This window comes from Bidens hawaiensis, unplaced genomic scaffold (assembly GCF_021521415.1).
Source record: "Bidens hawaiensis isolate Kalapana, Puna unplaced genomic scaffold, B.hawaiensis_p1.1 tig00021996_1, whole genome shotgun sequence".
In the NCBI taxonomy this organism is placed as follows: Eukaryota; Viridiplantae; Streptophyta; class Magnoliopsida; order Asterales; family Asteraceae; genus Bidens; species Bidens hawaiensis.
Window position 1 is genome coordinate 84,193 of NW_027493405.1, and position 142,821 is coordinate 227,013.

At 38.0% G+C, this 142,821-nt stretch overlaps 5 protein-coding genes, 1 long non-coding RNA gene, 1 other non-coding gene and 6 pseudogenes across 9 annotated transcripts; 8 read left to right on the plus strand and 5 right to left on the minus strand.

Annotated features, from left to right (window-relative positions):
• The first annotated feature begins 18,688 nt into the window (after positions 1-18,688).
• On the plus strand, positions 18,689-21,711 carry LOC143564369 (TMV resistance protein N-like; annotated as a pseudogene). Its single transcript, XR_013140856.1, has 4 exons — positions 18,689-19,239; positions 19,412-20,522; positions 20,605-20,898; positions 21,002-21,711. The product of XR_013140856.1 is annotated as a TMV resistance protein N-like (transcript).
• A 4,068-nt stretch (positions 21,712-25,779) lies between these two features.
• Positions 25,780-25,873, minus strand: LOC143564387 (small nucleolar RNA Z159/U59; annotated as a pseudogene).
• A 41-nt stretch (positions 25,874-25,914) lies between these two features.
• LOC143564386 (small nucleolar RNA Z103) lies at positions 25,915-26,017 on the minus strand. The gene has a single exon (XR_013140859.1). It is a non-coding gene; the product is annotated as a small nucleolar RNA Z103 (small nucleolar RNA).
• A 6,744-nt stretch (positions 26,018-32,761) lies between these two features.
• LOC143564360 (uncharacterized) lies at positions 32,762-37,957 on the plus strand. 2 transcript variants are annotated; one of them, XM_077051662.1, is made up of 12 exons: positions 32,762-33,012; positions 33,448-33,529; positions 34,416-34,482; positions 34,571-34,756; positions 34,842-34,902; positions 35,471-35,725; positions 35,891-35,972; positions 36,285-36,351; positions 36,440-36,625; positions 36,714-36,774; positions 36,870-37,629; positions 37,797-37,957. In XM_077051662.1, exons 1-12 carry the CDS (start codon positions 32,847-32,849, stop codon positions 37,894-37,896), a joined length of 2,073 nt encoding a protein of 690 aa, XP_076907777.1. In that variant the 5' UTR covers positions 32,762-32,846; the 3' UTR covers positions 37,897-37,957. The 2 variants fall into 2 exon arrangements, with proteins under 2 accessions (XP_076907777.1, XP_076907778.1); XM_077051663.1 differs by having other exon boundaries at positions 37,805-37,893.
• A 15-nt stretch (positions 37,958-37,972) lies between these two features.
• Positions 37,973-38,707, plus strand: LOC143564361 (uncharacterized). The gene is made up of 3 exons (XR_013140853.1): positions 37,973-38,071; positions 38,297-38,377; positions 38,633-38,707. It is a non-coding gene; the product is annotated as an uncharacterized LOC143564361 (long non-coding RNA).
• Positions 38,708-45,569: 6,862 nt separating this feature from the next.
• On the plus strand, positions 45,570-46,387 carry LOC143564376 (F-box/kelch-repeat protein At3g23880-like; annotated as a pseudogene).
• Positions 46,388-50,685: 4,298 nt separating this feature from the next.
• Positions 50,686-65,728, plus strand: LOC143564378 (F-box/kelch-repeat protein At3g23880-like; annotated as a pseudogene).
• Positions 65,729-74,732: 9,004 nt separating this feature from the next.
• On the plus strand, positions 74,733-75,491 carry LOC143564379 (uncharacterized protein At1g01500 pseudogene; annotated as a pseudogene).
• Positions 75,492-78,979: 3,488 nt separating this feature from the next.
• LOC143564370 (protein REVEILLE 3-like) lies at positions 78,980-81,617 on the plus strand. The gene is made up of 8 exons (XM_077051669.1): positions 78,980-79,272; positions 79,843-79,900; positions 80,052-80,175; positions 80,268-80,411; positions 80,510-80,623; positions 80,756-80,865; positions 80,952-81,011; positions 81,096-81,617. The coding sequence occupies exons 1-8, from the start codon at positions 79,079-79,081 to the stop codon at positions 81,195-81,197; spliced, it is 906 nt and encodes a 301-aa protein (XP_076907784.1). The 5' UTR covers positions 78,980-79,078; the 3' UTR covers positions 81,198-81,617.
• A 1,471-nt stretch (positions 81,618-83,088) lies between these two features.
• LOC143564380 (uncharacterized) lies at positions 83,089-87,231 on the minus strand (the record flags this gene model as incomplete). Its single annotated transcript, XM_077051677.1, has 10 exons — positions 87,048-87,231; positions 86,863-86,961; positions 86,518-86,720; positions 85,883-86,085; positions 85,543-85,651; positions 85,181-85,443; positions 84,340-84,621; positions 84,172-84,276; positions 84,060-84,071; positions 83,089-83,970 (listed from the first exon to the last, which is right to left on the minus strand). Coding segments are annotated over exons 1-10 (2,226 nt in total), but the record flags the coding sequence as incomplete, so codon positions are not given.
• Positions 87,232-89,864: 2,633 nt separating this feature from the next.
• LOC143564372 (protein BPS1, chloroplastic-like) lies at positions 89,865-92,512 on the minus strand. The gene is made up of 2 exons (XM_077051670.1): positions 92,296-92,512; positions 89,865-91,070 (listed from the first exon to the last, which is right to left on the minus strand). Exon 2 carries the CDS (start codon positions 91,058-91,060, stop codon positions 90,029-90,031), a length of 1,032 nt encoding a protein of 343 aa, XP_076907785.1. The 5' UTR covers positions 91,061-91,070; positions 92,296-92,512; the 3' UTR covers positions 89,865-90,028.
• A 4,039-nt stretch (positions 92,513-96,551) lies between these two features.
• Positions 96,552-100,056, minus strand: LOC143564362 (CAAX prenyl protease 1 homolog; annotated as a pseudogene).
• A 5,258-nt stretch (positions 100,057-105,314) lies between these two features.
• On the plus strand, positions 105,315-106,695 carry LOC143564382 (uncharacterized). The gene is made up of 3 exons (XM_077051678.1): positions 105,315-105,482; positions 105,725-105,807; positions 106,086-106,695. The coding sequence occupies exons 1-3, from the start codon at positions 105,315-105,317 to the stop codon at positions 106,693-106,695; spliced, it is 861 nt and encodes a 286-aa protein (XP_076907793.1).
• Positions 106,696-142,821: the final 36,126 nt, after the last annotated feature.

The following is a 142,821-nucleotide window of genomic DNA, read 5'->3' on the forward strand; positions in this document are numbered from 1 at the left end:
AACATGTATAAGGTCCGCAGTCCTTTCCTATGTTGGATCCTATCCGAAGTACGTATAAGGCCCACAGTCCTTAACTACATTCTCATCCATCATCTATAACACGTATAAGGCCCGCAGTCCTTAACTACGCCATCACATGCCAAATCTATATCCTAACTTACTACTCAGTCGTAGAACTCATTTACCATTCCTGTACCTGCATACAGTTACTTTGCATATACAACAATTACATCATAGCATAAGAACACTCTAGGCGTTCTTCACATCATTCATTTAACAACTATACTCTATGTCGTTATGTGTAATATCCGAAGATCGTTCACATCCCGACAAGCATTCATTAATAACATTCATACATCATCCATACATTACATATAACATTAATATATTTATTTATATCCTGACAGTACGCGAAATATCCGAAGATCGTTCGCGTACCGACAAACAATCATTCATATCTATCCATTATATCATATATAGCATACACTTACCACTTAAGGTAAGTGTATTAACTAATCACATCGAGTATGCACACAACTCCGAAACCATAACAAGGAATGGGGTTAGAAACTCACCTGAACTCGGTTACGTTCACCTTTAACAATTACTCCTTTCTTTAGCTGTGCGCGACTAACTGTATATAACAATTACACATATCAATTAACTATTACTATCCATATCGCATTTCTAGTCTAATTATAACCCTCAACAAACGGGTTCTGGGGGCAGCGCTCCTGGCAGCTGGGTTATAGGGGCGGCAGCCCCTAGCAGGGTCACCACGTGGCAGGCCTACACAGTGACTCGGCAAGCCTACGTCCCGCTACGCGACGGACTTGCCAAGGAGCCCATCGCGTACCGCGATGAGATTCCAAATTTTGCCTATAAATAGCAGCCTCGGGTCTTCACAATTTCACACCAAAAATACACATACAATCTTCTCTCTACTCTCTCTCTTTAAACTCCGAAATTCCGACCCTCGATCAACCTCGTTAAGCGTGCCCGATTTCCGTGACAACGTTATCCTTGAAGTGCGTGCCACCCTCCACCTACATACAACCAAGAAGGTGTTTGTTCTCGAAAGGCATATCGGCAATAGTCGAAGATTGGTGATCGTTGGCGTGCCAAGGAAGGTATACCAAAGTTAATCAACAAAGAGAAGCGGCGTTGGAGTGTTGCTCGAGTTCCTAGGGTTTCTAAACGCCAACAAGGTTAGGCGTAACGACAAATGAATATAATATAATATTATATTAAAGGCTTAAGCCTTAAGTCGAGGTTATACTCGATACCTCGATAAAAGAAATAAACATAACAAAGAAATGAATAAAAGAATGAATTGCAAATATGTATATATGTGTGTAAGTATATATGTATATTCTTTGTTATGAAGTTATTATTTATGTAATAATGAGTATTCTTAAATTATAAAAGAAAAAGAATACGTTTCTTAGAGAATAAGAAACATCGGGTTTTTATATAAACTAAAGGTTTATAATTACTTTTAAACTAAAGGTTTTCAAGTAAAAGAGATATATGAACTAAAGGTTCATCGAGGTAAAGAATATAAGACTAAAGGTCTTAAGCCGGATAGTATATCCGACTAACAAGTGGTTATACTCGTACTATAGGTGCGAGATAGCAAGGGAAAGACCCTCGGACGGTGTTTGAAGCCGATCCCAAAGCGATAAGGTGAATACGCACCCAAACTTTTATAAACTTGTTTTCAAACGAGTCAAACATGTTATATGAAAATTGTTTACAAGGAACTACTTGTTCCTAAAACCATTATAAATGAAAGTATAAACCTAGCCCTCAGGCTGCGGTATACGTATGTATGGATCCTTACATAGGTGGTACTACGCGATGGGCACATCGCACCACCCTGATCGTAGGACGTTTTCCCGCGGGAAGTACGATCATTGTGTATATTTACGGGTACTTAACTAAGTCAAACATTGCGGTGTTTGCTGAGGTGACCTAGAGTAGAGACTTGGATTTATAAATGTGTTATTTAACTTTGTTATTCCTAAGTCACGATGGGCCGAGGCAGGCGTAGTCTCGAGGGGTAATAAAGTAAAAGAAAATATTTTTGCGTCAGCGTCTTCACCAGCATTCGTTGCTGACGTATTTTATTTACATTTTGCAGGTGAACAAGATTAGCGCTTGGAATATCGAAGTGCTAATTATATATCCGATGGCTCGGATTTTCTTTTGTATAAACTTAAATATATAATGGTGGTTTTGTAATGATAAAACAAGTAATACCTTTATAACTTAAACGGGTATTTTATAATCCCGTCTTTTGTAATATTTACAACTTAAATCCACAAGTTTTTGTAAGACTTCTGCTAATATAACGTAACTCTGAATTATATACACTTGTGGTACCAACTATTGGGTCACACGCCTAGGCCTTAAGTGGGGGTGTGACAGGTTGGTATCAGAGCCATTGATCTTAGCGAATTGGGTATCATAAAACAATACCAAGCTTCGATCCAAGTATAGGAAATAATTGATTATTTGTCTTAGGATAAGACAGGCTGGTAACCTTTTCTTTCCTTGCACATTCTAAACCACCCATAATGTAGATGTCATTCAAAAGTTGGATGGAGAATTATGTACGAAAAGAATAAGAGGATGTAATCGCCGAACCTTACCCCGAGGATAACATGAGTGATGGTTATTATGAAGCAAATTTTGACCAAGATGTGGAACATGACTTAACCAAACCTGTGTACTACCCCGGAAGTAGACACTACCCAATAGACGTTCCCGTAAGTCCACCAAAACAAAGAGTCGAACCACCAAGGCACTCAAGTTACCATCCACCCACCATACCCATATATCAACCCTCTGAAATACCAACATACCATCCCTCGGAGACTCCCACTTATCAACCATCGGAGATTCCCACTTATCAACCATCGGACATACCACAGTACTTTCTAACTGGATACCTACCAAATCCACACCCGTCTTATGCCTTCCTTTCAAACCAACCAATAAAGGAAGAACCAAGATCCCTATCCTCCGACTGGATGCAATGCCACTCCGATCAACGAAGGTGGCATACTGGAAGCTCCACAGCCCTTGAAGTCAACTCCCAACCAAACAATGGAGAAGGGACATCTCGCAAACCAAGAATGAGGGTCATGATGTCCTATGAAACTTTACGAATGCCCTCAATGGTGAATGAAACTACACAACCCATGGAGGAAGATGAACCGGAAGAAGAAGAACCCGAAGAGGAGGAGGATCCTGAAGATGAGGAGGACCCTGAAGAAGAATTTGAGGAAGAACAGAAAGAAGAGCATCCTAGAAATCCCAATGAGATATCAAGCTCAATGGAAGGATCACTCACTTCCTAAAACCCAAGCTACGGTTCTGTTAACCCATATGTTCAATATCTCGAAGCTCTTAAGAACCAAGCTTCATCAAGCTTCCCACCATTCCAAGGAGAAATTCCCTCGATTCAAGAGCAAGCTGATGAGATCCGTGAACAAAACCGAGCTGCTAAAGCTTTCCTCTACCTTTCTTCCGACATGACTGGCGTTTCGTATCCAAAACCACGGAATCACTACGAGATGGTGACATTGGGTTACCGTGACCCACCTCCACAATATGGATACCCCGACAAGGTCCCTTAGTCGTATGAAGAACACTTGGACCGCGCTTTGCACGAAACAAATGATTGGATAAAAAAGGTAGCTGAGGAAGGAAAGAAAAAGAATAAGATGGGATAGAAGCTTCTTCATAAGTGTAACAAGCTAACAAAGGTGGTGAAAAAGTTCTTGAAAGATTGAAGATGGTGGAGAAAAGTACAATGTGAAGTTGTGTGTGTAATATAATCGTGTATGTTATGTGAAATATATGTAACAAGAACGTTGAAACGTTCTTAGAATAAAGATAGGATAATATATATATATATATATATATATATATATATCAATTGATTGATATATATATATATATATATATATGTGTGTAATGTGTGAAATAAATATATATATATATATCCTTTGTGATATATATATATAAGAATGTATAATAAAATTATATGTTTAATAGAAGGAAACGTTGTTTGAATTTCAAATATAAATCGAAAAGAAAACGATAAAATGTCTTAACAAAGTAACAACATTGAGATAATTCAAAAAGAAAAAGAAATAAAAGAAAAGGGGAAAGGCCCCGAGAAAGAACAAGAAGAACCCATCCCCGATAAATATAAAAGTCAAATACAAAAGATGATTAAGGATGCGGTGAGAGAAGAGTCCATGGCTAGGTCTCAATCACGAAATTCAAAACATTCTCGTTCTGTTAATCCTTCCCAAAAATCTGTTTCTAAACCTCGATCTAGACTTTCGCATAGGGAAGAAAGTGTTCATGAGTCTAACGCTGATGGTGGAGTTAGACAAGAGTACAAGAAACTCAAGATTAGTGGGTGTTCGTTTAAGGATTTTAAGTACTATGGACCGAAGGAATTTCATGGTGATAAAGGAGCCATCAAAATCGTGAGATGGCTTGAGGAGATGGAGACGATTGTGATAACGAGCAAGTGTACCAACTAAGAAAAGATTCAATACTCCGCCCTCATGTTCAAAGGAGAGGCGCTCGAGTGGTGGAACACAATGCTCATGAGCAAAGGGAGAGAAGTGATGTACAACTTGAGCTGGGAAGAGTTCAAGGCTATGTTGATGGGAAATTTTTGTCCCATGCATGAAACCGACCAAATCCAAACTAAATTTCTAAATCTAAAGGTCGTGGGGACGAACCTTCGTGAATACAACACCAAGTTTCACGAATATTATCGGCTGGTTCCCCAGCTGGTGAATCCTGAGTCCAGCAAAGTTACCCGATATATTTGGGGACTACCGCGGGAAATCTGAGATATGGTAAGGTCACACTTACCACAAACCGTTGACTCCGCGATGGAGTTAGCTGGTTATTTTATGGGCGGCATGGTCCGCAACAAGGAAGAAGATAAGAAGCTCGTGTCAACTAACGACCAGAGAAGGACTGGAGGAAACAATCGATTCAAAAGCAAAGGCGTAAACCAAAACCGATTCAATTCCAACAACACGCCGTGCAAGACCTGTAGGAGGTATCACAAGGGGCGATGTAATTTCGCTTCGCCTCCTAAAGTCTGTGAATCATGCAATCGTACGGGTCATGATGCTGCTGACTGCTGGAAAAAGAAGATGACTTGCTACAATTGCAAGGAAATGGGTCATCTTAGTTTCGAATGCCCAAAGAACAAACCCGCAACTGGTGGTGCGGGTGGAAGTGGCAAGGATAGGAAAGGAAACGCACGAGTCTTTGTACTCGACACAAAGAAAGCCGCTGACATGACGGAAACCATTACCGGTACGTTTCTAGTCAACGACACCTATGCTAGAGTTTTATTTGATTCGGGTGCCAATTTGAGTTTTATAGATTATAGTTTTTGTAGTCTATTAAACTAACCATTAACAAAATTAGAAAAAACTCTAAGCGTCGAGACTGCTAGTGGCGAAATCGTTAAGATCTCTGAAGCCCTTGAAAACGGAAAAATTCTTTTATCTGGGTATATTTTGCCTATTTGTTTGTTGCGTATGAGTCTGGCTGGTTTTGATATTGTACTTGGTATGGATTGGTTATCCGATAACCATGCTCGTATCATCTGCAATAGCAAAACCGTTGAACTTCAAGCCCCCGATAAACGAATGATTCGAATTGAAGGGGACAAAGACGCAGGCCAAGTTAGCATAATTTCCATGATTAGGGCTAACAAATGTTTAAATCAAGAATGCTTGGCATTCATGGCCTACGTCACCGAAGAGTCAAAGCCAAAGGAGATAAAGGACGTACCTATAGTCTCCGAATTTTCTGATGTTTTTCCTGATGAACTTCCCGGAATCCCTCCCGATCGCGAAGTTGAGTTTAGGATCGATCTCATTCCCGGTACCGCTCCAAACGCCAAAGATCCGTATCGCTTAGCGCCAACTGAGATGAAGGAGTTAAAGAAACAACTCGATGAGCTACTGGAGAAAGGTTTTATTCGACCAAGTTCGTCACCTTGGGGAGCGCCAATCCTATTTGTCAAGAAGAAGGATGGATCCATGCGTATGTGTATCGATTATCGTGCATTAAACAAAGTCACAATCAAGAACCGATATCCACTCCCTCGGATCGATGATCTTTTTGACCAACTTCAAGGTGCTAGCTTCTTTTCTAAAATCGATCTTCGTTCCGGCTATCACCAACTTAAAGTATAATCCGAAGATATCCCGAAAACTGCGTTTCGAACAAGGTATGGACATTATGAGTTCACGGTCATGCCGTTTGGACTTACTAATGCTCTAGCCGCATTCATGGACATGGTGAATCGTATTTGCAAGCCTTACTTGGATAAATTTGTGATCGTGTTCATCGACGACATATTAATTTATTCTAAGTCTAAGGCCGATCATGAAGTATATCTCCGAACGTTGCTTGAAATTCTTAGAACTGAGAAGTTGTACGCCAAGTTCTCGAAATGCGAGTTCTGGTTGCACAAGGTACAATTTCTTGGACACATCATCAACGTCAACAGAATTCAAGTCGATCCCGCTAAGATTGAAGCTATCTCTAAGTGGGAGATTCCAAAATCGCCAACCGAGATCCGAAGTTTCTTAGGTTTGGCTGGTTATTATCAAAGATTCAATGAAAACTTTTCCCGAAACGTTGTTCCTCTAACCTCTTTAACTCGTAAGAACATCAAGTATGAATGGGGAACAAAGCAACAAGAGGCGTTCGATATACTTAAACAAAAACTTACTCAAGCACCGATATTGGCCTTGCCAGAAGGTACTGAAGATTTTGTAGTATTTAGTGACGCATCTCACTCTGGTTTGGGATTTGTACTAATGCAACGCAAGAAAGTAATCGCTTACGCCTCTCGTCAACTCAAAGTACACGAGAAGAATTATACGACTCAAGATCTAGAGTTAGGCGCCATAATCTTTGCACTTAAGATATGGAGGCACTATCTTTATGGAGTAAGATTTACCGTGTACATTGATCATAAGAGCTTAAAACACATTTTTTACCAAAAAGAGCTCAACATGCGCCAACGACGCTGGATGGAGACTCTCAACGACTATGATTGTGAGATTGTATATCATGAAGGCAAAGCCAACGTCGTGGCTGATGCCTTAAGTCGTAAAGAGCACGAGAAGCCAAAAAGAGTTCGAGCATTGAGGCTAGAACTCCAAGTTGATCTCTTCGAACAAATCAAATCTACTCAAATCCAAGTGATCAATGAAAACCAAATCTCCGACGAAAAACGTAACGGCACCATTGACTCGCTAGTCAAGGGTGACGATGGTATCCTTAGACTTAGTAATAGGATTTGGGTACCAATCGTTGGAGGTTTGCGTGAGAAAATTTTGAACGAGGCTCACAAATCCAAGTATATGATGCATCCCAGAAGCGACAAAATGCACCATAACCTCAAAGCAAACCATTGGTGGAATGGGATGAAAAGGGATGTCGCTTCGCATGTTGCGAAATGTTTGACATGTTTGAAAGTCAAGGCTGAACACCAAAAGCCTTCAGGGTTGCTTCAGCAACCTGAACTTCCCGTATGGAAGTGGGAGTTAATCACTATGGATTTCATCACTAAACACCCAAAGACGACTCGACAACACAATGCTATTTGGGTGATTGTGGACCGATTAACAAAGTCCGCACATTTCATACCTATCAATGAGTCATATTCAATGGATAGACTAGCGCGTATTTATGTGAACAACATTGTTGCTTTACATGGAGTACCACTGTCTATAATATTTGATCGAGACAGTCATTTTACGTCTCATTTCTGGAAAAGCTTCCAACAAGCACTCGACACAAAGCTTAACCTTAGCACCGCCTATCATCCACAAACCGATGGGCAAAGCGAAAGGACGATACAAACGTTGGAAGACATGCTCCGAGCTTGTGTGATCGACTTAGGTGGAAGTTGGGATGACCACTTACCCCTAATGAAATTCTCGTATAATAATAGCTATCACACAAGTATTCAAGCCGCACCATTTGAGGCGTTATATGGTCGAAATGTAGAACGCCCGTGTGTTGGTCTGAAACTGGAGACAATTAATTATCTGGACCCGAGATAGTCCAAGAAACCACCGACAAAGTCCTTCAAATCCGAGAACGACTTTAGACGGCACGTGATCGCCAAAAGAGTTACCCCGATGTCCGTCGTAAGCCGTTAGAATTTAATGTTGGTGAAAAAGTGTTATTGAAAGTCTCGCCTTGGAGAGGCGTTGTTCGCTTCGTTAAGAAAGGAAATTAAGTCCTCGATTCGTCGGACCTTTTGAGGTGCTCGAACGAATCGGCGCTGTTGCATACCGTTTGCGACTGCCCGAGGAAATGCAAGGGATACACGATGTATTCCACATTTCGAATCCTTAGCTATGCCATTAAAAGATGTTGAAATAAATGAAAACTTAAAATTCGTAGAACGTCCAATTCAAATTGAAGATTCGAAAACAAAGAAATTAAAAAGAAGAACGTTGAAAATCCGAATACACATGGGAACTCGAATCGGAAATGAGAGAAAAAAACCCCCATTTTTTCTTGTAAAGCAATCTCAAGGACGAAATTTGTTTCAAGGTGGGGAGGATGTAACATCGTGAAAATTTCGAGTTCAAAATGTCAACTTTCCAAAGTCAAGGGACCAAATATGCCAAATTTCAAACCTTAGGGTTTAAAGTGAAAATTATGTTTTCTTGTCGATCGCGATACGCGACAGGACAAAGGACAAGCCCATCACGTATCGCGATGGGGCTTGGTCAAAGTTTCTAGATGAAGTCAACAGCGATACGCGGTCGCTGTTGAGCTTAAGTCATCGCGTACCGCGATGACGTGGCCTGACACGTTGTGACACGTGTGCCACGTGGCACACGGTGGCACCGTCTGCCGCCACGTGTCACCACGTGGCAACACGTCTGCCACGTGTCGCCACGCGGCACAACGCCTGCCACGTGGCAGGCCTACACAGTGACTCGGCAAACCTACGTCCCGCTACGCGACGGGCTTGCCAAGGATCCCATCGCGTACCGCGATGGGATTCCAAATTTTGCCTATAAATAGCAGCCTCGGGTCTTCATAATTTCACACCAAAAATACACATACAATCTTCTCTCTACTCTCTCTCTAAACTCCGAAATTCTGACCCTCTATCCACCTCGTTAAGCGTGCCCGATTTCCTCGATTTTTGTGGCTACGTTTTCCTCGAAGTGTGTGCCACCCTCCACCCACATACAACCAAGAAGGTGTTTGGTCTCGAAAGGCATATCGGCAATAGTCGAAGATTGGTGATCGTTGGCGTGCAAAGGAAGGTATACCAAAGTTAATCAAGAAAGAGAAGCGGCGTTGGAGTGCTGCTCGAGTTCCTAGGGTTTCTAAACGCCAACAAGGTTAGGCGTAACGACAAATGAATATAATATAATATTATATTAAAGGCTTAAGCCTTAAGTCGAGGTTATACTCGATACCTCGATAAAAGAAATAAACATAACAAAGAAATGAATAAAAGAATGAATTGCAAATATGTATATATGTGTGTAAGTATATATGTATATTCTTTGTTATGAAGTTATTATTTAAGTAATAATGAGTATTCTTAAATAATAAAAGAAAAAGAATACGTTTCTTAGAGAAGAAGAAACGTCGGGTTTTTATATAAACTAAAGGTTTATAATTACTTTTAAACTAAAGGTTTTCAAGTAAAAGAGATATATGAACTAAAGGTTCATCGAGGTAAAGAATATAAGACTAAAGGTCTTAAGCGGGATTGTATATCCGACTAACAAGTGGTTATACTCGTACTATAGGTGCGAGATAGCAAGGGAAAGACCCTCGGACGGTGTTTGAAGCCGATCCCAAAGCGATAAGGTGAATACGCCCCCAAACTTTTATAAACTTGTTTTCAAACGAGTCAAACATGTTATATGAAAATTGTTTACAAGGAACTACGTGTTCCTAAAACCATTATTAATGAAAGTATAAACCTAGCCCTCAGGCAGTGGTATACGTATGTCTGGATCCTTACATAGGTGGTACTACGCGATGGGCACATCGCACCACCCTGATCATAGGACGCTTTCCCGCGGGAAGTACGATCATTGTGTATATTTACGGGTACTTAACTAAGTCGAACGCAGCGGTGTTTGCTGAGGTGACCTAGAGTAGAGATTTGAATTTATAAATGTGTTATTTAACTTTGTTATTCCTAAGCCACGATGGGCCGAGGCAGGCGTAGTCTCGAGGGGTAATAAAGTAAAAGTAAATAATTATTTCTTTTATTTAACTTCGTTGCTGACGTATTTTATTTACATTTTGCAGGTGAACAAGATTAGCGCTTGGAATATCGAAGTGCTATTTATATATCCGATGGTTCGGATTTTCTTTTGTATAAATTTAAATATATAATGGTGGTTTTGTAATGATAAAACAAGTAATACCTTTATAACTTAAACGGGTATTTTGTAATCACGTCTTTTGTATTATTTACAACTTAAATCCACAAGTTTTTGTAAGACTTCCGCTAATATAACGTAACTCTGAATTATATACACTTGTGGTACCAACTATTGTGTCACACGCCTAGGCCTTAAGTGGGGGTGTGACAAGAGGTATTTATACTCCCTTAATCCCATGGACCTAAGGCTCATCTTCCATTTTTGGTCCATACTTATTATCATTTAATTAGCTTACTTAACCTTTCATCTTTACTATTTTATCAATACCCAATTGATTCAGGTAAACTTTTCCTTCATAAATAAATAATATATAAATTATTATTCTTGAAAATTTCGGGATGTTACAGACTAGAGCATCTCGTTTTGCGTGCCAGCCTCGAAGTTCGTGCTAAGCCCTGAAGTTCTGACGATTTAAGCACTAGTACGCGACAAAGAGTAGAAGTGCTGCTCGTACAAGCTTAGGTATATAACTTCGAATACCCCTGTAAAGTAGGGGTTCTGCCTAAGTCATTATTTTATTATTATATTATATGGCTTATACCATAGTCAGGGGTATAGCCCAAACCTTGATCATAATTATGTTTACATAAGATTTGAACATACAAAGGATTATAGTAATGTTTCTTTACAATTAAGAAACACATGATTTTTCATTCATGAAGATATAGTCAAAATATAGTTTCTTCGCGATTAAGAAACATAACATTCTATATACAAGGAATATAGTTAATATATTGTTTCTTCATGATTAAGAAACATAAGATTTTACATACAAAGGTAGCAGTCAATGAATGTTTTATAGATGTTTCTTCATGAAGAAGAAACTCAATATAAAATTTTATAAATAAACAGAAAGACTACAGGTCTTGATATTTTATTTAAACAAATGATCAATCAAGGTTTAAAGCTATTAAAAAAACCAGACTAAAGGTCTATAGCCGGATCAAGGATCCGGGTATTTATATAAACCTATTTTTATAGGTTAATCATTATTAAATCAATCAATCATTCACAAAGGTTTTCAAACAAGATCACCACATCATTCAGAACAGACAATCACAGGTGAATACGTTCAAACTTTTTTATAATTTACAATGTGAATACATTAACCTTTACAATCAGTCAAAACATATTTGTACTCTATAAGATGAACGGGTTGTTTATCTAATAGAGTTAGTCAAATGTTTACATGGGATTACGTGATCACTAAAACGTTATAATATAAGATAGAAAATAAAATCAACTCAGAACGATTACACATGTGTCTGAATCCAAACATAACTGTTCAGCCTAAATAGTCAAAGGCTGCCTAGCCAAGGGCTAACAGTCATAACCAGTTCTCTATTAGGGGCTACGTGACTCGGAGAACTTTTGTGTGTGTAGGGCAGTGGTACAAATACCGAAAGTAGAAATATTTCCTCTGAGCTTGTCAAGAAAACTATATTTTTATTGTAACCGTACTTTAAATATTTTTAGAGTTATACGCATTCACCAGCAAATAGCTGACATATTTTTCCCACATTTCAGGGAAACATATTAGCACAGGTAGCAAGGAATTATAGCCATTCATGGAGTTAGATGCTCGCAAGGTAGAGATGGCTCAATTTTAAATTATTAAATATTATCGACAAAATTTAAACATGGTTTATAAATCAAACACTTAGGTATTTATTTTCCGAAAAAATTTCAAATATATTAATATTCTATTATAACCAAAGTCTTCCGCTAAAATTAACCGCAACTCTGATATATTTACAAAGCATGTACCAACTATTGGTCATACGCCTAGGCCCTAAGCCGGGGTGTGACACATGACATGTGTCTTTTTCATGGTGATGAGTCAGATGACATGTTTCGATTCCATATATCTATAGCTAAATGACTAATTGGTCCCTAAACTTCCTAAATTGACAAAATTGGCATGAAAACTTTAGGGATGTTACATCCTCCCCGCCTTTGAATTAATCTCGTCCTCAAAATTGATCGAATAAGTGTGGGTACTTCTTTCGCATTTCTGACTCAAGTTCCCATGTATACTCTGGACCACGCCTAGAATTCCATCGAACTTTACCGAGTTTCAATCTTTTCTGTTTGAGGAATTTGATTTGCCTATCCTCAATTTGGATTGGTTGTATTACAAATTTAAGCTTTTCGTTTATTTGAACATCTTTTAAAGGCATTTTAAGAGATTTGTCGGCCAAACACTAGCGTAGGTTTGACACGTGAAATACATTGCGTACTCCTTTTATCTCTTCTGGTAGTTCCACTCGATAGGCGACTGGTCCGATCTTTCCGAGAACCTTGAATGGTCCAACAAAACGAGGATTCGGCTTTCCTTTCTTGCCAAATCAAACTACGCAATTCCAAGGTGATACCTTTAATATGACCTTGTCACCTTCCTGAAATTCTAATGGTCTCCGACGAACATCAGCATAACTTTTCTGTCTATCTCTGGCTGCTTTTAAACGTTCTCGGATCTGTATCACCCTGTCAATCCTATTTTGAACTATTTTAGGACCTGACATTTGATTTTATACCAATTTCTTACCAACAAACAGGTGTTCTACATTTACGCCCGCATAATATCTCGAATGGTGCGGCTTGAATACTTGTTTGATAACTATTGTTGTAGGGAAATTCCATTATGGGTAAATGGATATCCCAACTACCTCCAAAATCTATCACGCAAGCTCGGAGTATGTCTTCCAATGTCTGAATTGTTCGTTCACTTTGTCCATCAGTTTGTGGATGATAAGTCGTGCTTAAGTTTAAGCGCGTACTCATCGCCTTCTGGATACTTTTCCAAAAATGGGACGTGAAACAACTATCTCTGTCAGAAAATAATGGATAGTGGCACTCCATGTAAAGATACTATGTTATCCACATATAATTGTGCTAATCTATTCATGTTATATGATTCCTGAATTGGTATGAAATGGGCAGACTTCATAAGTCTATCTACGATAACCCATATTGCATCATTTTGTCGTGAAGTTTTAGGTAACTTTATGATAAAATCCATGGTTATCATATACCATTTCCAAATTGGTATTTATGGTTGTCGTAGTAAACCTTTCGGCTTTTGATGTTCTGCTTTAACTTTAGAGCAGGTTAAACATTTAGCAACATAGATGACAATATATTTCTTCATGCCTATACACCAATAATCATTTTTAAGGTTATGATACATCTTGTCACTTCCAGGATGCATCATGTATTTGGATTTATGAGCTTCTTCGAGAATCTTTTCTCGTAAGTTTCCTATGATTGATACCCAGACTCTATTCCCTAATATGAGAATATTATCTTTGCCCTTGACTAATGAGTCAGCGGTACCATTTCTTTTTTCTTCAGCAATATGATTTTCTTCCATTGCTTTCTTTTGAGCATTCTTTATTTGCTGAATTAGATCTATTTGTACCTCTAACCCTCTTGGTTTTTTTCATGTTCTTTTTGACTTAATGCGTTGGCTACTACATTAGCTTTACCCTCATGATAGACTATTTCAGAGTCATAATCGTTTAGGGTTTCCATCCATCTTCTTTGACGCATATTAAATTCTTTCTGGTCAAAGATATGTTTTAAGCTTTTATGATCAGTGTACACGATAAATTTCACTCTATAGAGATAGTGTCTCCATAATTTCAGCGTGAATATTATGGCACCTAATTCTAGATCGTGAATTGTATAATTATTTTCATGTACTTTTAGTTGTCTTGAAGCATAGGCTATAACTTTGTTTCCTTGCATAAGGGCACAACCCAATCCTATGTGAGATGCATCACTATATACCACAAAGTTTTCTATACCCTTTGGCAAAGCCAGTACATGTGCATTTGTAAGATTTTTCCTTAGAATATCGAGTGCCTCATGTTGCTTGGGTCCCCACTCGTATTTGACATTCTTTCGAGTTAATGAGGTTAATGGGATAGCTATCCGGGAGAAATTCTCTATGAATCTTCTATAATAACCTGCCAAACCTAAGAAACTTCTAACTTCGGTTGGCGTTTTTGGAATCTCCCATTTGGTTTTATTTGTTTTTTATTTATTTAAATTATATTTTTAATTAAAAAGTTAAATTGACCAATGTTCCCTCATGTGCAATACACATGGCCTAACTTAACGAGAAAAACTAACTTGGTTAGGGATAAAGGACAAACTGTGTAGAATTTGGAAACGTAAAGTACAAATCATGTCAATTTTAAAGATAAAGGACAATCACTAAAATTTATACATACATAAAGGACAATCTTTATAATTCTATCCTTTTTTATGAGTTTGCATCTATAATTATTTGGGTACATTATTTTTATATACCGCTTTTATGAAAAATTTTAAAACTCATGGATTCTCATATACCCAATATAAACGGTGTGGGTCATCCAATTCTATAAGCCATGTTAGGCTGATACTAAGGGTGTTCAAGTCTGGAGTTTTGATATCCGAAAAATTCGGATAGTGATTTTTACTATCCGAATCCGTATCCAAAATTTCGTATATCCGTTCTGATAGTAAAACAGATATCTGAAATCTAAAATAAAAAATAATGTGTTACTTAGCATTATAAGAAATAGTAAAGTAGATGAGTTAAGTGTCATTTTAGTACCAATGGTTTGGCCAACTACGCAACTTTAGTACATATTCTTTATTTTGTGCAAATGGCTACCTTAGTTTTAAAAAACTTGCATGTTTAGTAATTTTTTCTAACCCCGTCTATTTTTTCCGTTAAGTTAGGGATAATTTGATAACTTCGTTATTTTCTTTGTTTTTTTCTTTTATTTTTAACGCTTATATCCTGTAAACCCTAAATCCCCAAAACATAACATCAAAATCCAAATCCTAAATGCCCAAATATCGTAAAAATTCAAACCCTATGATGATATGGAGAAAGAGTTTGGGGATTTAGGATTTGGATTTTGATGTTATGACTTGTGGATTTCGTGCTTACAAGATATAAGCATTTAGAAGAAAAGAAAAAAACAATAAAAAATAACGAAGTTACCAAATTATCCCTAACTTAACGAAAAAAATAGACAGGGTTAGAAAAAAAGTACTAAAAATGCAAGTTTTTTAAAACTGAGGTAGCCATTTGCACAAAATAAAGAATAGGTACTAAAGTTGAGTAGTTAGCCAAACCAAATGTACTAAAATGATACTTAACTCAAAGTAGATTGAACCAGTCATTTCATTTCAAACTTTAACACACACAGATTGCAAACTTGCACACATCTCCCAGCCACAAATAAAAATCCCACCAACCACCTTGGTTAACCACCGCTGGACTATTGGTCCTTCATCTCTTTCTCGGTCTTCACTGAAATGAAGACCGTATCAGAAACCTTGTTTATTGGATCTATTGCGGTGATGTCAGTTCAAATATATTACCAGAATAACTAAGTTTGTGGCGACTAGTGCAGCGAGGTGATGGTACCTGAAGTGTGGGGCTTGTAAACGGAGACGGAGTGGTGGTGGCCTTGGGAGGCAGACATGCGGTGTAAAAGTATCCAGATGTGGGATTTGGGGTTTAGGGGTGTTTGGATGAGTTTTTAAAATTGTTTCTTTGCTTATTTGTTTTATATAAAATAAAAGCAGCTTTTAAAAAGGTCCAATTTGAAGCTTTTGAATGAGTGTTACATATTTTGCTTTTCAACAAAGAAACAAACAAATAATCAAGTTTTTAAAAGCTCACCCAAACATTCACTTAGAATATGGATCTAGGGTAAATTACATAGTTGAAAAGAGAAGCAGCCTTACAAAGTCAATAAGTACATATATATTTAAAGTTAAAGTATTATAAATAATTTAAAAATAACAATAAATTTAAATTTTCGGATATTTCGAATATCCGAAATATCCGAATATTTTCAAAATTGATATTCGAATCTGGATTCAAAAATTCAAATATCCGAATTTTCAGATTCGAATTCGGATTTTCGGATAATTCAGATTCGGATATTTTTTTAACACCCCCCTAGATGATACCTTGTTGGCAGCCCTAAGTAAAAGGGAAAGAGGCTGCTCCATAGTTAAGATGTTTCGTCATCCTACATGCTTCTTGTCCCAACATCCTCAAAGCCATAAACCTTCAACCTTGTTTTTGTTAAAATTAAATTTTAAACCCAACGAAAGAAGAAGAGCATCTAATAAACCTTGTGAGATTGATCATATAGAAGGATGATCACTCATCACTAAACTGACCTAAACATTAGATTACCGACATACACAACATGTAATTAAAAAACGAATGGCTGTTAAAAGTGACACTGTTGTAAATGTTGTTAACCATAGCTGCTTGCATGAACACATAGTCAATCTCTCCTTAAGCAATAATAAAGAAAAAAAAAGGAGTCAATGGATAGCTTTGTCTCATAATCTGGCCGCCACCACCACCATTGGCACTATCACCGTTGCCATCACCATCGCCAACATTACCATTTTTTTATTTGATTACTTTCATATATACCCTTACAAACATTATAAATATCATATGCACCCAAGCAAATTTTGAAATATCATATATGTCCTTACAAAGTAACTAAAATATCATATATGCCCTTTTAAAAGAATTGAAATATCATATATATACCCTTATTCATTAACAAAAATTTAAGAAATGACTATTCTATCGTTATTTTTCAAAAAAATTTAACTTTCATATATGCTCATTTTTAACGAATAAACCATTCTACCCTTCCCATTATGTGTTTATATCCTATATTATTATTTTAACTTTAATCGACTTTTCTCACCTTAACGACAATCAAATCGTCTCTCGTCACTTCTTCAAAATTGCAAACCATTCAAAGATTTATCGCATAGAATGGTATACATTATAAATCTTTTATCGCATCTAATCAAACTAGAGTAATATGGTCATTCTTTAAAAATTTTTAATGAATTTGGTATGATGTTTTTAGTTTTGCATGAAATAATTTCAATATTTATAAGGGTATATATGAAATTGCCCTTTTTTATTTTTATAAATTTTCTTTCATTTCTTCATCTTTTCCAATCTACCAAATATTTGACAAAGTAATAATTCATTTCATTATCATATGTTAACCAAACTTGACAATAAAATGGTAATGATCCATTTTATTCTCTTTTCCATTATATTACTTCATCCTAAAAAACACCTATGCTCATTCTATACTCCGAATTAAGTGATTTCGTTGGGTTCCCAATAGTCATAAAGAACCGAAAATTTGAGATCATTAATTTTTAGCTGAAATGAATTAATTTCGTTGTGGGATAAACAAAATGGGAAGGGTCAATCAATTTATAAACAGAGATATACGTGCTTCTAAATACGACAACTATACACAACCAAGAGTATAGTTACTGTTTACTTATTCATATTCTTTTTCTTTAGTATAAAGTTTATTAAAAGTTTTATATTCACATGTTCTTTTATTATTACATTTTTAAACGGCCGATAATCTCAGGTGAAAACCTACCATTTTAGCTCTATGCCCAAGGTCGACTCCTCGACCATTGTAAGACCGTACCCACCTGATGCGCGGGAACCTAATGGAATCCTTAAACCCTTGCCCCCTATCGGGTTTGAACCCCGGATTAAAGTCGTGATTCATCCATTCACCCATATGTCCTTCGAACTGGCCAAAGTGGGAATCCAACCTACGTCTCCACTTTGGAAAGGCATGTTTCTTATCACCAGACCAACTTCAATATTAGATTTAATCGATCACTTGCTATACAAAATAGCTAGATATTCAAATAGAGTGTAGAGGTGTAGATTTTTTAGCAAAATACTAGAGACCACAAACACAAAGCAAGGATAAGATTGTATAGGGTGATTGGTTTGACTGAGTGACCAACACTTTTAACACTTTTCCTGAAAGGATCACGAGATCAAAACATATCTAAAGACTAAAACCCTTACCAGGCTTCAAAAATCAGATCGATATTAATTAACTTGATTGTCAGGTAGTTCTATTGACTTGTAATCTATAAATTTCCAAGAAGTATTGTTGATCTATTTCTCGTTTTAAGTCTGGAGATTTTGGATTATAATTGTGAATAAATCCTAGTGAAGTATAGATCGAGCTTTAAACATGATTTTGCAAATCTTCATAATTTATCTGCGTCATTAACATCTATATTTTATTATCAATGGTTGTGTGCTAAACATCTAAATATACACACTTGAGTGTTAAACACCTTATCTATTTCTCCTTTGCAGCTATTTTCATGGCCACATAGATTTGATTTCATACAAACTCTCAAGCATAACTTCAATGGCATCTTCTTTAACATCGGTCCCTCGTAAGAGCTATAAGTATGATGTCTTTTTAAGCTTTAGTGGTGAAGACACCCGTAGGACCTTCATTGATCATCTTTATGTTGCTCTTCAACAACAAGGCATTCACACTTTTAAAGATGACGAGAAACTCCAAAAAGGGAAAAGTATCAATCAGGGGATCCTAGAATCCATTGAAAACTCGAGAATATACATAATTGTATTTTCTAAGAACTATGCATCTTCGTCTTGGTGCTTGAACGAGCTTGTTAAGATTATGGAGTGTCAAAGGACGGATGAGCAAACTGCTTACCCCGTGTTTTATGATGTGGATCCATCTGAAGTCCGCAATATGCATGGAGAAGTTGGTAAAGGTCTTTCCCTACATAATAATGAAAAGACTGAGAAATGGAAAGAGGCTCTGAAAGAAGCAGCCAACCTATCCGGATGGGATTTGCGGAAGACCGCCTATGGGTAATTTCTTCATCCTATCCTGCATTTTTGTTTCCTTTTGTTTAATTTCAAAAGATACAATATGGTATATATGTGTGTGTTATGTTAGCTTTTGTGCTTATATATGTTATAAACATGAAAACTACCGTTCATGTCTGTTCTTGAGCCTAATTGAATCTTATTTGAATTACAGGCATGAAGCCAAAGTCATCAAGTTAATTGTTGAATGTATTTCACTAGAGTTACGTTTTATAAATCTAAATATTGATGAAAGTTTAATAGGCATGGAACAAAGGGTGCAAGATTTGGAGTCATTTTTAGAGATCGGTTCTAGTGATGTGCGCATGATAGGGATCAAAGGAATGGGAGGTGCTGGAAAGACAACTTTGGCAAGAGCTATTGTTGATAAATTGTCTGCTAACTTTGAAGCTAAAAGCTTTATAGAGAATGTTAGGGAAGTTTCAAAAGCATCTTTGTCTGGTTTGTTGTCGCTGCAAAGACAAGTCATTTCAGATTTGATAAAGGATCAATGCAACAACATAAGTAGTGTTCATGATGGAAGAAACATGATGAAAAGGATGATGTGAACTAGAAAGGTTCTTGTTGTTCTAGACGATGTGGATCATAAAGACCAGATTGAGGCATTAGTTGGTGAACCCGCTTGGTTTAAGATAGGAAGTAGAGTTATTATTACAACAAGGGATGAGCAAGTGCTCATAGGGCATAAAGTGAAATTGATTCGAGATGTCAGTCTATTATCAGATGAGGAAGCGATTCAACTCTTTAATATACATGCATTTGGGAGAGATGTTCCAATAGAAAGGTATGAAAAACTCTCACTTGAAGTTGTACACTATGCTGCTGGTCTCCCCTTGACAGTGAAAGTTTTGGGTTCATTGCTATGTGGTAAAGACGAGCTTGAATGGATGGATGCATTAGAAAGATTGAAAACAATTCCTTTGAAGGAAACCATAGACAAACTAGAATTAAGTTATATCAGCTTGGAGGATGATTACAAGGAAATATTCCTAGATGTTGCATGCTTCTTGAAAGGGTGGGAAAAAGACAAAGCAATTAGACTACTTGAAAGTTGTGGATTCCATGCTAGAAATGGGTTAAGAGTTCTTGAGCAAAAATCTCTAATAGTAACTACTAAGGCATTTCACGTGGAGTTCATAGATATGCATCATCATATAGAAGAAATGGGTAAGAATATTGTGCGTCGCCTACATCCGGATGAGCCATGCAGACATAGCCGCTTGTGGATTCAGGAGGAAATTGAAGATGTGTTGGCTAATAACTTGGTAAGAATTTGTTGATGATAAAACATTTTTTCACTAGTTATGAAACAAAGTTGTATTCTCGCTATTCTTGAATTAATGTCAGGGTACCGAATCAACAAGATGTATAGATGTGAAACTCACCCCTGAGATTGTTGTAGAAGGTTTTGGATACATGAAGAAACTTAGATGCCTTATCATAGATCATAGAAACTACAATAATGATTATGTAGACCAGGTGAAGATTAATGAGGATAACCAATACTTACCAAATGTATTACGATATCTAAATTGGTTTCGTTACCCTCATTGGTGTTTGCCAAAAACGTTCCAAGGAAATAATCTTGTTGCATTTGAAATGCATGATAGTAGAATCTAGCAGCTTTGGGAAGGAGGAAAGGTTAGATGATTGTTTCATTGATTTGTATGAACATTTATAATCTTATACATGCTCCATTTGTTAGTTCTTGTAAAATTATTTACTTCTTTTGTGAGTATGACAGGTTTTGAAGAAGCTCAAATTCCTTGAACTTCAGCGTTCAAAGTTGAAGAACTTGGACCTTGGTTTGATTCCAAATCTTGAGAGGTTAGATCTGTCAGGATGTTGTCATCTATCGGTACTACATGTACCCATTGGATGTCTTAAAAGGCTCATCTACTTAAACCTGCGTTGGTGCATAAGGTTAAAATCATTTTCGTTTATCAAGCACTTGGTATCGCTTGAGTTTCTTAATCTAGGTTATTTGTCACTAAGGGAGTTCCCAGATATAATCGCACAACACAATAATACTAGTTTGATAGAGCTTGATTTTTCATCAAATAATGTAGTGGAACTACCCTCTTCATTTGGGAAATTTCACAAGCTTGTTTCTCTTAAACTCAGTGGTTGCAAAAGACTAGAAAATCTTCCGGAAAGCATTCTCGACCAACTAAAATCTTTGAAGAAACTAAGTTTAAGAGGTTGCAAGATAAAAGAGATTCCAGACACCATTTGCAAGTTAAATTATCTCAAAGAGCATGACCTTTGTGCATGCTCTGAACTTGAGAAATTACCTGAGAACCTAGGAGATTTAAAATCATTAGAAATGTTAGACTTGTGTGGCACGAGCATAAGTCATCTACCAAAGAGTGTTTTTTTCTTAAAAGGTCTGGAAATTGTTGGATTTGAATCACATGATGATTAATCCTAAGATACTTTTATCTCCAAAACATCAAAGAACGACAAATGATACATAATTGAAGGTAATTTATTTTTTGTTTAATTAATATATGTATAGTCATAACTGTTTTGTATCTATAGAATACAAATAAAGTCTATTTATGTGACAACTCTTTAGTACATCGTGCTCTGAAGATTGTGACCTATGCCAACACTATTATTCCAGTGTTTCTATGTATAGATGTTGATATGTAAAGTGAGCTTGTCTTGTTCTAAACATTGATTCATCAAATTGTAGACAGTTAACCCAACATAGCAATTGAAAAAAATGATAAAAAAAAATGTCCACCTCAACGGCTCAACAACCCATAATGTCCACTTAAATATACACTTCCACATTCTGCCATTCTGTCCATCTAAAAACTCCTGGACCGACCACTTTTATTTTAGCCATCATAGACCACCGACAGTAGGTTAATAGCGGAGTCAGAAAATTTTCTTCTATAAAGGTAGGCTCGAAGGGTGTGCGAGCCGCACCATCGGCTGGGACACATAAGTTTCGAGGGCACAAACGTTTTTATACATATTAGATATATATGTTTTTTGGAGTTAAAAATAAGGTTATTAGCAATGGTTTATGAGATAATTACATGCTCAGAATGGTTTCTGCTTATAATAAATCGGTTAATAAAAGTTTTATCCATGTATATTAGTGAATAAAAAGTTTTCGTTAAGGTCCATCGGCTTTTTTTATTTGGCTCGACCGAGGTATTAAATTCTCAGAGACGGCCCTGGGTTCAAGATTTTTCGATGCTCGAATTTTTTCCGGCATCAAAGTTTTTTACAACATTGTAATAATCCATTACAAGATTTGCAAACTCAAAAATCTTGTAATGGATTATCAGTGTTTTCAAACCCGAACCGGACTGACCGGTCGAACCGAGAACCGGTGCACTTAGCGGTCCAATTGATACCATACAACCCGTTTTCTAAATAACCGACCGGTTCTTGGAATTTGTGGTTGAACCGGAAGCGGTGAACCGCCGATCGGACCGGCAAAAATTCAGATTTAATGTTTTTTTTTTTTTTTTGTTATTTTTGCTAAAAACTATACTAAATTGGAGCTGTCTACCATCGTTTAAGCCTTCTGCAGAGGCATTACTTTCAGCAAGCCTTCAATATTACCAGATTTGAGATATGAAGATGAAAGGAGACGTAGTTTACATAGAAGGAAAGTGAAATAACGGCAAAAGAAGAACAAATTCAAAAGTGAAAAGTGAAAGTGAAAACCCTAATAACCTAATGAGTTGTATAGAAAGTTGTATGGGAAAATTACCAAAATAAACATGTTTGACCAAAAATTTACTAAAATAGACATGTCTATTTTAGCCTACATCTCTCCAATCATTGGTTTTTTGATTAATAAACAACTGACACGTCACCGAAACCGGCTAAGGCGGCTAAGCCTTAGCCGCCACTTTATGGCCACGGAATTTTATGAAAAGTACCTTTAGCCAATAGAAATTCGACACGTGTCAAAGGCGGCTAAACTTAGCCTACATCTATGGTTATTTAGCCGGCATCTTTGACTCTTAGCCGACTTCGGGATACGTGTCTATTTAGTTAGCCGGCTCCAAATATTCCTTCTTAGCCGGCTCCAATTCGGCTTGCAGGCTAAGGCTTCACTTAGCCGCCTTTTTTTTTTACATTTAGCCGTCTAATTTTAGCCGCCAAAATTGAATATTTTACCAAACTTACCAACTCTATTAAATCTTTAGCCGGCTTCACTTAGCATTCTTCTTAGCCGGTGTAAATTTAGCCCCCAAAATTAAATATTTTTACCTACTCAATTAATTATTTAGTCGGCTTCGCTTAGCCGTTAATTTTTTTTCTCCTAGCCGGCATGTTTTAGCCATTAGAAATAAATACATTTACCTACCCAAATTTAATTTTTCACCAACCATTTTTATAAAACTATACAACCATATTCACTACATCTTATATAACCATCTTCACCATCTCAAAATTTTTAAAAAATATGTTTTTTAATGTCGTCCTTTACTCAGATCAGATTGTAGGCTTTACTTAGCCGGGTTTTTATGAATGAATTAACTTGGTTAATTTATTTTTATTAAAATTATTCTTATGTTCATAGATATTAACAAAAAAGTAATGCACGGAAATGTTCATTAATAATAAACATTAAGAAACATAATAATAACAAAGCATACTAAATAAAGATTACAATCTATTCGATGGTATGCCGACAATGCCAAATATAAATTTTTGGGGGGTATTTGCTTGTATGTTAATGGAACATTGTCGGCCTACCATCAAGTAAATTGTAATCTTTATTTAGTATGTTTTGTTATTACTATGTTTCTTAATTTCTATTATTAATGAACATTTCCGTGTATTACTTTTTTGTTAGTATCTATGTACATAAAAATAATTTTAATAAAAAAACCAAGTTAATTCATTCATAAAAAACCCGGCTAAGTAAAGCCTACAATCTGATCTAAGTAAACGACGACGTTAACAAACATATTTTTTAAAAATATGAGGATCTTGTGATAAGAAAGTAAAAAAGTTTGTGATGGTGAAGATGGTTTTATAAGATGTAGTGAATATGATTGTATAATTTTATAAAAATGGTTGGTGAAAAATTAAATTTGGGTAGGTAAATGTATTTATTTCTAATGGCTAAAACATGCCGGCTAGGAGAAAAAAAATTGACGGCTAAGCGAAGCTGGCTAAATAATTAATTGAGTAGGTAAAAATATTTAATTCTGGGGCTAAATTTACACCGGCTAAGAAGAAGGCTAAGTGAAGCCGACTAAATATTTAATAGAGTTGGTAAGTTTTGTAAAATATTCAATTTTGGGGGGCTAAAATTAGACGGCTAAATGAAAAAAAGAAGGCGGCTAAGTGAAGCCTTAGCCTGCAAGCCGAATTGGAGCCGGCTAAGAAGGAATATTTGGAGCCGGCTAACTAAATAGACACGTATCCCGAAGTCGGCTAAGAGCCAAAGATGCCGGCTAAATAATCATAGATGTAGGCTAAGTTTAGCCGTCTTTGACACGTGTCGAATTTCTATTGGCTAAATGTACTTTTCATAAAATTTCGTGCCCATAAAGGTGGCGGCTAAGGCTTAGCCGCCTTAGCCGTCTTCGGTGATGTGTCAGTTGTTTATTGGTCAAAAAACCAATGATTGGAGAGATGTAGGTTAAAATAAACTTGTCTATTTTGATAATTTTTTAGTCAAACATGTTTATTCTGGTAATTTTCCCAAGTTGTATTGGGTTTTATGGGCTTTTGAAAGAAAGTTAAATTGCATTCCCTATGGGCCGTTTTCACTTTATCTTAAAATAGATCTAAAATTAATTAGGTATATAACATCTAAAATTTTCAATATTAAATATATATATATATATATATATTATTTATGATGTCATCTAGGTCACTGCTCATACCCGATTATAATAACTCGTCCTAGACCCGTCAGGTATTTACCCATTGGGTATCGGGCATACCCACAAGTTTTGGGTATAAAAAAAACCCAACACAAAACCCATTGAGTGTAGGGAGAAGATTATACGTTAGAAGCAGATTAGTAGGGTTGGTGATCTCGATGACAAAAACCATCCATTAGAATGTCACAATAGTAATTATGTTCAACACCAATAATGGATTCTCGCGAGTACCAGTTCTGCTTTTTTTCCTGGTTTAGTACCAAGGTATAAGTTACTATCAGTCTTTTGTTAACCCTAACACTCTTTTTGCATTGAATAAATTACTACAATAAATACACTAGGCGCACAATCCCAACCTTATTCATCAGATCATACACTGCAAAAACAGAATAAAACTCTCCCTAAAATTAAAAGAATGAGTGAACACTCCAATCAAATATTGCACCAAACCTTGAACCGAGCCAAAAACAAATCAAAATCGACGTCAAGTCAACCAGTTTAAGCACCACGTACCAAGAAATTTCACATATAACAATGTTAAAACGTGTAGATTGGTTCTCAAAATTTATAGATTTCGAAGCGAAGAACAAATTTAAAAAAAAAAACATAGCTAAAATCAATGAATTATATTTAAACAAAATGCAGTGAATCCTCATCAGTTCAGGTCTCCAATAATCGTTTCCACATGGACGTATATCATCCTCGGAAGAACGAAAGTATTTATTTGAATCATCATCAGAGGAACTCAAACACAATTTATTACAAAGATAAATAAAATATGAGACAGGATCAGATTTCTAGCTTGGATTCTCTACAATAGAGAATATAATGAAACGCGCTCAGTATAATCAACTTCGATCATCTGGGGAAATAATCATCACATCCATCCATGGTTATATATAACATTTAGTATATATAAATTCATATATTTAAAAAAAACACATGTAAATTGCCATCCAATTAATCCCTGTTAGTCATTAGTCCCAAAGCAATATATCATATAACTTTATAGCAAAAAAAAACATGCTATAATTTCTCCGGATCTGAAATAAATGTAGCTCAATGGATATGAGCTGCAGTGAAGTATTCAGGTAACATCGAAGCAATTGTATACACGTCGAGCTGTTTAATACTGGCGATATATTAATAATAATATTGAATCTATGCTTCAGACGGCAGCGGCGGTGAAAGAGAGATGGCGACGGTTTGAGAGAGGTTGGTGGTATTTGTAGGCGCAGGTAAACGTAAACCCTTAATTTGTTAACGGTTAATTACTGAAATACCCTTTCCAGCAACTTAGCATAAGTTTGTTTTGTGCCACAAAACTTACTTTTTCTTTGGTTTTGTGCACGTATACTTTGCAATATATAATGTGTATAAAAAGAAAACCCATATTTGTATTTTTATATTTTTAAGCATGGTTGTAACAATTTCGTCTAAGCATTGATTAATTGACAGTGGGTACTCCACCGTTGTTGGAAACCCTAACGACCCATTAAGGCCCGCTATTGTTTAGCGTAACAGCTTGCTACGAGTCCCGATGACAACATGTAAATAGACGACACAAGAAGTTGTAATCATCATTTGGTTCCTGATGATTCTCTATTGATACTTGTGTGTCCCCGCTTCTGAACGTTGCTTTTTCACTAAGAATCCTAGAGTCCCGACATTTGCTTAAGTGAAGGTTCTACCCAATCATCTGAAGTTAACCCAACCATATGGCTATTTTTCAATGTTAATGCAACTGCTATTCCATTAGTAAATTTATCAAGGCTAAGACCTTAGCCCCCCCGGGGGGGGGGGGGGGGGGATAGCAAACATTTCATTATCCAAATGTAATTAACCTATCATTTTACGTATATGTTTATACTTCAAAGTAAAAAGTATAAAATAGAATAAGATATTCAGTTATCTAGTTATAAAAATGTATTGCAAATACCTGGAGCCGTCTTTTTAGTCTTTCGTTTGTTTTCTATATACCTAAAAGAATTTTGAATATTCGGGGTGATGATTCGGAATATGTGCATACTAAATCTTAAAGTATATATAAAGTTAATTACAAAAGGTATGTAATTAGTTATTGTAGAAAATAATGTGTTCAAGCAAACAACCGATACTACAATCATAAAAAATAAAAAAAATTAGTTGATGATGAATTTTGGAACCTGACTAATCTGATGAACCCGAACCCTACTACCATGAACATGACAAGCCCGAACCTTAATAGGGCCGGGTTGTGGGTGAGTTTGTTTTGCAAACGACTAGCCCGACCCTATTAACCCGAAATCCAAACAGTTAGCTCGATTAATAACCCCGATTAAAAGGCTAGAAGCCATAACAAGGCCATACATTAGTTACTAAGTTACTTCAAGGTAACTTAAATATAAACTATGAATTTATGTAATTTTTTTTAAATATAAGCTTTGACCTTATATAGGCATCATCAAACCTTGTTAAAAGATGTACAAAACTAATCAACCATTTATTTTTCTTTCTTCTCAATTTTGGTTTGTGCAGAATGTATTCTTCAAGAAGGAATAACACCTACTCTGGTCAATCTACCTATGGTCAAAATGTAAGATATTTATATGTAACTGGTTTTGAATAGATTTGTTTTATCATTTTTGCTGATTTTAACTTTACTCGTAGCTTTGTTTACTTCATTGGATTTCATGCTCAAAATCATATTAGACATCAAAAAGTGGCTAAAAAGGATGATACCTTACAACATAGTGGCATCATAAAGTGGCTTCTTTTTTCACAGTATTGAATGACCAAGATTCTTGATCGCGAGAAAAAAAGGTCAGTGATGGTTATCCGGAGAGATGATGTCATGTCATGTCATGTCATGTATTATACATTAAAATATAAAATAATATTGGAACTTTTGTGGAAGTTGTTGGGGTTGAATTTGCAAGGAAATCAGCTATCAGTTTCCTCTCACTATAGGAGGTAACAAAACTGCAGTGTCAGACAAGTTGGCCAAATGGGTTTGGAAAGGTATGAAATTACCCTTTTTCTTTAAATGGTGAGGTTGGATTGGTACCGGTGATAACGGGCCTGGTGTGAAACAGGGTCAAGCAACCATGTTCAACATAGTTAGCGCTTTCGGTGAAACATTGGGTGTTTTTGGACCTATTTCATATCTTAGAAGGTTGTGTTTAGCATTGTTGTCATTAGGATGTTGTAAATGAATGTTAACCAACGACCAATTTCGTGATGACGTTAGTGTCATCAGTTACAGTCGGCGGGTCAAAAGACTAGTTTAAAAAAGAAAAACAAACCCACAACTCAACTAAAAATATAGTTTTTATGCCTGTTGCATGAATAACAAATCATTATTGTTTTGAGAAACATGGGTTGTCAAATGTCAAAAATACTGAAGATCTGACCACTTGATAGTTCTCGTGCACATAGCCCTCAAGTACAGTGACAAACTTAAAAGTACAAAACACAATTATTATTATTTTTTATTTTTTTCTGTTTTGAGAATTAGTGTTGTGAATATGTCAGTTTTGCAAATCGAACCGAAATTGGGAACCAAACTACTGTAATGGATTTATGCCCATAAATCTAGTAGCAAACATTAAGTTTGGTGTGTTCATTTTAGTTTTATAACGAGGTAGGACTTAAATTGAGCCGCAACATTTAAATAAAATTATAAACCAAATTGACGTTATTAGTTTATTTTGGTTATTTTCGTTGAGTTTTGTCAGTTTATCCAATTTTGATTTGATTAATCGTTTTTTCTCACCTCTATAACTCTATAAACAATGAATGTGTTGTCTGATATTAGTGTAATAGTTATTAAAATCGCAAAGCTTGACCACTGAAGAAACACGAATCTACTCCCCTTGACGGGTCTTGAATCTGTGTTTCTATATGGTAGGATACAGTTAACTGCCAATACGATATGAACTCAATTCCCAAAGTCCAGTGACTTGAACCTTCAAAACAGACACCGTGAGCTCGTTACGGGAAGGATAAGAGGGGGGATCTTCCCGTAACCACCATCCGGCGTGAGAATAAGTACAATTCTGGTGAAGATAAAGTACTTAAGCAAAATAGTGAAAGTACAGTGGGAGTGAATATGAATACCTCATGATGGTTGAGAAGGTATTTATAGCCGAAGGGTGTGGGAAGATGATTGGGCCAGCTGTCCCTTTGGAAGATGCTCTCGTAACCACCTGGACACGTGTCCTAATACTATAGGTTTAGTTTATACTTTGCATGTGCATGTATAACAACCTGGACACGTGTCTTCACAGGATAGGATGATAGACAACCCTGGCCATGTGCACGGTTATAATGGCCTGGCCAGGTGTCCTTTACTGATTGGCTGAGACGTCACGTATTACTCAAGAAAACATCTTGGTAGATCTTCTAGAATGTTATTGGTTAATGACAGCTGTCATGGGGCATTACCTCATGATTATTTATGTGGACGGATCCTTCATCTTGTGGATGACTTATGAGGGTGCTAGGATGCTTCCGCATATATTGTGAGGGTGTTCCTCAAATAATTATGTTGGTGATCCATATGTCCCGCGGGTGCCTTATGAGGGGCTTCTGGTTAACCCGTGGGTAGTACTTAAGGGTATTTGGGTCTTTTCAGTACCCTACCTCTATAACCACCTAGACGTTTTTCTAGCGAAGGGGTGATTCACCGCCTTTCTTAATTACATGTGCTAATTTAAGAAAAGTCGGCACTTGCTGCTTATTTTTCCAGCTTGATTTTAGTTTATTTTCTTCAACTTATTGCTTAACTCATTTAACAAGTTACCTAAAATTAATTGGGTTAACATAATTAAATAACATGATTAACAAAGCTTATGATCGACAATTAGTTATAGTGATCGATTCTCAATTTCTCATATTTTTTAATTTTAATTATTTGAGTATACATCCTTTCATAATTGAAAGTTTAATAGTGTGTTTTGTTATTTACTAATGGGCATCAAGGAACATGTTAATATGTTTTTAAACTTTAATTTAGTTTAGATTGTTGTTGAATAAACTGTCATTATTTTTTATTAAAAATGCTTAGATCATTAATTTTTGAATAAAATGTCTGCTTTGATTATATATGTTGGTTGTTTTGGGGTTTTAGGTGATCTTGGTAGTTTATGTTAGAGGATTATGGTTTGAAATATATTGGAATATGAAAAAATGTGATATTTTCCGATACAAGTATTCTTTTTGTAAATTTTCATTCAAGTGCGTTTTATTTTCGAGACCCAATTTTTTTTCGCATAGCGCCTAGGTTCTCGGAGAAGCTTTTGTGGCTTGAGTGTGCCATTTGATAACTATGACTAGTATTAACTTTGATATTAAAAACTTAATTATTAACTAATCATCATACTTATTTTGTTTAGTAAAATGTAATAGAAATAAATAATTATCATAACATTAATAAACCAACAATAAAATATTAAATAATTAATTGTGTTTGTGTTCCTTGACATATCACGCCAGCACCTTTCTACCATTGTTGCGTAGCTAAGGTGCTGTTTGTTTTTCCTCAAAAGCATTTCTGCACCTCTTTTGTCTGCACTAAGAAGAGGACGTGCAAATGTTGGGCTTTTCAGTGTGTTTGTTTTTCCAAAGACGTTTCATTAAAAAACGGATGTGCGTCCTTTTCTCCTAGAAGCATTGTTCAAACCATTTCCCACATCTTCTCCTCTTTTTCTTATTTTGTCATCAGGTTCCTTCTCCTCTCAACCCCTAGCTCCACCCTCCACCCACCTCCTCCACCGCCGCCGCATCTCTCTCTCCACCACAGATCAGCGGCTTCTCTCTCTCTCCACCACCGGTTTGCTCCTCCTGTCACCCCCTCTCCCCACCTCCGACGCCGCCCTTCGCCACCGCCTTCCACCCCTCTCCGCACCTCCGGCGCCACCCTTTCCACTCGCACCTCCGGCCCCTGCATTCCAGCCCATATTATTATTATTATTATTATTATAACCGTCACCTCCATAACCGTCAACTCATTTTCCCAGCTACCACTGCCTTACGCCATCACAAATTAGGGTCGTGGTGAATAATAATATTAATTCATTCATTCAAACCCAATACTCTCACCCGCTCTCTGTAACCTCACCACTCTTACCTTTTTTCTTCTTCCACTTATTATTATTATTATTAAGAATTATATTTATATAATAAAAATGACATTTTGATGAGTTACCATGCATTTTGATGATTACCATTAGTTTGTTCGGTTCGGTTTATTTAAAAACACTCTGTTTCATGCAAAGTAATCAATCATGAGAAAACACGCGTTGATAACCAACACGTGTTTAAACCATTTGCTTATTTTGTTTTCATCATGGAGCCATTTAACCGGGTCTAATAAGTTAGAAATGCTATAACACCAATATCTTAAATTTTAATTATATATAAACGAAACATTTAAAAGCATTCTGGTTGCTTCCTACATCCTTTCAAGCCGCCATTTTGTTTTAAAACAATATATCTTAAATGTATATAAACGAACCCTTTAAAAGTTCTATGGTTACGTGCTATTCTCAAGCCACCATATTGTTTTATTTGTAAATAAGGGTTTCTCATGTATTTAATCTGAATTAAGGGCACGAGTCTCACCAAACCCAGTTAGGCCTTAAAAGGTTATAACATCTCACTAAATTAAAAATTAGTCTTACCAAATATTTGATATGAAAGTTTTATAAAACAGGGATATAGCAGTCGCAGCTGCAACAGGAACTGAATATGCAACATCAATCCAAGGTTGCATACCCAGACGGAAACTAAGCTCCCACTCACGACCCATGTAACAAGCTACACCAAGTAAGAAGTGTAGAACGATTAGTTCATATGGACCACCATTGTATAACCATTCATCAACGGATGCTGCTTCCCATATTGGATAGAAATGCAAACCTATAGCTGCAGAAGTAGGAATAATGGCACCCGAAATAATATTGTTTCCGTAAAGTAGAGATCCAGAAACAGGTTCATGAATACCATCAAACCTGAAGTTGTGGTTATAATAAGAAACAACTTTATAGCAAAAAAAATAAGCGGGTCACGGGTCTCACCAAATCCAGATTACTTTTAAACCGGGCTATAACAGTTATTAATTATGAAACATTTTTATCATCAAACATGAAGTATATTATTAACTTCCTTACAATAAATATAAATTAAAATCCAAAAACATGTATCAATATTAAAAGCGAATAACATAAAACAAACCCGTAATACGGGGGTGATAAAAACTAGTCTATTGAGAGCATGTTTGAGATTACATTTGAAAAATGCTTATTGGCATATTCAAAACGTCATTTTGAAAAGCCATGATTTTGGGTTTTTGAAAAACTGTTTTTTAACTCTTTCATAAAGTAAAAAAAAATATTTATGATTGTCAAACACATTTTAATTTATTGATTTTTTAAAAAAACTAATAAACATTTTTCAAATTTAACCCCCAATATATTTTGAAATAACTTACGACTTCTATTTCCTTAAAACTTGATTTAAGATCTAATAATGTTGAAACATTCAAACGTTAGTCAATAATAATAATAATAATAATAATAATAATAAAGCTCGTAAGTCAGTTACAAGATAAAAGATAAACCACCCATCTAGTTAGGGTAAACAACACAACACAAACCCACTTCACTTTGGTCAACGGCGGCGGCAGTAGTAGTAGTTTTCCTCTTCATCTTCCTCAAACTTCATTTGCAGTCAGTCATGGGGTATGACTCTTCTCCCGCCAAAAGAAGAAATATATTACATGATGCGGGTCCCAGTTCCAGAAAGAAGCTTCTTGTTCTTGATGTAAACGGGCTGCTTGTTGATATTGTACCAGATGCAGATAAAGACCATAAACCTGATGCAATAATATCCTCAAAAGCAGGTTAGTTTTGGTTGGTTTTAATCAATGTTTTAAAAACCGGTGCTTTACTCGTACCGGATTTAGTTAAAAAATGGTACAACAGGTTGAACTAGACAATAATCTGAGTCAATTAGGAAGTTTGTACTTTGTATACGGAATTAAATTGATTACAAAAAATGTAAAGGAACCTACCTTGGACTTGCATGATACAAAGTTGGTTGATTAACTCTTTAAATGTGTTTACTCGTTACAATTTATCTGCTAGGTTAATAGTCATTTTAAAAAGGTATGGGCGGCAAAAAAGTATCAAAAATCTCTTGGGTTTCTTTACCGGTTGCTTTACCAAAATTCGGTATAACTGGGTCAACTGACTGGTATATACCGGTATTTAAACATTGGTTTTAATACTTTGTGAGTTAAGTGATTGTTGATTTGGATGTTGGTTTTGTGGTGTAGTGTTCAAGAGACCATTTTGTGATGCGTTTTTGAAGTTTTGCTTTGAGAGATTTAGGGTTGGAGTTTGGACATCAAGAACAAGGTGATTTGTTAGTATTTTTAGTTTACTTGTGAATAGATCGATTTAGGTTGTTTTTTGTTTGGTCTAATGGGGATTTAAGAGATGGGAAAATGACAAAATATCCATTTTGACCGATGGTATTAAGGGGGTGTTTGGCTCAGCTTTTTAAAACTGCTTATTTTCCTATTTGCTTTTTGAAAAGTAAAAGCAATTTTGAAAAGCTTCAAACTGAATCTTACCAAACAACTTTTACTTTTCAAAAATTAATTAAGCAGTTTTAAAAGCTCACCCAAATACCCCCCAAAATAAAGTAAACTTTTGAAATTACAAAAATAGTATATGTTTTTAATTTCCACCAATCACAGCAGATTGTCATTGTCACACTGTGATTGGTTCGCAATTTTAAAAGCTCACCTAAAAGGTTTTAAAAGCTTTTTAAAACCTTTTAAAAGCTTTTACTTCTCAGAAAACATTTTACCAATCAAAGCAGATTGTCACGCTGTAATTGGTTCGCAAGATTAAAAGCTCACCCAAAAGGTTTTAAAAGCTTTTACTTCTCAGAAAACATTTCACCAATCACTGACAGATTAGACTATCAATTTAAATGTTCTACCTCACTTTTGAATCTCTTGCGCGACATTTTAGTTTAAATGAAAAATCATTTTTTTAATTCGTGGAGTCTCTATGAATTGGAGAAAAATGATTGAATCCGCTGAGCCAAATTGAAAGTTACCCAAAGTGTATTAAAATTATACAGTTAATAGTATTTGATATAATATTCATTCGAAAAGGTTCAAAATTTGGTCAAAAAAGGACCTACTTGATTCGACCCGTATCTAAAACTATAACCTTTCGACACGTTATCCAACCCGCTCATTGTGTTGTCATATATATTAACTTTCTACAGAAGGAATATAACTCGAGTTCTTGACTTCCTCATGAAGGACACTCAACATCAGTTACTTTTCTGTTGGGTAAGTCCATACACTAATTATTATTTTTCTGTTTATAATTATGTGAATCATGTGTTTATTAATATGATGAAATTTGGCTTTTGTGTAGGATCAATCTCACTGCACAGAGACCGGTTACAACACTATTGAGAACACTGATAAACCGTTGCTATTAAAGGAACTTAAAAAGTTATGGGAAAAACAAGACCCTAATCTTCCGTGGGATAGAGGAGTGTATGATGCATCGAATACACTGCTTTTGGATGATTCTCCATATAAGGCGCTACGAAATCCCGTAAGCTGTCTTTTTTATTTTTTATTTATTTTATTGTTGAGTGAATGTGTCAGTTTACTTCATATTATCTTGTTTACATTTTCAGCCACATACCGCAATATTCCCATACACTTACAGTTACCTAGACGCCCACGATAATGGTTTAGGTAAGTCATGCTGTCTTTTCTCAAATGCTCATTTCTAGCCATTCACCTAGGATCGAGTCGGTTCACCCTCTATAAATAAATTAGGGAACACAGTGTTAGTTTATTGATTTTGTAAAAAATGTGAGTATTATTGTTTGTTCATTATAAGGTTGTTCAAAAGCTTGCGGCTCACTCAAAAAAAGATTCAATATATCATACATATTATTAAGTTTTTTAAAATTTATGCACGTCAGTCTTATTTATATTAATATTATTACATAAATACATATATTAAAGTTTGGCGTTAAATGTAAACGAGCCAAACTAGCAAGCCAACGATCCAATTAACGAGCGGGCATTGGCTTGGGATCGACTCATTAACAAACCAAGCTTGATTTTACAGCTCGTTAATATAAACGAGCCGTCGGATCGGCTTGTTTACAGCTCTAGTCTATTAGAGTTCTAGCTATGTATTTGTCATTTTTGGGGTTTATTTATATTATTATTTTGCCATAAGTTTGCCACACGCACCCTAGTTGGAGATTTTACTTGGATGATCATGTGATCATATTTTTTACCAATATCACAGGACCCGATGGCGACCTTCGTAATTATCTGGAAAGGCTGGCAGCATCTGATAATGTTCAAAAGTTTATAGAGCAAAATCCGTTTGGTCAACCACCGATAACACGTGACAACGTGTCATGGGATTTTTACCATAAGATCATTTGTTCTCGTTCTAGAAAGAAACTTATTGTTATTGATTTGGGCGGGTTGCTTCTTGATGTTGTAACGGAACCACTTGAAGGATACAGACCAGACACAGTTTATGGGTCAAGAGCAGGTTAGATTCTTACTGTGATGATATAAAAAAAACTAACAACGGCTCAAAGTCAAACTGGTCATAAACAGATTGAAGTTATCGCTGAAAGATTATTTTACTTCTATTTATTCTTTTTTTAATTTTTTTATATTGCTGACTTGATTATTATTTTTTTTGCTTTTGCAGTGTTTAAGAGACCTTTTTGTGACGAGTTCTTGCAATTTTGTTTTCAGACATTTAATGTAGGTGTTTGGACATCAACAACACGGTAATTTAATTAATACATCCAACTTACTAGTATTTGACTTTTTCTGGTTTTCTATTTGGTTTTAAGCAAAGTCAAGTCGTTTGTATGAATTGTGAGTAGGGGTGTAAACGAGCCAATCTGATTCCGAGCTCGCCTAAGCTTGGCTCATTTCGAGCTTTTAGCGAGCCGATCTCGAGTTGCCAATGCGTGGCTCATCTCGTTTACACCCATAATTGTGAGTTACTTTACTAACCCTATGTTTCTGTTTTTTTATGAATTTGTATATTTATATAATTTTTTATGTGCTTATAAGTATTTATCAACTTCATACAGACACAACACGGAACGCGCTCTTGACTTTCTCATGAGAGACTCTCAACACAAGTTGCTTTTCTGTTGGGTAAAGTTGATTATGTTGTTTATTTTACTTTTATTTTAGGCGCTTAATAATTTTATGTTTCGTTAATATTTATGATGTTTTTGAGCAGGATTTAGCACACTGTACGGACACTGGTTTTCGTAGTGTTGAGAACATTTCGAAAAACATAATTCTAAAGGAACTTAGAAAGTTATGGGAAAAGAATGATCCAAATCTTCCATGGGAATTAGGAGCGTATGATGAATCGAATACACTTTTAGTGGAAAATGTTCCACACAGGGGTCTGCTTAATCCCGTTAGTGTTTTCTTTTTATTATTTTGTCGGTTCTGTACAGTTAAACTTATAAGTTAACTTTATTTTTTTTATTCTTTTTCATTTTCAGCCGCATACAGCAATCTTTCCTTACCCTTACCGTTACTGGAAAAGAGAAGATGATTCGCTAGGTAACTCGTTTTACTAATTATTACCCGACGTGCTCATTTTGCCACATGCACTTAATATGTACAAATTAGTTTATATACTTGACGTGTTATTACAGGTCCAGATGGCGACCTTCGCGTTTATCTGGAAAAGTTAGCAGCGTCTGAGAACGTACAAAAGTTTGTATCGGAAAATCTGTTTGGTCAACGGCCCATTAGGGAGAAAAATCTATCATGGCCATATTATCAAAAGATTATTAACGCATTCTCGTATAAACGTAAAACCTTATCTGAACCAAAAACCAATAGTTCTACTGCTTTGGCCACTCCGATTGTTTTGGAATCAGAAACCGACAATGCTACTGACTTGGTTGGTCAAACCTCAACGGAACCTGAAATCAGTATATCTACTGCCTTGGCTGCTCCAACCTTATCGGAACCAGAAACTGGCACTACCGCTGATTTTGTTGGTCAAACCTTAACAAAACCAGAAGTCAGTAGGTCTACTGCTTTGACCGCTCCAACCTTATTGGAACCAGAAACCGACCGTACTACTGATTTGGTTGGTCAAACCTTAACGGAACCAGAAGTCAATACTTCTACTTCTTTGGCTGCTCCAACTTTATTGGAACCAGAAATCGACACTACTGATTTGGTTGGTCAATCAATAACGGAACCAGAAGTCAACACTACTGCTCCGGCTGCTCCGATTTCATTGGAATCAGCAACCATAACTACTACTGTTTTGACATCTCCAACCTTATTGGAACAAGAAACCGACATTAATATTGCTTTGGTTGGTCAAAGTCAAACCTTATCAGAACCAGAAGTCAACACTACTGCTCCGGCTGCTCAGATATTTTCAGAACCCGAAACTTTGTCCGTACTTATCTTCGAAACTCTTTTCAAGTATTTTGTTTTAATAGTCAAATAAACCGTTATTTGAAAACCTCATTTTATTGATAGATTTATGTTTTACTTATGGTTTCTAAATGGTTTGTTTGACTACAAATGCACAAACTTTATCTGATTTTGTATTTGAATAGTACATCAGGTGATGCTCAAACTGATGTGGACAATGTAAGCGTGTGCACTTCACTTTCTGTCAAGAATAAGAGTTCTTTACTAAAAACATCGGTGAGTTAACGTTTCCTCTTCAGTCCCGATTTGGTACTTTTTATTGATTTACTGATTTACCCCTTAACATCTGCAGGAAAGAAGTGGTAGTAAGGAAAACACAAACGTTAATGTGCCAGTTTTTGAAACAAGCGGATCGAATGATATTCATCAAGATTCATCTCATCACGATATAATCATCACAGTAAGTAGTTGATATTGCACATCGAAATTGGTATTCAGTGAACTTTTTGCATAATTTCTAGATACAGGATAAGAAAAGAAATCATTTATCCATTCTTGTGGTTGAAGGTTAAATTCAGCTTCGTTTTCAATTTTGAAAAGGAGTTATTCTAGACTAAGTAATAATAATAAGTTGAATAGTTTTCGGACAAAACTAGCATAATGTTTGACTTGTCGTTGTTAGCAGCAAACCAGTGACGATAGCAAGAGCCAGCAGAAAACAAAGAGGGAAAGACCACCAAAGATGGTGGATTTGTCGGTTGTGATGGTAAGAGAGATTATTTAATTTTATTGAGAGGGATGATATGTTACAATCTATTAGTATTATAAATAGACAAAATACGAAACTCCAATCCTAACGCGGCCTCGCCCTAATAAAGGTAATCCTAATATGTTCTAACAAAGGTAAAATATAAAAAAATAATTTATATTTTTTAATCTTCTAAGTAAAGTGGGTTTGAAGGTTATATCATTAGTTTTTCGACAAAATTATCAATAATGTTTGATTTGTCTTTGTTAACAGAAAACATGCGGGGCAGATGATGGCAAGAACTCTAAGAAAAGAAAGAGGAGAAAACCACAAAAGTTGGTGCTAAAAGGTACTGAATTAGATTTCTTATTAGTAACAAACAATATTATATATATATATATATATATATATAGGGTAAGGATCCTGAGAGAACCCTTTGCAAATTGAGAACTTTGAGAACCATTTTGAACCACTAAAAACACCTTTAAAAAAATATTTAGAAAAATCATAAAACAAAAAATAACAAAAATTTTAAAAAAGTAAAAAAAACCAAAATTCTTATATTTCTGTCCGGTTTCATTAAAAAAAAGCGTTGTATTATACACATGTATAATTTTATTTAATCTTTAGTTACGTAATATACACATATGTACAGTATCATTTATCTTAAATTATACACGTGTATAAAAAATCATGTAAATGTACATATATGTATATATTATACATATGTGTATATAATTTGCTAAACCGAGTTTTTTTAATGAAACTGGGATGTTAAAATAAGAATTTTGGTTTTTTTTTACTTTTTTCATTTTTGTGTTTTTTTTGTTTTATGATTTTTTTTTATTTTTGAGTTTTTTGTGGTCCAAAATGGTTCTCAATTTCAAAAAAGTTCTCTCCTGATCCTGATCCTGATCCATATTTACCATAATCATTAATACCCCGAATTGACGCATTTTCACACAAGTTGAATTTGTCATTCTTATTAAAACTACATGTTTCTACATATAGAATCTACTGGTCTCGATGAACAGCCTCTATCCGTCTCGTGTGAAGGGACACATCCACTTCCAGTTTTAACGAGTAAGCTATTTTAATTATTTTCACCAACATAACATACTTTCGGATTCATATTTTTTTACACTTAATTAATATTGTTTCTTTTTATTGGTGTGCGCAGGTAATTCTTACCTTAGTTCTTCTCCTGACCACCACGACAAATCACTAAATCAAGTCATTGTAACCACCGACTACCAACAAGATTGGCCGTTTATCAAGCAGTCTTCAATCTGGGCCACCATTGAATCTCTCATGGCATGCTTAACACCGCCTCAAAAGCCGCATTTTTCACCATTGAAAAACGCAAGAGAATTTAATCGTGAGGGTTTAGCCGTTGGTCACATGGTCACATATTTGAAACTCATGCAGACGTTTTCATGCTTAAAACCCAATGACTCGGTTGATATAATCCACGACAATTTGGATACTTTAGTCGACTTGGAGCCTCATGGGTTTAATGTGGATCCAATGAGAAGCCGTTTAAACGAGTTGCTTTCTTTGAAACACAAAGCAAGCCAACGTGATGATGATGCTCGTAAAGATCTTGAAAAGTGCAAACAGGAAAAGATTGTAATGGAGGAAGAGATGAACCGGTTAAAAGTGAGGATGCATAAGTTGCAAGAAAAGCTGGCGCAAAATAAGAGTATGGAGAAAATGAAAGACGAAGAAATTACGAGGTTGCAATCAAACTTGCATCTTGTTTGCAACCAAATCAGTGATTTGGAGCTTGATTTTGAAACACTTACAGCCACCCCTTTGTAAAAAAGGTGGTGTTTTGGTTTTGACATTATTATTGATAGATGTATTACTAATAATTTGTTGTACTATGTTAATGTGACAAAGTTGTCCTATGTTGTTTTAAGTTCTCAAGTTGGGAACCGGTTACAGTTAGACACAGTAGGGTGTGGGGCTGTGAACTTTGTTTTGTTTATCGGCTTCTGATTTATTAGTTTGTTTATGCTTATAATACTTTTTAGTTACATACTTACATGTGTTTACGCAATAATATCCGATTCAGTTTTCATATATATTTCTGTCTATGTTTCGATATAAAGTTTATTCAAAACCCAGCCGTCTAACACGCGGACAAACTTCATTAACTTTATGTTTCATTAGCGTCACCATCGTGATGCGCAGATTCACGTGTATCAATGCTCCCGCCGTAGCGCACAGGCTGTAGCACGTGAACAAACTTTATTAACCTTATGCTTTATTAGTGTCCCCATTTTGACGTGTGGTTCGTGCATCAATGCTCAGTCTCGGTGCAATGCGTGATTTTTTTAATTTTTTTAAAAATTTTTTGAACGGTGACTTTCATAGTGGTTGAATAATCAGCCACAGCTCTCGGAGAGAGCCCCAACCGCCCCACTCGGGCCAAGACTATTTTTTAAATAGTAGGTTTAATACAAAAAAAAAAGTTGTTTCTAGGCCTCTGATAATGGACCAAATGAAATTTAGGTGTCTAGTCAGATGATTAGATTGGATTCATGTAAGCGACAATGTGTATGTCTGACTGGATCCAAGTTTATTCCCTTACTCGTCATTCTACCATGTGGTTGCACAAGATGAGACCAACCTTTTAAGATAGCTGGATTGGACTTATATTTCTAATCATGACAAGCTCACGGGTGTACTATTTTAAAGATGGAAATATGATTCGAAGGCATGCGGGTTGATGGAATATAACACCTTTTAAACGCTATTCTCACCTTAGTCACTAGCATATTCCCTCACTAATATTATCATGCAGGTTGAATTTTTTTTTTCACCCCTTTCAACTTTAGAACATCAATATTCTTTCCTATATATTTATCCAACCTAGTTCTTTCATGCATTCCATTTACAAATCTACAAGCTTTCTAATCATTGCATTCCTACAACCTTACAATATTCATTCTCGTTTTTTCTTCTTCTAAAAACCCTTAACAAACTCTTTCATTTTCACTTAAAAATGTATACTTTAAACAATGCTCCACTCATTGATGATCTGATGCGGGAGCATCCGACCCGATAATATGACCCGATTTAGATGGCGGCCCGCATAAAGGAAATCTTGGAGTGTGGAACAAGATAACTGATTTGAGTCCAAGATTTCATCTATCTTTTATTTTTATTATTATTATTATTATTATTTTAAATTTGAACTTTTTAGTTTATCTTGTTTCCTAGTTTATTTGTAATCTATTTAGTATAAATAGGGTTATTAGGTTTATTGTCTAATGTGTTTTTTTATTATGTTTATTGATAAAGAACTTAGTTCTTAGAACCTTTGGTTCGGTTTTATCGTCTTTGATTACATGGGTGTCTTGAGTTATTGATCGTTTCCAAAACCAGTGGCTCAAGACACTCATGATAATCAAAGACGATAAAACCGAACAAACTGTTCTAAGAACAAATTTCTTTGTGAATAAACTTAATCAAAAAAGACAATAAACCTAATAAGCCTATTTCTACTCAATAGATTAAAGATAAATTAATTGCGGCGCTCATATAATGTATATATGTGTGAACCTCGGGTGGGCAAAATTGAAATTGCACTAATTTTGACGTTATTAGACTAATCGCGTGAAAATAACGTTAAAAATGTCGGAAGGTTAATCAAGCATCATGTAGTGGCGTTGATAGCCGAAAGACAAGGGCACATGCACCAATTGGCCGGTGTGCCGATGGTTGAGTGTCATGTGTCTTATGTTCAAGGCTTGATGCAAAACTACTATCGAGCCGGGGGTCTCACCGGAAACAGCCTCTATTCCAATGGGGTAGAGGTAAGGCTGTCTACATCTTACCCTCCTCAGACCCTACTATAGCTTTGCTATTGGTGAGATTTACTGAGTACGATGATGATGATGATGATGATTAAAGATAAACTAGGAAACAAGATAAACTAAGAAGTTCAATTTAAAATAATAATAAAAGATAGATGAAATCTTGGACTCAAATCAGTTGTCTTGTTCCACACTCCAAGATATCCTTTATGCGGGCCGCAATCTAAGTCGGGTCATATAATCTGGTCGGATGCTCCCGCATCATACTCTCCGTCTTTGAAAAAAACTTGTCCCCGAGTTTCCCCTTTGGACCAAAACCACCTGGATCAAAAGAAACATCAACTCGATGCTTATTTATCAACACCATGACCCATCCAATCCGTTCAACTTTATGGGTCGTCTCACCCGACTCTAAACTCGTACCACCTGGGTTTATCGGGTTTCCGGTTCTTTCCACCTCCTTCGGAAAAGATTTGTCCTCGAGTCTTGAGAACGTCGAAAAAATCATTGACAACCGGAGATAAAAGATCGGCTCCTTTGTTCTTGTCAGGGCCGGCCTAAAGGCATGGCGGGGTAGTCGGCGACCACAGGCCCGACACCCCGCTAGGCCCGGAATTTTTTTCAAATTTTTTTTATGTATTTTTACCAAAAAAATATATATAATCAATGTTTCAACACAATTACATAACCACTAGTTTGGTCCAGTGGTAAAGGGGTATGACATTTAACCAAAAGGTTGTGGGTTATAGTCCTATTTGAGACAATTTTAAGTTTATTTTTATACAAATGTTTTTTACACAACTCAAATTATAATTAAGTAAACCTATTTAAAATTAAATTGTTTAAACCCTTCTTTTACTTAAGGACCAAAAAAAATTTCGCCTTTGTCCCAAATTTTTTTTCGTCTTTTCGGAGCCGGCACTGATTCTTGTTACTAGACAACTTAAAAATCTTTAAAAACAAACTTTAAAACTTCAATAGTAAGCCACCGGGTTCAAAAGGAATACTAACCCGGTTCCGATTTCTTGTTATCGTTTATCGACTACGCTGTTCATCTTCATGTTTGTTGAGCCCTTGACCCGTACTACCTGGATCAAAAGGAGCATAGGTTCACACTCCATCCACTGTTGACTTGACTTTCTCAAATAATTTAGCCCCTACTTCTCGTATTTTAATTGGAATGAACCGAGACTGAATTTGTTATTTTGCTCCAATATTATCCCACCACACGACCCAAACATTTTTGATCCATCAATATAGCTTAATAGTTCTAGCCATCGGACTATAACGGCTCACAATCTTTTTAATTTCAATATTAGGACCATTTAATAATACCCTCACACAAATATCATGCACCCTCCCCCCACCCCACCATATATGGTATTTGTAGATTTTCAATAGTTTTTAAATAAATTCTCTCTTGAATTTTCATATATTTGGGAGAATACATGCAAGTCAAATTTCGTAATTAGCAGTTGAGATACAAGATCTTCCAACTTTATCTCACCCTCATTTAGACTTTTATAATTGCCGGAGGCATTAATGGAGTTTCAACGCCGACACTACCAGCCTCACAGTCCCCAGATACCACCACATCGTCTACAATATTACTTACAACACCATTATCGACCGGTGTACCCCTTAGTATTTCAACAAAAAAAATCGGCAGATGTTTTCGCGTATGCCGTCATCTTCCAGTACACCCAAGAATACCAATCCTCGTCCCGGTAATCGTCATACACGGGCGGAGAATTATAGATAGTCACTACTGGGATGAGCCCTCATCCCCGGTTAACTCGTCCCCGACGGGTTCTTCCGGTTCCTTTACCTTCCAAGTCGATGATGTCTTAAGATAATTGGCTCAAGAGACTCATGATTAATCAAGATAAAATCGAACCAAAGGTTCTAAGAGCAAAGCTCTTTTATATTAAGGGTCAGACTATTCTATAAAGGGGAACAAAAATGAGAATGATGAGAAGGAGTTGTAGCCACACAAAAAAACCTCTTAAAATAAAAATAAATAAATAAATCATAACTCAAAATTTAATAAAAAAATAAAAAAAAAGTAAAAACACACAATGGTAAGTGAAAAAAGTCGTCCTTTTGTTTATCATTGTATTTTGTGTTTATTTTTCATTTCTGATTGTGCCTTTTTTGCTTCACATTGTGTCTTTTTTTCTTTATATTGTGTTATATTACTCAACGTTGTGCTATATTTTATTCGGTATTGTGTTATATTTGCGATCTACTGTGTCTTTTTTTTACTTATAATTGTGTCTTTTGTTCATTTTCGTTATTGTGACTTTGATCTTTGGCATTGTGTCTTTTCGTCAATTTTTTGTATTTTTATTTTTGAATGGGGATGATGGCGAAAACATTTTAGTTCTTAATTTTTTTTTTGTTTTTTATTTATATTTTGAGGTATGATATTCTTATTATTTTTTTCGAGTTTATTTAAGGGGTTTTTTGTGTGATCAAAAATCATTCTCACACTTTCAATTTTTGTCTACATTATTATTTTAACTTTACCCTTATATTAAACTCTATCAAAAACTAATTAAACAATAAACCTAATAGTCCTATTTATAATAAACAGATTATAGATAAACAAGGAAACAAGGTAAACTAACAAGTTCAAATTTAAAATAATACCAATCATAGATAACTGCATCATGATCTTTTATATTTATACCAATCATATCGGGTGAATAGCTTATTTCAAAATGTCTAATGTCGTAGCAACGAGCTTGTTATTAAAAGGGGTGATAAAAAATTTAGGTCATATTCAAATAACCAGTGCATGCATGATCAAGTTCTATCCCTTGTGTGGTTGGCCGATTTGGTGGAATAATAGATTGTAATTACCGCCTTCTTGATCATGGGTTAATCACAGCCCTAGTGGAAATACGGCGTTCTAAAACCCGCGCATTTCACCTATCACCTGGTGAAGCAACAGTGGCACAAGAAGATGTTAATATTTTATGGGTTTTACGAGTCATCTTTAGAATAGTACACCCATGAGCTTGCCATGATTAGAAGTATGAGTTCAATCCAACTATCTTAAATGGTTATCTTATGATGCCATGTGGTAGAATGATGTGTAAATAAACTTGGATTTAGCCATCTGAGGTGGCTGATCCAGTCACCACAGACTTACACGTTGTCGCTTAAATCTAACCGCTCTTTTAAATTTAAAATTGTAATAGTTTCTCCTATAAACTTTTTTGTTATTTTGAATTAACCATAAATAAGTAAATTAAAGTATAGTTTTATGATAAATATATAAGAGGCTGATTTGGGTTACATTAGGCCCAAACAAAGAATGTACATATTTATATAGAATTATACCTTGACAGAAAACCTAGAACAATTTAGTTACACAAACAATGTCGTGCGATGATCTGTGTGAAGAACTGGTTGTTGAAATCCTATCAAGACTACCAACTAAATCCCTTCTCAGATTCAGGTCAGTTTCCAAATCATTATATGCTGTTATAGGTAGCCCCAAGTTCATCCGACTCCATACCCTTCGATCTCCGAAAAAACTCATGATTACGCACATATGTTATAAATCAACACCCGTTAAACACATCTATACACTGCATTCGGAAGCCCAAATGTCGTCGAATAATCCATATGCCGGCATACCACCAGCAGTCCAGTTTCCTTCCACACATTACAAAATATTTGGTTCGTGCAATGGAATTCTATGTGTTAGTGAATATCTAAAAGGTGACATTCATCTGTGGAACCCTTCGATCAGACGCAAAGTAACCGTGCATGATCATCCTTTAAAGCGTAGTATTTTCTATATTGCGTGTGATGCAATGTTGGGGTTTGGTTTCGATCCAATCATCGACGATTACAAGATTTTGATGATACACAAACCACATGCATCTGTTTAGGTGTGATTTCTTCAGACAGTAATGATCATAGTTGGATTTGGGTGAGGAATACTGCGGCTGCTTCTTGGTCTGTTGCTTATAAATTCAACACAAATCCATTTAAAGGAACACGCAGGGTTTTGCAAATTGCGCCCAGTGAAGAATTCCTATGCTGCCGTTATGTTGACGAGATCCTGGTTTATAATCCTGAGACACAGTCAAGGCGTGTGTACTCGAATGATCGTTTTGTTACAACAATTGACATGATTATGTTTGAGGAAAGCCTTGAATTGTTCGACATGGGGACTTTATGTATGTGATCAAGGAAGAAAAGAGAGTAAGTGAAGCTATGCAAATTTATCTTTTATCAGATACTTATGATGGTTACTTTCAGTTATTTATTTAATTATTTTGGTGTTTTAATCATGTTAACTTTGTTGCCAATATTAAATCAATGACAATATGACCCCATTAATCATGATTTGGCAGTGTAGCGGGTGAGAACGGTTTCAATCAGGGCAGGACGGGCTGGTTTAAATACAGGTCATTTTTTTTAAGAAAAACGTATCGAGTGACTTGTTGATTCACTCATTGTATTCAGCCTCGTTTGTGTTTGATTATTTAACTTTAACCGAACAGATAAATTTTCTTGTTTTGGTTTGCTCGTTAAGGAAATAAACATGTTCGTGTTTGCTTATGTTCATTCGTTCATATTCTAATATAACATAAACAAACACAAGCGATCATAAATGACCGGATATGTAAATGATAGGCAGCCAATTAGTACCATAGTAAATAAGTATGTAAACAGAATGTAAATGAATGCATATAAACGAAACGTAAAAGGTCAGGCATAAATGAAGAAACATAAACAAACATGTGTGAATATAATTTATTGTATATAAACATGCACGAACATAAATGTGTTAAGAGCGTCCATAACAACAAACTTCTCCAAAATGCCACATCAGATTTCAAACTTTTTTCAAAAAGCCTCCATTGTCTTCACCACAACAAACCTACACAAATCCATTAAAATTAGATAATGTGTACATGTTTATGTATGAGAGAGAGAGGGTCTCCACCACCGCCAGCCTCTTGTTTACAGGCAAGGACTCCACTCCACAAACTTCAGTCCACAACATCCGGACCTCATGCCTCGTTGTGCATTGTAGACGCTCTAACAAGTATTCAAAATATAACTAAGAAAACCTCAAATATGATTATAATAGAATGCATACCTTAGTTAACATTGAAAACCATTAGAAAACATTTTTAGAAAGATGTAAAAACAAATCATTCTAAACCATAACCAACACTAAACGACCAACAAATAAAGCCGGATACTCAAGGTAATTCAATGGCAAAAGGTAACCTCATATGCACGCGATCACAAACAGCTTTGGGTGGCCCAAACCAACTATTCCGAAGGCATACCGCGGTAAAACTCGATTGAAATCGAATTAGAACTTGAAAACTTACGAACTTTAGCTCAAATCACCACTTAGACCATCCTCAATGAGGCGGCGTGGGGGGCGGTATCCCCTCGGAACACCGCTGTGGGTCGGTATAGGGGGATTTGGGTTGGGCAGTGTTGTGAAGACCAGACCGCTTTTGTGATTTGGGTGGGGCCTGCAACAGTCATATGACCGTTATCAAGTAAAAAAAATCCATTTTCTCTTTATATACCATCAAATTATAACCCGTATACAGTTAACTTTTATTATTTTTTTTTTAAAAACTTGTATAAATCTAACCACTATTTGTAATTTATCCTATAAACTTTTTTGTTATTTTGAATTAACCATAAACTAGAATTTCGATCCCCCGCGTTGCAGGGGGTTGTGAATCATAGGCTAATTGTTCGCTTTGTTGTAAAAACATAGACATTTAGCATTATAAGCTTCATCAATTTTACAACATAAGTAGCTGTTAAACATAGACATTTAGCATTGTAAGCTTCATCAATTTTACAACATAAGTAGCTGTTAAACATACACTTCTTTGTGCCTATTTTATGATGTACAGATGTGGTCGTCAATTCGTCATTTGGCAATTCATGGTTGAATCTTGTTAAAGCATCAAAAGAGTAGGCACTTTCAGTTAGCCGGATGTTGTTGACTCCATCATCATGTTGCTGCATTCATCCGAACCTGCGTAAGAAAGGCTCTAGTTAGAATATTTGGGTGCTTATGATTGTTTAGGTATGTATACATGACGTACCCGGATGTGGTCTCTTTGAGGTCAAGGTTTTGGGATCCGGTGTTGCTGGGCATGCATTGGATTTCAGAAAAGCAGAAGATATTTAGCAATTAGATTATGCATTAGTAGTACATTCGTAGAACTATATTTCATAAACACTATAAGTTAGCTGCATAAAAAAATAACTAAACATATACACTTCAAAGAAGTAGACATGACACTCTAGACAACATACATTACTTTTAACATTCATAAAAGGTTGGCAGCAAAGACCCACGAATCAAGCAACAATTAAAAAAATCTTAACCATGTTGCAATGCACGAAAGCGACCTACATTAGTCATAACACATAGACATACATTAATGTATAAATGTACTAATGCACAGTAGAACTGCATATCAACTGATGATTGAAACCAAAAAATCATAGACACAAATGCCACAGACTACTATGTTACTACAAATGAAAGAACAATACACTCTTAGGAGGGAAAAACAAACAAAAATGAAACAAAGAATAAGGAGCAATTAATGATACCTTCATAAAAATGAAGATCGAAAAGAAAAAGATTATCATTTTCCTTTGTGCATATAGTAGGCATCATGTTGATTACCAACGCAGGCTCACCCAGTATGAAAATTGGTATGCTAGTTAGTACATGACAATTGGCAATAGTTTACCTTGATAAGTTGAATATTGCCGAAAAAAGGACATGATTGGCTTTTGTTTATGGATTAAATGACTTCTTGGACATCTCTTGATCTGCAACATGTTTGTAGGTTACGTATGGCTTAGATGTTATTACTTACAGATGTGTAACAGAAATAAGTAATGTCAATTATTATAATTTATACCTCTTTTTAGTACTCAATAAGAATTGTACGTTTGAGCTTCATATGTGTGTATAATGTTCTAACAATATTGCACTCTTTACCTTCTTCTAGTCCCAAAGCCGAATCATTACAAAAGCAAAAAATCATAAGAACAATAAACTTATTGAAATTAAGCGAAACTGACATTAATTAGTGTAAGGCCCGGTTTTGTTTGTTAGTCTTTCGTATTTGTAAATCGTATTAGTTTACATTTATATTCGTTTACGTTTGTATGTATTGGGCCCGAGGCCTTGATGTACTTGAAGCCAATTGGGCATTTGTTGATGAAATTGGTGTATGACAATACACACACTATATATTGTGTATACAATCTCAAACTCTCTCTTCCTCCACACCCTTCTAACTTTCGGCTCCCACACACCACACCACAAGATCCGAGATCTTGGTCTAGCTAGTTGTTTCCGCCAACTAGTTGTGAGGTTAATCCAAGAACGACTAGTACTTAGTTTGTTGTGTTGTTTGATCCGGTCACGGGACCTACAATTGGTATCACAACTTTCGGTCTCTACTAGTTGTAGATCTTGGGTCCCACAACAAACCTACACAAATCCATTAAAATTAGATAATGTGTACATGTTTATGTATGAGAGAGAGGGGGTCACCACCACCACCCGCCTCTTGTTTACAGGCAAGGACTCCACTCCACAAACTTCAGTCAACAACAAGGGAAGTCCGCCACTCTCGTTAGCCCCTTTACCACATCATCCAGACCTCATGCCTCGTTGTGCATTGTAGACGCTCTAACAAGTGTTCAAAATATAACTAAGAAAACCTCAAATATGATTATACTAGAATGCATACCTTAGTTAACAATGAAAACCACTAGAAAACATTTTTAGAAAGATGTAAAAACAAATCATTCTAAACTATAACCAACACTAAACGACCAACAAATAAAGCCAGGTACTCAAGGTAATTCAATGACAAAAGATGACCTCATATGCCCGCGATCACAAACAGCTTTGGTTAGCCCAAGCCAACTATCCTGAAGGCATACCACGGTAAAACTCGATAGAAATCGAATTAGAACTTAAAAACTTACAGCCTTCAGTTCAAAACACCACTTAGACCATCCTCAATGACGCGGTGTGGGGGGGGGGGGTATCCCCTCGGAACACCGCTGAGGGTTGGGTTAGGGGGGTTTGGGTTGGGCAGTGTTGTGAAGACCGGGCCGCTTTTGTGATTTGGGTGGGGCCTGCAACGGTCATATGACCGTTATCAATTAAACAAATTCCATTTTCTCTTTACATACCATCAAATTATAGCCCATATATAGTTAACTTATAAATTAAAGAAAAACTTGTATAAATCTAACCACTATTTGAAATTTAAAATTGTAATAGTTTATACTATAAACATTTTTGTTATTTTGAATTAACCGTAAAGTAAATTAAAATATAGTTTTTAGGGTAAATATATATGAGTCTGATTGGGTTACATGAGGCCCAAACAAAGAATGTACATATTTATATAGAATTATACATGACAGAATACCTAGAACAAATCGTTAGTTACACAAACAATGCCGTACGATGATCTGTGTGAAGAACTTGTTGAAATCCTATCAAGACTACCAACTAAATCCCTTCTCAGATTCAGGTCAGTTTCCAAATCATTATATGCTGTTATAGGTAGCCCCGAGTTCATCCGACTCCATACCCTTAGATCTCCAAAAAAAGTCATGATTACGCACATATGTTATAAATCAACACCTGTTAAACACATCTATACACTGCATTCGGAAGCCCAAATGTCGTAGAATAATCCATATGCCGGCATACCACCAGCAGTCCGGTTTCCTTTCACAGATTACAAAATATTTGGTTCGTGCAATGGAATTCTATGTGTTCGTGAATATCTAAAAGGTGACATTCATCTATGGAACCCTTCAATTAGACGCAAAGTAGCCGTGCATGATCATCCTTTAAAGCTTAGTATTTTCTATATTGCGTGTGATGCAATGTTGGGGTTTGGTTTCGATCCAACCATCGACGATTACAAGATTTTGATGATGCACAAACGATATGCCTTTGTTTACACAATGAAGACACACACACTTGGCACGCGATTGCTTCCCCGCCTTATGCTACGCCTTCTTGGGTTGTTATCCATTCTCAGTGTCTTTTCAACGGAGCATTGCATTGGCTCGTTAATACGGATCGTTATTATATATTGACATTCCATTTGAGCTATGAGGTTTTTTCTACCATCGAGTTACCCGAACCAAGTTGGATAACCTTTCGAGTAACAACCATCAAAGGCTCGTTAGGCGTGATTTCTTCATACAGTAATGATCATAGTTGGATTTGGGTGTATAAAGGTAGGGTACCAAAAAGACCCAAATACCCTAAGTACCACCCGCGGGTCATAGAAGAACCTCTCATATACCACCCGCGGGACATATAGATCACCCGCATAGCACGGTAGAGGAATAACGTCCTCATACCACTCGTGGAAGCATCTAGGCACCCTCAGAAGTCATCCGCGAGATAGGACATCTATCCGCCAAAATGACCAGAAGGCAATGCCAACTGGACAGCTGTCATCAACTAACTGTCCTCTAGAAGAATGTTCACGAATGTTACTTATTTCACCTACCAATGAGCAAAGGACACCTGGTCAGGCTGTTATAACCGTGCACATAGCCAGGGTGAAATCCGTCCTATCATTGGGCGGCGCGTGTCCAGGTTGTTATACTCATGCACATGGGACGTATAGCTCAACCTATCACAAGAGGACACGCGTCCAGGCAGTTATCAAGATCTTCTAGAAAAGGACAGCTGACCCAATCACCTTCCTACATCCTTCGGCTATAAATACCTTGTCAACCTGCATGAGGTATTCATTCATTCATTCACTTGCACTCTGACTCACTCATACTCTAACTACATTTAGTCTGTGTACTTCAGTACTTTCTCCTTTACGAACGTTACTGATTCTCACGCCGGAGGGTGGTTACAGGAAGACCCCCCTCTTGTCCTTCCTGTAACGAGACTCACGGTGTCTGTTTTGCAGGTTCCGGTCACTGGACTTTGGGAAGCTGTGCTCATACTGTGTTAGTAGTTATCATATTTTACCCTGTGGACTCATTGGATCCAGGACCCCCGGATCCGTGTTTCTTCATTAGCGCCATTCGTTTTGGTGTTAGAACAACACAATTTTTTTGTTGGTTTTTCGGTTCGTTTAAAGTATGAGTAAACTTCCTGATGGGCCGACGGGAACTCCTGCACTTACTTCACGTGTGACTAACACTGAAATACCTGAAGGCTTTGCCTCGAGTGTTTTTGCACATGTGACAACTCCAGATTCACGAACCACCGAAGTAACACCGGGTGGTCGTACTCTTGAGCGCGTCACTGTACCAACAGGGCCAACTCCTACTGATTTAGGACACGTTACGGCTCCATAAGGTTCTAATCTAGGGGACCTTGGACGAATTATGAGAGAGACCCGTCGAACTCGCTCAGTATTAGATCTGGAAGGTGATTCCAGTGAATATGATATGGCGAGGTCTCATCGTCATAATTCCAGGTCTGGGATACCACTGTCCCCGGAAGAATGGTTTCAGCTCCAGCAAGAGAACCTGAAAGCGGAATACGAGCATAGGGTGCGGAATGCACATCTTCACGCCCATGCTCTGACTTATGAAGAATCTCCTCGGAGATCTCTTTCTCCTCCTCCAACAGTGAGGGGAAGTCAAATCCGTTATATTCAACAAAGTGAGCAAGAATTTGTTGAACCGCGAAGGTTACGCCCTCGTCCTCGCATGGACATGCGGATGTCCTCTTACTTTGACGAGTATGACAGTTATGATTCAACTTATCGCCAGGAAGATAGTTTCTATACGGGTGATAGCAGGATGAGTTCGAGGGCAAGAAGCAGTCGTCCGCGGGACGTAGTCCACCACACCGAGTATCATAGTGATGCTGAGAAAGACTTCACCAAGCCTTATCTCCCGCCAGCCTTTGCCGAGAAGTCGAAATTCATAGCGAGCATCGCGACAACACCTTTTCCTGTCAATGCTAAGATACCTACAATGGTAGGTAGATACAATGGCATGACTGATCCCAGTGATCATCTGCAGAACTTCGTGGCGGTTGGTGGTGTGAGCGGATGGACGCTCCCTTATTGGTGTCATATGTTCGCATTGACACTAACAGGGGCAGCGAGGAAATGGTTCGAAAAACTCCCTGATGGTCAAATCTCTAGTTGGGATGATCTGATAAAGAAGTTCTCACAACAGTTCAGCCAACAGAAGAAGCATACGCATGACTAGTCAGAGATTCTGGATGTTATATATCCGCCGGGATAATGAATCCATTGAAGATTTTATTACCAGGTTCAACGACGAAAGTCTGATCATTGGTGGGATAAGTAAGGATATGCTTCGCGGTGCCTTCCGCAAGAATGTCAAGTGTGACGAGTTGATACACACACTCACTGGTAGGGATGGAATGCCAAAGGAATGGGACGATATTATGACTGCGGCGAAGTTATTTGCCAACACTTAAAAAATATTGGGGAATAACAATTTGAAGCAAAAACTCAAAGTTGAGTTTCAAACTCCACGACCCAATAAACAGGCAAAGGGGCCAATTTGGTCAAGACTTCAACCGAACACTGAAGCATCAAAGCCATTTGATGCAAGATCTCTCATCGGCAACAAGAACAAAACAGGACCCTCAAATCGAGGTCCTCATAGGTGGACTCCTCTTTCAAAAACTCCCGCTGAAATTCTCACCACAGAGAACGTGAATTTTCGGAAGCCACAGCCGCTTACAAGGAGGTCGTTCCTTGACACCAAAAAACATTGTTCGTTTCATAATGACATTGGTCATAACACGAACGAATGTAATGCTTTGAAAAGTGAAATAGAGGTGGTTGTGAAGTCCGGGAAGCTTGGACACCTGGTGAAAGATGGAAAGCCTGGGACTGGTAAAGCTCCCGTGTGGGACAATCAGGGCCCATCTAAAAAACAAGTCAAGGACTTGAATGTCCATATGATCCAGGGCGGACGTAAGGCGGGAGGAAAGAGAAGAGAGTGTGACGAAGAGGAGTGGAAAAATGAACTAGTAATTTTTCCACGGGTGAAGGGTGGTCCCAGTAACAAAAACCCCCTGATTATTACCGCCCTCTTCGGTCATTACCGTTCTCAATATGTGTTCTTTGACACTGGAACGGAAATCATGTACGAACAGTGCTTTGAACAACTTGATGACGATGATAAAGAAAGGTTGAAACCCATCCATGCTCCGGTATCAGGATTTGGAGGGGAAATAATGCATCCGCGAGGGGTGATTTCTTTCCCGGTCACCCTGAGCGACGGAACTCATTCAAGGACCGAGGAGGTCGAATTCTTAGTTCTTCCAGCAATGTCGAAACATGACATCATCCTTGGACGAGAAGCCATTGGTGACTTCAATGCTCATCCGTCCACAGCTCACGGCGCGGTAGGGGTTCTAACCCGCACCGGCGTAGCGATAATTCATGTCAATCGACACTGCTTCACAACTGACAGTTCAAAACCCAGCAAGATTCCAAGACAACCTCAACGGACTGAACCGGAAAAGTGAGTTTTGAACAAGAAGTTTCTTGATCAAACTGTAACAATTGGACCTGCTATCTCTGAGATAGTAAGGACCTTTTTGAAACAGTTGTTATCAAAGAGCGTTGATGTCTTCGCATGGCAACCCGCGGACATGACTGGTGTCCCGCGGAACATTGTGGAGCACAGGTTGAGGGAAAACTCTATGTTTACACCGATTGTTCAAAAACAACGTAAGATGGGTCCGGAACAAACAAAAGGATGAATGAGCAAGTTCAGGACCTCTTACAGGCTGGAATCATCCGACCAATTCAATACCAGACCTGGGTCGCCAATCTGGTTATCGTTCCCAAAAGCAACGGGACATGGCGGATGTGTATAGATTTCAAGGATCTAAACAAGGCGTGTCCCAAGGACTGCTATCCATTGCCTGAGATAGATCTCAAAGTTGATGTTGTGGCACCGTTCAAATTCAAATGCTTCATGGACGCCTACAAAGGCTATCATCAGATTCGCATGGCTGCGAGTGATGAAGATAAAACAACATGTCGTACCGATCAAGGCACCTTTTGCTACAAGATGATGCATTTCGGACTAAAGAATGCGGGAGCCACCTATCAACGATTGATGGACATAGCGTTTAAAGGTCAAATTGGTCGGAATTTGGAGGTTTATATGGACGACCTTGTGATTAAAAGTGTTGAGGAAGACCAGATGTTGAGGGATATCGAAGAGACATTCAAAACCTTGAAGAGCATCAACATGAAGCTAAACCCAGCTAAATGCTCGTTCGGGATGGAGGAAGGAAAAATCCTCGGAGTAATTGTCATGGGTGCGGGTTTCAAAGCTAATCCGGATAAAGTACAAGCTGTAGCCCGCATGCCTTCTCCCTCCTCCACCAAGGAAGTACAGACGCTCAATGGTCGTTTGGTTGCTTTGAATCGCTTTTTGGCAAACCATGCAGTCAAATCCTATCCTTTTGTCTCAACACTAAGAAACTGTCTCAAGAAAACACAATTCAGATGGACCACGGAAGCGGAACAAGCTTTCTTGGAGGTTAAAAAATGCTTGATGGAATTGCCTACATTAACAGCACCTTATGCGGGAGAACCTTTAACGATGTACTTGTCAGCATCAGACATTGCTATCGGGGTTGTCCTCCTGACAGATAGGGAAAACGTTCAAACACCGATTTACTACGTCAGCAAAACATTGTCAGACCCGGAGACAAGATATTCGATGTTAGAAAAACTTGTCCTAGCATTGGTCTATGCTGCCCGACGCCTCCGCATGTACTTCCAGGGGCATCCCATCAACGTTTTGACCGTATATTAGCTCAAGAATGTCCTCAGCAAGCCAGAATTGTCTGCACGATTGGCAAAGTGGGCCGTCGAGCTAGGTGAACACGCGATAGAGTACAAAACTAGGCCAGCAATCAAGGGGCAGATGTTGGCGGCCCACAACACAAAGAAAAAAAATGTTTGATCGAACAACAACCCCAAGCACCTCCGGAACAAGGACAAATTTGGTCGTTGTTCACAGACGGGGTTTCAAGCAGTGAGGGATCTGGCGCAGGCCTCAGGCTAGTCAATCCCGAAGGTCATGAATTCACATACGCCATAAAGTTAGACTTCAAGAGTACTAACAACGAGGCAGAGTATGAGGCTTTCCTGGTAGGCTTATGAATAGCCAGAAAGCTTGGGGTTAAACATTTGGAAGCCCGTGTGGATTCCATGTTGATTGCGGGACAGATCAATGGCACGTATGAAGCAAAGAATGACATAATGGCTTCATATGTGTCACATGCGAAATATTTGATGCTTCAGTTCTCCTCATGCAAGGTCATCCACATAAAGAGAAGCGAGAACAAATCAGCAGATGCTCTTAGCAAATTGGCTTCAACAAACTTTGAACATTTTGCTAAAGACATCCGTATCGAAATATTGGACCGCCCGTCTGTTCCGCAACATCAAGTCTTAGTGATTCAAACGGGAGTGGAATCCTGGATGACACCCATTATAGTATACTTGTCATCAGGAGCACTCCCGGAAGGAAAAGCAGCGGCCCGGAAGATAAAACACAAAGCCTTGAATTATCAGATACATGCCGGTGTTTTATACCGACGTTCCTTCCTCGGACCATTACTTCGATGTGTGGATGCCGAAGACGCGAACTACTTAATAAAAGAAGTTCATGAAGGCATGTGTGGTCTTCAAGCTGGCCCGCGCATGGTCGTAGCAAAATTAATGAACGCCGGTTACTATTGGCCAGGAATGCACTTAGACACTGTGCATGAAATAAGAAAATGTGATTCATGCCAACGTCATGCTCCTAACACACTACGACCAAAGAATGAGCTCCTTCCAGTCACTTCGGCTTGGCCATTCCATAAATGGGCTATCGACATAATGGAACCTTTCCCTGAAGCCCCTGGACGTGTCAAATTCTTGATAGTAGCTATCGACTACTTCACGAAGTGGGTGGAAGCCAAACCAGTTGCTTTCATAACAGCAGCAAGTGTTAAGAAATTCCTGTGGGAATTCATCATATGCCGGTTTGGTCTTCCAGTGGAACTGGTTAGCGATAACGGAACTCAGTTCGCGGACAGTGGGCTACAGGAATGGTTAAAAGAATCACACATTTCTCAAACCTTCACCTCTGTAGCCCATCCGCAAGCAAATGGTCAGGTTGAGAGAACCAACCGGACAATCAAGGAAGGAGTCAAAACAAGGTTAGGGACTAAACGGACAGGCTGGGTAGACAAATTTCCCCATGTACAATGGGCCTTCCTCACCCAAAAGAATTCCAGTAATTATGAAACCTCCTTTAGTCTAACCTACGGCACAGAGGCCATGATTCCGGCTGAGATTGGGATTCCATCCGCTAGAGTTCTATTGATCGATGATAATGATCATGAACTCCGGATGAACCTTGACCTCCTCGAGAAGAGGAGAGAATTAGCATCAATCCGCGAACACAATTACAAACGCCAGTTGCAAAAGTATTATAAATCGCGGGGTTCAAAGATGTGAGTTCGATGGGGAGACTTTGTCTTCCGCAGTAATGAAGCCTCCGGGCAAGTTGGCCCCAAATTGGGAAGGGCCTTATAGAATTCAAAAAGTATTATCTAAAGGAGCCTACAAGTTAGAAAAGTTGGACGGGACTGAGATCCCTAGAACTTGGAATGGGGCCCAACTGAAGAAATGTTACATGTAGTATGTTTTTCTTTTTGGCCTGCGTGCCTAAATAGATATTCACAACCTATGTAATTTCATCTTTTGTAATTCGGCTTATGCATGCCTCATCTATGGAAATTTTTATTTCAGTCACTTATGACTTGTATTATTATGTAATCCTTTATTGGTATACAAAGAAGATCCTACATGCACTTATATTATGAAGCATAAAACAAAGTGTATCGGATGCAAAAAAACTAGCCTTCTTTATTCATGCACAAGAGGTTACAACAACGAGGTCTTAATTACAAAGGAAAAGAAAGATCTATCTACGACGCGACACCATTGTGTCCCGCGTCCCGGTCTTCCGCACCATCAGCATCTTCTTCATCTTCTTCACCAAGGCCAAGAAGGTCTTTTAGTTGCTCAATACTGTCCTCCTTGTCCGCAAGCTTAGATATCTACTCCGCCAAATAAAATTTTAAAGAATCAAAATCCTTTGTCTTTTGGATAAGGACGGCAACAGTATCTTGGCCAGCCAAAATATACTCTTCAGGGAGCTTGGAAGTTGAACCAAACTTTTAACCTTCCTGGAAACCTAGCTGGCAGCCAGCTTGCTTAGACGCTTTCAAGAGGACAACAACACAGTTTCCAAGTTCATCACTCGCCCGGACATCGGCGATGACCTGTTGGAATAATTATATATAAGTAATTTTAAACACTTAGATTATTTACAACAAAGACAGGATTCATACCTTGGGAATTCCTTCCTCTAGCAGCCATTTCTGGTCCGCCTTGGCCCGGACAAGTTCCATCTTGTGGCCGGCACACTCCAAGGCCTGATCTCGGCTTTTAGCAGCAAGATCAGTCAAGCGCTTCTCTTTAGCCGCTGATTCAGCCTGCAAATTCTTTATCAGCTCAGCTTGTTCATCCAGTTGCTTTTGGAGAACAGCTTTGGCTTCCACAGCATTGGCACGAGCAATCTTCTCCGTTTCCAGCGCTTGACTGCTCTCCTTGGCATCATTGATGGCCTTAAGAGCCTCCTCCTTTGCATCAGACGCTGCGGCCGCCAACTCGTCCCACTCCTCATTCATCGCCAACCAGTCCTGGGTTATTTCGTGACTGGTGGAGATCGTATTAGCCATATGGTAAGAGTTGGAGTTTAATAACTCTTGGCGAATACGACGGCGATGTCGCTCCTTTTCAGCGGGAGGAAGGCTTTCCCTCAGATACTCGAAACATACGTCCATGTCACGGAATGTTGAGTCTCGACGTAAAGACCAATGTGGTCAATGCGGGGTAGGGTCTTCCTCCTAAGGAGCCGGCGAGGTCTGCGGTCCATACGTAAAGGCGCTCACGCCTCCTTGAACCCTGAAATGATGAACGTTGTAGGAAGGCGACATACTAACATGTTCAGTATCGTCAACCTCTTTATTCTTCATGGGGGTATCATCCGCCACAAAGATCGGATCTTTGGCAGTATTAGGAGGCGGGGGTGGTGGTGGCGGAAGAGGAGTCGAACTCTTCAAACCTGAAACACCTTCAGAAAGATCATTCAGGTTCACTGAATAACATTAAAAGTCGGTTAGAAACATTCTAACCCATAAAAGTTAACAAATATGAGAAGTATTTAACTTACCCAGGGAAGCATCTTCCGCGTCAAGCTGATTCAAACGCGCTTCCAAGGCAGCAAGCTTTGCTTTCTTGGACTTCTTCTTTGGAGCGGCCTTGGCAGGGTTAACCTTGCGCTTGCCAGCTACCTTTGAAGCACCCGCGTCAGCAGTATGATGCTCACCCTCAGTGGCGACATCATCAGACGCGGGATGATTTCCCTCCGCAGTAGTGACAACATTGTCTTGTTCCGCTGCATGGCTAGAAGAGGCTCTCTGGTGGGTGAGACATGCAGCACAACGTTAATAGCATCAACTGGAAAACTTCCTCCGCAGAGTGACGACTCTTCGCTGGACGAAAAGAGTACAATCACTCCACTGGAAGTAATAGCAGTCACAGTCGGGGTTATAGAATGCCCTCACCTTTCTGGATGCATTCCTCAATGTAATCCTCACCTTTGGCGTACATCGCCTCAGAAACCACCGGTTTCGAGCGAAACGCAGTGGGAAACAAGAAGTTAGAACTGGTGCGCTCTAAAAAGGGCACATCCCTTAGATCAATTGGGCGGTGCACCATCATTCCCCCTTCCTGGTCCAACAGAGTATCGAAGGCGGAACCCTCACCTGCACAAATAATGAAAAAAGTCAGAGATCAGACATCTGATTAAAGGAAGAGTAGGAGTGCTATTAGACTTACTCTTGTCAGTCCTCTCACAGTAGGGCTCCAACTCAGGAAACAGCCACAGACGGCTCATCTTCGCACTCACCGTCACCCCCTCATGGATAGGGCGCGTGGGAGTTGGCGTGGCAGTCAGAGCCGTAAACCAGGAAAGACCCTCGTGAACAGCAGCCGAAACCACTGGCATGGCCTCTTCCGCCTTACGACGGATCATCGGGAACGGGACAACATCTTCCCTAATCCAGAAAAACTTTGGCTTCCAGCCATGTAGGCTACGGATCCATTCCGTACCTATAACGTTCTTCCCGGTGGAAGCAAAACTGTACCATCCATCGCGGAAGGTCATTTTGTAGAACACGGCAAACATGCCGACAGATGGTTCAAAATTTCGAACTTGACAACAGAATTCGAAGTGTCGAATCCTCAACATCCCAAAAGGATAGATTTGAGATATATGAATCCCATACGTTTTCAAGATCGACCGGACAAACCTAGTCACCAGAATCCGGAAATTCCCCGTCGTAAAATGGTCCACATACACAGCCATCTTCTTTGGAGGTGGACTAGTGGCAATGGAACCACTCGTCTGACGTTCCGGTACCCATTTCGTTGCTAGGACATATATATTAATGACGTCTTCATAGTCTTTCCTTTTGAGGTTCACAACGACCTCGTGGATAGCAGGAGTACCCTTCTTATCTACGACCATCGGATTAATTTGTGTGATCAGAAAGAAAGAAATCTCAGAAGGTTTAAGGCTGGAATGTTTGAAAAAAGGAGATTCTGAAAGTGATAAGAGTTAAATGGAATCACAAGTGATCTATTTATACTCATCGCAATTAATGCGACTGATGGAGTGTCAGAGGAGAGAGAAACCGTGGACCGCCAGATGACTGACACGTCAGGCGGGAGATTCAAGAGAGTGCGAACAGGCTGTCAAGGGCGTCATACACGTCTTGTCAGTTGCCTCTAAGAAGTTTCTCTCTCCGCCACGTCATCACGTTTATCCAACTTGCAAAAATTTCAAATTTCAAAAATATCTTCTAAGGATATTTTCACCAAACAGTTGAATATTCACAAAAGATAAAAAAAAAAGTTCATTTTCATTTAATATTCAAAAGATGGTTACAAAATAGATGGAAGAACAATTACAAAGCTTAAAAATCTAGCCTATCCTAGTCTACGGATTTAAGCTGCGGTATCTTCTGCAGCCTTTGGTGACTTGTCCTCAGAAGTTTCGTCCTCAGACTCATCACCTAGATAGCTCTTCAACTGTTGCACGCCATCAGCGGCGGAAGCAAACTCCGGAAGCATATTCTGCAAGGGGAAGACCAGGTCATCATGCTCTTTGATCTGCATGGCACGTTCTGCTTGACATCAAGGCCATGAAGCGGATGATTTTTAAACGTGCGATTACTCTGAGCATAGGTCATCACTTCATGAAAACCTCTCACGCGTCCTAGCGAGGAGGAGGCAGTCATCAGATTGGCAAAGCTATCAGTTAGCTCTGCACTCCCCTTGACGTGACGGATAACCTGTCAAAATGAAAACTTAAGTTATTAAGTGTCTAGATTTAATACACATATAATGGACATTAAATAAGGAAAGCTTACAGAATCAAGTCCCCTAGCAAGGAACCACTGACGGTCTCGCTCCACGCATTCAGCTCGCATCCGGAGTTCTTGAGACTCCGTAGTCGCTTCTTCGCGAGCTTGCAAGAGGGAGTAATAAGCAGCTTGAATCTCAGTAGCACTTTTGTCTCTAAGTTCAACTTGCTCCCTCTGCAACTTCTTCTCTGCTTCAAGCTCTTGGATTCGAGTGCCTTGAAGGGTCACTTGATTTTCCATAGCCGAATTTGCTTCTAGAGCCCGGGTCAAATCATCCTTTTCTTTCTGAGCCTTAGGCCGGGCAGCCTCAAGAAGAGAGTTCTGCTTTTCGCAGGCCTCCTTACATTGGCGAGCAGCGGTGGCATTCCGATCCTGCTCACCCCTGAGGGCGATCTCCGTGTCCGTTTTCTTCCACTTAGCAGTACTGGCCGCCACACGATGCTCTTCAGCTTCTTTTTTCGCAGCCTCAGTGGCCCGATAAGCTTCACCTAGCTTCCCGCCCATATTACGCCATTCACGCAAGATTTCCTGGCTACAGGCCAAAGAATTAGCCAAGGAAAATGAAAGATCAGTGTGAAGTTCATGGCGGGAGCGGTCACGCTGATACACCATCTCGGCTGGCGGCACACAATGTTTGACAAAGCTCATACAGGTCCCGGAATCAGAAAACCGAGACCCATTAGTAATATCCCATGGAGGGACAAACAAATCAAACTTGTCTCCCAAGTTCGCGTCCCCATAGTAACGGGAACCTGAAGGTTCAATGCGAACTGGGATTGAGGATGATTGTTGTGGAGGAGGACGAGGAGGAGACTCGTTAATCTTGAAACCCTCCGAATTCACGGCAGGGTTGTCCTCCTGGACACTAGTAGCACTTCCAGTCTGAAAAAGATAGTCATAACGATTATCATTACCAGACTGGATGTTTGGGTCCTCAAATGTAGTATCAACCGGGGGAATCGGTGGCCTTTCTTATGTTGCCACCTCAATCAGAGGAGACGGTGGCCGATCTTCCGTAATCCTCTTTGGAGGAGGAGACGGTTGTTTCTCAGATTGGGGAGTTGGTGTAGGTAACCTCTCGGATACATCGTCCCCAAAGATTAATGGATCTACAAAAAAGAAAATCTATACTGAGCTAACATCTCAAAATAGTAAAGCGTAGAAAGGGAAATACATACCTTCTACTATATCAATGCGTTTAGCAAAACTGTACTGTGGCTTCTTGGGACGATGAGTTTTTCGTTTTTTCTTTGAAGACCCCGCCTCAGTGTCTGCAGTCTTCGCACCCGCATGACTCGCCTAAAAGGCCGAAAAAGCTCTCTTTTTCTCCAATTCTGCCAATAAAGATGAGACAGAGGAAAATTCAGGGGCATCATCATCAAAGTTCCTCTCCTCTTGAGAGGTGGAAAACTCAGAGGCATCGTCGTCATCATCACTCGATAATAGAATGGCGATCGTCCCATCAGAAGTAAGAGCATTAAGTGGATGAGGGTTTAGAACATACGCACCTATTTGAAAGGTTGCGTCTGAGACAATAGGTTCAGCCCACACTTTCGTTGGAAAAAGAAATCTGGCCTTGGTTTTCTCAAGGATAGGTTGGTCCCCCGCATCACGGATGCTTTTACGGACACAACCCCTATCCTCAAAAAGGGCGTTAAGCATCGAACCTCAACCTGAAAAGATAAAAGTCAATTATTAAAAATTCCGAGGAAGGGAAAGGACAGTAAAAGAATAACTTACGTTCATTCAAATCAACAAAAATTGGCTCCATAAATTCTGAGGGCCATAAGCGACTCATGCCGGCCCACACTAAGGCTTTCTTAGGCAATGCCCGCATTAGCGTTGGTTCCGCCATTAGAGTACGATACCAGTCACGACCCTCATGAGAGGCTGTGACAATGTCTGGCAGCGCAGAATTAACCGGACGACGGACCATGGCAACAGGTACCACGTCCTCAGAGATCTAGAAAAACTTATTACGCTAGTTGGCGGACCCCTTATCAACTTCATACCCGATACTTCGATCGGAGAAACCTTGACAAGTATACCAACCATCACGGTTGGTAAGACGGTAGAAGACGGGAAATCGGTCAAGATGAGGCACCATATCACGTGTTGTACATACGAATTCGTAATGACGAATTCGCATTACAGTGCGTGGATGCAATTGGAATAAATGAATCCCATAGGCAGTTAGCACCTTCATGAAAAATTTCGTTATGGAAAACGGAAATTCCCATAAACGAAATAATCAGAGTACACAACCATTTTGCCAGGCGGCGGCAAACTGGCTATAGAACCAGGGGAAGGAAACTCCGGCTCCCATTCCGGTGGAATGTCGTAAGTCTCCAGCAACTTCTCGTATTCAGAATAATCCCATGAAACTTCTATCTCGTCAACCTCAGTCTGAACGTTAGACATTATAGAAAGATTTGATGAAAGAATATACGAGAAAGTTCAGTGCTTTATCAGAAAGAAAGCAAGAAGATAATCAGGAATTAAAGGCGATAAAACTTCGACTAGAAGATATCTCTCCCTATATATACCCATCGCAATTAATGAGATGGGATATGAACAGTGGAGAGAGAAAGTCATCGCCTAATCACCAACCGCCACTTCACGCGGGAAATTCGAAAAAGAGAAAAAGTTACACAGCCGGTTACAGTGACAGCCGGCATAAATGTTCCATCATCTGTTCATGCGCCTGCGAGTGGTCAACTTGTCCTTTTTTCATGATTATCTACACCGACGGAAGATATTTTCTACCTAACTTCAAAATTCAAAAACCTCCAAAATCATTAAGTCCAAAATTTCACCCGCATAAAGACTTCACGCGGAAGAAACACTAGACTGGGGGACTTATAGAAATAGGGTACCAAAAAGACCCAAATACCCTTAAGTACCACCCGCGGGTCATAGAGGAACCTCTCATATACCACCCGCGGGACATATGGATCACCCACATAGCACGGTAGAGGAATAACGTCCTCATACCACTCGCGGAAGCATCTAGGCACCCTCAGAAGTCATCCGCTAGATAGGACATCTATCCGTCAAAATGACCGGAAGGCAATGCCAACTGGACAGCTATCATCAACTAACTGTCCTCTAGAAGAATGTTCACGATTGTTACTTATTTCACCTACCAATGAGCGAATGACACCTGGCCAGACTGTTATAACCGTGCACATGGCCAGGGTGAAATCCGTCCTATCATTGGGCGACGCGTGTCCAGGTTGTTATACTCATGCACATGGGACGTATAGCTCAACCTATCACAAGAGGACACGCGTCCAGGAAGTTATCAAGATCTTCTAGAAAATGACAGCTGGCCCAATCACCTTCCTACATCCTTCAGCTATAAATACCTTGTCAACCTGCATGAGGTATTCATTCATTCACTTGCACTCTGACTCACTCATACTCTGACTACATTTAGTCTGCTTACTTCAGTACTTTCTCCTTTACGAACGTTACTGATTCTCACGCCGGAGGGTGGTTACAGGAAGACCCCCCCTCTTGTCCTTCCTGTAACGAGACTCACGGTGTCTGTTTTGCAGGTTCCGGTCACTGGACTTTGGGAAGCTGTGCTCATACTGTGTTAGTAGTTATCGTATTTTACCCTGTGGACTCGTTGGATCCAGGACCCATACCAGGGGAACATATCCGTGTTTCTTCAGGGTGAGGAATACCGCGGCTGTTTCTTGGTCTGTTGCTTATAAATTCAATACAAATCCATTTAAAGGAACACGCATGGTTTTGCAAATTGCGCCCAGTGAAGAATTCCTATGTTGCCGTTATGTTGACGGGATCCTGATTTATAAACCTGAGACACAGTCAAGGGTTGCGGAGTTGAGTGATTGTTCTAAAATGTTTGATATGAATATGTGTGTGGAAAGCCTTGGATTGTTAGATATGGGGACTTCATGTGACCAAGGAAGTAATTAAAGAGAGCAAGTGAAATTAGTAGATTTAGCTTTTATCACAATACTTATTATTATCAGTTAGTTATTATGTTTTTTTAATCATTCTTCACACCTGCTCATTACTTTGTTGCCAATATTTCATCAATCAAAAGCATGATTAATTTGGTAGTTTGGCGAGTTAGAACGAGTTCAGATTAGGACGAACTGATCTAATTGCATTTTAAAAAAGAAAACATATCAAATAACTTGTTGATTCACTCATTGTTTTCAGGCTTGCTTGTGTTTGATATTTAACTTTAACCGAACAAACTAGATGAACACTTAAACAAACGGATTCTTTACGAAGATGAACACTTAAACAAACAGATTCTTTTTGCTCACTAAGAAAATAAACGTGTTCGCAGCAGGACAACCAATTAGTACTACTGGTGAATAAGTTACACGATTATGTAAACGGACTTAAATGAATGAATATAAACGAAACCTAAAAGGGCATGAATAAATGAACAAACATACAAAAAAATGTAACGTGAGAATATAAGTGAATGTATATAAATGAACATATACTAAAAAAATGTTTTAAGAGCGTCTATAATAACAAACCTCTTCAAACCTATACATTGACACCATATTAGATTTCCATCTATTCTCAAAAACCCCTAATTTTATGCACAACAACAAGCCTCTACAAATCAATTAAAAATTAAAATTTATTAAAAAACATATATAATGAGTGAGTGATATCTATAATATATATAAACGAAAACCAAAAAATCCTAAGTGTCGCGATGTGGTCGCTCCCCCTTTTTTTGGAGTCACCAGATTTGCTTGATTTTTAAATGGAGGCTTCTCATGCATTTGACCCGAATTCATGGGTATGAGTTTTACCAAACCCATATATTCCTTAAACGGGTTATAACATCTCATTAAATTAAAATTTATTCTTACCAAATTATTGAGGTAAAAATCCTATAAAATAGAATATACTAAAAATTAATATCTTATTTATTTTAAAAAAGATATATATATATATATATTATTTAAATTAAAAACCAATTTGATAGTAAAAAAAATAAACGGGTCTTGGGTCTCATCAAAACATAAGTATATTATTAACTTTCATAAATATTATATATAATTAAAAAACCAATTTTATAGTAAAAGAAATAAACGGGTCTTGGGTCTCATTAAAACCATATAGCTTTTAAATCGGGTTATAAAATCTAATTTATTTGTCAAACAATTTATCATCAAGCCATAAGTATATTATTAACTTTCATACAATAAAAAAAATATAAATGCAAAAAGTAAATAAGTATTAGAACAAATAATATAATACAACTCCCGTAAATACGGGGGATAAAAGCTAGTATATATATATATATATATCTAACAGGCGTTATATATATATATATATATATATATATATCTAACTATCTATATAATTGTCTACTATAAAATCCTACGTGTCGCTCTCACATTGCACCCCCCATTATCTAAAGCCACCATATTGCTTGATTTCTGAATAAAGGCTTCTCATTGAATCGTTAAATTTCGTGGGTATCCGTGGGTTGTGAAATCTGAATCTCTCAAAACGGGTTATATCACATAAGCTATTCTTCTTCATACTCTCAAACCCTAACCCGTATCACTCAAACAGGTAGTGTTTCTCAAACCCTACGTGATTTTGAATTTGAGGTAATATCTCTCAAACCGTAGGACGTACGTGGCTATCAAATTTCACTGGAACACATAACCATGGATTCTAATCTCCTTCGATTGCAGTAGCTGGATTCAATTGGCAGAGATTACTTCACCACCATTCCAACTACTCTGAGTGTTCAGACCTCACCACTATCGGATCGAAGGTGTTCCACCGTTTCTAGGTAATTAAGATTACGACAGTATGTGTTGCTTTAGAAGTTTAATTTTTCTATTAAGTTTGGTTAGGATTGCTTATTGATCAATTTCGAGTGTCTGTTCATAATCAAATCGGGGTTATGATTGTCTGAAATAAGGAGTTTGGGGATTCACTATCAATTATGCTGCAGCCGATTGTTTATTAATCGAATTTGATTGTTTTGTCCCAAGTTTATTCTCTTATTGCATAATATATTGCTTTACATTTTTTATAATTCGCATGTTGCATTTTATTGATTTGGAAGATGATGCTATGAACAAAAGTTTTTTAATTCGGTGTTATACTTTTAGGTAGTTTGGACCTATTCTATTGTAAAAAAAAGTTTCCTAAATCTGTTCATGTAGTATTTATATTATTGTTCAAGATGTAGAGTTAATTGGACTCACGATGGTAAGCACAACAATCATCATTCAAGGTTTTGTTATATTTTTAAGAAAAACATTGTAGATGGGATTTTGCTGCTTGAGGTTAAAAGATTGCTTCAGGCAATTAGATATTTTGTTTGGGCAGCACAACCAGTTTACAAGCATGAAACCCTTCTAGAATTACAATGCAAAAGTAAGTATATAGATATGGTATGTTTACCTTTTTAATGTGTGTATGCTTTGGTTAAAGTTTTAATTATGTTTTGATAGTTTGGGTTGGTGAAAAGTCATCATATGCCGTGTAATGTGGAATCAACATCATCGGAGCCAAAATTGGTTGAGCTATATGGTAAGATATGTGGATTCGCTTATTTTTTTTAACACCGGTGAAGAAATTGGTATGCGTTTTGATAATTTTTACTACAACATATTCTTATATCCACTTTGTTATAAAACGGTAGCTACCTAAGTTAACATGTACATAATCATTAAAGTTGATTTGGGTTTTTTTCCTCGTGTTTTTTTACCGAATGCTGATGATAAATTATAATTTTTGTAAATTGTTGATTAAAATTACAGTTTAGTTCACTAATTAGAATCTCTGTATGATTGAAGAAACTAATTGAAATATTAAGATACTAAAAAATGGCCAAAGGTTCCCCTTTCTAAAATGCAAATTATATATGTATAATTTAATATATTTGAGGAGGCAGCCTGTATGCGAGCTTACAGGTTGTATTTTGTTGGTAACGAGGCGGGTCTATAAGGTGATGTGTCGTAGGGTCTGAAAGCAGCTTGACTTTTGTAACGGGTCAAATTTAATGTAACATTTTGTTGTTAACGACTTAGATTGCAGTTCTGACTAACATATCATATTGCATTTGAGATCCAACCCAAAATCTTTGGAGCTTGAATTCGAGGACAAATCGTGACACTTCTAGCTGACAGTACTTTTAAAAATGATGTTTAAACTTATTTCAGGTAATTGGTTATGATATGTAATGTTCATATGCAATATCAATTTTTTTTTTACTTATCAGTGAATGAATTGTTTGATGTTTTTAGGTATGTTTGGGCTGCTTCAAAATGTGAGGATCACGCATAAGAAAAAACGGATGTTTGGTTGTTACATTTATGCACCCGGAGACCATGAAAAGAAAAGAGAAAAGTACCGGACAAGTACGACTTTTATGACTGTTTTGCTTTGTTATTTTTTATTCTTGGTCATAAAATTTTAATGTATACAATAATTTGTATATGGTATGTAGGAAGCATCAACAAAATATTGAAAGAGGTGAATATTCTGTTTGTTGAGTCCAACTACACTTTAATAAGCTAAACTGTTCGATCAATGACCTTTTGGTGAGCAAAATAATAAATAATTAGCTAAGCTTATAAAACATTCAATTTGCACTTTATGTTACAAAAGTTTAGAAATTGTCCATACATTTAATTTTAGTGCCTTCATGTTAGTTAACAGGTGTACATCATAGCTTGAGGTTGAATATGATGCTTCCGGATGGACAGTTGTCGGAAATGGTTGTTAGAACTATAAATTTTAGAAGTTCCAAAAGACATGTTATGAGTTATATTGGACAAATCTGATGCTTCCGGATATCTTTGATATTTTGGAAAATATGCTTAAATATGGTATGTTTGTCAAGATTGACTTTCATAGTCAACGCCTTGGTAAAATTTCAAATTATGAAATAAATAAAAAAGATAATTTGGTCTACAAGGTAAACTGAAAACTAATGCTAGGAATTTATTGATAAGTTTGACTTACTATAGAACTTTGACTTTTGGTTGTTAAAGTTGACTTTTGATATGAAATGTAGCTTAATCAAAAGCGTCAAGCAAGGATCTTTAAACATATTAGTTAAACGTTATTATTCATTGGTAATAGAACTCCTTTTCAGTTCTTGATTATATATTTAAACTGTTTTCGTGGTTAGTTATTTTGTTACACACCTCCAAGTAAGTTAACTCGAAGCAAAAAAATCTGAAATTTGGATATGGGAAACAACTTGATTATCCAAACATTTATACTTTGAAAAACTTACAACGTTCACGCTTTTTTTTTCTTATAATAGTGATGATTATTATGTTTAATTTCGTTTTTTTAAGTTAAACACGATTAATATTTTGAATGGCTATATCTAATATCAAATGTTTTGGCTAAGAAATTTGTTTTATATCTTAAAATAGTATATGTTTGGAACAACTTCATTTTTGTAATGGACAAACACAAAATTTCGTTATGTGTTTATGAGCCGTTCGTTTATCCGATAAAAGCTTAAGGAACGAAGACGAACAAGGCCTCATTCGTTTAGTTCGGTTAGGTCGTTTTCGGTCATTTATATTTGTGAAAGTCCGATAATGTGTTCTTTCATTTACATTCATTAATTCGTTTATCCAAAAGTAAATTGCTCAAAAGGAGAGTCTTACAAAAATACTAACAATCCACAAACTAAACTTAAATTCCAACTATAAACATGCTCATATCAATCCACATACTCCAGTTATAAAGTTCAATTCCAACCAGCTATAAGCCTATTAATCTCAATTAAAAAAGCTCAAACGTTGAAAAATATAATTAATAATTAAAATAACAAACAAATATATATACTTATTAAATCAAAACAATACTCAGTTAAAAAAATAAAACAATTAATTAGAAAAATATAATTGCAAAATGATTAAACACAAAAACTTAATAAACCCGCGTGACACGCGGGCTAAAAGCTAGTATATATATATATATAGAGAGAGAGAGAGAGAGGAAGAGGGGTCCTAGTGTCGTTCGCCTCTTGTGTGCAAACAAGGACTCCACTCCACAAACTTTACTCAACAAGGAAAGTTTGTCATCCCTCGCCCGCCCCTTTGTGTTGTTGCCTAACGTCGTGGATGCTATAACATTTGTTCAAAATATAACTAAGAAAATCTCAACTATGATAATAACATAATGCATACTCTTGTTAACGTTGAAAACCCAAGAAAACATTTTCAAAAAGATGTAAAAACAAATCATTTTAAACTATAACCAAAAACTTTTCTTTATAAACGAATATAGTCTGGCAACACATGGTAACCTCATAGCTAAAGGACCTCATACACTAGCAATCAGCCGATCACATACATCGCTTGATAGCCTAAGCCCACTATCTTCTGTTCGGGGAAATCTCGTCGCCCGAAAGCCCTAACACCTGGATGAAATCAGATTCGTACGTGGTTTCCAACTCAAATCTTCACGTACCCGAAAATTAAATGTAAACATTTTTTTTGCTTTATGATTTTTTATTTTATTTATGTGAATACAAATGAACAAAATGCAGGGCATAGGATAAATGATACCGCTGATCATTTCATAAAACAAATAGATCCCATTAAACTTGCCTTGATTGAATAAAGGCTAGCAAAATTCGATACTGAATGAACTCGCATGCTGGAGAACCGATGAGAGACATAGTCGATGCCAATGATGAAAATGAAGTCCAGGAGACTGCAGGTACTATGGATCCTCTGACTCCCAATCGGGTTGCCTTCCCATGTCTCGCTAGGGCTGTCACTTTTACTCGAAACCCAACCCGAACCCGAACTAACCCGACTCGAAGAACTCGAACCGGAGAAAAGACTAACCCGAACCGAAGTAATTCGGGTTGGTTCTCGGGTTTGATTATAAGATTTTAGTCAACCCGAAAAACCCACTTAAACTTTTTGTTTTGAAATTAAATATATTTTTTTGTATAATAGCCGAAGTCTTAGCCACTAAAGTTATCAGAATCTGGCTCTATTCGACTGTTGTCATTCTAACCATAGTCACATAAATCGCTCAGTATGCCGCGAATATCGTATAGGTACAAAATGTACCATATCAGAATTCGTTATTGTTATGATCGTTGTTCAATTCGTGTACCCAATTCGCCAGTCCGTCGATCCAATCTAAAGAACTTGGTGTCCCAATTGAATAACATAGGTGTTCTAATCTAATGAATTCAGTGTTCCAATTGAACGAATTCAGTTCCAATTGTTCATTTTCTTGTCGGAAAGAGTAAGAAGGATAGAAAGAAGAAGAAGAAGAAGAAGAAGAAGAAGAAGAAGAGAGCGACTGTAATCTGTATGTTATTTTAGGGTTTTAAAAGTTTATATAATTTAACATTAACTACCTACTCTTTCATCCTTAACATTTAGTCCCTTAAGTTTATAATTTTTACATAAAAACAATTAAAATGTAAAATTAGTTTGTGTATTCTAACAATTAACCTCATCTATTCTCACTAGTTTACATTTGATCCGTAATCTTATATATTTATACATAAAAAGTATTAAATTAAATTTATAATGTATATATAAATTATATATAGCTAGTTTTTTATTTGGGTGCATCTAACCGAACTACATGGTACACCGTACCGGTTCGTACCGAAATGAACCTACCCCCCTTCGTACCGAATTCGTCTAGCCTAGCGAACTGCGTACCCGTACCGGAGTGTACCGTGATTTATGTGACTATGATTCTAACTATTATGAATCGATTGTTTATTATTAATTTATGTTTTCTGTTTATTACTAATAACAACCATAATCGAACAATCATACATGCTCGATTGAATACAATTATGGTTCGAGTTAGTTTTACTCTTCTTTTAAATTGTTTTATCAAGTTAGGTTAATTTATTATTTGATTATTTATGTTATAAGCAAAGAAGAATATGTTATTTTAATTTTAGCATTGTAGTTTTTTTAAAAAAATGGTTTTGTGTTTTTTTCTAGGATACTCGAAACCCGATTAACTCAACCCGAAAAAACCCAAGCCCAAATTACCGAACCCGAAAAACCCGTGAGAGATTTGGGTTGGGTTTCGGGTCCAGATTTAAAACTTTGAAACCTGAAGAACCTGACCCGAAAAACCCGAAATCCAAAAAACGAACCCAAAGAACACCCCTAGCTATATCTCACCAATGTTTCCTGTAGATCGTGATGTACCTTGAGATGGTCGTCTCCTCCCTCCCCTCCACCGCAGCGGTGGGAAACCAGTTAAGCATGCTATCACCAAAATCAGGATGGCAATGGGTCGGGTTTGGGTCGGGTTTAGGTATTCCCAAACCCATACCAGGTTATTAAAGTCCGTCCCAAACCCGTCGGGTTTGAATTGGGTAATTACCCGTCGGGTTTCGGGTTTTCCCATCGGGTTTCGGGTTTCCTATCGGGTTTTGATAAAATACCCATCGGGTATACCCGGCTCAAAACCTGCCGGGTTTTGACAAAATATAACTAATCGATTACAAATATGGTTACCATAAAGATAAAATATTTCAAATAATTAACATAAACAAGTTTTGACAAATAATATATTAGGAATATAGTATATATGTAATATGACAAGCTATATTGGGTACATCGGGTATATAATCGGGTAAATGGGTTTATGTTATCGGGTAATCGGGTCGGGTAATTGGGTATATTTAGAAATCCCAAACCCGTCCCAAACCCGCGAAAAATTTTAAAACTAATCCCAAACCCTAATGGGTCGGGTATTACCCGTCCCATTTATGTCGGGTTTCGAGTTTTCCCATCGGGTTCGGGTTTCATTGCCATACCTACACCAAAACTATATACTAATGTTGTTGAAACCGGATCGACCAATCTGACCGAGATTCGGTCCACTGATTAGTCTGGTTCTATGCAATTCATCTGGCTACCATAAAACTAGTCGGTCTTACCGGGAAACCGGACCGGTTGAACTGGTTTACTATGAAAAAAATCAATTATTTTTTAAAAGTTTTTGTCGATCTTAACCGTTATTTTTTAGACAAAAGTTGTTCAACCAATCCAGCTGATTCAACTAGTTGAACCGATGAATCCATTGCCCATCCAATTTCCGATCCGATCCTATTATAAAACGTTGCTCTAAAAGTCTTAAGAAGAATACAAAAATCAGAACTTATGGTGCAAAAGTCTCACTCACAAAATAAAATCTCCTGGCCACAAATTAATAACCTTAATTAATATTGACCTGTACATCCCTCATACACGTGTCACATACACTCCCGCCACGTAGACTGGCGCGTGACTCAACACTTCCTTCAAATTCACCCTAAAAAAATAAATAAATAAAAATCCTCAATTTCAAAGCTTTCAACTTTCCTTCAATTCAATCACAAACCCTTGAATTAATCCAATCACTAATTTCTCAAATACCGATATGATTGGGTGCGGGACTTTTTTGGGACATCTTAAGGCGAGCTGGGATATCAGCTAAAAAGGAAGTCCCCGTAAACTTCTTTACAGACCCCACGGAAGGGAGATCCACTCTACGACCGGCAGATTTGCTCGTCTTTGGTTGGGCCGGGGGAAAACACGCTTGTGTTGACCTCACAGGGGTATCTCCCTTAGCTGGTTTGAGGGATAATGGGTTTGTAGCTGGGCAAGCAATGAAAATGGCTGAAACGAAGAGGTGGAGAAACATGCTAAAGCCTGCGAAGAGAACCAACATGTTTTTGTCCCTCTGGCTTTTGATACATTTGGCTCCTTGGCACCGGAAGCTATCCGTTTTCTAACCTGGGTCCAACAATAGCAATGTGTCGACTCCAAAGGGGCAGGGGTATGTCTTTAGCAGGTTAGGGTTTGCAATTCAGAAAGGGGTGACGGCGCAGCTTGTTGCCCGCCTACCTGCTATATTGATGTAATATCTATGTTTCTACGTATTGGAACCCAATTTTTGACACGTCTAAATAAAAATATCACCATACAAGCCCTTCAATTACATCAACGGTTTGTTAGAAATCCGTTTGTTCTACGTCAGGGTCACACCGTGCGCCGTTAACGCCGTGCCGGGTCAACTAACGCTCCGTCACCTGCGCCGTGAAATCGGTGTGTCACTCGAGATTAACGGCGTTAGGGTTCCGTCAAGTAACACGGCGTTAGTGACGTTGAACAGAGACCGTGTGGATACAGAGTCGTCGGAAGTGACGTATGTTAGTACTGATAGTATTAGGGTTTCTGGTGCGATTGAATTTGAAGTTGTTGATGATGAATCGGATGAGCGTGAGCTCGTGTTATGTGGATTGTTAGAGAGAATCATCGAATCGAATTGGAGTAATGGGGGGTTAGAAAATGGACATAGTAATAGTAATAATAATAATAATAATAATAATAATAATAATATTAATAATTGTAAGACGGGTTGGAGTATGGATTTCCACGCGGCGAATTTGTCGAAATTTGGGGGGTTTTCGACGTCGATGGAGGTTTATATTGCGGGGTGTTGTTCGACGGTGCCGGTGATATTGACGAAGACGGTTCAGGTTAGTCCGAGGAGGCGAGGGGCGAGGATTGGGACGACGCTTGATGCGATCCCGGAGGGTGAAGATGAGGAAGGGGATAAGGAACAAGTGAGGGGAAATGGGAATGGGGTTGCTGGACACCAGCGGAAATTGCCGGTAAATAATAACCAATAACCATCCGGATATCGGCCAAATGGCCGTTCTGATCATTAATTTTCATTCAAAGTATGACCCATTGGTCAGAATGACTGTTTGAATGTTTGAATACTGTTTCAAACAGTCTTTCTGACTATTACTGTAATTTTTAAAGTTTGGCCCTATGGTTAGAATGACCATTTGAATAATGCTCAAACGGCCGTTCTGACAGACCATTTGAATATTCGTCAAATGGGCATTCTGATAATTAATTTTCAAAGTTCCCCAATGGTTAGAATGGCCATCTGAATACTGTTTTAAATAGTCTTTCTGACTATTAATTTTCGAAGTTTGACCCAACGGTCAGAATGACCATCTGAATAATATTATAATATTCAAACGGTCTTTTTAACTATTAATTTTCAGAGTGTGACCCCAATGAGCAGAACACAGCCGTGTGAATATTGAAATATTGTTCAAATGGTCGTTCTGACCATCAATTTTATTAGTTTGACACCATGTCAAAACGACCGTCTGAATGAGTTCAAAAGGTCATGATAAACCAATAACTTTCAAAGTTTGAACCTTTTCTGATCGAAACGGCCACAGCGTGTGTGTGTGTTTTGAACAGTTGTTTGATGGTGTGAAATCAGACAGGGTGGTTAGTTATAGCATAAACCTTTTGCTAATTATTAAACAAATATTCTTGTAAATAGTGGAAAATGACATTGATTTTTGTTTAAAATAATATATGTTGTTTTTTCAGCATACAGAAGAAGGGTATGAGTATGAATCAGAAGTGAAAGTGAGATCAAATTACCATAATTCAGAGGAAATGTATTATGATGAAGATGGTCAGCTTACCTGGTTCAATGCCGGTGTAAGAGTTGGCGTCGGGATCGGGCTTGGGGTGTGTCTTGGTGTCGGTTTGCTCATGCGCTCGTATCAAGCAACCACTCGCAATTTCAGAAGGAGATTCTTTTGAGCTTTTAATCACTTCCAATATGTCAAAAAAAATGCCAAAAGGAACGTACTCTGGATTTAAACATCCTGTTTTAGTTACAGCAAACCATAAATGGAGTGAGTTTGATGACGCGGATGGAAATGGTTGCAGGTTTGCTGGAAAAGTTGTTTTTGTAGATAGGTTTGGGGTTGAACTGTTGAAGTGATAGTGAGGTAATGAGGTTTGGTTTATAATAATGTTTGGTTCATGTAAATCTATCTCACTGTGGCAGGCTGGCAGCTTAACTTATGTTTTTGCCCATATCTTTATGTAAGTTCATTTATGTAAACACAATGAATAATCTAGTGGTTTTTGGGGTGGTGTTTTCGGATGGTGTGCGAAAGCTTCGCACAGTCTTGGTTTTTTTTGTTTTGTACAATATAGTTAATAAGTAGTTTCAGTAAAGTTATACAACTATATACTTGATGAGTAAAAGAATTTTATTTTAGAGTTGTAAAAGAATGTTATTTTAGAGTCGAACTTAAACGTGTTTGAGCCGAGTTCAAAACTACATTGGGGACCTAGCTCTTTCCCAGCTACTTTTTCATGCTAAAAGCTCTTTATTGACCCGGTTTCTCGTTATTCTTAACATGTATAAGAATGCTGCTATATTGATCATCTCGCTGCTTTGTGGCATATGTTTCACATTGGGCTCGAAATATGGATCTGAGCTTAGATAAGTCCTGCTTATTGACGTCAAGTCGGGTGAAAACGGTGAAACATTTCTTGCCACGTGATTCGTCAGTGGGTTCGGGTAGTTGCGTGTGTTCTACCTATCCGATGAATAGGTGACAAACGCAGGTGGATGACATTTATGTGCTGAAAGTACATGCTATTTTGAGAGAGTTGAATAGTTCATGCTCATTTTGAGAGAGATGAATATAGGGCTGTAAACGAGCCGAGTCGAGTCGAGCCAGAGTGTGATCGAGCTCGAGCTCGAACTTAATCGAGCTGGCTTGAGCTCAGCTCGTTTTCTTTATCAAGCTGAAAAACCGAGCTCGAGCTCGTCGTGCCGAACTCCTTTAATTTTTTTATATTTTTTTTATTTTATATTTTACAAATTTTGATATATAAAATACAAAAAATATAATTTTAACATACATATTATATAAAATTTATAAACTAGAGAATTTATAAATTTATTTGTTTTATTTTCGTTATTCTTTTATAAGGTTGTAGGTATCGAGTGACATAATCTATGTATAATTTTTATTTATTTATTTCTTGGTATACGCCCTGCTTGCGGTGCGCGCATATAATGTATATATGTGTAAACCCTCGGGTGGGCAAAAGTAAAATTGCACTAATTTTGACGTTATTTTACTAATCTCGTGAAAATAACGTTAAAAGTGGCGGAAGGTTAATCAGGCATCATGTGGTGGCGTTGATAGCCGAAAGACAAGGGCACATGCACCAATCAGCCGGTGTCCCGATGATTGAGTGTTATGTGCCTTATGTCCAAGGCTTGATGCAAAACTACTATCGAGCCGGGGGTCTCACCGGAAGCAGTCTCTCTATCCCTATGAGATAGAGGTAAGGCTGTCTACATCTTACCCTCCTCAGACCCTACCATAGCATTGCTATTGGTGGGATATACTGAGTACGATGATGATGATGATGATGATTTATTTCTTGGTATGATATTATTATATATAGATATTAAAAATTTTAGGTTATAATCTAAACGAGCCGAGCTAACGAGTCGAGCCAAGACCGAGCCACGAGCCGAGCTGACCCTGGCTCGAGCTCGACTCGTTTAGAAATCGAGCCGAGTCGAGTCGAGCTCATTTAGAATCGAGCTTTTTCGAGCCGAGCTTTTTTCGAACGAGTTTCGAGCGAGCCACGAGCCGCGATCTTTTTGAAGAGCCCTAGTTGAATAGTTCATGCTTAACCTATTACATATTTTTCTAAACCTTTAAATGAGAGATGTATATAATGCATTTATCTCTCTTGCTCTTAATGAATCACTCTTTTTGTTTATTACCCTTTAATTTTTTATGTACATGCATTTACATTTACATATTTGTCTACTATAAAATAAAACTTGAACCTTTAACCAAAAGAAAAGATAGACATTTTCGTCACATCTTAATATCGACATGCTACAAACACTTTTGTTAGCATAAACACCGTATTATTTTTCTCTTTATCATACACAAGCCCTGCCCATATTAATATCACAATTCGCGTCATAAATTGACATTTTATATACAAGTAATTGAGTTTATAATTTTAGGGCCTGAATTTTATTCACCCCTTATCTCAAGTTTTTTAGGATGCTTAAAGACGCGTGTACATACACACATACTCGTGTAATTAATAATTTTATAAACCATTATTAGTGATTAATAACCGTGCCACGACCTCCACATCCCTACTAAACTTATTAAACTTATTATTATTATTATTATTATATTCAAAGAATATACTCTGTATCCATATTTCACAAAAACAAAATACAGAATAGTCTTATTTAATTATTCCAAACGCCTGACACGTGTCCGGCCACTATTCTTCACTACAAATCCAATCCACCATTTACTTACTTTCAGAACCTTCTCAATTCTTCAACTCCAACCCAATTCAATTCAATTCAACTCAAACCCTAATCACAAACACGCTCAATTCTTCAATTAATCATCAAATTCCTTCATAATAACTTATGGGTTTTGATCCTCCACTGCTGCCGCAGCCGGTGACCACCAATAACAATAATAATCCTGCCGCCGGCGTGAATTACCCGAATCCGATTACAGATGACCCGAGTAAGAAGATTCGGAAGCCGTATACGATAACCAAGTCTAGACAGAATTGGACTGACGTTGAACATGATAAGTTTCTTGAAGCACTTCATCTGTATGTATCCATCTAATCTAATCTAATCTAATCTCTCTGTATTATATATGTATATGTGTATTTGTTTATGTGGGTGAGTGTTAATTGGGTGTAATTGTTGGTGATTTATACACCCGGGTTAATCGGGTTTGTGTTTTTATAATTTATTAGAGTGTAAGCAAACTAGTAAGTACAATTTTTTGTGGGTTATTTAATGAGATTTGAACTATATTTTGTAGTGTGTGACATGGAAAAAAGTAGCATTAAATGACTTATGAAAGAGGGTGAGGTAATTAATTCATAGTTGGATTCACTATGTAAAGACTTGATCTTTTATAAAAATTGAGAATTTTTTAAAATAATTTAATAGTAATATTTTTTATAAGTTGTATTTTTAAAAATTAAAACATTGTTTTTTTTGGGAATTTTAAGTTATGTGAATTCTCTTTAGTAGACTCATCAAGAGACTATAGACCATAAATGCCGATTTAAATGTAGGTTTTGTACATAGGATGTGTTTGAATCTCGTAAATAAACCGAGTGGTGAGAGAGATACTGACCTTTTCTTTTACATATTTTGATAATTTTCAGCTTTGATCGTGACTGGAAAAAAATTGAAGCTTTTGTTGGATCCAAGACTGCTATCCAGGTAATATGATTAAATGCCAATCTGTTTTTTTTACTATCTATGATTTATATAGAGCAGGTAATATGAAAAAATGAAGCTTTTGTCGGATCCAAGACTGCTATCCGGAAATACATGAAAGTAAAGTTTTAATTTCTTGTTTTTATTTTTGTAGATACGCAGCCATGCCCAGAAATACTTTCTAAAGGTTCAAAAAAGTGGAACCAATGAGCACGTCCCACCTCCACGGCCAAAGAGGAAAGCATCGCATCCATACCCTCACAAAGCCCCTAAGAACGGTTGGATTATTATTTAATATTTTTTTACTCGTTTAAAAGAATTTAAACAGCCCATGTTGATATTATATGTACTTGTTGTTTCTGAAACTCAGATGCACCTATAATACTTGGAGCTCAACAGTCGGCTACTGGTGTAATCAAACATGAAGATATCATCATGAACAATCCGTATCAGTGGGCTACAAATCCATGGATGTACAGTAATACAATAACAGCACCTGATGAGCCAACACAAGGTTTGGGCCCGCACTCACATTTGCTAGCTTTTGTTTATATGAAAAACAATTAAGTTAAGATTTTAAGCGTTAATGTTTTTTCGTTTTGTGAATTGCAGAGGATGTCAGATCACATAATTGTTGCAGTAGCAGCAGTGAAGGTGATCCAGGGAAGTGGTCGGCTGGTGAAACAACCAGCTTACATGACGTAAGACAGAGAAAGATAGCACGGGGTATGAATTATGATCCAATAAACAGGAATTTAAAATATAATTTTTTATTATTATTTAAAATAAAGAAAGTTATGGTCTTTTGGATATACAATATCGTTAATATTTGCTTATTTCGCTTTATGTCATGTGCAGTCATGCCAGACTTCCCGAAAGTCTACAGATTCATTGGCGGGATCTTTGACCCTAATGAAAGTAACCACTTGCAGAAGTTAAAGATGATGGATCCGGTGGATGTTGAAACGGTACGACTATTTGTTGTGTTTTTAGTTTAATTATTTTTTAAAGCGTATTAAAATTTGTTAGATGAGAAAATTTGCTGTTGTAACAGGTGGTTTTGTTGATGAAAAATCTTTGTGCTAATTTGAAAAGCCCGCAGTTTGAAGACTACGTAAGTACTTTTTTAACATTCATTGTTACAAACCCATTTTTATGAATTAATTAACAACTTTTATTTAATCTTGTGTTTGTACAGAAGAAATTATTTTCTTCGTATGACGTGGATACTGGAAAGGTTACATCAAGCGGTTCGTTAAGTGGCCTTCAAGCACTGCCTGGGAAAGCAATCCCGTCTTAAGGTCTTGAATATCTAATATTTCTGGGTTTTTTTGTAAGACCCAGGTATCGTGTATAATAACGTGAATTTCGAGTTGCAAGGATATGGTGTTTGTGATGTTTTTTACTGGCAGGTGTGTAGGTGTTTTGTTGATTTGCTTTTGCTACATATTAAGTACAAGAACCAAGGGCAGAATTGTAAATACTAAATAGCATGTGTTGTAATCTGTCATGATCATGTTTTTTAGGAGCAAAATAATCTCCTTTCAAGATAAGTCATAAGTGTGTTTGGTTTTAGAAATCCATGTTAATAAGTGTGATTAGGTTGTTTGATTTTTCATCACATGATCTCAGTTTGTGTTATTGTTTTATATTAAAACATACATCACCATATTTTGGTAATCACATAATACAAAAACCATGTGATTTTTATAATTTTCGTAAACATGAAATTTATATGCCCGAGAACCGAACCTTAAGAAAACAAATAAGAGAGCCACAACCACTATGCCACCACTGCTGGCACCAGTGACAATAACAATCGATGCCGTCACCGCCTTTGCCGCCATCGTTACTCATCACCGCTAGCTGCCATAAAAAATACAACGGGTGCAACTATTTTTATCTTTTTTCTTCTAAAACGTCTCATTTCAACCTGTTTTGAGCTGAACAAACTGACATTCTTTTTAAGGAGCCCATTTGATCGAAACTAATTTGCTCAAAACCGGTATGTCTCCAAACCCAGCCTAACCTGTTGCCCGACCCGTCTCGCAAGCTTTGCCTGGTTTAGTTATATCACACTGTACCTAACAATGGTAACAAAAAACTAAGCTGCAAGTTAATATGCACCACCACATAAATTATCAAGAAGTTGCATTCTCAATAGCAAAATTGTATCAGAGAAAAAGAAAACTTTGGTCCAAAAATCTAATTAAAACTCATGAAAAACATGGCCAGAAAACAAGTTCCAAATCTGTTTTCTTTCGGTTTCAGTAACAAACACGCTAACCTCGTTGGCCACAAATGGATTCCGGGTAGCACACAACATAACTCCATGTACATGACACAACAACTACATTCATATGCTTACACCATCTATCTATATCTTTTATATTTCATAGAAACATCCAAACGATTTACAATGAAGTGGCAGGTAAGCGGGTAACAAGCTGCGCCGCAACCCCCTTTTGGATAGCAAACCCAATCCGACTAAAAACAAAGTTTTGATTCTTATGGCTGATACGTTACTATACACAACTTTCTGAACCCTATTCAAAAGGTCCACGGCATCCGGAGCTAAGAAACCAAAAGTGTCAAAGGCGAAGGGGATAAACACGTGTTGATTCTCCAAACAAGCTCTCTCGTGTTTAGCAACCTTGCCCGATGCCGCCTTCAATGCTGCCTGGCCTGCTACAAATCCAGTGTCCCTAATCCCAACAAGAGGGGACACTCCTGTGAGGTTGACACAAGCATGTTTTCCCCCTACCCACCCAAAAACAAGTACATCTAAAACTCATATCCAGTTCAGGCATATGCCCATATATCCCACTGGGCCCCGCATTTCCATCTCCATCCTCTGATACGCTTCCGGATGGCTGATACCATCAGCAACTGAGACTGACAAATTGCAAGTTGAATATGAATATTCAATATTCAGTAATCGCTTTTTAAAGTTATAAAATAATTACCGGAAAATGGCAAACCAGGTCCGCCAATGTTGAATCCACGACCTGGCATAAAATTGGATGCTTCCAATTGAGGTTGCGGGAAAGTGCCTTGCATCGTCATTTGTGGCAACACTTGATGATGAATATTAGGATTAACAGAGACATCTAACCCTGCAACCGTAGCATTAGGGTAATGAAGACCAGGAACATGCATATTCTTGGCATTGTTTTATATAAATTAGTGTTTTCAAGTTGCATAATTTGATCTAGAAAGCTCATCTGGGAGTTCATATGATGCGGATTACTATCAGATGGATGAAACGCCGGTCTCTGATACTGATTATTGTTAAATTGTCTCTCAGGCTGCAACATGTCATAGGGCCCACGAGCTCCAAACCCAGTATTAAGAACCGCAAGTTTCTCGGATATATCAAACGCCACATCAGCAGGTAACATTTTCCCTGTATTCGAGTTATGGGTATTTACAGCATTACCAGCAATAATCAAGCTCTGTTCTTCAGGCAGGTGGATTTCATTCGGTTCAACTTTGACTTGTTGACCATTTAACTGTAGCCAACTTTCAGGGTCATCTAATTTGGCAGGCTGGTTCACGATGGGTCCCATTCCATTGACATTAGAAAGAGATGAATCATGAGGCTTGTAAACATCAATTCTGTCTGAACCGGGTGGGGCTCTCGGGACAGAAACAGGTGCTTGGGCCGATTGCAGCTCTTTCATGAAAGCGGCTCCGAAAAGGGCTTCAAGTGACAGATTCTGACCGGAATTAGCAACTACCTGATTGTTACCAGGATGGGCTTCAACTGGCACAACGGGCCCAACGTTTAGACTTGGGACATCATTGATGGTGGGTCCTTTGTGTAACAATGAAAGCAAGTGATGAGTTGCTTGACTATCAACTGGTCTAGCATCCGCGTTTTCTTGACCCGAAACAGTCCAATCAGGGACAGGTGGCAGACAATTTGAACTTTTTTCACTATATTCAGACATTATTGTCTGTTCAAGGTCTTCACATGTAAGAACTGCAGCAACCGGAGGTGGTGCAGATTCATGCCTAAAATTGTTGAACAATTGTTTAGGATCTGAGGGAGGTTTGGTAACTGCAGAGGCCTTGTATTATAATTCGGGTGTGATAGGGTCAGCTTTTTCACCACCACTAATCAGTGAAAGCAAGTCATTTGATCTGCTAGATGAAAAACCATCCACATGTTCTGCAAATTGCAAAATACAAAAAAAAATACATTTAAAAAAAATTTCCCAGACAAAAAGACTTAACCGAACAAATGCAGATAACTGTGAAGATTAACATACCGTCTTCATTAAACCACTGAGTAAATCTGGAAGATTGAACATTGCGGGGACTCGCGGGATCATCTGGTTTAATGCTCTGCTACGAACCCAAAAAGAAATAATTATCTAAGTTAAAAATGTTATTTCAAGAAATAAATGAAAATATAACCTTACATAATATGCATATACCTCTGGAAAACCTGTAGGGCCGCCATCTTTATTTGTGGGGCCACTGCCAAAAAGTCTCCCGAGGATGGAGGTTGTATTTTCCTGATTGGAATTGCTGATTTTATTTGTTGCAAGTTCAAATACTTCACCATCTACAGCTTCATGTAGTTCTGGAAAACCAGAGATTCTGTTCGGATGATGGTCAACTGAATGTATGCTTCCCTTGTTATCTAGGGTCTCATTTTGAGTGTGGTTACCCTTAGCAAGTAAAAGAATTTCTTCTAATCCGGGTTTTGTACTCTGCTGAATAATACATGAAGATATATGTTGCTTATAAAGATCATAAGATGGTCAATTTATTTTAAATGAGTTGAGTTGACCTTTACAAAAAAGAAATGAATATTCATTTAATTTGTTTGACAAATGAGTGAGTATATAATTAGATTGTTACACAAAAACCATGAAAGATATGGGTGGGTGGTTGATGCGACAAAATGGGTATTTTGAGTTGGATCAGGATGGGTTGACCCGAAACACCTATTTTTTTAAAAAGTATGATTTACTAACATTATAATATTTTCAATAACTAAATTTTGAATATAAAGACAGTAGGAGGTTCTATGCATAAAAAATACACTTTTGGTAACTCTTGCTTAAAGCATCCAACCCATTTGATCTATTTCCGTTCTAGCAATTTTCCTTTCTTATTTACCCGTTCGACCTGTGATAAATAAAACATAACCCAAATCAACCCATTCATAAGTAAATGTGTTGAAATGGCCACCTCCACGTACTATTAATCACTTAATCAAAATTAACGAGCACGTTAATGATGCACAAATGCATACATAACTTAAGTTACCTCTTTTTCGGTGGAAGGAATCAATTTTGTGGTTGAACTCTTCTCAAGAACCGTGCTGTTAAATCCAGGTGGCACCAGTGGTCGGGGCTTGGAAGGCTGCAACAATAAATCTGACTTTCCAGAATCATCCTTTGGAACCCCTTCTTCCTTAATCTCCTCCAATATAAGATCTGTAAAGTCATCATTTTTAACCTTGCTTGCACTTGTTTTCTGCTTTTCTTGTAGCACTTTCTGTTGTTCCTTCCTCATCAATTCAAAGGAAGCTGAAAGTAAATTAAAGGCATAAGTCAACAACTTGCAGATCATTAATCACTAATAGAAAGAAAAAAACAAAAAAAAAAGGTTTATAAAGATAATGATACCTCTTCGCTTTCTTTCCTCTTCTGATCTATCCTCACTTGTAGATTCAATGGAACCAAATGTTTCATCATTAAACGAGTCATGTGTGTTTGGTCGAGAATGTGGCACAACCTAAACAAAATGATAAATATGAGTACCTATAAATATTTATAACAATCTCAATTTTAATAAAATAATTTAGTAGGTTTTGTGCATTATAATACAACTGACTTCCAACTTGTTTGATATGTTTATAAGTAAATAGGTCAACATTGCCATCTCAAACACACACACACAGAGAGAGAGAGAGATTACGCATTTAAACTTTAATAATACAAATTTTTAGTTTTCAGCAACTTAAACCTTGAAAGGGCGAGGGGGCTGATATGCCCCGGTACTCTTATTGAGATGATAGTGTTCATTTGTGGCCGAGGGGCCCTTTGAAGCAGAGGTCCCACCTGCACTTCTCGTGGGTCTTGGAAAAGAACCACTACCAAGAAGTCCATCATGCTCTGAGTTTTGCCATGGTCGGCGAGATTGATTGCCATAATTACGCCTTCCGGGATCTATATAGCAAGTATAGAATCAGAAATGCATACATGCACGCTCTTGGTTGTCAGACATGTAATGCAAATAATAATCATCATCATCATCATCGTACTCAGTATATCCCACCAATAGCAAAGCTATGGTAGGGTCTGAGGAGGGTAAGATGTAGACAGCCTTACCTCTACCCCATAGGGATAGAGAGGCTGCTTCCGGTGGGACCCCCGGCTCGATAGTAGTTTTGCATCAAGCCTTGGACAAATAATAACACTCACAAAACACACTAATAGAGCTGATAAGAAGCAAAAATGTGCGAAACGCGCGCCACTTTATCACTTTATAAAATCAATGAAATGAAGAAAAACAAAGCGCATACGCACATCAATCAACCTTATTGACAATAAACTAAAGTGCATAATAATTTATCAACCATAATACACTCAAAAGCCAACCTGGATCCACATCAGATTGCGCATCTCCATCTTTATCATTCCTTCCAGAAGCACGACCGTCCCATCTTCCATACTGAGAAAAACTACTCGAATCACCCCTAGTCGGCGGTGAAGAGCTGTAATCGTTGTTACGACGAGAACCTTGTAACGGCAAATTCCCATGCGTTCTTGCCCGTTCTTGTATACTATTCTCTTCAAATTCCCTAATATCAGTACACCAACATTAACACAATCACACCTTACAATAACAATAACAATAACAATAACAATAACAATAACAATAACAATAACAGAACAATTCACATATATTGGCACAAAGTAACAAAACATATTTAGTAAATCTACCTCAGAATCGTTCGGTCGAATCCACTCCGCAGGCTTTTGCATACTTCCAACTCACTAAACGAAAGAAGGAAATCTCTAGTATACAAAATTCTTGACTTCCTGAGTCACACAATACATATTAATAAGTATTGGCAAAATAAAAGATTATTCTAACTAACAAAATCTCCACAAAATAAAGTAATTACTTTTCGGATTCGATAACCGAACCAGCCGCCACCATAACCGAGCTATCGCCTTCATTTTCCAAGCTCATTTCACAACACTAACACAAAAACCTAACCATTCACAGTATCTATCTCATATAATATAAAATTAAAACCTAAGTTAAATCACTAAATTCGATCAATCAGTAACTGACGTCTGACTCCTTGATACTAAATGAACAAAGTATACATCTAGATCTAACGCATATTAACCTAAATTAACATCAATCTTCAATTGAGTTTTGCAGCGATTGATCGGTAGAATTTGAAAATAATATGACTATGGAAAGAGGACGTTGTGAGAGAGAGGAGACAGGGGTGGGGTTCTTTGTTGGTAGCAGCCGAAACAGGGGGTATGTGTTGGAAACCCGAGCCCGTAGGCTTTACTCGAAACACGAACCCGTATATCCGAAGCCTGATGGGTATCGGGTCAGGTATGAATTAGTTTTAAAATTTTTCGGTGTATGAAACTACTCCGGATTACATGAAACCGCAAATCCGTTTATCTAAACTATATAACTAGATCATAAACGTGAATAATTTTTATTTTTATTTTTCATTGGCCATTGGCCAATAAAATTTATAATAATATTGTTATTTTATAATAATGTTTATATTTTAATTTGTAACAATTGATATAAAAATAAAAAATATTCAATAAGTACACCCAATACTCGCGGACATGCCCGACACATGACAGGTAATTGCTTAACAAATTCTCAGCGAGAGTTGGCCCGGGTATGGAACTAGGATTAACACAAAGTCTCTTGTCTTTTGAGGAGAGTGGTAGGATTCAAATTTTGGTTGGGTGTAAATTATTTATTTATTATCATTATAATAATAATTATTATTATTATTATTAGTAGTAGTAGTGGTGGTGGTAGTAGTAGTATTTTAGGAGTAGAAAGAGACGGATATGTGAAACGTCCTCAAAAATAAAATGAAAAAAAGAACATTTTGAATGCATAATGCAGGACAAATAACTTCACAAGTTTTTATATACACCGAATAAGACGATAACTAGGATTATGGCTTGAAGTTCGTTCGATGTTGGCTTGATTGTAAATGAGTCTAGCTTAAGTTTGCCCTATCTCATATATGTTTGACTCGTTAGCTTGCTCGTTTAACTTGAAACCAAATTACAATATTTTTTTAATCCAATTTCTTTACAGCCTATTTGGCACCTTAATGTTATTTCAATATATTTGCGTCCCATTGTCCTTGCATATCCCTTCCGTCGTCCTCCTCGTTAAAACAGAACTAAGATATTCTCTTTCAAAAAACAGTAATACAAACGGGCTAAACCGAGTTTAAGCTCAAATTTTCACAAAATGAGTACGAGCTAAAATAAAAAATTCTCACAAAAAAGAATCTCACGGCATATCACGGTATAGAGTATTAGATTTAAATTAATACGGGTAAATATATACTGTATTATTCAAGTTTATAAATTATTTATATCAGAGAGTTATGGTGATGAATTTGATAAATTCTTAAGTTACAAAGATGTCAGATATAGACTTAAATAAAGGATATATGAGATTCAGTGGTTCTAGTTATAACTTATAAGTGAAACTTGATAAAGTTTTTATGTTAAAATAGAAATCAAGTTCAACACACACAAAAAAAAGGTGACAAAGACAGATGCTATACTTGCACATGTGTATAATATAATCTCTAGTTTCTTAATTTTTTGGTGCACCAATCACATGTCATGGTGCCTCTCATGTTGCTAACATGGACACATGTCTTATTTGAATCTGATATATTAGTATTTAGGTGATAACAATAATCCATTCTCTAAAAGATGGGTTTATTTGGCTAATATACAAATTGTATATGGATACATTCGGGTCACCTCAAATTAGACAACGGGTCAAAATGAACCAGTGTAAAACTTGTCAGCCTAACAAGTTAGCACAACAGCACTATCCATATTGATTGTTTGCCACTTTGCCTCCACCATTACTACCTCCACAGCCTAAGACGACCCGCCTAAGCATTTGCGGTGCAAATGGACTTTTTCATGAGTCTTCTAGCATAAACCTTCCTACTAAAGAGTCTTTTATAATAGACTCGACAACTCATTTCATGACAGATTCCTCGATAGCTGCAGGTAAAATTTGTATAAAAGATTTTGTTGATGTGTGAATAAACACTTAAACTTGATCAAGGACATGCTCAATTTTAGAAACAAGAGTTGTTTAGATATCAAGATTTTTTAAAGTCTTCGGTCCATAATCGATCGTGTTATTCCTTACATCATGTCTTCTTTTCTTGTTGTTCCTTGGCTACATCTAAAAACACGGCCTATGATATTGATCTAGCAAGCGCTTTGAGGTTGGACAAGGTTTAAATGGAAAAGGTTTAAATCCTGTACGCACTTGTAGATCATCAACCATGTTCTTAAATCTAATCAAGGAACAACAAAACAAGGCATGATGTAAGAGATAGCATAACTGATTGTAAACCATAGACGCTCAATAACCTTGATGATTATTTAAACAACTCCAATTTCTAAAAATTAAACAAATTCCATGATCAAATTCAATGTTTTCTCGCCCGCCAACATAATCTTCTACACAAAGTTCACATGAACGAGTCAAGAAATCGGTCAGTAAATGAATGATTAACTCCATTATAAAATACTACTTAGAAAGAAAGGTTTCTGATAAAACTATCTGAGTCAACTCAGTTAAGTATTTGCAGTGCAAAAGTCAAGAATGAAGTCAAACATAACATAAAGTCAAACAAAGTTTCTAAATTTACCAATATTTTTTTCAAAAAACTTAACAGACCATAGTATAACAAGTTTCTTCATATTGAACCAAACATATATTAGCATTTTGATGCCAAAACAAAACATATATAATAACCCAAGTACCGCATAACTAGACAAGTACAACATAAAAACAACACGACATACATAATCGACTAAAAAACATATACACATATAAGAAAAATCACATTCTAACCTGCTGCACGCCTCTCCGTGGCGGCTGCTGTTGAAAATTATCCAACAAAGCCATCCGCCCGTCAACAACAACCTTAAAAAACCGATCCATTTCCGCTTTGATTTCATCCAACCCAACCAGAAACTCTTCATTACTTTCCATCAACTTGCAACAATAACCATCAAAAACTTCCTGTTTTACTTCGCCCAAACCCTCATGGACCAACGGGTACAGTTTCTTTACATTTTGGTCAAGCACCCGAAGCTCCTTCAATGTATAAACATCACCAGAAACATATATATTATTTATTTCACCATTCATAACAGTTTGCAGTTCAGTAAAAGACTCGCACCATAAATACTCTTTTGGAACCTGCAAATCGACAAGGGTTCTGCGAGTGGTTGAAAATGCAGCCACTAGCGCGCTGAATATGAACATGGTTTGAACCTTGAGTCCATACATGGCTCGAACCAAGTCTTTAGCTTTGTGTATGTTCTTGATTTTGGGCAAGTTTAGCGTTTCCTTAAGCTTACATATGATATCACAACAATCTTCTAATTTTGAGTTATCATACCGCCTTTGATATTGCATCCACTCGTGAAGAGACGAAGATGCCAGCATGAGCTTTTGTGGGTTACCGGATTCCAAATCGAGTACCGTGCATTTCAACATGACATAACCGAATCTTTGCCTTACAATATCGGTCTCGTACGCGCTGCAAAAGTCGAGAAGTTTTAAGCTGTTGTCCAGGTATATATCGACCCATTTTCCGTCCCAGCTGCATATTGGGAGTTCTAAATCGACAATGAGGTTTTTTATGTCGTTAAGGGTTTCACAAACGGAAGACAGTGCGGATTTCATCCATGAAAAGCTAATGACATCGGTTGTGTTAGTTGGTTTCAGTTGGCGAAACCTTTCGGTTAAGTTTTTTTCGTAAGTGATTAGTACTGGTGAGGGTTGATGAGAGGCTTTGTGCATCATCATCTTAAACGGATTCCCAATTGGGAGAAACGGCCTGTGGGGTCCATCTGACCGACTCATTTTTTATTACCTGCAAAACCACAATTACAAGAAAACATATAATAAAGCATATACGCAAAAAATTAATATTAATAATAGTAAAAATAATCCGGAGGAGACTCGTGCACCAAGTCTCATCCGCCTTTAGGTTCCAAGAGTCTGGATAAAAGATCTTTGTACGAAAGTCGTTTGCATCATTCCATGACTTGAACCAATGGTCAAGAAGAAGTAACCTTATAGGTTGCCCCATGGTTCAGCCTGTAACGATCGATAATCACGCGCATATTCATGAGTGATACTATGATTTTATTATATGAATTACGAATTCTACTTTGTATGCATAATCTGATTTTGAATAAGTGTACACATAATCTCTTTTGTGATCAAAACCAAATAATAATAATGTTGACGATACACAAAGAATGATCATCCTCGATGCTATGTAAGTATGAAATTCACAAATCTAATGTGAATATGTGAATACTGAATCCAAAAAACCATATTATGTAAAGACTGGTTAATATATTTGAAAAATATATATATCTAAAGGGTTTGGATCAAATACAAATTAAATTAATGTATTAACTGTGAGAATCAAGTAGTGTAATTATATATACAACATAGTGTAATTATATACAGCATAGTGCAATTACGCTTCGATGTAATACTAATTACATAATTACACTACTTGATTCTCACAGTTAGCACGTTAATTTAATTTGTACGTTAATTTTCCCAATATCTAAAAATCCAATTACTTTCTCCACAGAAAAATCCCAAATTCAATTCCCCTAGTCTTGTACATATAGTTTCTCCGGTTAATATATTTGAAATACATCTTAAAATCAAATAAAAATCCCAAATTTAAAACCCTAGTCTTGTATATATAGTTTCTCTGGTTGATATATTTGAAACTAATAGATCTAAAAATCAAATTATTTCATCAAAAAAATAAAAATAAAAAAATCCAAATTTAAAATCCTAGACTTGTACATATAGCTTCTATGGTTAATACTTAATAAATCTAAAAATCCAATTATTTTCCTCCAAATAAAAAAAAAAACCCAAATTTAAAACCCTAGACTTGTGCATATAGTTTCTCATTTCAAATTTAAAATCAGACCATGGGAACACAGATCTAACAATAACAAAACCTATAGAGACCAAAATTAATGAAAAAAAAAAGCATTAAGAAAAAGTCAAAAATTGAAGTAACAAAATTGGTCAACAAACAAGATGAGAAGAGAACAGCTTACCGAGGAGAAATTGAAGAGATAAAAAGCAAATCAAGCTATGTTAGATCTGTAGCAGCAATATCTGAAAACCACCATCAAATTTATCATCAACAATTGAACAACTTTAAGTAACATGAAACAAGTAAAAAAACCCAAATTCTGATGAAAGTGATAAATAAAGGGTGAATTCAGCTGAATTAAAAGAAAGTGGTGAAATTATTATTATTATTATGTTTGTTTGTTAAAGAGGAAATTGGATAATAGAGATGGAAGAGAAATGAGGCGGAGAGAGAGAGAGAGAGAGAGAACTTGCCTGTTGTTGATACCACAACTTTTTACAAGACAAAAGACTTTTTGGTTTAACACTGTTGTTAATGTTATTCAAACACAGTTGTTGAATGTTGAATAAGTAAGTGGACATGATTGTCACTGGCCGGCTGCCTCAAGTTCAACAATATCTTAACTTATAACCGGGATGCGTTACTCTTACACTCTGACTGTCCTTTATTGTGAGGGGCTTCGAAGCTCCTTCTCAGTGTCACGTGGGCACAGGGGGCTTCAAAGCTCCACCCCAAAGATGTCCCCCCTCAAAAACTCTTTAACGTCTTGTTCTTGAGTTTTTTAACCAAGGAAAGGAGAGGGAAGGATAAGAAAGGGAAGGAATCAATCAATCAATCAAGCCCTGTATATCCCACCGCATAGCACGCTATTGGTAGGGTCAGGGGAGGGTGGGATGTAGGCAAGTCTTTCCTCTATCCGTGAGAATAGAGAGGCTGCTTCCAGAGAGACCCCCGGCTCATAAAGCTACATACAGGTAAACATAGTAAACATACATCCTACAAGCAAAGACACTTAGCAATACATAGATAGCAAACTACCAAAAGCACGGAATCTGTAACCCACTAAGAATAGGGCATAAGAATCAAAAAGCAGCATCAAACAAACTATATACATAAACCACAAGGAGCCAGGTTAGCCAATTAGACCCTAAATACAGAAAGCTAACAAGGTACCTTCCCCTAGAAGTCGCTAACCTTAATCCTACGTCTCCACGAATCTCTATCCTGGACCATGTCCTCAGAGAGATGCAACTCTGTCAAGTCATGTCTAACTTATTGAGAGGGAAGGAAATTAGAGGAAAGGAAAGTATAACTATGTTAAAAATAGTTATCCTTAGTAATCATCCCATTTTTAGGAGGATAACTTATTGAGAAAATACATTAATTTAATCTCTCTTAACTCCTCCTACTCCTTTCCTTTCCATCTTAAAAAAAACTCAAGAACACCCATTTTTTAACTATACTTAGTTTTCCTTTCATTTCCCTCTTTTAAAAAAACTCAAGAACAGGGCGTAAATGCAAGCTCCAAGTTGTCAAACCGCGCGCTCACGTCGGAACTCATCGAGGATGTCGTTATAGACGAAGACCCCCCACCTCTAGCCGCCATCTTGGCCCTTTCTCTTCCTACCGGACGTGGCAACTCATCTGGTTCATCAAAAAGAAAATCGGGATCAATCTCGTTTATGTTAAATTGAGAACGAGCATCCGACGCGGCTTGAGACGGCGATTGATCGGCCGAAGTAGACGTTGTTTTTGACCGTTTGGACGGTCGCGGTGAAGATGTCGGGATCGGATTCCACTTTGGCGAGCTCGTGCATTTCTTCCAAATTTCAAACATCCTCACGCCGAAGTGGTGCATGACCTTGTATTGTTTCAACATAGCCTTCAGAAGGTCGGCGTCGTTCGTGCCGCTTGGTTTGTTGTTCGTAAGGCGAGTGTGAATTGTGGAGAAGTGGTTCATTTTTAAAACCATTGCCTTCCTTTTGTTGGAGACGGAATCATCCCCGCGGTAGGGCCCTCGACCCATTATCTCAAAAAACTTATCACGTATTTCTGCCCAAAGTATCGCTGTGCGTTTACCGTCACCTAAGACCGAGTCTTCGGATGAGTCGATCCACGCTTGCGCCAACGCCGGTTCCTCATCGTCTTCCCACTTTTTCCTGTCGTACATTTCGGTTGGTGTTTGATCGGCAACAACCTTCTTTTTATGGCTTCGTTTGCGACGAACTTGGGGTTCGTCGCCTTGGGTTTCGGGAACTTGGGTTTCGGGTGTTTGGCTTTGGGGTGTTTGGGTTTGGGGTGGCGGAGGCATAAACGGCATTGGCATTCGATAAAACATATCGTTGGGAAACCCAACGATTGTACGTTTGGAGGCATTGCGGGTACATGCTGGTTGGCAAAGTAAGGGTTGGTAGGGTCATTGTTTGCGACTAAACTAGCCCACCACCTTTGAGACGGATCCCACGGGTTTGGGTTGGTGTTCGGGTTTTGGTTAGGGTTTGAGCTCGAGCTCGTGTTCTGGTTTGGGTTCGGGTTTGAGCTCGAGCCGGTGAAATTTGAGAAATGATTCATGGTAGAGAGTTGAGAGTTTTTTGTAATGAAATTTGATAGTAATTTGGTATTTGTTTGAGTATAAAATGATAAATGAGTTAGTATTTATAAATAAAATTATTAGTTTTTTTAAGTAGCCGTTTATGAACGTTGGAGAGGGGGACCCACCAAAACTTTCAAAGCGCGCCGGCCGTTTGAACCACCAAATCAACGGCGCCCAACGATGATCGGCGCCCCACAGTGATGTTCCCCGCCCACGGCGCCCCAAAACCTAAACCCAACCCCGCCCCATAGCGACCAGCCTTATATGGTGTATATAGAGATAATATGTGTGTTAAGAGGGTGTGTGAATATCCAAAAAGGGTGTGTGAATAACCATTGCCCTAGTAAATCATAATATATTTATACTAAACAATTATATACAGGGAAAAGTTTAAGTGTGGAAGTATTTGTCATCATAAAAATAAAAATGTTTAAAAAAAGTTATCACTCAAAATATAAACAAAAAATGAAAAAATTTAATAACTAAAATGTTTCTCCCATCGTTCTTGTTTCAAAAAAAACGACAAAAAGACACAAGGACGAAAATAACAAAAAAACACAATAATAACTTAAAAAATACACAATGTATTGCAAAATATAACACAATAACACAATACCGAACAAAATATAACATAATGTCGAATAATATGACACAATATCAAAAAAAAATAATACACAATCAATGACAAAAATAAACACAAACACAATGACCTTTTTCCCTCAATGTTGTCTTTTTTTCCTTTTTTTTAGAACCAAGAAGACAGTGTTTTACTTTTCCGTTTTTTTTATTAAATTTAGAGTTATGATTTTTTATTATTTTTTTAGAGGTTTTTGTGTGGCTACGAGTCCTTTTCATTTTTGTCCCTTTTCGTGTAATAACTTCACCCAACAATTATAATGTATTTATTTTCATTGACTTTAAATAATAAGTAAGCTGAACAGACGAATTTGAGGCTTAACCCTGTTGAACAATAAAATCATAAACCGATAAACGAATATGGGGGCAGTTTGAAAACCTCTTACGTCTTCAATCTTTATTAAACCCACTAAAAATGTCTTCAAGATCTTCAACTTAAGTACAAATGCAAAACCTATATTATTTGTATTTATTTTTCTCTCTCTTTCTTCTCACAACTTTCGACATCTTGCTCTTTTTATAGTCACAACTTTCGACATCTCGCTCTTTTTATAGTCAGGTAGAGGTATCCTCTACATAATGCATGAGAGGTTGTAACATGTGCCCAAAACCCATACACGAGCAAATCCTCAACTTGGGGTGTGTTTTGAGGTAAAAGTAAAATATACACCATAATTATGTCTAGTATGTGTCGAAGGTTTTTCTAGTTGAGCTTTCTATACGAATCAGAATGACAACAATATAACATGTATCGGTGTGGTTGCGCAGGAAGTTAAAGGGAGTTATGGTTTAAAGGACGGCTTAAAAGAACAAGTTTATCGTTTTGAGTTAAAAATGCTCCCCCGTTATATTTGTAAGGAAAGTGTAGGACCAAGTAGGATTTTTATTGAACAGAGTTACCTAGATAGTCAACGTAACATAATTTGGAAAGTGAATTTAGGTTTCAATCCTGTGAAATCTGCAAAACTTCCTAGATCATATCGTAAGTCGCGCATAGTTTATGATTTTTTATGTAGCACATTAATCCTGTTAGGATACAAAGTTCATATCCAGACTTGGCCATCCCGAAACCAACCCAACTCAAGAAAACCAAGACCAACCAACCCTACATTGGTTCAGTCTTTAGTTTTGATTTTCAAGAAGCTTCTCGTTTGGTCCGGTTCCAACCCGATGTACTCCCCCTAGGGAAGTGTATCAAAAATCATCACCAAAGTTATTGGGCTCAAGCAACTACTAAAAGTATATCAATATACATGATATTTCATACTTCTTACCCTTTACGGTTTATAACTTCGTTTAAAACATTTTCCAGATCTTGATTCTCACCCAAAACTGAAATGTATATTACTTTCTAAAGGGTAAAAACATCTAATTCGGCTAAATCACTATCTTCTTAATCTGCCTTCTTATCAGCTTCATCTAAGGCAGCTAACCTTTCAACCAGAGGAGGGTGAGAATAGTGATAAGCGGAGTACCATGGATCCGTGTTCATTGCTGACAGATTCTCCTCCTACAAAATCATTCGTTTATTTAACAAAAAATAACATAAAAACAAATTAAACCGAAGAAAATACCTGAAGCTTAACTGGTCCATCTCGAAGTGGTTTAGAATAACCGAGCTTCTTAGCAAAAGCATCAGCCTATATATATATAAAACACATCAAGTCAGACAACCATATCGAGGGTGCAAAAAAAAATAAAAATGAAATAAATTAATTTGGATGTTAAATATTAATTAATTTCTAAATAAAAACCATACCTGAAACTCGAAAGCACGGCTTACAAAGTTGAGCCCAAAGTTTACAAGATGCTGGATAGGTATTATAGTGTGCTGCAATTAAAAATCAAAGAGTTAAAAATTATTAAAAGAAAATAGTAATGCTATGTGTAATCAAAAAACAGGTTGTTGGTTGGACCTGAAATAATATAAGCCCAATGAGTACTGGTTGAGTATGGAATCCGAAACTCCTGAATAGATCCTTTGAGTTCCTTACAAGTGTATAACCTCCAAATTGTGAAAACATAACAATCTACAAAGCACAAAAGGGGTCAAAGTCAACACATGATTCGTCAAAGTCAACTCTACTAGCCCGTGTAAAGATTGCTTAATAGATATATTATTATAAAATTAGAGCACACATGAACAGCAACAAAGGAGAACATTGTGTGATTCAGTTTCCAGTGACCAAGTTCATGAGCAATCACAGCAACAACTTCTTCCACATTTTTACACTGCATACAATCGTATACCATGTTTATAAACCAATTTTATTATAAGAAAAATAAGATACACAAGAAAACTTACCTGCTGAATCAAAGTATCGTAAAGAACAACACGCTTGTTTTTAAAGAACCCATACATATATGCCTGATCAACAAAAACATTATGTCAATGCAAAACAAATAGAACAAAGATTTTCCATGCAATTAGAGTACAGACAATTCACTATAAGCATGTTAACGAACTGAATGTCAGTGAACAGTTCATTAACCGTTCGACGGAAAGTTCATTATGGTGGTTATTTAATAAACAAATATACAAAAACGCCCTGCTTGCGGTGCGCACATATAATGTATATATGTGTGAACCCTCGGGTGGGCAAAAGTGAAATTGCACTAATTTTGACGTTGTTTTACTAATCTCGTGAAAATAACGTTAAAAGTGGCGGAAGGTTAATCAGGCATCATGTGGTGGCGTTGATAGCCGAAAGACAAGGGTACATGCACCAATCGGCGGTGTCTCGATGGTTGAGTGTTATGTGCCTTACGTCCAAGGCTTGATGCAATACTACTATCGAGCCGGGGGGGGGGGTCTCACCGGAAGCAGCCTCTCTATTCCTAAAGGGTAGAGGTAAGGTTGTCTACATCTTACCCTCCTCAGACCCTACCATAGATTTGCTATTGGTGGGATATACTGAGGATGACGATGATGATGATGATGATGACATAAACAAAAAGTTTTGTTCATTTAGTTAAACGAACGAACACGAACACATGCTCCGTTCGTTCATTTAAATTCGTTCACGTCCATTTATCTTCCTTAGTTTACATTTGTTTAAGTTCGTTAATATATTCATTCAAAGTTGTTTGGCACATTACAACTTAGTATAGTTTAATAACATGTCAGGCCCAATACATTGTTCTTCACATTACTTTTAACTAGTTTTAGCTCAGTCATGTTCGTTCATCTATGTTCAGTTAGGTTTGATCGTTTAAGTTCATGAGCCGTTTGTTTATACTGTTAACGAACAACGAACATAAACGAACACGAACAAGAAAACCAAGTTCGTTTAATTGTTCATGTTCAATCATTTGTTCGGTTAAAGTTAGACGAACAAGCACGAATATGCTCCGTTTGTATTCGTTCATTTTGTTTACAAGCCTAGTTCACTGTCACACTATTTATTTCATGATAGCTTATCAATATCTATTAGAGATGATATTTATTAAAGAAGTGTAATCTTATGTCCCTAAACAGAAAAAAAAACTGAATAAAGGATAAGTTTATAAAAATCCTCACATTGCTATGGCTCGACCTTGTAGATCCATCAACAACAAACAGCTTCTTCAAAGGGAAATTGAGAGAGGAAACAAGGGTCCCAATTTTTGTCCTAAGCTCACCTTCTGGTAGCAATTTTTAATAACATGCCAAATAAAATTTCTCAGAAATGAATTTCAAATAGGCAATTAGAGCCTTAAATAAAAAAAAAACTTACAGGTGTAAACTTGTTAAAAAAGGGGTGCAATTAAAACCGGGTATATTGTCAACATGACAAGAGATAAAGTAACTATAAACCCCCAAAGGTAGATAGCCAAATACGGACCGCCTTTCTGCAATGAAAATAAAACACTGTTATTCTAGAAATCAACAAATAAATAAACATTGGAATCAATGTTATCTTATGAACTGCACCTGTACTATTAGAATGATGGCAGCCACAATGGGTGGTCCTATTATTATAGCCAAGATCATACCCTTAATCATGTCTCTGATGAACAGCAAAAGTGTTTGCTGTAACCACAAATATCATTTAATCATTTATCAGTTATCACCAACATAGTATATAACTTCAAACAAAACTGTAACTATATAAAATAACAAGAGTGATGTTCTATAAAACCTTGTTGAAACCATGTCGCTCCTCAATTACAAAAGTCGAGTAGAGAGAAAAAGGCAAGTCTGTTATCTGCACAAAGTATATCAAATATTTTAAAACTGAGACTTAATGAAAAAAATTAAAATTGCCCAAATATGTAATATATACCTGAGACCAAATCATAACACCAGCTAGGAACGCGAGTGTGTGATATATTTCATTTTCTGCATCAAAGCCAGTGGACTCCAAAACATCACCTGATTTCTGAGACCAATTAAGAGATATAATTAAAAACTGATAAGAAACCTAAATTCTATCAAAGCATATAATCAGATTAAACTACCAACCTTCCAAAACCAGGGCAAAACACCAAAGAGCAAAATACCAGAGTCCATTACTATTGTTACAAACTGCTTAATGAAGTGAAAAAAAAAGGAAAATGAAATTCAGCAGTTTGAACAAAAATGACCAGTGGATTAAAATATTCAATGAACATGAAATTTGAAATACCTTTTATCAATGCTATAAGCCCTAGATTTTTCGAAGTTTTAGGAAGTGTTGGCAGCTTGAGCGCAGCATGTTGTCTCACATCCAGATAAATGTACATCAATATCATGAACCCTAGAAATCAATAGTAATTGCAATCACTTCATACATTGATAATTAGGAACATTATTGAAAAACTTCATAAGAATATTTAAAAAATTAAGAATTACACTTGATTGTGAACCTACTTTCAGCTTAAAGCCTTAAACAACAATTCTACGTAAGTGTAAAAACCGGTATTAGTCAGCGACTAGTCGGTAATCAGTGGCTTACCTATTCAATTTCAGCGACTAGTCGGTAGTCGGTCAAAGCCAGTCCAAATCGATCAAGGAATGAACTATATGATGTTCTTGGAGCCTAAATCTGAATTAAGTGGTGTATAATAACAACATCCTCTCATTTCATTTCATTTCATTACAGTATTATTAGGGCTTACAACTACTGATTCTACTATATTCATTGTATTTGGATGTCAGTCTGATAATAATAAACTTAATTCAGGCTCTATACGACTCGTATAGGTGCATAGTCAAGTCATTTTCAAGTAGAAGTGTCAGGTTTTATTCTTTTGTATCGTATAGGGTCTATTTGACTTGTATAGTTTTTTTTTTCAATTTTAAAATTACATAATATTATTAATATCACCCGAGTTGGTTACAAAATAAAAATATACATAACAACCTACGTACAACATGAGCGTTTCAGGGTAACGACTTTTTAGTTTCATTTGTTGGTGTAGATGTTTTGGCTTGTGTTAACTCAGCTTTTGAAACATAGCCTAAATAATTTATAATATTATACTTGTTTAATGCCTTATAGACACAAGACAAATGAAATAGAAGTTGTCGGGTGACGCATTATTTAACGCATTTAAATACTTTATCTTCATTTTTTACTCTATTGATTGCGCTTGTAAAGAAAAACTTTTTTTAACATAAATAAGCAAAATTATAATAATCCATACACGATAATTAACTAAGCAACCAAACAAACATGTAATCATAAGGACCAAAACATAATATCCAACACACAAATCTTACATGGTTTGAGAAAGAAAATATGATACGTGGTCTATACGGGTCGTATACCTTCAATATGAGTCGTATAGACCAGAAAAGTAATTAAATATCTCTAGTCAAAGTACATGCTGACATGTTGTATATACGAGTCGTATAAACACTATACGAGTCGTATAGGTCAGACGAGTTACGTCGGCTATACGAGCTGGAAAATATATACGGCTCGTATAGGGTCTATACGGCTCGTATAGACTGCAAAAAGCTGCCACACTGACACGTTCGTACACAGGTCAATAAGTTAGGCCTATACGACTCGTAGCCCTATACGAGCTATATAGCCTTATTCCCACAACATGGGGCTGATGTATGCATAGCATAACCCTTTTATACTGGTTCAAGGAGTTTGCGTGGAAAGTATTATTATTATTATTATTATTATTATTATTATTTAATAAAGACTACAAATGAGTATTAGATAACGTACTTTATGTTTACAAAAGCTTGCAACTTTTGTAATTTTTACTTACTAGCGTTAAACTTTTCAATTAAGTGGGGGATAGTTTGATCGTTTTATCATAGTTAAATTGTTTTTATTAAAAATTAAATGAAAAATTCCTAAAATAAACGTTTATGAATATTTTTTTTCAGGTTTTTGGTGTCATTTCCAACAAATTTTCAATATAGGTATCATAAACTAGTCGTGACGAATAGTTTATTATCACGCGCAAGTAGTTTGTATAACCAATTAAAACTTGTCACGTGTCCATAAACTAACCATAACGACCAGTTTCACTAATCATTTACTCGTAACGATGTATTTGGTAAACAAAGGCATCCTCGTGGTTAGTTTGACAAACTACTCGTGTCTTTTAAGTTTTAAAATATACTCGTCGCGACTAAAAGATTTGTTATTTACTCGTGGGCATTGATTACGAGCCTTGAAACTTATTTAATCGTTATGAGTAGATGATTAGTGAAACTGGTCGTTACGGTTAGTTTATGGACACGTGACAAATTTTAATTGGTTATACAAACTACTCGTGTGTAATCATAAACTATTCGTCACGATTAGTTTAAAATATCTATATTGGGAATTTGTTGGAAACGACACTTAAAACCCGAAAAACGTATTTATAAACATTTATTTTAGGAAATTTTCCAAAATTAAATACTAAAATAGCCTATAACCTATTAAAACTTACACTTTATCTCTCTACATTCTCTATCACTACCTTCGCCTCCACCTCCACTCAACTCTTCAAAGAAGAAGATAATGCATACTTTTGAAACACTGGATCTCAAAATTAGGGTTTCCAGACGATTCCACATACAACCACTGTCGGCCACGCCTCCATTTGCAACCACCGTTGACCACACCTTCAACTTCAAGCATGTTTTTCCGCCGCATGTATTTTTTCGACATAAACGTTTTTCCAGCTACGTGTAAAGCCGTATAAACTATGTTAAAAAACCATTACTAAACATTTTGTGTATACATGATTAAAATCAGCTTGTTTATTAACAAAAAAATGTAAAATACATTTTAGTAATAAAAAAAACACATATAATAAATTTATAACTTATATTAAGTCTGTTTTAAATAAAAATAAGTAATGTTTATTTAGATCTTTTAAACCGTCTATTTATTTATACGTTATATTATAATAAAGTTTGTTTAAAATAAAGAAAAGTAACTATAACTATTCAAAATATAAATAATATTTTATATATATATATAAAGATTGTACATTGAGTTGAACAAGTTATGCATACTCATCTTTTTAAAGCATTATCGACGCACCACTCACCCTAACACTTTAACACTTGTATGTAAAATTTGACCTATGATTAAACAAATTAATTCCCGTTTGTTTGTATGTAACATGTATTATAAAGCCTTCACATTCTTTATTACATTTTAAATCATTTAAAAGATAATTCTAAATGAAAAGTATGTTACAATTTAATGGTATTTAAATTATAAATATATTATTTTAATTGAAATAGCTGGTTGCGTTGCTATTATCCCGAATTATCTCTTATAATTTGTTTACCTTTAAACATACAAATGTTGTCTAAAATGCAATTTTCCAAAATTAAAACTGAAAGTTCCTTTTGCATTTGGATATATATATTGTTTACGATAGAGTATGCTTTATTATAGGTAAGTTCACGTGTCTATTTTTATTAGCACATGATTTTAAGTTAGATAAACTTGTGTGCAGTAATTATAAGGATCTTTTAACTAAATTAATCTACTGAATTTATAACTTTATTTACATTTTAATACGTTCATTTTCTTTTTATCTTAACTTGACCATATGCATGTATAAAAATTGAATATAAGTTGCATATCGTATTGGACAAATTTATTGTATCATTGGTATCTCATAGCTTCTGAAGATAAAAAGTAAATAAATATGTAATTAGAGATCGTTACCAAATTTTGGATATGTAATAAAGCATTTAGTCATTTACTCCAAAGTTTAAACTAGCTAATTGTAGCCCGAGCTTGTTTAATTCAAGGTCGTTTGATTTAACATCGCTACACTTGTTGAAACAACAATCAACACAGATTGGCTCGCCTTACAACTTGAGCTCAATATCAACTCGTGAGTAAACTTTTTAGACTCGATCTCGATTTTTACTTGACTCACTTATTATTTATTAGTCATGTAATTATATATATATATATATAACTATTTTTATGTATATTTATAATTATAATAATATATACTTAAGTTATATAATACTCACATCACTAGACAAAAACCGTTATATTAACAATATCAAAGAAACTCGTTCAGGATGACAAGTATAATAAAACTCGGTATATATAGTTTGGGCTCGAGCTTGTTTACGACATATGTTAAATTTAAGCTTGAACTCGTTTAGTATTTGTTCAACTCAAGTTTTTAACAAGTCAATCCCGGTAGCAATTAGCCTCGTAGGCCTATAAACGAACCAAACGAACACGAGCAAATGATGTATGTGTTCTTTCATTTAACTTTAAACAAACACAAACACTTAATCAGACAAGTATTTGTGAACATGTTCATCCGTTTAAAAAATGAGAATGTATGTGTTCGTTTATGTTCATTCATTTAATATATTAACGAATCGTTCACAGACATAAATGAACATAAAATAAACAAACACAAACAAATATTAATGAACACACTTAAATAAACAGATATAAAAAATAAGTATATGAGTAATCCAAAGCTTTATCCAAATATGAAAATAAATAAACGAACGAACAAAACACGTTGTTCAATTAAATGAACACAAACTTTTTGCTCACATCCAATTATTTATTAAGGTGCTGTTTGTTTTTGCAGACATAAACTGTCTGCAAGCTGATTTCATCTGTTTTCATGTCTGCAACTGAAGATGTGGTCTGAAGATCTGCAAGCTGAAAATATAAGACTGTTTGTTTTTATAAGCTGATACTGTCTGCATACCTGTCAAACTTATCTCACAAGATAGAAGTCATTTATTCAAGTTACATAGAAAATATAATAATAAAATTGTGGCGGCGGACGGGGGGTAGTGGCGATGGATGGTGGTGGTGGACAGTGGGTGGTGGTAATGGACGGTTTTGGTGGGTGGTGGACGGTGGTAGTTGACGGTGATGGCGTCCGACAGTGGGTGGTGGTGGTGATGAACGGTTGTGGTGGGTGGTGGACGGTGGTGATTGGTGGTGGCTGTGATGGATGGTGGTGGTGGTGGTGGTGGCGGACGATGGGCAGTGGTGGTGGATGCTGGTAGTGGCGGCGGACGGTGGGTAGTGGCGGTGGATGGTGGTGGACGGTGGCAGTGGGGGATGGTGGTGGTGGCGTACGGTGGGTGGTGGTGGCGGACGGTGGTGGGAGGAGTGGATGAGAGGGTGGCTTCAAAGGGATAAGAGTATGATTTTTTTGCGAAGATGTTTTAAGCAAGATTTCTTTGCTTTTCTTTTAAGATGAAAGAAGATAACTTAAGATCTGTTTTAAGAAAAAAAACAAACAGTCTTCAAGGGTAATGTCTGCGCGCATGCAGACATTAGCTCCCTTGAAGATGTTTGAAGAAAAAACAAACACCCCCTAAATAAACAAACATAAAGAACTTCTCATCAAACAACTCATGAACCGTTTACTAAATCATTTACAACTCCATAACCTTACAAATATTTAAATAATAAATAATTCAAAAAAAAAAAACATAAAACTCGTGTATATAAAACCCCTTCACATCAAGCCAGTGTCCCACACCCACACACACCTCCGATCTTCACACACACAGTCTCACTTCCTTCAATCTCCAAACCATGAGAATAAGAAAGCACGCTAAAACCTCTGCATTTCTTCTCCACACCTCCAATAATAATAATAATAATAATAATAATCAACAATCCTCACTCTGTCCTCTCAACCAGTCTCCATGGGACATCATCACTTTCCCATCCACACATTCATCTTCCACCTCAATCCATCTGGTACTTACTTACCCCTTCAATTCAATTCTTCTCCGTTCCAAATCCAACAATTACTAGATCTGCTTCTTTTAACTTTGCAATTGCTTTAAATGCTGCACTTGCTAGGGTTTATTTTTATTAACCCTTTATTATTTAGGTTGAAAAACCCTAAAATGATAAAATATCTGTCACGTTAATTTTAATTCTGCTTCAACATTTAGCTTATTATATCTTGATATCTTTTCCGGTTATTGTGTTTTCAGTTTGATGATTATGTCACTCACTACGACGTCAATGTTGCTGCAAATCGGAGCTCAGCTGATGATTCTAGCAGACCGATTCAGAGGTAGCCTCTTATATTATTATTATTATTATTATTATCTCGAATCAAAGCATTTTATACCGACATTATTTTGTATCCATAATTATTATCTAGGGTTTGTTAATACCTACATGTTCTATTGTGGTTCTTTAATTCTATGCATAGTTGCGTGTAACCGTGTATCGGTTGATTGATTATTACTTTATTAGTGTTGATGAACACAGTTTTCGATCGATTTTGAGTACAATTTGATGATATTGTTCGATCGATTTTAGTAATTTATTATTATTAATTATCAACAGTGTTGCTTCAAACAAAAACTCATTTGACTGCGATAACGATATCGCGGATAAGAATGGGAATGGAAGTGGAAATGTTGATGATGATGATAATATTATGAATTACAAATCGTATCAAAAGGAGGAAGAGGAGAAATTAGGGTTTATGAGTGAGGAGGATAATTGTGGTGTTGATAAGCAAAACGACGTCGTTTGGTCAACCAGCAAAAAGGCCCAATCTTTTGTCCCTAAATCCCGTGGTAATAAGAAACGGGCCGTGGCTGTTACATCAAAGCAAAATGAGTTTTATTATTATTATTCGGGGTTTGGTCCATCGTGGGGCAAGAAAAGAGGTGGAAACAGATGTACAAGTTTTAATGCATGTAGTACCACTATTGGTGTTGGTGGTGTTGATGATGTGGATATGGATATGGATATGGATATGGATATGGTGAAGGGTGAGAAATGGGGTGAGCCTGACACGACCGCTATGAGAACGGTGTGGTCGTGTCAGGAAGGGCCCGGAGTGGATTTTTTTGCTGATGTGGAAGAAGACGAGAAACATAAGGAGAAAGCCGTGAAAAAGAGAGGGAGGAAACCGATCAAGGAACGATCGTTGAAATCGTTGATGTAATGAAATGTAACCGAGTTCGTGTTTGTTTGGTATTGATGATTCTAGGAGGTTTTAGTTTGGAAGGTCTTTTTGTTATGAATTATTGGTGTGCTGTGGTTTTTAACTTTTTATTTAAACCTTGGTTATTTTGTAGTATCTTTTATGTTGGATCGGTTTCCTATAATAGAATTGGTGGTGGATGTGATGGTGGTTTGTTCAATTTTAGTAAAGAATCTAAAAGCATGTCTACTTCGTATTAAATTATATGTCTCGACGGTTATTACTTATAAAGTCATTATTGTTCATATAGCAATTTTATTTTCTCTCAAATAAAGTTATTATGTTTAACTATGTTTTTCCTAATATATTAAACCCACTTCTTTACTTTTAACGCCCTGCTTGCGATGCGCGCATATAATGCATATATGTGTGAACCCTCGGGTGGGCAAAAGTGAAATTGCACTAATTTTGACGTTATTTTACTAATCTCGTGAAAATAACGTTAAAAGTGGCGGAAGGTTAATCAGGCATCATGTGGTGGCGTTGATAGCCGAAAGACAAGGGTACATGCACCAATCGGCGGTGTCTCGATGGTTGAGTGTTATGTGCCTTACGTCCAAGGCTTGATGCAATACTACTATCGAGCCGGGGGGGGGGGGGGTCTCACCGGAAGCAGCCTCTCTATTCTTAAAGGGTAGAGGTAAGGCTGTCTACATCTTACCCTCCTCAGACCCTACCATAGATTTGCTATTGGTGGGATATACTGAGTACGATGATGATGACGACTTCTTTACTTTCTTATAAGTTACGCGAAGATTACAAACGACCAACTTGTCAAGCAAAACATTAAGTTGTCATTGGTAAACAACTCAGGAATCGGTGCCTTTACTATAAATGTTCATATCATTGATTTCATGACAAAATAATAATTCATTTATGTGTGTTTTGTGCACTCATGAAAGACATGATTGGTGGTGGATGTGATGGTGGTTTGTTCAATTTTAGTAAAGAATCTAAAAGCATGTCTACTTCGTATTAAATTATATGTCTAGACGGTTATTACTTATAAAGTCATTATTGTTCATATAGCAATTTTATTTTCTCTCAAATAAAGTTATCATGTTTAACTATGTTTTTCCTAATATATTAAACCCACTTCTTTACTTTTAACGCCCTGCTTGCGATGCGCGCATATAATGCATATATGTGTGAACCCTCGGGTGGGCAAAAGTGAAATTGCACTAATTTTGACGTTATTTTACTAATCTCGTGAAAATAACGTTAAAAGTGGCGGAAGGTTAATCAGGCATCATGTGGTGGCGTTGATAGCCGAAAGACAAGGGTACATGCACCAATCGGCGGTGTCTCGATGGTTGAGTGTTATGTGCCTTACGTCCAAGGCTTGATGCAATACTACTATCGAGCCGGGGGGGGGGGGGGTCTCACCGGAAACAGCCTCTCTATTCCTAAAGGGTAGAGGTAAGGCTGTCTACATCTTACCCTCCTCAGACCCTACCATAGATTTGCTATTGGTGGGATATACTGAGTACGATGATGATGACAACTTCTTTACTTTCTTACAAGTTACGCGAAGATTACAAACGACCAACTTGTCAAGCAAAACATTAAGTTGTCATTGGTAAACAACTCAGGAATCGGTGCCTTTACTATAAATGTTCATATCATTGATTTCATGACAAAATAATAATTCATTTATGTGTGTTTTGTGCACTCATGAAAGACATGATTGTTGGCAATATCAGGGCCGACTAGTGGGTTGGGCAACTCAGGCGACCGGTTAAGGCACAAATTATATATATATATATATATATATATATAGGGAAAAGTTAACGTACAAATGAAATTAACGTGTTAATTATGAGAATTAAGAAAATTAATTATATATAAAAGTAGAGTAATTATGTAATTACTATATGATGTAATTACTTAATTACCCTACTTGTATATATAATTACCATACTTGATTCTCACAATTAACACATTAATTTTATTTGTCTCTGATCCAAACCATATATACACTAGTTTTTATCCCCCGTATTACGGGGGTTGTTTTATAATATTTGTTTCTAATATTTATTTATTTTTGAATTATTATTTTTTTTATTATATGAAAATTAATAATATACTTATGGTTTGATGATAAATTGATTCACAAATAAATGAGATGTTATAACCCGGTTTAAAAGCTATATGGGTTTGATGAGACTCAAGACCCGTTTATTTTTTACTATAAAATTGGTTGTTTAATTATAAATAATATATATCTATTTTAAAATAAATCAAATATTAATTTTAGTATAACCCTATTTTATAGGATTTTTATATCAAATATTTGGTGAGATTAGTTTTTAATTTAATGAGATGTTATAACCCGTTTAAGAAATATCTGGGTTTAATGAGACCCATACCCGTGAATTCGGGTCAAATGCATGAGAAGCCTCCATTTAAAAATCAAGCAAATCTGGTGACTCCAAAAAAAGGGGGGGCGACCACATCCGACACGTAGGATTTTTATGTTTTCGTTTATATATATTATAGATACATATAAATATCTTTTATATATTTTTACAAAAAATTTTTATAAAATAGGTATAAATCTTAATCATCATATTATATATTGGGCTCAATCTTTTTTTACCCATAACTCATTTGAGGTATTGGGCCCATGGAGCTTTTTATTTCGTTACTTGTGAGCACATATAGGCCTTTTGTTTCTGCTCGGCCGAGACATTTAAATTCCCTAGACAATATGTCTTGGTATTTGATTGTAATAACATTAATGTTGTTCCAAGTCTAGTTCCTTAAAACAACCATTCCATTCATATAGTTTCACTAACAGTGGATACCATGGCACGATATACAATTTCAACCGGTAATCTAGACACCATGGACTGTATCTTGAATAACCTAAAAACTGGAGCACCCCAAAAAACTAATACGTATCCCGTTTGAGATTTCTAGTGAACGGACAACCAAACTGATCCGAATCACAATAGCTAATCAAATTTGTAACACCTTTCTTTGGGAGCAATATTCATTGACCCCGTATCGTTTTTAGGTTACGCAAAACACGATTTGCCGCTTCCAAATGAACTTCTTGTGGACAAGCTACAAAGTAGCGCTCCCATCATTCTGCGGTACTGACTAAGCATTCACTTGTTACCCACTTTCATTGTTCTCAAGCTTGAGACTAATTCATGGGAAATTTGTTAGGCCAACAACCTTTCATGCCGCAGTCCTCCAAGATATCCATTTTGAGGCGATTGTTCGTTTTCCATTAAGTATATATTCAATGACCAACAATCCCACATGCCATTTTCTTTAAGCGGCTTTATTTCTTTCTTCATTGTCTCAATCCACATGCCATCTTTTATGACTTGGGTAAAATATTTGGACTCATTGTTTAACCTGGCGGCAGCTAAAACTGATTTATGTGAGTATGAAAAAATAAAAATAAAAGTGACAATATGAGAAAGTGGGTGTATCGTTGAGAGCTCTTGATCGTTCTCGGCTAGTGCATGGTCTAAAGATGAAGGGAGATCGACTTCTTAATCAACAAGGTATTTAGGAGGATTTGTTTTTGTTATTTCCGAGTGACTTGTCTTAAATTTTCGGTAGTCCCATTGTAATACTCTAAAATAATAATAATAATAATAATAATAATAATAATAATAATAATAATAGTAGTTAATAAAATGAACAAATTAATCACTGAGATGATAACGTAGTATTTGAATAAAAGAAAAATAATGAAAAGATATCTAATAATATAGGAATATACGTATGACATGAAAAGTTGAATGTGAAGGTATTATATTATTTTAATAGAAACAAAATTTCAAAATTTAACCCATATCTGTTGCCAACAAAATTGCCGGAAAGGATGAGATTACCATCCCTTATCAACTACGTTGATAGATCTATTATAGGGCCTACAACCTTTCATACGTTATTATGAAGATACCCCATATCGCCTCTATATAATCTCTTGGTTTTCGTTTGATCTTCCGTTCCGATTCCGTCAGTGAACCGTCATCATACGTACGTTAATTAGCCGCTGCTCATATTGTTATACGAAGTGTTTGAGGATTTCATCTGCTCTCGGTTCCTGAACCAGTTCCGTCACACAAGTGTGTAGAAACGTCACTGCCTCGCTCCCGAAATCGTTCTGTTAACGATTGAGGTAATGGCTCCGCTCCCTGCTATTTGTTCGTGTTCTTGTATAATCGGTAGAATACGATTCTTAAAATCCAGACGCGTTTCCGGCGAGTAAGTTGTTAAAGTGGACTTAGATTTTTGCTGAATATTATAAACTCACAATATTATTTTGCCACCCTACGTGATATGTTTTCTACTTATTAATATCACTTTAATCATGTCAGTTAAACCTTACTGTTAAGTATGGTGATAAGAATACAAATATATGTTTATACATTATAAGCACTCTTCATTGGATGATTTAAAATTATTATATTGACTTATTTGTGATTCTGGGCGTTTTACTAGCCTGCACACCCATTCATCCTTTATATGTATTTATATAAAAAGTTACTAGTGCTATGAATAAACATATATAATAATAATAATACATCTTTAAGATGGTTCGAATAATGGTAATATCGGCTAGTTAAGTAAGATGATTTATATAATACCTATGTCGCCGGAAAAAGTTATTAAAACAATGACATTAAGTTCTATAATTTATTTCAAACTATAATTAAAATGAAGGATCTAGTATTTATTAAAGACGACTCGTTCAGTTTCGCTTTGCTTGTTGGATTAAGGTACGGATTCTGTTTCTTGTTACTTCGTAGTACGGTTTCTGGTTTCTGTCACTCGTAGTATAAATTATATTCCGTTACTTCGTTACGGTTTCTGTTTCCATTACTTATAGTATAAATTCTAATCCGTTACTTTGTAGTGCGGACTTTCGGTATTTCAAATTTTAGTACCACCAAGTTGTCTCTATCGATACGATCTGTTTGGTCTTTGGACATTTTATACGTTTTCAACTTTTATATGGTTTTGTTTAACTATCCGTTTTGGTTACTAGTTCATTATTGCATGTTCTTATGAACAATAATATGAATTTATGTTGATATGTTATATGTTAGGTAGTATTTATATTGCCTTCCAGGTTTAGTACTCTGTTACCCGAGCACACACTTTTCGTGACAGTGTGTTTTAAAAGTTCACGGCGTCTCTAACTAGTACTTTGGCCGTTTAGAGGCGTATGGATCGATCCTAGTTCAGTTATATGTTACACGTTATACGTCACACGTTATATGTTACAAGTTATATGTTATATGTTTCTGGCTCTGGTGTTTCTGTTATAGTTCTGATATGTTTCCGTATGTGTTTGATTATGTTCTGTCCAAGTGTCGGATCATACTTCCGAAATTTATTAAGTATATGTTTCGGTAAAAAGGTTGGTTTCGAGTTTAAATTGAAGTCCGTATATTTATTTTCTTACGTCTGTCCTTACCTATACTATTGTTCTTTCCGTTACTGGGCAATTTTTGGCTCATCCGTATTTTCTTGTTTGTACTTGTCTTATTTGTTGACAGGTAATTCGGGAAATCAGGAAATCAGTGATGAGAGTAAAAATGAAGTTCAAGAATAAAGACTTTATTTCTTTTCTTTTAATTCAATTTTTAATAAATGAGACTTAGGATTTCTTTCAGTTTATCTTAACTTGTTGGTTTGGATTATATTCCTTTCTTTTAAACGGATTATGTTTGGTTTATGATATCTGTAATAGTGACACGTCAACCCACTCCGGGTTGGGGTGTTACAGTTATGGTATCAGAGCCTAGGCTCTTTCCTGTAGGAAAACTTAAACATTAACAATTAAAAATGTGAGCTAATGGGTAGACGTCGGGTTAGGATTTCCTTTTCGTCTTCTGCGTATTCCGTAAATCCTTATCGTTCAACTCATACGTTATCTTACTTTTAGATGCCTCCTAGAAGACGTGTTAACCGCAATGGCGAGAATGATGATGCGAACGACCCTCCTCTTGCGACCCTTGTCACTAACGCCGTCAATGCGGCTATTGCTGCGTTAGTCCCTAATCTGATACAACAGTTGCAGCAGAACAACGCTGGTGGCAACAATGCCGGTGGAAACGCTGGTAGCAACAACGGCGGTGGAAACGCTAGTGGCAACAACGGCGGTGGAAACAACGGCGGTGGCAACAACGGCGGTGGCAACAATGCCGGAGGCAACAATCCTCTTGTTGGTATTCATGTCTGGCTTGAGCGTTTTCAAAAGCAAAAGCCGAAATCCTTTAGTACCGCTAGTTCACCGGTAGAAGCTGAAAACTGGATCGCGCATATCGAGAAACTGTTCGAAGTGCTAGGTGTCGAAGATGTGTTTAAGGTTCGGCTAGCTACTTACAAGCTCGAAGATGATGCTCATAGATGGTGGAAAACACTAAAGGCTGCGCGTGGAGGAGACAATTATGCTGCCACACTTGCTTGGAATGATTTCCGCACCCTGTTTTATCAGCAGTATTTTACCGATGCCGACCGTAGTGAATATCTGAGGGAGTATTCTTCTATTGTTCAAGAAGATGATGAGCCGATCGTAGAGTTTAAGAACCGTTTCTGTCGTCTGGTTAGTTTTCTGGGCCCGACTGTAGGTACTCAAGAGCAGCAAACCAATCATTTCAAGTGGGCCATATGTGACCGTGATAGAAAGTTCATCCTGAATCTCCGTTTTAATGACGTTAATGAGATAGTTGATGCGGTCAAGAACTTGGATAACGATAAGAAACACCGTCAAAGGTTGTCTGACGATAGCCATAAGCGGTCTAGGGATACTGATCATGATCAGTCCTCACCACCCCGAGACCGAAACACCAACCACAATCCGCGACCATGGAAGAACCGAAACCAAAGCTCAAAACCTGCTCAAAATCAGATCCAATCACCCTTGACTGAAGCTCAACCACTAAATCAACAACACCCTCAGCAGGATCATCCTACTCCTCCGTGCACCACATGCGGAAAACTTCATAGAGGAGTATGCCGTTACACCGAAGGTCTATGTTTCAAATGCGGACGTGCTGGACACATGATTAGGGATTGCCCTCAACAAGAATCTCGTACTGATACGAGGAAGAACCCTGCTAAGCCTGCCGCATGGGGGCGCTTTTTTACACTTACAGCCAAAGATGCAGCTAATGCCCTAGGTACAGATCCATAATTCTTTACATCGTACTACCTTGCGATATCTATTTCAGTTATAAGACTAAGTATTTACAGTTACGTGTTTTAGCCACCAAACGGGTTACTAGTTTCCATCCGGTTTATCAATTGTTATGAGTCATCTTTTCAGTTGTTACGCTTTCTCGCGATGTGTTTTGAATATGTCTGAATCTGTGAAGTTTGTTCCGTGATTGTTATGTTATACGCTCCGTGGACTACCGAAACCACTAATTTCGAGGACGAAATTTTATTTAGAGGGGAAGAATTGTAATACTCTAAAATAATAATAATAATAGTTAATAAAATGAACAAATTAATCACTTAGATGATAACGTAGTATTTGAATAAAAGAAAAATAATGAAAAGATATCTAATAATATAGGAATATATGTATGACATGAAAAGTTGAATGTGAATGTATTAGATTATTTTAATAGAAACAAAATTTCAAAATTTAACCCATATCTGTTGCCAACAAAATTGCCGGAAAGGATGAGATTACCATCCCTTATCAACTACGTTGATAGATCTATTATAGGGCCTACAACCTTTCATACGATATTATGAAGATACCCCATATCGCCTCTATATAATCTCTTGGTTTTCGTTTGATCTTCCGTTCCGATTCCATCAGTGAACCGTCATCATACGTACGTTAATTAGCCGCTGCATCATATTGTTATACGAAGTGTTTGAGGATTTCATCTGCTCTCGGTTCCTGAACCAGTTCCGTCACACAAGTGTGTAGAAACGTCACTGCCTCGCTCCCGAAATCGTTCTGTTAACGATTGAGGTAATGGCTCCGCTCCCTGCTATTTGTTCGTGTTCTTGTATAATCGGTAGAATACGATTCTTAAAATCCAGACGCGTTTCCGGCGAGTAAGTTGTTAAAGTGGACTTAGATTTTTGCTGAATATTATAAACTCACAATATTATTTTGCCACCCTACGTGATATGTTTTCTACTTATTAATATCACTTTAATCATGTCAGTTAAACCTTACTGTTAAGTATGGTGATAAGAATACAAATATATGTTTATACATTATAAGCACTCTTCATTGGATGATTTAAAATTATTATATTGACTTATTTGTGATTCTGGGCGTTTTACTAGCCTGCACACCCATTCATCCTTTATATGTATTTATATAAAAAGTTACTAGTGCTATGAATAAACATATATAATAATAATAATAATACATCTTTAAGATGGTTCGAATAATGGTAATATCGGCTAGTTAAGTAAGATGATTTATATAATACCTATGTCGCCGGAAAAAGTTATTAAAACAATGACATTAAGTTCTATAATTTATTTCAAACTATAATTAAAATGAAGGATCTAGTATTTATTAAAGACGACTCGTTCAGTTTCGCTTTGCTTGTTGGATTAAGGTACGGATTCTGTTTCTTGTTACTTCGTAGTACGGTTTCTGGTTTCTGTCACTCGTAGTATAAATTATATTCCGTTACTTCGTTACGGTTTCTGTTTCCATTACTTATAGTATAAATTCTAATCCGTTACTTTGTAGTGCGGACTTTCGGTATTTCAAATTTTAGTACCACCAAGTTGTCTCTATCGATACGATCTGTTTGGTCTTTGGACATTTTATACGTTTTCAACTTTTATATGGTTTTGTTTAACTATCCGTTTTGGTTACTAGTTCATTATTGCATGTTCTTATGAACAATAATATGAATTTATGTTAATATGTTATATGTTAGGTAGTATTTATATTGCCTTCCAGGTTTAGTACTCTGTTACCCGAGCACACACTTTTCGTGACATTGTGTTTTAAAAGTTCACGGCGTCTCTAACTAGTACTTTGGCCGTTTAGAGGCGTATGGATCGATCCTAGTTCAGTTATATGTTACACGTTATACGTCACACGTTATATGTTACAAGTTATATGTTATATGTTTCTGGCTCTGGGTGTTTCTGTTATAGTTCTGATATGTTTCGTATGTGTTTGATTATGTTCTGTCCAAGTGTCGGATCATACTTCCGAATTTTATTAAGTATATGTTTCGGTAAAAAGGTTGGTTTCGAGTTTAAATTGAAGTCCGTATATTTATTTTCTTACGTCTGTCCTTACCTATACTATTGTTCTTTCCGTTACTGGGCAATTTTTGGCTCATCCGTATTTTCTTGTTTGTACTTGTCTTATTTGTTGACAGGTAATTCGGGAAATCAGGGAAATCAGTGATGAGAGTAAAAATGAAGTTCAAGAATAAAGACTTTATTTATTTTCTTTTAATTCAATTTTTAATAAATGAGACTTAGGATTTCTTTCATTTTATCTTAACTTGTTGGTTTGGATTCTATTTCTTTCTTTTAAACGGATTATGTTTGGTTTATGATATCTGTAATAGTGACACGTCAACCCACTCCGGGTTGGGGTGTTACACCCATTGCTTGCATCAAAGTCATGATTTGATCTGAATCCTGACCTGAATATCAATTGGCTAGATAATAATCAAAATTATAATCCAATAAGGAATTACATAGCGAATGGACAAACATAACGAAAGAAATGAAGAGGTTTTATTTTGAAAATTTATTTTTTAGAAAATCGTGCTTGTGGTTTGACAAAGTAACAAATTGAGGCCTAACTTTGAGAAGTGGCAAATTTAGGGTATATGATTTGTTTTGTAACACACTTATAACACTCATATGTACTGCCACTAACTTATGTTTTAGGTGGTGTTTGTTATTCCTAATTGAACCCTTCTTTTGACTTTATTAACTTTTGAAAGAAGTTAATAGTTTAAAATATGTTTGGTAACTCATAAGTTATTTTGGGTTTTAACTTCTCAGCAAGTGTAAAAAGGAAGCTTTTTTTAAGTTAAGAAATTCCAATTTTATGAACTTTTGGGTTTGGGTTTGGTGAGAAGGCACCCTTGCAGCTCTCAATCATCCCTACCACCACCAAGCTCTCAACTACACCTCGCCACCATCAATTTAACACATGCATCTCTCAACTACATCCCTACCAATCTACCATCATCAATTTAATTTAACACCAAATTAACATCTACGGCTCTCATCTACATCCCTACCACCATCAATTTAACACCAATTTATCACCTATTGACTTATTGCTTATAAGTTAATCCAAAAACATTTCTTGAAAACTCCTTTTTAAAAAGTTATATTTGATAAGTCCTTTTGCAAAAAGTCATTTAGGTCTTGAATAAGGAATCCCAAACAAGCTGTAAACATAAAAACCCGAGACACATGAGAGTATTTTGGTTAATCTTATAATAATACTCTTATTTATTTATTTATTTACCTAAAGTCCTTAAGAAACCAATCAAGATATATTAAAGAAACTTTTATTATACTATTTATTTAAAATTTTATGTCACAGCTCTCTTAATAAATCTTCATCTCTATGTACAAAAACTCAAATAATACAAGATAAAAAAAATTTATGATTTATCCTAGAGTTGGATGAAATATTTTTCAACTACAGTTATACGAACATGTATGTAAAAGAGAAATGACCATCCATGCAATATACGTTCTCACTTCTTATTGCAATTCTCTCCAATATTTTCAAGTTATATTATTACTTTTGTCTTTTGTATACTTATTGTTACTATAAAACGTGTTAGGTGAGTTTCGCTTGAAGTCACGAGTTTTTCTTGAAGACTACTTGACATGCTTCAAATTATACATGTTTTTATCACATGATATTCTCCATGCTTCACCATTTTCATAGCATTTTCACATAATTTGACTCTAAAGATGTTTTCTTTGCGAAATTGCAGGAGTAATCATCCTTTGGTGGAACAAAAAAAGAGAAAACATGACGAAAAATGAAGAATCCACCAAGTATGGCCATAAACGACAATGCAAGCCCATTGGCAGAGCTGCTTTTGAGAATCGCTTAAAATTTTGGGGCTCGAGACGAGCATAAAAAAGGGCCATGTTTTAATTATTTGATAAATAATTTGACAATTTTATCAATTTTCTTGTATTTCTAAAGCCTAATCCGGACCAAAGCAACAACACCAACGACAAACAACACCAAGGACGACGACGACGACAACAACAACAATAATAATAAAAGGTTACTAAAATAGCCCGTATAAAACACAAAGAAACATTTTTCTATAAAAATAAAAACACGATAAATGGGAATTAAACCCGTACCTTTGATTCCATAGACTACGACTCTTCCATTACACCAAAGAGTCATTTTGTAGACTTATGTTTTAAAACAAAATTATATATAAAAGTGTGTGTGTGGATATATGTATGTATGTATGTATGTATGTATGTATGTATAACAATTATGGGCGTCTCTGGAGATCGGGCTTGCCGCCATGTCTGAACCAATGTTGAAATTACGAGCAGGCCCGACTCTTCTCCAAGCCGAATGAGGCATTTGCTTTGGGCCTCCAGGTATGTAGGGCCGCATTTTTTATATAATCCAATTTAGATCAGGCCCAAATTTATGATTTTTTTCGTGAAGATGAAGTGTACACAATTGGATGATTGCTTTCTTTCCTTTTCCCTTTTCTTTTTTTTTTCTTTGTGTGTAATATTTGTGTAGATTAAGATTTTTGCTTTTCAATTAGAGTTTGGTTGATTTGAAAAGGTGTTATAGGTTTTTGTATGGTTTGTGATGGTCTTTTTTGTGTTATTTTTACTATTTCAAAAGCTTAATGATTTCTTGCTGGATTTTTGATGGGTTTTTGGAATTTTCAATACAAGTATCATAATATTTAAAGGAACCATATGACAAATGCCCAAAGGACCATTGATTACTCAATGGCTAATCTTCTATGAGTTCTTGTGTGGATGGACTACTTATGTTAATCCTTAAGGTTTATTACAATTTTAGTCATGCTTTAAAATGCAACTCTATAATTGCATTAGAGAGTTTGGGAGGTGACATGGATTCTTTTATGTGAAGCTAGAACAATTTGCATTTGCGTAATTGCTTACACCTTAAATAGAAGAATGCCTCGATTTTAAATCTCACGTTAGGCCTCCAGAAAATATTTAGCCGGCCCTGATCATTAGTTAAAAATTTTAGCATGTATTTAGTCTAGATGACTTTGAGTCAGTTTAGTTGATAAGGATTATGATGATAATGTATTTGAGCATATGATAATGATCTTTTATCGTTGCACTTAAATTGATCACCCTAACAACGCGAGGTTAAATTACTTACGTTTAAACATTGAGAATACATTTTTTTTCATATATATAAAGAGAGAGAGAGTTAGGTTCAAAAGAGAACTTCAAAAAGGTGAGGAACTAAGGAATTTCTTTCCAACCCTTGATTAATTCCCCACATTCTTATGGTGCACCCTCAATCAGATACATCACATTATTTGTGGTAAGAGAAAAAAAACCCTAAAAAAATCAAATAAACAGTTAAAAAGGATATAAAACAATATCTAGCATCCCTGGTCCAAAAAAGCGAAAAAAAATTTAAAAAACCAATATATATATATATATATCTAGCATCCCCGTTCAAAAAAAAACTCAAAATCAGTTTAGCTTTCGGGTTTAATTTAGCGTTTAGTGGGTTTAGGTTTTTTTAGCTTGCCGTGGGGGGGGGGGGGGACACTTTTACATGTAAAACAAAAAATCTCATTAACATTTTACATGTAAAACAACAGTTCATTAAGGTTTTACATGTAAAATAACACTTTTAATTAACATTTTACACGTAAAACAACAAATCTCATTAACGTTTTACATGTAAAACAACAATTCTTTAAGATTTTGCATGTAAAAATTAATATTTTACTTGTATATAACACTTTTCATTAACATTTACACGTAAAACAATAAATATTATTAACATTTTACATGTGTTACAAAAGTTCTTTAAAATTTTACATGTAAAAATTATTATCTTACAAAAATAACAAAATTTGTCATTAACATTTTACACGTAAAATGTAAATGAGATTTGTTGTTTTAGGTGTAAAATATTAATGAAAAGTGCCCCCCCCCCCCCCCCGGGCAAGCTAAAAAACCTACACCCGCTAAAAGCTAAACTAAATCTGAATGCTCAATTAAGTTTGAGTTGTTTTTAACGGGGATGCTAAATGTTTTTTTTGGTTTTTTTACTTTTTTGTATTTTTTAATTATTTTTTGATTTTTTTGAAGGGTTTTCTTTTGGATCTGGGATGCTAGATAAACATTTTTGTTTTTTTTACTTTTTTTATATTTTTGTTTTTTTATTTCTATAATTTTTTTGATTTTTTTAAGGGTTTTTTTTCTACTTTAAAAATAATGTTCATCCCTCAATTAACAGTAAATTACGAGCACACTTTCCATATAGGATTAGACCCCCTCAATCACTTCAGAAGAATCACAACTATGCACACGAACACGTTGATCCAACATGTTACAAGCCCTTTGGTACGAATTATGATATTAGGCTTTGTGTAGTGGGCGCTGATTTAGACGAATTTTGGGCGCGAAGGGACGCGAACACCCCCTCCCCCGGCGATAAGTGGGCGAAAAGGGGCGGAGGCGGGGTGAACTTATCGCATGGAAGAAGAAGAAGTTTATTATTATTATATTATATATTATTATTATATTACTATTGTGTATATATGTATATGTATATGTATGTGTTGTGTGTGTGATATATATATATATATGTGCATATGTGTTGTGTGTGTGTATATATATGTATATGCAACTTGAATCCTAGAAATAACCCGAACCAATCGAACCACCCATTCTCTCCTTTCGGTCAACACCATGGTTCGCAAAACCAACCGAACGTGAACTTACAATGGAACCCGATGAACCTAAACCAACCGAGCTATCCGTTTCAATTTCCCGACCCGAACCTAAACATGTACACCAACCGAGCTATATGTTTTTTTTATATTTTTAGTTATGTATTTTTTTTAGTTATGAACTTTTTTTGTATTTCTTTTTAATTTTAATGCATTTTTATTTAATTATTTGAATAAATTGGTTTTTATTTAATTAGTTTAATTATAAAAAGAAAATAATAAAAAAAGACATTGTGGGCCTAACTTGTAGCCCCTACACCATTACATCTTAAAAACAAATTTCCACTCTATGTTGATTGGGCGCCACGTGTCACAATTCGCCCTCAATTGTAGCCCCTCCACTACACATGGTCTTATGACAATTAATTTGCGATTTCGTCCATTATGATAGGTTGTATTTTAGACACTTGAAAAAATAGTAAATAATTTCAAGGTCAATCATTGAACTTGACATTTATAAGTACATAGCGTTTCTTTAGTCCTTATCAAAATATCTAGTAGTAAAAGAAAATGAAAATTATGATATTTGACCTTGAAGAGGTAGGTCCCAGCAGAGCCCAGTTGGACCCGCAAGACTCACCTCAAACAGGGACGTCTGCGCAGAAACCAACTGGATCCGCAGGACCAACCATGCTCAGAGACGTGACGTCCTTACGCGCAGTACGCAAGCTGGTCCCGCAGGAAACGCCTCCCAATGGTGAAGGACTCCGCCTGTTCCCGCAGCCTCGGATACAAGCCATTAGGGAAGGCCACCCGCGCAGCAAGGCTACACGCACAAGGCACTTAGCTCTCAATCGTTCAGTGTCACCTGAAGGAATGAGCGAAGCCGGGAACAATCCCGCACAAGGGCGGGAGGGGGAATACTCCCGCCCAAATAAGCCAGTCCGTATGATACGGGAAGATCTTCTGTACTGTACCAGACGAGGTATGGGAAAAAGATCTGACTAAAGATACAACAGCTTATGGACAACAGTATGGCGAGCAGCATGCTCCTACACTGTATGTCACTATTAGCCGCTGCCTACTCACCAACTACTGCCATACCACGTGCGTAGCTGGCAGTTGGTGGAAAAGGAATAGTATACAGCAGGTCTGGTCACTATCAGCCGCTACCTACCCACCAACTACCAGCAGGGCAAGTGCATAGGCTACTGTTGGTGGAACAGGAACACTGTTGCAGCCGGCCATACCTCCTTGGAAACCTACCTTCGGCTATAAATACCACAAATGGTATGATCATCATATCTTATCTATTATCATCATATTATACCTGATATCTGCTCTAGCAATCTCTTAATATACTTTTATATTTAAAGAGCAATCTAGTCTGATTCTCACGCCGGAGGGTGGTCACAAGGAGGAACCCCCCCCCCTTCTCAGTGACGAGCTCACGGTGTCTGTTTTGCAGGTTATCAGAAGAACCATCTTCCAAGGGTCTAACCCCTCGTGGGAAACAGCTATCCAACCCCCAGGTTACCAGTAATCTGTCCGGGGTCCGGTTAGTGTTTCTTCATTGGCGCCATCCGTGCATAAAGCTAGAACTTTATTTTTCTCCAGTTTTTTTTTCAAACTTTCTACAAAAGATGGTTAGAGAAATTCCGGTAACCACAACCCCAGCTACTGGGGTGAATACCGGTAACACAGTTTTTACAAACACTACCCCGGTTACCCAAGCCGGGACAAGTGAAGTAAATTTTACGAACACTACCCCAGTTACTCAAGCTGGGGCAAGTGCAGTAAATGATCGCCTACTGGGATCCACTGATACCCAGCTTGAGAAACGAAGACTCCCCCGCCAAACTCTCGATGAAGTTAAGGCATGGGCGGAGGCACGACAAAAAGAATTCCAGGCTGAGTTGGACGAACGCTTGCGTTCCGTACAACAGGCCGACGAACTCGAATACTGGGAGGATGACTCGGAGGAATCCGACTCCGACGCGAACCCTCGCCATAAGGCAAAAGGGAAGCGTAAGGAAATGGAATCCCAACCGAAAAGGCATTTTGGACAAGCCTTCAAACCAAAAAGCACAGGTGGAAGTCCACGAGACTTCTCCAAAACGTTCAGACCAAACGTAGCAAATGCGGGAACGTCCAAATTTTCAAGGGACATTGCGGAAGCAATCGCCCCAAGGAGTGCCAAACAAATGCCTAACATAGGCACATATGACGGTATATCTGATCCAGACGATCATTTGAACAGGTTCATAGCGGGGGCAACCGTCAGCAATTGGACGGAACCCACGTGGTGCTACATGTTCCAAATGACGCTTGTTGGGGCTGCTAGAGCTTGGTTTGATCGTCTACCGGTCAACCACATCTACGACTGGGCAGACTTCCAGCAGAAGTTTAGCCAACACTTCAGCCAGCAACGGAAGTATACCGAGGAGCAATGGACAATCCTCAAATGCATACGAGAAGAAGATGAATCTCTGCCAAACTTCATCACTCGCTTCAACTCAAAGAAGCTAAGTTTGGGCAATATCAGCGAAGATCTTGTTCGCGCTGCCTTCATCCAGGGCGCGCATGACCCAGAGCTCATCCGCACCCTAACGGGTAAAGATGGCATGCCATCCACATGGGATGCCATCATGACAGCTGCAAAACGCTATGCGGAAACGGAGAAGCAACTGGGTAGAGATCTCCCACAGAGCACAAACCTATACACTCAGAAGACGAGAGAAGACAACGTCCTCACCGCCCGACTAAATAAAAAGCGGAAGCAAGGCATTTGGCAGTCAAGGGTAAACTTTGACACCTCATCCGGCTTGCAACATCGATTGGGCGGAAGGGATAATGCACAGCCGCACCGGAACTCCAGATGGACGCCACTCAGCAAAAGCGTCACTGAGATATTCGCCACTGAAGAGCTCCCGTGGCCAAAGCCTCCAATAATCCGACAGCGTCACGATGCTGATCGGAGCAAATACTGTGACTTTCACAAAACAATAGGGCACAACACTGAAGAATGCACAGACGTAAAAGACATGGTCGAAGCATTTGTCAGAGATGGGACGCTCGCGCACCTCGTGGCGCAATAAAGGTTGAGCAGGCGGGTGCGTATAGAACCCCAGCTGGGGAAAACACGAATCAAAATTCCGGCTTCAATATCGAGACTACATGCTGCGTAAAGAACGAGATCCCGAACCAGGTGCGTATCGGCTCGATGGCACTCCCATCCCAACAACATGGAAGGGAGCTCATTTACACAGTTTGCATGTAAATCAATTCCAATTTGTAAAGAAAAGGCCAAGAGCCACTTCTAATGGAAATGATTCTTTTTAAGAACATCGAAGCTGATGATTTTACATTTATACTTTTCTGCACACTAATATGCCGGTTTCCACCGCATAATTACGTGAAGTCATTGCGTGGGAAGGCGGTCCTACCCGCACGAACCCAATAAAGTGGCAAACCTTCACGCAGGTCAGTTGAAGGGGAAGAGTTCAATTATCCCATTAAATGAAAGTGCCGGTCTATCCGCATGAATCATTAAAGGAAACTGAACACTAACCTATTGACAACCGCGCGTCGAACGGTTCAAAACAAAATTCTTAAAAGGATGAGGAAAACCTACACGCATGTCAGATAAGGGTAAAGTTTTGCCATCCTACTAAGTGCAAGTGACGGTTCGACCCGCACAATCACGAAAGAGGAAGCAAAACTTCACACCTATTATCAACCACGTTCAAAGGTTAACTTATCCTCAAAGGATGAGGAAAACCTACACGCAGGTCAGATAAGGGTAAAGTTTTGCCATCCTACTAAGTGCAAGTGACGGTTCTACCCGCACAATCACGAAAGAGGAAGCAAAACTTCACACCTATTATCAACCACGTTCAAAGGTTAACTTATCCTCAAAAGGATGAGGAAAACCTACACGCAGGTCAGATAAGGGTAAAGTTTTGCCATCCTACTAAGTGCAAGTGACGGTTCTACCCGCACAATCACGAAAGAGGAAGCAGAACTTCACACCTATTATCAACCACGTTCAAAGGTTAACTTATCCTCAAAAGATGAGGAAAACCTACACGCAGGTCAGATGAAGGTTAAAGTTTAGCCATCCTACTAAGTGCAAGTGACGGTTCTACCCGCACAATCACGAAAGAGGAAGCAAAACTTTAACCCATTATCAACCACGTTCAACAGGTTAACTTATTCTAAACACTTGGAAAATTGCTAATTTAAACTAAGTATGCAAGTCATAAGTTTATAAAGCAAGGAACCCAAAGAAGGAAATAACAATCTTATACGCAAAAAGATTAATATTTCACAAATGAATTATTACAAGAATGGCCGGGTAACTACCCGCCTACGAAAAGAAAAATAAATACATCCGTACAAGACTATCCTAGCAATGGGAAGGGATCTTCGGGATCAAGCCTCAGGGCCGCCTCCACTTGGACCCGCTCCATCGGAAGAACGGGGCGGTTCAAGGAAGGCTTTAAGGACAGCTAACCCATCATCAGCAGCAGCTACTTGGTTCACCTTCTCCACCACTGGATGCGGGAAGGCGGCGTATTGATTTACTGCTTAGTCATATATGGCTTCAGTATCAACATTGTACAAAGGGAAGTTGGAAGGCGGGAAACCTTTCTCAACGAACCCTAGACCAAGCAGGAAGCCAGCCCTTTCCCCATCCTCGTGAGAAGCATTGAGGGCTGTACTCATAGCATCGTCGTAGGATGTCTCTGAGAAGACCCGATGCACAACCTACAAAGAAAATACAAGTGTCAAACACCTTTTCTATGTACAAAGGAAAGCGTGAAGACGTAAAGCTAAAATACCTGAGGCAACGCTTCTCGAAGAAGCCATTCCTTGGCAACCAGAGCTTGGGTGCAGGCGCGTTCGGCTTCGCTCTTCGTAAGATTGGCAAGAAGCACTTCCTTTGCAGCAGCCTCTTCAACGCCCTTAAGCTTCCGCTCGGTGTGGTCAAGCACACCCCTCTGGTCCAGGATCTCTTGGAGCTTCTTGGCATCTTCCATTGCCAAGGCATCATGAGCACGTTGGAGAGCCTCTAATTTGGCCTTGAGCTCTTCGTTCTCCATGCGTAAAGGCTCAGCAACGGCTTCAGCCTTGGTGGCCCTCTCAGTTGCGTTCCTCGCAGTCTCCTTAGCCAGCCGAAGCTGTTCGTTAACAGCTTGGGCAGCCTTGGAGCGAGCCTCGAGTCGCGCTTGAACTTCAACCTCGAGGGCCTTGAAGGCCTTCTCCTTCTCCGCAGCAGCTGCGGTCAATCGTTGGTTCTCCTCCCGAAGAGCCCGCGCCTGAGATACGTCCTTGGCGCGAGCTGCTTTCAACTTGTCGTTTTCACGACAAAGCAGCTCGACGCGCGGCTGCATCCGGGCCTGGAGAACCCGAAGCTCATTGGTTAGCCTACCCTCCTGGTAGCTAGCCATGGCTTCCCCCAACGCACCATGAGGAGCAGCGTGGCGAGCCCATTCCACGCACTCCACAGGGGTACGAAGGGTTGTTCCTCGGCGTATGTTCCATCGCGGAACATACACTTCATTGGAATCCGACACTACAAAAAACAAAAAAGCAGTTAGGAAAAGATGATAAAATATATATATATATATATATATATATAGGGCCAAATGAACCCTACGCACCTGTAGGGTCTATAACAGGCCGATAGCCGCCGAACCCATCACCTGAACCCAAAGGAAATCCATCCAAAAGGTCAGGCAGATGGGAAGGTGGCATAGATCGGCGAGTACTCCCATGCGTACCTGATGGGCCGGCCGTTGGTGCCGGTGGCGGGGGCATGGTGGCAGCCGCCGCAGTCGCTGCCGCAGAATCCGCAGCAGTTGTAACCGCCGGCTCGGTGAAGGATGTGGTAAAAATTGCACTCACGGTCGGCGGTGACGACAAAGCTGGAACAGTCGGCTCAGAGTGAGCAACTGAACCAGTGGGAGCAGGCGCAGGCGCCTGGGTCGACGCCTCAGGAAGGCTGACCAAGCCTACCGTCATCGGCGGAGAGGTACTCGAATGCGCTAAACCCGGGAATGCGTCAACATCCACGCCTGCACAAGAAGATAAGTGTTAAACAATAAATTTATGAAGTATGTTAAATCTACAAAAACAAGGATGTTTGTACTTACGGGTCTTCTTGAGCCTGAACGTACGGACAGGCGGGGACAAACCCGATGGAGCCGGTTTCTTGATGCCGGTCACCGTCGTCGTCGTTGGTTCTCCGGAGGTAACAGTCGTAACCTCCGGAGCAGTGGTCTTCTCACCACCGGGGTGCCCCGCCACCTCTTCACTATCTGACTCGGTGTCAGATAGGAGCACCGGATCAGCTGTGGAGGCCACCTTCTCCTTCCCTTTCCCGCCGGCAACCTTCCTCTTCCGCACCAGCGGAGGACCATCTGCGGATTCCTCAGAAGAAGACAGGATGTAAGGAATTCCAGCAGCGGGTACAGCATTGAGGGGTTGAGGATAGAATATCGCCTTACCTGGCCGCCGGTGGCTCAGGATCTCTTGGCCCGGCGGATAGACCTCCACGAACCGATCCGCCGTTTGCTCCAGGATGGGCAACTCATTCTCGTCTAGAGCACGAGTGCCCACCCGCACGGGACCGTCAGCTTCCCGCGGGTACAGGAGCGACTCCAAATCGTTCCCCTCTGAGAAAAGAAACAGTTAGAAGACAAACTCAAATCAGCAAAAAAGACAAGACATACCATAAGGAATAGAATTCAAACCGTATTCGAGAAGGATGGGAAACCGGGACGCATCCTTCCATACCCGGCTCATCCCCAGCATTACCATCCCGGACTCCGCAAACCGGTAAACCGGAGATTGGACCCGGGATATCTTCGCGAACCATTCCGCCTCCAGGTAGCTGGAAGCGTGAAGGCTCGGAAGCGCTTGTCCCTTCTTAAACTTCATAGCAATAGGGATGGCGCGGGCAGAAATGTAGAAGAACTCCCGCTTCCACGATCGGAGACTGCGCTCGGTCACGCAGATCTTCAAACCCTTGATACGGGTCGTCAGGGTGTACCACCCCTGGATGCACCTCCAAGTATAGAAGGTCATCAGGCGGTCCACATAGGGCTCAATACCCAGAATCCGGCACACCCACTCGAAGTGCCGGATCTTGGCAATCGCCATCGGATGCAACTCGGTTAGGTGCACACCGTGCCTCTCCAAGACACGGTACATAAACTTTGTCAATGGGAACCTAAGGTTCCCATAAACAAAGAAAGCAGCATATACCCCGATCTTTCCACTGGGGGCATCGTACACAGTCTGGTGGGGTTCAGGAAACTCAGGCTCAAGAGACTCAAGCATGAATTTCCTGACGACATACTGGTACTGATCGACAGGTAGAGCACACTGGCACTCGCCAGCAGTACTCCTATCGTCGGCTACAGCTTCAGCATCATGGGAAGACATTGTAGAGAGAAGAAAACGATTTAGGGAAAATGCTTGCCTGAAAAGGTGAGTATTTGCCGGAAATCGCTAACAAGAAGAGGAGAAGGGTGAAAGTGTGGATTATAAGGACGCCTCTCCCCCTTTATATACTAATCGCAATTAATGCGGTGAATTTAATGCGGAGGAGAGAGAAATCGAAGGTGCAATGAAACTATGACACGTGGCAAAGACCAAGCTGGAAACAGCTGTTGTCAGGACGTGTGCCAGTAATTTCGCGGCCACGCGCCCGAAAAATCGCGCCCACGCGCCTGAAAAAGCGACTGGAATGACCATGTACTGTCACGTCACCATAACTTCCTGCACGTCCTGACACAGTCAGAAGAAACCGTCGCACGACATTTCAGAGGTTTGGACTGTTCCTATCTTTCCACCAACCTTTCAAATTTCAAAAATTCAAAATTTGAAAATATTAAAAAGTAAGCGGGAAAATACCCCTTACCTTGGCAAACAAGTAACCGTAAGACGGATGCGGGTACAGTGTAAAGGCAAAACCCTTCACGCATCTAGCACCCGCAGGGAGTTGAAGCCAAGTAAAACCTTGGCAAACAAGTAACCGTAAGACGGATGCGGGTAGAGTGTAAAGGCAAAACCCTTCACGCACCTAGCACCCGCAGGGAATTGAAGCCAAGTAAACTTTGGCGAACAAGTAACCATAAGACGGATGCGGGTACAGTGTAAAGGCAAAACCCTTCACATACCTAGCACCCGCAGGGAATTGAAGCCAAATATTCCTCGGCAACCAAGTAACTATAAGACGGATGCGGGTACAGTGTAAAGGCAAAACCCTTCACATACTTAGCACCCGCAGGGAATTGACGCCAGGAATACCTTGGAAGTAAAGTAACCCTAAGACGAGCGCTGGTACAGTGTCAAGGCAAAACCCTTCACATACCTAGCGCTCCGCTGGGAATTGAAACCAGGAAGGATCTTCTGAGCAATGCTTGCGGAAACGTAAGTAACATCCCCGCATAGCGGGAACGTCGAGAACTACGTTGTTTGAAGCTCCAGGATGGAATTGGTGGTTTTAACATAATTGATCACTATGTTCAAAACTACCAAAACCTCATGGAGAGTCCACACAAGTGGGACTCAACGCTCCTGACTTGTGAGGAGGTTACAGACCTACCCGCACCATACCCAAAGACCAAGCAGGAAACTCGGGAATTTCTGCAAGTGACAAGGACTTCCGCGGGAAGAATACCTATGGAAAACCTTAAAAAACCCTTTTCAAAACCCTTTGCTTAAGTCCAAAAGTTCACCTCACTTTATTAAACACGCATGAGAAGAACATTGGACTGGGGGGACTTGAAGAGGTAGGTCCCAGCAGAGCCCAGTTGGACCCGCAAGACTCACCTCAAACAGGGACGTCTGCGCAGAAACCAACTGGATCCGCAGGACCAACCATGCTCAGAGACGTGACGTCCTTACGCGCAGTACGCAAGCTGGTCCCGCAGGAAACGCCTCCCAATGATGAAGGACTCCGCCTGTTCCCGCAGCCTCGGATACAGGCCATTAGGGAAGGCCACCCGCGCAGCAAGGCTACACGCACAAGGCACTTAGCTCTCAATCGTTCAGTGTCACCTGAAGGAATGAGCGAAGCCGGGAACAATCCCGCACAAGGGCGGGAGGGGGAATACTCCCGCCCAAATAAGCCAGTCCGTATGATACGGGAAGATCTTCTGTACTGTACCTGACGAGGTATGGGAAAAAGATCTGACTAAAGATACGACAGCTTATGGACAACAGTATGGCGGGCAGCATGCTCCTACACTGTATGTCACTATTAGCCGCTGCCTACTCACCAACTACTGCCATACCACGTGCGTATTTTTACTTTTTTGTATTTTTTAATTAATTTTTGATTTTTTTGAAGGGTTTTCTTTTGGATCTGGGATGCTAGATAAACATTTTTGTTTTTTTTACTTTTTTTATATTTTTGTTTTCTTATTTCTATAATTTTTTTGATTTTTTTAAGGGTTTTTTTTCTACTTTAAAAATAATGTTCATCCCTCAATTAACAGTAAATTACGAGCACACTTTCCATATAGGATTAGACCCCCTCAATCACTTCAGAAGAATCACAACTATGCACACGAACACGTTGATCCAACATGTTACAAGCCCTTTGGTACGAATTATGATATTAGGCTTTGTGTAGTGGGCGCTGATTTAGACGAATTTTGGGCGCGAAGGGACGCGAACACCCCCTCCCCCGGCGATAAGTGGGCGAAAAGGGGCGGAGGCGGGGTGAACTTATCGCATGGAAGAAGAAGAAGTTTATTATTATTATATTATATATTATTATTATATTACTATTGTGTATATATGTATATGTATATGTATGTGTTGTGTGTGTGATATATATATATATATGTGCATATGTGTTGTGTGTGTGTATATATATGTATATGCAAATTGAATCCTAGAAATAACCCGAACCAATCGAACCACCCATTCTCTCCTTTCGGTCAACACCATGGTTCGCAAAACCAACCGAACGTGAACTTACAATGGAACCCGATGAACCTAAACCAACCGAGCTATCCGTTTCAATTTCCCGACCCGAACCTAAACATGTACACCAACCGAGCTATATGTTTTTTTTATATTTTTAGTTATGTATTTTTTTTAGTTATGAACTTTTTTTGTATTTCTTTTTAATTTTAATGCATTTTTATTTAATTATTTGAATAAATTGGTTTTTATTTAATTAGTTTAATTATAAAAAGAAAATAATAAAAAAAGACATTGTGGGCCTAACTTGTAGCCCCTACACCATTACATCTTAAAAACAAATTTCCACTCTATGTTGATTGGGCGCCACGTGTCACAATTCGCCCTCAATTGTAGCCCCTCCACTACACATGGTCTTATGACAATTAATTTGCGATTTCGTCCATTATGATAGGTTGTATTTTAGACACTTGAAAAAATAGTAAATAATTTCAAGGTCAATCATTGAACTTGACATTTATAAGTACATAGCGTTTCTTTAGTCCTTATCAAAATATCTAGTAGTAAAAGAAAATGAAAATTATGATATTTGACCTTGAAGAGGTAGGTCCCAGCAGAGCCCAGTTGGACCCGCAAGACTCACCTCAAACAGGGACGTCTGCGCAGAAACCAACTGGATCCGCAGGACCAACCATGCTCAGAGACGTGACGTCCTTACGCGCAGTACGCAAGCTGGTCCCGCAGGAAACGCCTCCCAATGGTGAAGGACTCCGCCTGTTCCCGCAGCCTCGGATACAAGCCATTAGGGAAGGCCACCCGCGCAGCAAGGCTACACGCACAAGGCACTTAGCTCTCAATCGTTCAGTGTCACCTGAAGGAATGAGCGAAGCCGGGAACAATCCCGCACAAGGGCGGGAGGGGGAATACTCCCGCCCAAATAAGCCAGTCCGTATGATACGGGAAGATCTTCTGTACTGTACCTGACGAGGTATGGGAAAAAGATCTGACTAAAGATACGACAGCTTATGGACAACAGTATGGCGAGCAGCATGCTCCTACACTGTATGTCACTATTAGCCGCTGCCTACTCACCAACTACTGCCATACCACGTGCGTAGCCGGCAGTTGGTGGAAAAGGAATAGTATACAGCAGGTCTGGTCACTATCAGCCGCTACCTACCCACCAACTACCAGCAGGGCACGTGCATAGGCTACTGTTGGTGGAACAGGAACACTGTTGCAGCCGGCCATACCTCCTTGGAAACCTACCTTCGGCTATAAATACCACAAATGGTATGATCATCATATCTTATCTATTATCATCATATTATACCTGATATCTGCTCTAGCAATCTCTTAATATACTTTTATATTTAAAGAGCAATCTAGTCTGATTCTCACGCCGGAGGGTGGTCACAAGGAGGAACCCCCCCCCCCCCCCCCCTTCTCAGTGACGAGCTCACGGTGTCTGTTTTGCAGGTTATCAGAAGAACCATCTTCCAAGGGTCTAACCCCTCGTGGGAAACAGCTATCCAACCCCCAGGTTACCAGTAATCTGTCCGGGGTCCGGTTAGTGTTTCTTCAGACCTTCAAAATCAAAATTGAATAAACATTAATGCGATTTTGCAGGCATTTGCTGAGTGGATAATAATATACTGATATACAATAATACACCATTTGTAGACAGATGTAGTGGACTTTAATAGTGGATTGGATCATGCATGGATGTCGGCACTTACTGTGCTTTGTTTTCCAGACATTGCAAGTACTATTTTAGCCTTTTACTTTTGTTATTTAAGAACCTAGTTATTAAAAAAAAGAAAAAAAGAGATGAGATTCTCAATTTGACCAAAGTGTTTCTAATATGTTCAACCTAAAACTCATGTTTGTACTACCAGGCGGTATTTGTTGGGAGACGACGCGTTATTTTCTTGTGAGGTCTGACAGGATTTGTTGTGAGATAACATTGGTATTTATTTTGAGGCGGTCGTATTATCAGTGAGATTCAACAGTTTTTATTGTAAGCTAGCATTATGATTGACGAGTTGACTCGTTAATTTCTTGGTTTTGATACTTTTGTATGCTTTTTTTTTATATTAAAGTTTCAAAAAAACAAGTTAGCAACTAATTAAATGGCTTGAATGATCTCCTTCTCATTGATAATATGTATGCATAGATACAAGATTGACAACTAATCACCATATTCTATAGGATATAATCTTTAGACAAAGGGGTGTGGGGGCTTCAGTGGGGGCTCCAGCAGAGCCAAGAACCAATAATATTATGACGTGTGGCAGAGAGAGAAACTTGATAAGGGGGGTGTTGGAGCCCCTGGCCCCTGGTGTGGAGGGGCTCCAGCTGTGACATCTGCCCGATCCGACCCGACCCAGGTACCCGTTTCTCTGACCCGATCTCTTTCTTTTATGATTTAATATTTATTTATACTTATATTTTACTTTTAATAATAATAATATACTTTTCCTTCCCGCCTCTTTCTCTCTCTTTCTTTCCGCCGTTCCGTCCCTCTCTTTTTCTCTCTTTCCGCCTTGTTTCCCTCCTTTTTCTTCTAACTCTTTGCTTGTCCTTTGTTCCTTCCCGCCTAAGGTTGTCTGCGCAGCTCCACGCGCCAGACCCCTTACAAGGAATCCTGCGTGAAGACCACCTGTTACAGCGATACGCGAGACGAACTCTTCTCGCAGCGCGCTAAGGATTTGTAATTCTTCTCGTAGCGCGCTAAGAACGGTAGTTCTTCCCGCGACGCGCTAAGGATTTGTAGTTCTTCTCGCAGCGCGCTAAGAATCGTAGTTCATCCCTCGACGCGCGAAGAATTATAGTTCTTCCCGCGGCGCGCTAGGAATTTTAGTTCCTCCCGCGGCGCGCTAAGAAATGTGATTCTTCCCGCGGCGCGCTAAGAAATGTAGTTCTTTCCGCGACGCGTTAAGGTTGTTTCTGTGTCTGCCTTCGCGCTCGCGCACTTTTGCCTTCGCGCTCTCTTGACCTTTTGTGTCAGCCTTCTCGCGCTAAACCCTTTGAGTTTTCTTCTGTTTAATCTAGCCGTTGCTTTTGAGTTGTCTTATCTTTTGAGCTGTTGACCTAATCTGCTTTATGTCTGAAAAGTTACTTTCAGCGCAGCATGCGCACCAACCCCATTGGTTGGTAGAAAAAGTGACTGACATAATCTTTTGAGATATGCCTTTGCCATGCTTGACCAGTACCTTTATCTGAACTGCCCATGCCTTTTTACTGTTCGCTGACAGCTTTATCTTGCCCCCTGCAGCTGCCATATCTTTTGATATCTTTTGTTATCTTTTGTTTTGTCTTCAACTGTTTGTCTTGGAACCTTTTCCCCTTTTTCTGGATTTATGTTTCCTAGGGTTTTCCTATAAATAATAGTATTATTTTCTTAACACTACACACACTACACTTATTATCTCTTCCTCCCTTTTTGCTCTCTGCCGTTGTCCTCCTGCCGCCTCCCTCTCTGCCTCCGTCTTCCTCCTTGTTCTTCCTGCTTTTCCGGTAATATATATATTATATATATAATAGTTTACTTATTAATTATGCTAACTTATAATCAAGACTTAAAACAGATCGTTAAAACAATAATCTTTAATTATAGGTTAACTTGTGCTTGTTTAAAGTTGGTTCTTGCTTTATCTTACACCGCATCATTTATCAAGTGAGTAATCTCGTACCTAATCCCTTTTTGCTTTTAATGTTTTGGGATGTTCATGTGTTCATACAAACTTAGAGTCTTAAACTTGTTTATGAACTTTAGTCGCGCAGTATCCCATGTGTTGAGGACGTTTACTTGGCTGTTTATTTGTATGTGTGTATCATTAACCGCTTTGTTCGGCCTATTCCGAAGTTTTCATGGATCCATTAGATGAACACGGGAGAGCTATCGTTTACGGTTTTCTTGTTTTACACTTGCACAGATGTTTTCTCGTTTTTGTGCTCAATTGGGAGCACGGATTGAACTATGAACTATGAGCTATGATCTATCTAGGCTTGATCACAATCTGATTGCACCCTTGTTAAACACCAGACATACACGTGTTGCGCGCAGTTTTATTGTTATCTATGTATTGTATTAAACTTGATTTCTCACCAACACGCAAGTGTTTGACGTTTATTTTAACACATGTTCAGGTTTGCAGTAGCTGTTTTGGAGCTTGTGGACACATAGGACGTTTTTACTTTTGGACCTAGATTAAAATGTATCAAGACAAGTTATTGCTGTTCGAATATTTTGATTTATAATATATTGATTTATGTTGGTTTATTTATATCTTATGTATACGTTGCGCATGCGTGAATGAATATATTTATTAAATATTGACACCCAATAGTGTCACGAGTAATGAAACAATATGTGGCGCCCCGATGTATAATCCGCCTTTGGTCGGGGTGTTACAGATTGGTATCAGAGCCAGGTTGACTTTAGGATAGGTGGTTAGACGTAACGGCCTAGAATACCTAAGAGTCCCTTCTCGCGCATGAGAGAAATCTCATGTTTGCGCGCTTATTGTTAATTACTCGTTATTTATGAATATGCTCGCGCTTGCGCAGTATATGATTTTATGATTTACTTCGCGATATTTCGACTTTTGCTGAATTTCGATTTTTATTGATTTTTCTTGCATATTCGTTTGTTGGGTTTGAAAATCCGAAAAGTCATGGTGATACATGAATAGTTGATTTTCAATTTCCATTTACGATTATGTTCTGAGGTTGGAGACTTGAAAAGTCATGGTGATACATGAATTGTCAACCTCCAATACTCATTTTCTTGTATATTTTATATTGAAGATTGGAAAGTCATGGTGATACATGAATCGTCAATCTCCAATACTCGTTTACTCGTATATTTTAAATTGGGAATTCGGAAAGTCATGGTGATACATGAATTGTCGATTCTTGATTCGAATTTGTTACCCTTATTAAGTCTGCATTTAGGGTCATTTATTTTACTTTAACTTTTAATAGTAACTGACTCCGCAAAACCAAGCTTTATAAGATTAAACCTTGTGTTAAAACCAAGATATTAACTAAAATTAAAATTTTTATAGAATGCCTCCGCTATCTCGCCGATTTCAGAGAAGAGAAGCCTCGCGCATGCGTAGACAGCAACATTCCCAGGAAATGGCCTCCGCAATAGCCCAAGCCTTGAGCCAAAACAATACCTCCAGTTACAACATTAAGTCCTTTAACGCGGGTAACCCTCCAAAGTTCACAGGTCTTGAAGGAGCCACCGTGATGCTCCAGTGGCTTGAGAAGATAGAAAACACTTTCCTCCACACCCAATGCCCCTCAGACAGACGAACCCTGTATGCTTCCAGTGTCCTGGAATCCAGAGCGCTTACATGGTGGAATGGAGTAGCTCATGCGCGTGGCGCAGAGGCTGCTTCTAGCATGACATGGGAGGAATTCAAGGAAATTCTTACGCGAGAATTCTGCCCTCCCAACGAAGTTAAGCGCCTGGAGGAGGAATTTTGGAACTTGAAGCAATACAGCGGTGAAGCGCGCGAGTACGCGACGCGCTTCCACGAACTAAGCTTACTGGTCCCTCACCTTGTTACCCCTTCCCGCCGAGCAATCGAGAAATTCCTTGGGGGTCTCCCCATGGAAATTCAAGATTCTGTATGGGCCAGAAACCCAGTAACCCTCTCTGACGCCATCGAGTTGGCCGCTGTGCTCAGCGACAACCATGTCAGAGCAGGAACCCTGTTCCTGCGGGGATCTGAGAAGACTAAACCCACCAAGACTGCCCCTGAACCAACAGAAACCAAACCTGAACCCTCAAACCGTAACAACCTCAAGCGCAGGCGCAAGGCCTATGCGCTTACCAACCCGCCCATTGCCCAGCAACCAATTTATCAACCTCCCGTTTACACGCCTAACCCTCTATCAGCCTACCCAACTCCCCCTACAGTCCACAACTATGCCTTAACCAATCCCGCACTCCCTGCCCCGCCACCTAAGAAACCTTACACAGGAAATCAACCCTTTTGCCCAACCTGTAGACTCCACCACCCACCTCAAGTCCCATGTCGACAATGTAACCGATGTGGCCGCGTTGGTCACTCAGCCGAATACTGTAGAGTCCCTCCCGCCAACCCAATTGCGTCAACACCACCAGTCTACCCGCAGAATCCACAACCAACCTACCAAAACCCACGACCCAGGTCGTGCTATAACTGCGGTGATCCCAGTCATTTCCGGAACGCGTGCCCGAGACTACAAGTGCAAATCACACAAGCGAATCCGGTGAACCAGATTTCGAACCAAGTGACGCGCGGACGAGCTTTTAACATAACCGCGCACCAAGCGCAAGCGAATAATGACGTAGTTAATGGTACATTTTTGCTTAACGGATTTTATGCTTCTATACTTTTTGATACTGGCGCCGATCGAAGTTTTATCTCTCGCGCGTTTGAGCAGAAGCTTGCGCGACCGCGCAACGATTTAAAAGAAGATTTTTCAGTTGAATTGGCTAATGGTGAAACTGTTTTAATTAACTCGGTGATAAAAGATTGCACGCTTAACCTTAACGAAAACGATTTTCTGATTGACCTCATCCCCATGCCTCTTGGAAGCTTTGATGTTATCATTGGTATGGACTGGCTCTCGAAGAATCGCGCCGAAGTTATTTGCGCCAAGAAGTTAATTCGCATACCTCGAGAGAATGGTGATCTTCACATCTACGGCGAAAAACCCTCCAGTGGTCTTAAGCTTATGTCTTGCGCCGAAGCCCAAAGACTCATGCGGAAGAAGTGTATTGCATTTCTAGCCCATGTGGTTAAACCTGCTGAAGAGAAGAAGCTTCGCGATATCCCTGTTGTGCGTGATTTCCCTGAAGTTTTTCCTGATGATCTTCCTGGTATCCCTCCCGCTCGTGAAGTCGAGTTCCGTATTGATCTTGTCCCTGGTGCTTCCCCCGTAGCTAAATCTCCTTACCGTCTTGCGCCCGCTGAGATGCAAGAATTGGCAAGCCAACTTCAAGAGTTGACTGCTAAAGGATTCATCCGCCCTAGCTCTTCGCCCTGGGGTGCTCCGGTGTTGTTCGTTAAAAAGAAAGATGGATCGTTTCGCATGTGTATTGATTACCGCGAGTTGAACAAACTCACCATTAAAAACCGGTATCCTTTACCGCGTATTGACGACCTCTTTGATCAACTCCAAGGTGCCTCTTGTTTTTCCAAGATCGATCTCCGCTCTGGCTATCACCAGTTGCGCATCCGCGATGAAGATGTTCCGAAGACTGCTTTTCGAACTCGTTATGGCCATTTTGAATTCTTGGTCATGTCCTTCGGTTTAACCAACGCACCCGCCGTTTTCATGGATCTAATGAACCGGGTGTGTAGGCCTTTCTTGGATAAATTCGTGATTGTGTTTATCGATGATGTTCTGGTGTATTCTAAGACCAAGGCCGAGCATGAGCAACATCTCCGATTGGTATTGCAAAAGCTTAGAGCTGAGCAACTCTATGCTAAGCTTTCCAAGTGTGAATTCTGGTCTGATGAAGTGCAGTTTCTTGGTCATGTTGTAAACAAGATGGGTATTCATGTCGACCCATCCAAGATTGAAGCAATCAAGAACTGGATTACGCCATCCTCTCCTTCTGAGATCCGTTCCTTTCTGGGCTTAGCTGGTTATTACCGGCGCTTCATTTCGAACTTCTCGAAGATCGCTTTGCCTTTAACAGCTCTAACGCACAAAGGTAAACCGTATATTTGGGGCTCGAAGCAAGAAGCCTTTCTAACGCTCAAGCGTTTGTTGTGTGAAGCTCCTGTTCTTGCGCTACCTGAGGGTAATGATGATTTTGTCGTGTATTGCGATGCATCCAACCAAGGTCTCGGTTGTGTTCTTATGCAACGAGGCAAGGTTATCGCTTACGCATCAAGGCAACTTAAGGTTCATGAAAAGAATTATACAACTCACGACCTCGAACTTGGTGCAGTTGTTTTTGCCTTGAAGATCTGGAGACACTACCTTTATGGCACTAAGTGTATCCTTTACACTGACCATAAAAGCCTTCAGCATATCTTTGATCAAAAGGAACTTAACATGAGGCAACGCCGATGGAACGAACTCATCAGCGATTACGATTGTGAGATCCGGTATCATCCTGGTAAGGCTAATGTGGTAGCCGATGCGCTCAGCCGAAAACCCTGCCAGCTTAACTGTATCTTGCCGCGCACCCAGCTTCACTTCGCGCCGATTCAAAGCAACCTTGAATCGCGTATTCGTGACGCGCAGCGCGCATCCATCAGTAATGGTAACCTTCGCGCCGAGTTAGCGTGTGGCGCGGAAGCGCATTTTGTGCCTAATCTGAGTGGAATTCTCTGCTATCTTAATCGCATCTGGATTCCCTTTGATGAGAATCTTCGCGCTGATATCCTGAGTGAAGCGCACAAATCTCGGTATTCTATTCATCCCGGCGCTGATAAGATGTACAAGGATTTGCGCATTACTTATTGGTGGCCCGGTATGAAGAAGGATATTGCTGTGTTCGTAGCTAAATGTCTGACTTGTTCTAAAGTGAAAGCTGAACACCAACGCCCATCTGGTTTGCTCGAACAACCTGAAATTCCTACGTGGAAATGGGAATGTGTAGCGATGGACTTTATTACCAAGTTACCTTTGACAGCAAGCAAACATGATAGCATTTGGGTAATAGTGGATCGTTTGACTAAGTCTGCTCACTTTCTGCCCATTCGTGAAAACTACCGTGTTGAGCACCTCGCGCAGCTTTATGTCAAGGAAATTGTCTGCCGCCATGGTACTCCTTTGAGCATCATATCCGATCGCGATGGCCGTTTTATATCTCGCTTTTGGAAATCTCTCCAATCTGCGCTAGGAACTCGCTTGGACATGAGTACGGCATATCATCCCCAGACTGACGGTCAGTCTGAGCGAACTATTCAAACTCTTGAGGATATGCTCCGATCTTGTGTTCTTGATTTTGGAGGTAATTGGGATTCGCACCTGCCTCTGATCGAGTTTTCTTATAATAACAGCTATCATTCCAGTATTGGTATGGCCCCATTTGAAGCACTTTACGGTCGTAAGTGCCGCTCCCCGATTTGTTGGAGCGAAGTGGGTGAAACTCAAATCGCAGGACCCGAACTTGTTCAAGAGACAACTGATAAAATCGCCAAGATCCGTGATCATCTGCTGACTGCCAGAAGCCGACAGAAGAGTTACGCAGATCGTAGGCGGAAGCCTCTCGAATTTCAAGTTGGTGATCTTGTTCTCCTCAAAGTGTCGCCCTGGAAGGGTGTTGTCCGCTTTGGGAAGAAAGGTAAGCTTGCTCCTCGATATGTTGGACCATTTAAGATTCTCGCGCGTGTAGGAAAAGTTGCCTACAGACTTGACCTGCCACCCGCTCTCAGTAATGTGCATCCAACGTTCCATGTATCCAATCTCAAGAAGTGTTTAGCTGACGAGAACCTTCACATTCCACTTGATGAAGTTCAAGTTGATGAAACTATGCATTTCGTTGAGAAGCCTGTCGAGATTATGGATCGCGAGGTAAAGCAAACCAAGCGCAGTCGTATCCCTATCGTGAAAGTTCGCTGGGAGTCCAAGCGCGGAGCCGAGTTTACATGGGAAAGGGAAGATCAAATGAAGATCAAGTACCCGCACCTGTTCTCTGCGCAACCTACTTCGAGATAAATTTCGGGACGAAATTTCTTAAAGTAGGGGAGACTGTGACATCTGCCCGATCCGACCCGACCCAGGTACCCGTTTCTCTGACCCGATCTCTTTCTTTTATGATTTAATATTTATTTATACTTATATTTTACTTTTAATAATAATAATATACTTTTCCTTCCCGCCTCTTTCTCTCTCTTTCTTTCCGCCGTTCCGTCCCTCTCTTTTTCTCTCTTTCCGCCTTGTTTCCCTCCTTTTTCTTCTAACTCTTTGCTTGTCCTTTGTTCCTTCCCGCCTAAGGTTGTCTGCGCAGCTCCACGCGCCAGACCCCTTACAAGGAATCCTGCGTGAAGACCACCTGTTACAGCGATACGCGAGACGAACTCTTCTCGCAGCGCGCTAAGGATTTGTAATTCTTCTCGCAGCGCGCTAAGAACGGTAGTTCTTCCCGCGACGCGCTAAGGATTTGTAGTTCTTCTCGCAGCGCGCTAAGAATCGTAGTTCATCCCTCGACGCGCGAAGAATTATAGTTCTTCCCGCGGCGCGCTAGGAATTTTAGTTCCTCCCGCGGCGCGCTAAGAAATGTGATTCTTCCCGCGGCGCGCTAAGAAATGTAGTTCTTTCCGCGACGCGTTAAGGTTGTTTCTGTGTCTGCCTTCGCGCTCGCGCACTTTTGCCTTCGCGCTCTCTTGACCTTTTGTGTCAGCCTTCTCGCGCTAAACCCTTTGAGTTTTCTTCTGTTTAATCTAGCCGTTGCTTTTGAGTTGTCTTATCTTTTGAGCTGTTGACCTAATCTGCTTTATGTCTGAAAAGTTACTTTCAGCGCAGCATGCGCACCAACCCCATTGGTTGGTAGAAAAAGTGACTGACATAATCTTTTGAGATATGCCTTTGCCATGCTTGACCAGTACCTTTATCTGAACTGCCCATGCCTTTTTACTGTTCGCTGACAGCTTTATCTTGCCCCCTGCAGCTGCCATATCTTTTGATATCTTTTGTTATCTTTTGTTTTGTCTTCAACTGTTTGTCTTGGAACCTTTTCCCCTTTTTCTGGATTTATGTTTCCTAGGGTTTTCCTATAAATAATAGTATTATTTTCTTAACACTACACACACTACACTTATTATCTCTTCCTCCCTTTTTGCTCTCTGCCGTTGTCCTCCTGCCGCCTCCCTTTCTGCCTCCGTCTTCCTCCTTGTTCTTCCTGCTTTTCCGGTAATATATATATTATATATATAATAGTTTACTTATTAATTATGCTAACTTATAATCAAGACTTAAAACAGATCGTTAAAACAATAATCTTTAATTATAGGTTAACTTGTGCTTGTTTAAAGTTGGTTCTTGCTTTATCTTACACCGCATCATTTATCAAGTGAGTAATCTCGTACCTAATCCCTTTTTGCTTTTAATGTTTTGGGATGTTCATGTGTTCATACAAACTTAGAGTCTTAAACTTGTTTATGAACTTTAGTCGCGCAGTATCCCATGTGTTGAGGACGTTTACTTGGCTGTTTATTTGTATGTGTGTATCATTAACCGCTTTGTTCGGCCTATTCCGAAGTTTTCATGGATCCATTAGATGAACACGGGAGACCTATCGTTTACGGTTTTCTTGTTTTACACTTGCACAGATGTTTTCTCGTTTTTGTGCTCAATTGGGAGCACGGATTGAACTATGAACTATGAGCTATGATCTATCTAGGCTTGATCACAATCTGATTGCACCCTTGTTAAACACCAGACATACACGTGTTGCGCGCAGTTTTATTGTTATCTATGTATTGTATTAAACTTGATTTCTCACCAACACGCAAGTGTTTGACGTTTATTTTAACACATGTTCAGGTTTGCAGTAGCTGTTTTGGAGCTTGTGGACACATAGGACGTTTTTACTTTTGGACCTAGATTAAAATGTATCAAGACAAGTTATTGCTGTTCGAATATTTTGATTTATAATATATTGATTTATGTTGGTTTATTTATATCTTATGTATACGTTGCGCATGCGTGAATGAATATATTTATTAAATATTGACACCCAATAGTGTCACGAGTAATGAAACAATATGTGGCGCCCCGGTGTATAATCCGCCTTTGGTCGGGGTGTTACACCAGCAGGGGCTCCAGTGAATTTTTTTTTTTTTTTTTTTTTATAAATATATTCAAACAACATATTATTAAAAAAACACATAAAATATTAAAAAAAACACACATTAATAAAAAAACACATTAATATCTAAAATTCAAATTACAAAAAAAAAAACATACTAAAAATTAAACAAACAATAATACTTAATAATAACACTAATCACTTGCTATACGCATTAACAATTGTCTGCTCATTTGGAAACGAGTTCGAAAATCCGACTCCTCGTATACCGGTTGAGGGCTAAAATAATGCCTAATGAAAGTATCGTTAGCACCCGATCGATCACGATCACGAGGTGGTGCTCTAACTCTCGGGACTCGAGGTTGCTGGGCTTGATTTTGCAAAAGATCCACCACGGTTGCGGTCAAAACTCCCCCCTACATGAAGAAGCAAATCATCCTCTTCGGAGGAGTCGGAATCAGACGAGTACCACGACAT

What these genes read in the sequence shown, in the direction of transcription:
- LOC143564372 (XM_077051670.1), bottom strand. Translation starts at nt 91,060, where the DNA reads ATGAGTCGGTCAGATGGACCCCACAGGCCGTTTCTCCCAATTGGGAAT.
- LOC143564360 (XM_077051662.1), top strand. Translation starts at nt 32,847, where the DNA reads ATGGGGTATGACTCTTCTCCCGCCAAAAGAAGAAATATATTACATGAT. An exon ending in ATCAGTTACTTTTCTGTTGG is followed by an intron (nt 34,483 to 34,570) that starts GTAAGTCCATAC and finishes GCTTTTGTGTAG; the next exon opens with GATCAATCTCACTGCACAGA. An exon ending in TTTTCAGAACCCGAAACTTT is followed by an intron (nt 37,630 to 37,796) that starts GTCCGTACTTAT and finishes GTATTTGAATAG; the next exon opens with TACATCAGGTGATGCTCAAA.
- LOC143564382 (XM_077051678.1), top strand. Translation starts at nt 105,315, where the DNA reads ATGAGAATAAGAAAGCACGCTAAAACCTCTGCATTTCTTCTCCACACC. An exon ending in CTTCCACCTCAATCCATCTG is followed by an intron (nt 105,483 to 105,724) that starts GTACTTACTTAC and finishes TTGTGTTTTCAG; the next exon opens with TTTGATGATTATGTCACTCA. An exon ending in TCTAGCAGACCGATTCAGAG is followed by an intron (nt 105,808 to 106,085) that starts GTAGCCTCTTAT and finishes AATTATCAACAG; the next exon opens with TGTTGCTTCAAACAAAAACT.
- LOC143564370 (XM_077051669.1), top strand. Translation starts at nt 79,079, where the DNA reads ATGGGTTTTGATCCTCCACTGCTGCCGCAGCCGGTGACCACCAATAAC. An exon ending in TTTCTTGAAGCACTTCATCT is followed by an intron (nt 79,273 to 79,842) that starts GTATGTATCCAT and finishes GATAATTTTCAG; the next exon opens with CTTTGATCGTGACTGGAAAA. An exon ending in GCCCGCAGTTTGAAGACTAC is followed by an intron (nt 81,012 to 81,095) that starts GTAAGTACTTTT and finishes GTGTTTGTACAG; the next exon opens with AAGAAATTATTTTCTTCGTA.